The sequence below is a fragment of the Pimephales promelas genome, chromosome 22, assembly GCF_988280905.1.
Source record: "Pimephales promelas chromosome 22, fPimPro1.hap1.1, whole genome shotgun sequence".
NCBI lineage: Eukaryota > Metazoa > Chordata > Actinopteri > Cypriniformes > Leuciscidae > Pimephales > Pimephales promelas.
In genome coordinates, this window is record NC_142790.1 from 8,534,856 (window position 1) to 8,679,034 (window position 144,179).

General features: G+C 42.7%; 1 protein-coding gene and 2 pseudogenes across 1 annotated transcript; 2 read left to right on the forward strand and 1 right to left on the reverse strand.

Moving 5' to 3' along the window:
* The first annotated feature begins 12,392 nt into the window (after positions 1-12,392).
* LOC148969529 (uncharacterized) lies at positions 12,393-15,155 on the forward strand (annotated as a pseudogene).
* Positions 15,156-22,012: 6,857 nt separating this feature from the next.
* lztfl1 (leucine zipper transcription factor-like 1) lies at positions 22,013-99,168 on the reverse strand. Its single transcript, XM_039691535.2, has 10 exons — positions 99,036-99,168; positions 97,794-97,918; positions 97,499-97,693; positions 33,397-33,454; positions 27,180-27,251; positions 27,027-27,092; positions 26,652-26,729; positions 26,050-26,208; positions 23,183-23,286; positions 22,013-23,077 (listed from the first exon to the last, which is right to left on the reverse strand). The coding sequence occupies exons 1-10, from the start codon at positions 99,036-99,038 to the stop codon at positions 23,059-23,061; spliced, it is 879 nt and encodes a 292-aa protein (XP_039547469.1). The 5' UTR covers positions 99,039-99,168; the 3' UTR covers positions 22,013-23,058.
* Positions 53,903-54,662, forward strand: LOC148969530 (uncharacterized; annotated as a pseudogene).
* Positions 99,169-144,179: the final 45,011 nt, after the last annotated feature.

The window sequence follows — 144,179 nt, forward strand, 5'->3', positions numbered from 1 at the left end:
TAAGTTACGGACTGCAGTCTGCAGCAGCTGATACAACGGTCGGTGTTCTTTTGCGCGAGCGTCCACTCGTATATATGCGACGCGACCACATACAATTTTAACTCGCACAATCAAATTCTCAAAAAAATGGTCGCATATGAGACCAATTTGGTCGCAGTCTGGAACCCTGCATTAGCAGCAGCTGTCTGGAGTTGACTAAGTTACGTTAACTTTAATTGGATGTAACGTTAGGTGCATATAGCAAACTCAGTTCACCTTTTGGGAAGAAAGCAGTCATCAGCTGCTTCCCCGCATTCTGCCTCCTATCTTTTTCTTTCCTCTCTTTCTTTTTTTTAAAGCCCGATTTGGGCTTTTTGCACAGCATGATCAGATCAGGCTCCCTTACAGGCTCTAGGCTCACTGCGTTATTACTTGTTTGCCGCCCGCTGCGTCTATGGGCGGTCGACGCGTTGCGGACTAAACCATTTGGAAGGGGGTCCAGAGTGTCTGGCACTGAGTTCATTTTGGTCAATATTTTTTTTTAAAATTATTATTAATGACATCAATTGGAGGGCCCAATTAATTCTAATTAGGTTTAAAAAATTTTTTTTAAAAAAATTGGTGGGATTTCAAAGGGCCCTCTCCCTAGACGGGGCCCTGGGTAGTCAGGTCCACTTTTCCCCCCACTACCACGCCCCTGCTTGAAGATGATTGTGTGTTAAGTGTCTGTGACTTACTTTCACTTTTATTTGCGATGTTTGCACGTTGGCTTGATGAATAGACGCTCAGCTGCTCATCTGCGGTGATGCGTGTCGCAGTAGCGCAGTCATATCTGACTATAACATGACATATAGCCTATATAACACGCTCTCATTCGTTTATTTTTTAGCATTCTTGGGAGGAGTAAAATATACATACAACAACCAGATTGCGTTTACACCTATCCGAACACAATGCGAGCCAGACTACCTCCAGATGTGGTCAGGCAGATCCGATCACAACGTTACACCTTGCATTAACATGCGTTTTTTTATTATCCGGATAACTTATTTGGATACAGATCGCATTTTAATACCAGGAGTAGGCTAAATGGGGTCTCAGTTTCAGCGCGCTGTGACGGTTCCATTGTTCTTTAAAGTCAGACTCAACAATGTGTGTGTGAACCCCGTGAACGTGAAGCGTGTGAATTACAACATTAATGAGGTTATCGCCACCCGCAGCTTAGCAGTAGGTTGCACGCACATGTCAGAGCAGATGCTCAAAATAGACAGGCGGCAAAATAAACGCATTAATCGATTCTCTTGCGGACGCATCGATGCATTGAATCGTCGGCTGTATAATCGATGCATCAATGCAAATCGATTAATATTTACACCCCTAGTATTCTGCCATAGTTATCAATTTTAAACGCTTAGAAAAGCGCAACGTTTTATTTTGTGTCACCAGCCTAGGTTGAGTTACACTACTTGAGTAACTGTATTTAAATAGGGAAAACGAGGAGGTGTTTGGTTGCTTCTCTTTTTGGCCCATATTTAATGAACTGGGCTAAGCTAAGTGCTAACAAAGTTTTGCGGCAAGACAGAGCAATATAGTGCATGCATTGAGACTTGAGAGGTATGTATCAACTCGTCTTAGTTAAGGGAATAACATAATTTAATATGAAAAACCGGTGGAGTATCCCTTTAACAGCAATAATAACATATTTCTGGTAATAACAGCTATTCAGCTCAGGGGCGTAGCCAGTATTGGGCCAGGGCGGCACTGGCCCACCCACACTACTCACTGGCCCGCCCAGGCAAGTTTGATAAAAATACATTGTAGTTTATTTTTATAATTCAAATGCATTTAAGAAAATATATTAATATACAGTATACCCGATTTATTGTTGACTGCTGTGTATGTTTAATTCGTTTTGCCGAATAAAATGCAACTGTCGAAGCAAGTTGTAGAAAGCCTCCCTCTGCGGAACGTTATTGGTTGCTATGGTTTCTGGGGGTTCCGATAGGAAAACTCTCAGTGGCGCCGTAATAATGGCTAAACAACTTTCTTTAATGTGCTATTTGGAAAAGGCGAGAGTTGAGGAAGAAGACACGCCACTGCCTTCATCTATCGAGTTCACCCAGCCAGTTCTTCAGACTCATTAACCCACAAGAAGACTAGTCAGGTGCTGGCGGCAGCCGCTTCTCTCTCCATCTCTCCCGGTCTGTCTGACGCGGGTTTACCCGCCGATCTAACTGCGATATTATTATTTTAGCTTTACTTTATTTTCAGGTGAACTGTCTTTGCACTGCTGACTAGCCTGAATAAAATAGACAAGTTATTGTCTACACTGGTTTGTCCAGCCTTTATTGAGCTCTATTGGTTTACTGTATCTTACTCTATCTATTGGTCTATTGTTTTTAACATTAATATCAGTTCCCCTAGACTGCATTTGGTCCCCTCGTGTCTAGAATTTTCAATCAGTGTAAACCGAGCTTTGGCTATTTTTCTCTTCTCAGCATCTGTCTGCAGCTCAGACGCACTGATCTTGAATCTCCCCCTATTCTCCCCCCGCCCAGAGAATTTGGCTAGGAACAGGAAGTACGAACACGCGCAGGCGTGATTTTTTTTTTTCCTAGAGAAATAGGAGATTTGAGTTTTTCCTTGAGAGATATCGGCTTACAAACGAGCAAAGTATGGCAGTTGCTCAGTTTTCGGATGTACAAATGAACACAAAAGTATTTTTTAGTTACTTCATCTGCGGCTCTGAAGAAACAAGGAGTTAATTTTATTTTCTCTGGAAATGCGCCGACTCAACTTCCAAAGTTGAGTTCCGGGCTTTTTTTTATTATCCGGATAACTTATTTGGATACAGATCGCATTTTAATACCAGGAGTAGGCTAAATGGGGTCTCAGTTTCAGCGCGCTGTGACGGTTCCATTGTTCTTTAAAGTCAGACTCAACAATGTGTGTGTGAACCCCGTGAACGTGAAGCGTGTGAATTACAACATTAATGAGGTTATCGCCACCCGCAGCTTAGCAGTAGGTTGCACGCACATGTTTTTTTGCACGCCCTGTTCATCTGCGGCTCTGAAGAAACAAGGAGTTAATTTTATTTTCTCTGGAAATGCGCCGACTCAACTTCCAAAGTTGAGTTCCGGGCTTTAGAGAGAACAGAAACTGCGTTACACTGCACAACGAACCCCTTAATGTATGTACATCATCGTGTCTGCATTGGTGAAAGCAAGCATATCAGCCAATCACAGCAGTGGGTGGTTACATTGAATCCCACAGCAGACATGCCCCTTCAAACAGAGCGTTAAAAGCAGAGGCTAAAATCAGGCTAGGAAAAATGCCTTTTATTTCTAAACTATCACTATTTTTTATCTAAAAAACATACGATTTAATGGCAACCCAGGAAACATTCTAAAAAAATACAAAAAACCCATGTCAGAGGAGACCTTTGAAACTGCTCTAATGAGGACACTCGACAAAACTGACATTTTGGCACAATTTGTGTGCGTGTTATGGTTTGTTCAAGCCTGAAAAAGAACTCGATACTGAAGTGCGCCTTTTCCTCCACACAGCTGGACATTTAAGTTGCTGGCGCTCATGCTACGTTCAAGGTCGTCACGTGCGCATAGTAAATCCACCACATATTGGCAAGGCTCATCGGCAGAGATATTAATATCGGCCGATACCGATGATCATTAAGCTTTTATCGGCTGATACCGATGTAGTGCTGATGTCATCGTGCGTCCCTAACACTTGGCTTTATATGAGAGATCTCGGCTCGATTTTCTCATAAATGCAGTTGAGCAACTTCCTCTTCTAAAACAGTAGACAGCGCTAAACTAGGTGATTAATTTAGTCTCCCAGGTGAGGCCCACTTGCCTTTGCATACAGCTGTGGAAAATGACCGGTGAACAGGTGTTTACTGTATCTTACTGTATCTATAATGAACCTTTTTGGGGTTTTCTTTAGCAAAATGTTATTCTATATGTAGACATATCCATATTAGATTTGATCTAATTGAATTACATCCTATTTATGTTAATTTATGGTTTATTGTTCAGCATTAATAATGAGTTTGAACACTCCAGATAAAAAGTTAAATTACTCACCCTCATGTCATTCCAACCCCACAAGACACGGGGAACACAACTGAAGATCTTTTTGATGAAATCTTTCTGTCACTCCATTGACAGTCTACACAATTTGCCCAATAACATTCATTTCTGGAAAAAAAAAGCAGAGACACACAATTTTTAAAGTCTGTGAGTGCATATTTGTTTCACCGCAGCCATCGTCTTCTGTTTTTAGTTGTTACCAGTACATTTTCCTGGAAATAGCAAATCACACAAAAAAGTAAGTTAGCCTACTTTAAAAAAAAAAACAAAAAAAACATCCTTTTCTGCACATAATGTCAAACTACTGAACATATTTGCTTGTATTTTCCAGTAAGTTAGTGTCTGATATTTCTAATATTCCTGATATTAAATTTAAACAATTTAAGTAAAGTTACCATTAGCACTTTATACAATACAGATAGTTTTAAAAAAGTTTTTAAAAAGTGATAAAGACAATAATGCTGCAAAGTGCAAACATAAGTTACACAATCTGCTGTGACCCAGTTAACATAACGTTAAACGGTAAAATGGTAAAACTAACATTACAGAATAGAAGCGGCGTTATCTCTTATTTTCTTATTTTCTCTAAAGTCTATACGTAAAGTCTTTTTTACACCAATCTAAAATAAAAAAAGAGAAATATGAGGACATTATATCATATGTTATAATTTACTCACCTCTAAGCTGAATGACTTGACAAGGCCTCGCGCAATGAACTTCTTTTCTTCCAGAAAACGCTTCTCTTCCATTCCACTTGTTAATGACGTCACCACGAGTAATGCTGTGATGTCTTTTTGTTTTAATTGTGATAGTTCATAAATATAAACGTATATGAACGATAATTTCAGTGAGGAAATCAACCAAACCATATTTTATGGAGCAGACACTACGCGGAAAGACGCTGACTTACAGTAATGATCATCAGCTGCTCTCGAGACTCGTTGTCAGGACAACGCCCGCGGCGCGTTCGCGCGAAGGAAGCTCTGGTCACATGGGCTATGTCTCGCACAAAACAGCATAACTGCAGTACAGTTTAATATTGGTTGGCCAACAAAAACTTCATCTGCCTTTTTTTCATACTATAAAGCTCATTTATTTAGGTTCAGTAATTTCACTTTTTAATGGCAACTAAACTGATATCATTGCCTGAGAGCCCAATAAAAACAAAAAGCAAAAAAAAATGGATTAGTTTTCTCTATCAAAAAAGTCTATCACTTTTTAAAGTGTATCACTGAACTGAAGTTCCCGTTAAGGGAACTTCGAGCTGCGTGTAATCGCAATGGGAACGCCTTTGCGTGAGTGCGTATGAAGCACGTATGAAATCAGTCCAATGGCGAGACGGAACGTCATAGGCGGGTTGACATATCGACCAGGAAACTATAAAGCACACCACAAACACAAGCGCGACAGCTTCTGAAGTCTTCAGCAAGCGCTCTTTGTGTGATATCCATATGAGTCTGTGTCCATTAAGTGTTTTTGTCTGTCCTTAGAGATTATCTAGGCAGGAGTTTTTCACATTTAAAAAAAAAAAAAAAACCTAAAAAGGTGAGCGTTTTCTCTCATCATTCATTACTCATTCATTTTCATTCATTACCTCCACGCCGGCAGTTACCATTCTTTCCAGATCTACACACTGAGGTGTCGAGATCTTGGAACAGACCAGTTTCTGCTAGAATATTTACCCAGCAAACATCGATGTACTCTAACGTCACTGGGGCAAAAAGTAATGGGTACGGGACGGTGACGAGGATGGAGGAAGTGTTGGCGAGCCACCGGCATCGTCTTTTAAAGTACCGGCGTTGCCCACCAAGCCGCTTCGAAACACCTCGGCGCTGGTGGGCAAAGCTTATTCGGCGGCGGAACAGGCAGCCTCATGTCTTCACACTATGGCTATTCTTCAGGTTTACCAGGCAGATTTACTGAAGGATGTTAGCGAGGGGGGGTTATTAGCCCGGACACTATTAGAGAGCTACGTCAAGCAGCTGATATTTCTCTCCGTGCCACCAAGGAGATGGCCAGATCAGTTGGCCGCTCTATGGCAGCCTTGGTGGCCATGGAGAGGCATCTTTGGCTCAATTTGTCCAACATGAAGGAGAAAGACAAAGCTTTCCTTCTGGATGCGCCGCTGTCTGATGCTGGCCTCTTCGGTGACTCTGTAAATTCGGTCATCGAGAGGTTTCAGGAAGGAAAGAAGCAGGCAGCGGCGCTCCAGAAATGTATCCCCCTCCGGGTGCATGTCTCCGGGCTGCTGGGCGGGAGCAGCCCCGCCCGTCGTCTAGCTCCTCGCACAGGGCGCAACAAAAGAAGAGCGTTCTCGGGCGAGGTCTTCCCGGGACAAAACTGATCTGAGGACAGTTATTGTTGCCAGGAAGGCCTCGTCGAAGAAGCCCTGACGCCAAAGGTGCTGTCAGGGTGCTGAGAGTGGTCATTTGTGTCAGGAGTTCCTATTGGTGACATCTGTGTAGCAGCGGGGTGGTCCTCCCCGCACACATTTGTGAAATTCTACCATCTTGACTTTAGCTCCACTCCTGGAGCTCAGGTGCTTTTGTCAGAATATGCTTTGTGATCTCACACTACGGACACCTGCTCGCATGGCGGCGTTGGTATTAGCGTTCCCATTGCGATTACACGCAGCTCGAAGTTCCCTGAACGGGAACGTCTCTGGTTACGTATGTAACCTTAGTTCCCTGAAGGGAACGAGACGCTGCGTGTCCACGCCATACTCCCAGCATGCCCGTGAGCACTTGCTTCAGTCTTATCAGAAGCTGTCGCGCTTGTGTTTGTGGTGTGCTTTATAGTTTCCTGGTCGATACGTCACCCCGCCTATGACGTTCCGTCTTGCCATTGGACTGATTTCATACGTGCTTCATACGCACTCACGCAAAGGCGTTCCCATTGCGATTACACGCAGCGTCTCGTTCCCTTCAGGGAACTAAGGTTACATACGTAACCAGAGACGTTATTGTATCTATAGGCTACTTCATTATACTGCAAATCTACAGTTGTACTGCAGTTTTACTTCACTATTCTGAAGTTGTACTTTTTGTACTGCAGTATTACTGCAGCTGCACTTCAATGTACTGTAGTCACATTGTATCTATACTGCAGTTATACTTCGTTAATACTGCAAATCTACAGTTGTACTGCAGTTTTACTTCACTATTCTGAAGTTGTACTTTTTGTACTGTGGTTTTACTGCAGTTGCACTTCAATGTACTGCAGTCACATTGTATACTGCAGTTATACTGCAAATCTACAGTTGTACTTCATTGTACTGCAGTTATACTGCTTTGAACTGCAGTTTTACTGCAGTTGTACTTCATTGTACTGCAGTTATTTTTCGTAAGGGTTGTGCACAACGCCCATACATTTGATTCTCTTATCAACACAGATGCAGCTGTTTTTATTTTTGAAAATCATACATTATAACAAGGAAAAATATTAACACTTCAAGCTTACACATTTGGCTACCCAAATTTTTCAGGCTAATTGTAGTAATGACGGATCAGACCTGTTTGGCCAATAGTGGCAAGACACATATGTATAAGGACATAACTTACCCCCATACAACGTCAATTCTCTGTCTTTTACAGCCATGACAAGAACGTCGGTCTCCTCGGCTGTGAATGCTCCTGGCGCGCTCTTATTATCATATTATTATTATAATAATAATAATAACAACAATCCACCATATTTCGGTTCGACATCCTGCTGCATTAGTCCCAGATAGGTGATGAACGAACTGTTCATTGCGTATGCCACGTGACAAATGGACGTAAGACTCGGAAGGTAAAGTAATTATTTATGTTCCCTGTAAATCATTTTTTACTGCATTATGATTTCTTAATTCAGAATATGATCAACATTGCGTTGGTGGATGTGATCGGGGAATTTGGCTGTTAAAATTATAACATTTAATGCCACTTAAATAAACGAAATGACTCAAAAGAATCAGAGAGTCAGTAAAATGAACTTCCTATTTCCCAGTCATGACTTGAGAGAACAGGGCGCGCCAACGCTGCGGGGCGGCCGCAACTCAGGTAATAAATAACCTAGTTTGTGAATTGTTCATTCCCGGTTGGCACACATTTTGCAGCCCTTACAAAAGCACTGCTCCCTGTTTACAGTGGAAGTTTGATCATAGATTTGAGTTTGATGCATGATGCCTGTGGTTCACATAACATGTTTCGGCGCACAACATACGTCATCTTATAAACTTATCAATAAACAATAAACTTATCTGATTGGCTTACGGTAACCAATGATTTTAAACTTCAGACAAGCGCCCCCTTGCGAGAGAGAAAACACGTCTCATTCAAGACTCTGTCTACGAAGCAAAGTAAAGTAGTAGAGTCTGGTATTACCAGGCTAGACTTTATCACCAGTGATCACAAAAAATGTAAACACTTCTTCACAGTTGAATAGATTAACCTACGTATTACTGCAGATAAACATTAAACAAATCAAACACATAATACCTTGTTTCCGTTCCAACTAGGTGCTAAATTTTCCTTAATAACCTTTTATACAATTTCAGAGTGACGTGATTTTCCTCCTTACTTCCGTGCGTGCTTCTCACTAACTAGTCCCCCCTTTTAGACGCAAAATTAACGTTCCACTGTGGAGGCCAGAATAAAGAACTTTAATATTAACAGAGGAAACTAATAAAATAAAGCTCTAAAGTGTTTATTTACACTTTCCTTATAGTTAGTTACAGAGAGTAGGACATAGGGATGCTCACAAGCAATAAGCATGTCCCAGCCAGGTTCGTCACTTATTGGAGTCACCTGGAAATGTTTCCATTGTGGTCTGTGCTATTTGCAGCGCGTTTCTGTATTTGGTTGTGTTGTGAGCTTTTGCGGCGCATTTCTATTTTTCCCTTTTCTAATTATTTTTAATAATTCTTATTGATTCGGTACTACGACTTGTATCCTCACTGACGCTGATTGTGCGTGAGTCTCTGACTTTTCTGTCTCTTTCCATTGGTGCGGCATGCAACACGACATCACCAATTGCACTGCTGGATGTGTTTAAAGTCAAGTTGTTTGAGAGGGGCACCTTGGTGCAGATGAACAGAAGGGCCAGGGGCCACTGCTGTCAAGTGTTTGGGGACGACAGAAAGACCACAACGCTGGCTCCAACCAGAATGACCTCATTTCACCCCAGGCAAACTAGAATAAGGTAAAAACCCAGCCACTTAGTATAGGCCACAGAATTTAGATATTACCCCGGTCATTTAAGTGTTTGACCCCCTCTTTTCCAAGCCACAAACTGCAGGCTCTGGCCTCCTTATCCCTTGTACACTTCCTGTGTCACTATTTACGCCATTTCATTACAGAACTTTTAATTCTTATTGTTGCATGATAAATCAAACTTTGCTATCTTGCCATTTCTCTTTTCTGTTGTGATCTGTTCCTTTTAGTTCACCTAGAGACAGAACCTACCAGAGACACCAAGGAAAGCTAAATAAACGATTGACAACCAAGCCGTTAGCATGAACATGTGAGCCCCCTAAGCTACCGCCCTGTCAAAATCTTTATTTAGGCCCCATGCTGACCTACTCAAATAGTTCCCACCTAACGGTCTAACTGTCTGCATCAGATAACCGAAATTTTCATACACGGCATAGCCTGTATTCTAGCTCATTAACCGCAGAACGAACTTGCATTGGTCTCTTTGTGTGTGCTGTGTTCCTCTCGCCCACAGTGAGCCAGTGTGTTCCGGTCCTACAGTCCCACAACCTGCTGAGACAACCTCGAGACATGACTCAGAGCCCCTGAGCCAAGAGCAGCTGGACACCGACTTGGATAAGCTGATGGCTCACGAACCGAGCCAGAGCTACAACGACAAACACTGGGCCCGAATCGTTGGAAACCTCGCTCACAAGCTCATTGCACAAGCACGCCTCCACGAAAGGAGTCGCATGGTCCTAGTCAAGTCAAGTCACATTTATTTATATAGCGCTTTTCACAATACAGATTGTATCAAAGCAGCTTCACACTGATAACATGAAAGTAGCATAACACAGGATCAACAACATTGCTAAACACTAAATAATCCCAACTGAGCAAGCCCAAAGCAAGCCAAAACAAGCGCCCCGAGATAACAGCAGAAAGGCAGATGGGAAATAATTAGCATAGCTGATGTTCTTAATGATTTCCGTTATATGGGAGTCGGTGTTAGAAAACCACTATCTCACAAACTCTCCGTAACCTGAACTCTCCGCAACCCAACCATACGCGCCGACCCGTTTGTATGAAAGGCTGTCGAGCCCCACTGGTGCGTTAAGCAGTTTCAGTGGCAAACGGTTCCGTATGGCATAACAGAGCATGAATTAGCAATGCAAAAGATGCAAGCTGAGGTGGCCCAGATCCAGAGTCATCTAAATCAACTACTCCTCGAAACCGAGGAAGAGGATGACACAGACCCCGAGCTACAGAAGGAAGTGGAAAGACTTCAAACTGCCCTGTCTGATCTTCGTCTGCACACAGACTGAAAAGAGCAGACAGAGAAAGAAACCAGAGAGGAACTCAATGAGAAACTCCGACAAGGTGAAGCTCTCCTTGCAAGGGCAGAGACTGAACTTAAAGAAAGAGATTCTAAGGCCAAGGCCTGCGAAAAACACTTGCAAGTGGCCCAAGCTACAATCCACAAGCTCATCCAGCAGAGACATGATCTCGAACACAAACTTTACACTGTTCACAGAGAGCTGAAAACACTCCTATAGACTGCAGATTGACCGGGAAGGGGAAATACACACCACAAAGTTTCCCCTGACCAGCCGGTCCGCATCTTTCAGCCAGAACCCAAGAGCTGTAAAGGGGGGTTAAAGCCCACCTTTCACAACATCACCAGCCAGTCCACAAGAACCCCCGGCAACAACGAGGGGGGAAGAGCCCTTTCAGAGAACCCCTGCCACTAACCATGGCATGGCTTACCTGCAAGACATTGACTTTCACTTACAAACTGTTACCAACCTGACCGCGTGGGACAGATTGTCAGAGGTGGGTAGAGTATCCAAAAACTGTACTCAAGTAAAAGTACAAGTACTTATAGAAATATTTACTCAAAGTAAAAGTAATAATCTTAAAAGTTACTTGAGTGAGAGTAAAAAAGTATCCAATGAAAAAACTACTCAAGTTGTTAGTTACTAGTTACTTTGGATCACATTTTTTGTGAGATTGTGGTTTTTTAACATCTACTCTTGTGTAATGGAAATCATTATGAACATCAACTATGCTAATTATTTTCCATCTGCCTTATGGCGTTCGTCAGCCCCAGTTTTGTATCCAGCCTCTCACGGAGACTTCAGATGCCCCAACGCCTGTGAAGAGACGACTCAGCGCCTGTGAAGAGACGGCTCAGCGCCGACGATATGTTATGCCCTTAATATTACATGTTTAACTAAATTTATTTTTTCCATGTACTTTTCTGGAATGCACTTTCTGTAAAGCATGCTTTGAAACAATATGTATGTTGGCCAGAGGAGAACTGGCCCCAACTGAGCCTGGGTTCTCCCAAGATTTTTTCTCCATCCAATCACCTGATGGAGTTTTGGTTCCTTGCCACTGTTGCCTTGCTTTTGGCTTGCTTCGTTGGGGACATTTAATATTCAACAACATTATTGATCTGTGTTGTATTACTTTCATGTTATTACTGTGAAGCTGCTTTGATACAATCTGTATTGTAAAAAGCGCTATATAAATAAATGTGACTTGACTTGACTTGACTTCACTCGGAGACGATTTATTGCATGCAGGAAACTGAACAGATCATTCAAAATGATTTGCGAACCGATTTAGACGGATCTGCCCAGCTTGTTTGATGAAGTCTTTGAACAGAATCGACTCAAAAGAGTGATTCATATGTGAATTGAGCATCAGTCATGCCCAGAAAAAAGAGAGAGCGCGCACTTAGAATAAACTACGCTTTTTGCATTAAAATAGAGTAACGAGAGGAACGTCCCCCAACGTAACAAAGTAAAAGTACAGTTTTTTCGTAAGAAATGTACTTGAGTTAAAGTAAAATTACCCACAAATAAACCTACTCTTAAAAGTAATTTTTTTCCAAAAAAATACTCGTAAAAAGTAAATGTAACGAAGTAAATGTACTTTGTTACTACCCACCTCTGCAGATAGTACCTGATAAAGATTAGGTCCAGTCGTGATATGCACAACTTCCTAGATTGTCAAACAGACACTGTCAAAATGGACTATCAGCTGCAACAAGCTTTGATCTGTGAATTCTCTGATCCAGAATCAGACCAAGGATTTATCACCGCCATGGACCTCAAGCAAGGCCGACTTGAAACTCCACAGACCTACAACGGTCGACTCCGACAAGCCTACTTCGGAGGACGGAACCAGCAAGGTATGGAAGAAGAAGTTAATTTCAATGTTCCTGCGAAATCTGCATCCCACAGTGAGTCATCACATAGGCATCCTGGCCTGCCCACGTAGCATGTCTACCCAAGAACTACGAGACTAGGCCCACAAAGCTTACGCCAAGCAAAAGACTGTGTCTAAAAGACACACCTAACCTGTCTCTAAGCACTACTTAGAGCTGCCTCTAGAGGGCTCCCCACAACACCACAAACACTTTTACAGAGAGTTAAGATCGTTCCAGGCCAGCAGCGGGCAGCACAAACGTGATGGTGCTCATCTAAAGCATCAGAGCAAGCGCTCTGAAAGATTCTGGAAGCCAGCCGGCAACCCAAAACGAGCCGACCCCCATCACCAAGAACCCCAAGCCCAGAAAACCGGCCATGGAACCCCTCTCAACATGCCACTGACAAGCCCAAGTCTGATCCCACATCAGACAAAACCTATATGCCCCATCAGAGATGGCACGGATCCTGAAGGTGCTGAAACAGGCACCCAGAACACTGCTCGTCAGCATCACACCACCAGGCTGCCTTTCACATCACAGAGTGACAGCCATCACAGCCGACAGCTGCACAGCCTGAGCATGACAGCACAGTTTCCCACAACTGGGATCAAAGTCCCAAAACACCAGGAAACGCTGATTCAACTATCTGCCTCCACAGCGAACCACTCAAGACCGGCCCTAACCACCCATCGATCACCACACCAGCCCATCACCAAGACTTCTGGATAACCTGATCAAAAAGGGGGTGGCCTGTAAACTCTACCTAGCAATCACTGTGGACAATGATTTGAGCTTTGAAGCCCTGCTAAACAATGGCTCAGCATCACGCTAAGGTCAGCTCAACTCTTTGAAAGACTCAGTGCTAAAGCTAAGAGCCAAAATAGAACTTTTATGTCTCAAACATGCAAGCACAATATCCGGCTCAAACAGGTAGCTCCCATTCACCTAACAACTGGTCCAATGAGTCTGGTCAACCTGATGTACATCTCACAACTGAACACTTACCCACTTCTGATTGGCTAAGATCTGCTAAATTGCTTTGAGCCATTACTAAACTGCAAACAACTGCAAGTTTGAGCTCAAGTTCAAGAACCCCTCCCCCTCCAGTCACACAGGTCACCAGAACCAGACTGGCAGGTCACAGAGGTCATGAGAACTCCCGCAGAATCAGACTGTCACGGGAACTCCCACAGCAAGCAATGAAGATACAGACTCAGTACCAAATGGTTTGACTTCACTACCTTGCACCTTCCAGCTTACCAAAGACTGTGACAAGCCAAAGAACACCATGAGAAACCACCTCTTATACCCCTCCAACCACCCACACAAGCTGTCTACACCCACTGATCACCGGTGCCCCAGAAACCTGTAGTTCACCAAGCACACTGCGTGAACGGCTCAACACTCAGAGTTATGCATCTAGTGACATCACTGCGCCAAGACTTGTGGTGCCACAGTGCAAAAGAGGGGTCATGCTAGTGTATGCTCATGACGCACCATGTGCTGCACACCGCAGCACCACAACACCGAAGCAAGTGGCATACCGGCATCCTCGAAGCGAAAAGAATGTCCTAGTCAACCAAGGACAACACTCGATGAGATCTTTCCTCCCTTTCTCTCTCCCCTTTGTTTTTTCCAGGATGCTGCTATGGTTCGTCTTCCTGTGCCTCCAGCCAACTAGAGAACAGCCGCAGTTGGTCATCTCACCAGGGCCGGCATCAGGCAGCGTCCCGAAGGAACAACTGGGACTCCTGATCACCAACTGCAGGACCCACACCCAGTGTATGTTCGACTCGACGCTGAGGCCGATGTCGAACACATGCTCAAACAACTTGTGAAAAGGACTGTCACACAAGCGGAACCGCCGCTCCAAACGGTTCCTGGGAGCTAGGTGGACACAACCGCTGCTGCCGTCAGAACTCTGTCCAGTGGCGACGCAGTGAACCCAGCCACCGTGAGACGACCATCAACAAGTAACTGAAGGGAACTGTGTTAATTCTCAACACCCACAGCGTTCTGCTGAACCAGACAGTGAGACAGCTCCATGAGACAGCTGTTTACTGTCTCCCAGAATGACTTTGCTCAAACTCAGCTGGTCTGCAGCCTCAGACCCAAGACACATGCTGCCCTGCTGAGACCAACCCTGAATCAAATCCCGTCCTTTTTCAAGAAACACAATTTCACCCTAACTCCAGAACTGTAATTGTGGACTACAAAAAGGGGGATCCCAGCTAGTTGACATTGCTTCTATCGACACAGCCCTCCAAACTTTGTCTCAACTGCCCATCTTAACTACCTCACCTGTTGTCTAATCCTGGACTACAGCTGATTAAGCGCTGGGTACCTCTACGGTAATCAACTACACCCTGACACTGGGCTTGGCCTTCATCCTGTACAGGAGGCTCAACGAGATACAAACATCTTCAGCCAAGCTCACAAAACACTCAGAAAGAGGGTGCCATGCCAGAGGCCGCTTGAACCTCACGAAGCTGAGCACTCAGCACTAATAGCCACCTGCTACCAGACCATCATGATTCACCTGTCATCCGACCATGGTGACGATTGTCGTCCGATGATGTCCACACAGGGACTTCATCGGAGGAAGGGGGGCCTGTATAGAATCTTTAAAGGATGCTGGCGCTCCTCCGCTTGCTCTCTTCTTCCTGTCCTCGGACCTCCTGCTTCATGATGTAACTTTCCTCTCCGTGTTTGTTCGTTATCCCCATGTAACCTTAGTAATTGTATACTTAGTCTGCCTTTATTAAATTCATTTATATTCATTGACTGATTCATGTCTCTTGCTCATATACCGGTCACTAAAATGTACGATCTTGGCTACGAAGCTTTAAAAGTATAAAAGTACTTTAACTAACGTTAGCAGGCTATCTTTGTGAAAACAGGAAGGTTAGTTCATGGCCATAAATTCCCTTTCCTGTCTCTGAAATTATTTCTGTATGAGAATCGATAATGATTGCATGATTGGGCGTCGGAGTAAACATATGATAGACAAGAATTGACATTAATATTTAATTATAATCCGTTCTGATTAAATATTGATATACAATTGAGCTAATGTTTACCTCTCTGCAAAACGTGCATGCAATTAATTACAATCAATTTGTGGTTGATTGCTGAGGTACACATGCATGCAGATGCAGGTAGCATTTCATCCCTTCTCGGGAGATTTAATAACATGTAAGGCTGATCTGGCCCAAACCTGTATGAATATTTATTAATTATCAATTATTAATTGTTATATACAAATTCCCCATATCGATCAGGTGAGAATTTTTACACTAAACAAACTCAAAAAATAAAAGTACTGCTTGGTACCCAACCAAAGAGATTTAGCTCCACAATTTAGAAAATGTACTTAGTTCGTTCAAGTTATAGAGGAGAGATAATAATAATAATAATAATAATAATAATAATAAATACACCCTGCTGACTAAACAACTAAATAAAATTCTACCACACTATACATAAAAAACACTTTCTAATCGCATAAGTAATGAAAGTGTCCTGAAACACAAGAGTTGTTTTGGGTGATTAAAAAATCCCCTAGAGTTCCCGTGGTCTTTTGGCACAGTCCAGAGAACTGTATCGCACAAGATCAGCAATAATGGTCAGAATTCGTGAGCACTTCAAAAAATACCCTGAAATATTACCCTATTATTTTACATTATTGTTTTTTTTTTTTTTTTTTGGAATTTGCCTACTTCAAAATCTAGTGTTACTAAGGAAATCAAATTGAGAAGCACAGCAGCAATAAACCACTTCCTGTTTCTTGTGTGCACTCTGTGCTGAGATTTGTTTCTCAAATTAATGTATTGATAAGGCATATGCTCGGAATTTTTAAATTTGGTATTGAGTAATACCATTAGTGTGTTTAGTTTGAAAAAAATGAAAAGGTTAAGACGCCAAAATAGCTTTCTCGTATGTGTATGTCAAGTTTCAGGCTCTGGCCCAGTGGCTTCACAGAATCAAGCAGCATTAAAGTTTCAAGCATCAAGCAGCATTGAAGTTTCCATATCTGTTTTTATAAAGACACTTTTAATATAAGACTATATTTACATTAGTTTCATGCTCAAAAAATAAACTCAAACTGCATATTGATAATTTTGATCAAATCTGATTCTATTTGATTTACATGTTAATGATTAAATTCAAATTAAATGAGTTTTATTAATAATAAAAGGAGTGAGTCATCTCCAGTCTGCTGTAGGGTTATTTAGGCATTTTACTTGACTTCCTGGGGCCTCTAAATTTGATCACAGTTTTACAAAGTACCATCTCTGTTTAAAGCTGGTCCACACTAAAAAATTTTTAAAATCTATCAGATTTTCAAAATGTGAGAGACCACAAACATTACTATAAAAAAAATCCTTAACAGCTATGTTACTATAGTGTATGGTGTTCTGTCTTGGTTGCAATGCGACACTCACTATAAGAATTTTGAACTATTAGATTCCTTTCACAAAAAACCAGATCCTTGACGGTGAACACGGGAAATCCGGCAAAATCTCAAAGTCACGTTTGTACACAAGATCGTTATTGAAATACACCTCTGGTGCAACTCAGACAGAACCCAGGACACATCACTGATGATGTGTCTGAGTTGCACCAGAGGTGTATTTCAATAACGATCTTGTGTACAAACGTGACTAAAGTAAACAAACATGGCGGACGACGGGCAAGAAGAAATGGCAATAATAGAGTTTGGACTGATTTGTTTTGAAAATTCGAGAGCTACTAATGTCAGTCAATTCATCCGGCTCCTAGGAAAATGTCCCACCACTGGATCAGATTTTTTTCTAAACCACACTTTCTACATTGATGATCAACTATTCACCTGCTAATTGTATTGTTTTATAGGGGAACCTTTACCATTTATATCGCTGCTGCTTGCTTGCAAGGTTTTGACAATGCCTTTGCATGCTGGTAAGATCACAGTCCTCAGCAAGCGATTGTGTGGAGTTTTTTTGACTTGGCTACTATTTCAACCACAAGATAGATAGCTTTCAGTGCTTTTTCTGACTCTTTTGCACTTCATGACCCTGGTTGGGAAACACTGACATAGACTTTGAGTGAAGTCACACAGCTGCAGTCTAATCATTCTTGTAAAAATGTTAATATGGCTGACGTGGGACAATTTACCCGGTCATCATTTTGTGCTGCACACCAGTTCATAAACTCTCTCCATTTATGAGCATATAAACACCTAGAAAAAGAAGTCCATTCCTATGCACAGTATTCAATGTGATGAGTTTTTTTTTATATTGGCAGGCTCTGCTGACCGACCATACATGAAATTTCCATAGCTCTGGGCTGGACTGCCATATTAAGCCTGCGCTTGGGAACATTCACGGCTCAGATAGAGAGAAGACATTGATTGGCTTTTGCAGCCGTCATAATCCTGCCGATTAATAAATGCCACTCCACTAGCTGTCCACCCTGTCCATTTTCTAAGAACATGGCAGTGATGCACTTGGGGAGGAAGTATTCTAATGCCAAATTAACTACTTTCAGTTCTCGCAGTTTATGTGTCACACTTTTTTCTGTATCCATCCAGGCACAAAAAGCCGATCTGTCCAGCCTGTGTTCAACGCCTCCATTGCAACAGCATCCTCCTGTCAACTTGCCCCATCATTACGCCTGAATTGTACAGCGTCTAACCATACCAGGGGGCTAGAGCACAAACATTAACGTGTATCTAATGATGCACAGATATCATTGATAAACCCTTTTCATTTTATGGAGTCAGATGAAACAAGTTAATACATAAGATTAAATGTGTTGCATTTAATTAAAAATCATTTTGCCTTGGGAAAGACGGAACACGCTTGAAACCTTCACCACGAATCGAACTCCGCCGTTGGATCGATTTCGTGCCGACTTTACACAGTATAAAATCAAACTTGTAGTAAGAGTGTTGAAGGGCTTAGTAATGATGAATAACTATTGTACCCTTTTGACTTTGTTCCTCTTGACATTGTGTCAGTATCTAATGCATTAGGGAAACTTCTTTGTCCGAGAAATATTGTGTAGCTGTGAATTATTCCAATGATGTGAGTGCAGTAAGGACTCTAAGGATTCAATCCCAATCCGTGTTCGCAACAGTAACTAAGGGGGGCGAGGCTTACGATAGGTCAATTTGAGGCAGGCCTTCATGTTATAGGGCCAATTCACACTGTACCAACAGAAGGCAATGGACACTTTGTCAGGTTTTGTCGGATCAGTGCATAACCCCTGCCAGTGTCTGTTGGTGTTTGTTGGAGCTTGTTCTCACTGATTGAATATGCTGAATTGGATTTAGAATGTCTGATAAGTGATGTGATGTAATCTGGTGACTGTCGGCATTGTTCTGTGTCTGTCGGTGCAGTATGAATTGGCCTTTATAAGGAGACACAGAATAGTCATTGCCTCAGAATCTTTCTCCTTCAGAAAGCTGAACTGTCTTCAAGAAGCCTTCTACAGCTTGCTGTTGATATATGCTTGCCAGTGGATAGTGGCCGAATTGTTGCTCCCCTGGAGATATCCAATGAGTTTGACAATTTTTCTTTCAATGATTTTATCTGAGAAGCAGTGCTGTAATGTAATCTGCATGTCGGTTTCAGACTGTCTCTCACGTTCTCATGTTGGGCAACAGAGCCGATTGTCTTTTGTCATTTTGCAAATGAAGAATTGCAATTGATATTGATAATCTATGTTTAGTTCAACTGAGTCTTTTTCTTCTTTCTTTAATTGCTAAAAAGCTTAATCTTAATCTTTAAAGGCTAATGGCCTTGTATACAATGGCAAGTTACTCAATAGAAATTGCTTTGATGTCACAGTGTATCACTCACTGACACAGAAAAATAAGCTTCAAGCAGCAAACTGCTCTATTCTCAGAACAAAGTACTTCAACCTCTGTCCAAGCACGGATATACATGGCAGGCTCCGCCAGGCATCTTAGACGTAAAATGATATGCTTGTAGCTCAAACAGTAGAGTGTTGACACGTGCAACGCCAAAGTCATGGGTTCCATTCCCAAGGAAAGCAAGAACTGATAAGATTAAGAATATAAAAATGTGTACCTTGAAATGCAATTTAAGTCGCTTTAGATAAATGTAAATTTAAAACAGGCAGTATTTGCAGTTTATTCACAGACTGTCCCGTTTCAATGCAGTCATTATGTCTGTTGTATTAGCTCAGAACATGAGCAGAGATTCACACACTTCTCACAAATGGATAATAGAGGTAGTGCCTTTAAGATCTGCGCTGCTAAATTGCACGTTCAGCTAGGTCCGGTACCTAGTAATAGGTATGACAAGGGACCTGATTTCAACTCTGCCATCCCATTATATGACATTACCTGGATGATTGGCTGGTCATAAACCCATTCCAAGAGTGTGTTACACAGCCACAAATTCAAACTACTCAAGCACCTCAGGTGTTTAGGGCTTGTAATCAATACACAAAAAATAGCTTTGCAAGCTGCATACCATCACAGACCAGGGTGAGCTATAATAATGATAAACCCTGGTTCACAGCTAAACTCAGACGGCTGCGGTTGGACAAGGAGGAGGCATTCAGGAGCGGAGGCAAAATACAGCTTTGGTAAGGCAGTGAAGGAAGCTAAGGACTGGGTGGAGAGAAATTAAAACAACAGTTCTCGGCCAACGACTCTGCTCCGGTTTGGAAGGGCCATCAACAGATCACCTGCTATAAACCTAAAGCACCCCAATCCACTAACGACCTGCGACTTGCTAATGACCTTAATGCTAAAGACACAAGGGTAGTCCTGACAACATACCTTTTTCGGGGTGTGTTCAGCCCCCCATCATTGGGCCCCATTTACAATCACACATCTCAATTAACACCACCCCTGCCAACACAATGCCACTTTGAATCCTAGAAGGGGATGTCAATAGTCTATTCAAGGGACCATCATCCCAGTCCCCAAAAAGTCTAAGATAACTGGGCTAAATTATTATAGACCCGTCACCCTGACTTCGGTGGTTATGAAATCATTTGAGCACCTTGTGCTGTCCCACCTCAAGTCCATCGCTGACCCACTACTAGACTCACTGCAGTTTGCCTACAGAGCCAACAGGTCTGTAGATGACATGGTCAACATGGCTCTCCACTTCATCCTCCAACATCTTGACTCCCCTGGAACCTATGCCAGAATATTGTCAAGCTTTCCCAACTGGGAGTGCCCGAGTCCACATGCAGGTGGATCACAGACTTCTTGTCCAACAGGAGGCAGCATCTCTGATGGAGACGAGTCCGCCTCCATGGAGGAGATTGATCATCTGGTGTCCTGGTTCAGTCTGAACAACTATAGCAGACTTTAGGAGAAGGCCAGCATCTCTTTGTCCCATCCTCCTGGGGGGCTCCCCAGTCAACTCTTTGGAGTCCTTTCGCTTCCTGGGCATCACCATCTCCCAGGACCTCAATTGGTAGCTGAACATCACCACTTTCACTTCTTGTGGCAGCTTAAAAACCTGCCAAAGACTATGCTGGTGCTTTTCTACACTGCCATCAAGTCCATCCTGACTTCGCCACATCACCGTCTGGTGATGCTCTGCATCATCCGCTCTGCAGAGTGGGTCATTGGCTGCAATCTGTCATCTGTGCTCTACACAACTCCAGGTTGATCCAGGCTGATCCCTCTGACCCTGGAAATGGAATATTCAGAACTCTCCCCTCTAGCAGAAGGTTGAGGTCTATCAGGACCAAAAACTCAAGACAAAAGAACAGCTTCTTTCCAACAGCTGTAGGCCTCAGGACCATGACATGACCCTGGAACCAAACAGACTATAGCCTGCTCCCTGCACTCACTCACTAGATAACAGCACTTTACATATATTTATTTGTTACATTTCTTTAGTAATTTGTATTAGGTATTGTTCATATTGTTTATGACTTGCGTACAAATCGTTGCACTAATGGGCCAGAACAAATTCCTTGTTTGTTGTAAACTTTCTGCTCTCTGAAGAGTGTATTGCATCCCACTAAGAGCATCTCATTCCTGGGAAAAGAACTAAACTCAGCCCATGTTCCACGGTATGTGTGACAGATTGGTAAGGCATGTCAAAGTGACCCACAGCTGTGTCCTGAATTAATGATGCATGTTTAAATAAATGTAATAAATATGAAATAATGCATGTGATGAGTGGTGATGGCACAGTGGATAAGACACAAGACTGTGGTGTGAGAGACCCGGGTTCGAATCCACTGTGAGACGACAATGAGTCCCTGAGCAAGACACTTAACCCCTAGTTGCTCCAGAGGCATGTGACCTCTGACATATATAGCAATTGTAAGTCGCTTTGGATAAAAGCGTCAGCTAAAATTAATTTAAAAAAAATGAATAAATTAGTGTTTCTTCACCTGAATATGCCATATAAATATCCCCTTATTTAAATTAAAAGTGATAGTGAAATTCACTGAAACTGTTTATTCAGATAATTACAACTAGTAACTGCCAAGTCTAGAAACAACTGCTAAAGTAGTAACTGATGATAAATAATAATAAATCAGACCAAAAATGCTGCAAAAGCAAACTTTATGAGCTCAAGTGAACCATTACATTTCACACTATTACATCACTAGAAATGTTAATATCACTTCTAAATCGCGGTTACAGTGATCCTTACTGATGGAAAGGGAAAGGACATAGGTCTTACAAAAATATACTGTGGATAGCATATAAATATACAATGAATGTGCAATACAGGACATATTTAAAAGCACTGGTGCCTCTAGTGAAGTAAAGACTGCATTCAGCTTCTAATTGGCCTGTAGTGTTAATATGTAGATACATTTTACTGGTCTCTGAGTTTACAAAATATCTTAAAAGATTCCAAGTAATTTGAGGAGTAAGTGTCAAAACAAAGTATGTGGACTAGTAACAATTCTTAATTATAAACACAATTTCATCAAAAGTGTTACCAATATTTCCTACAAGATGTTACAATCTACAAACTTTTGTATAGGTTATGTCCTTGTGGTAGCAGAAAAATGTTCTAGTAGACTAATTTATTCATAAAAAAAAAAGAAAAAAAAAGAAAAGAATTCACATCTATATACTTATTTGAAAATAAAGTATGTTGGATCTAAAAACAAGAATTTGACAGCAGAGTCAAGCTGTATTCATTTTGGAAAGATGAGAACAAAGCCTTGGACATTACGTTTCCTCTTTAGCAACGTGAACCCACAATCTTCTGTGCAAAAACATCAAAGTACTTGCAAAAAGCACCTCTCGGGTAGCTAGCCGTAGACAATGAAGAATACAGAGAGAACTGGTGAAAAATAACTAAGCAATTTTTGTGTCACGTCTGAATGCAATTTCTAAACTATTGCAAAGCATTAAATTGTACAACAAGCTGTAGCTAAGTAGTAGACCATCTCACCAATGAGGAATTACATAAGGCATAGAGCTGTGTAAGAATCTCAGCTCATTTTTGTTGATCATACTTTGGTCCTTTGCCTTTTTGAAATGTATACCTTTTTTAGACAAAAATGGCCACTTCCTTTAATATGCATTAAAAGTCCTTCTGTTGACCTCCTCATATGTGTCCTGTGGGTTAAATGTTCACTCATCTGATTCATACCTGTGAAGGGAATATAATGCAACAAATTAAAAAAATATTGGATTTAAAACAAATGAGTTTTATGACATATCAGTGGTGGTCATAACATCCGAAGTGAAATTATACCTTTGTAGTCTCTTTCTCAGATCTTTAATATGTTCATTCTTTTTAGTGAGAATCTCCTTCATGTTGCGGTATGCAGCCGTCTGCTGGAATTTCTTTTCCAGGTCCTTAATTTTTAAATAAATACAAAATTAATTATCAAACGCATAAAGCTTCACTGATTTGCGAACCTATGAACCACCGATTTACCATACCTTCAAAGTTCTTGAATATTCAAGTTCTAGGTTCTAGTAGATTTATTTATTCATAAAAAATAGAAAACAATGGAAGAAAAAAAAACGAACAGCTTTATACTTATTTGAAAATAAAGTATGTGTTTATTGTAAGTTATATAAAAAATAGAAATATTAAACAATAATGTGTAAATATGTATAATAATTATAATAATATATAATTACATTTATATATGGGTTCCTGCACACTTTTTAAAGTAAAATTTAAGGCTTTTTAAGACCTGAAGAAATCAAAATTAATACCATACATTGGGGTGTGCGATATTGACAAAAATATATCTCGATATTTTCAACGTTTTGTTGATAAACACAAAACAAAAACACAATCAGTAAAATATCAACTAATTATTATCAACAATAATTAGTTTATATTTTACTGATTGTGTTTTGTGCTGGTGCCATGGCTGGTTTAGGCCTGTTGTTGACAGCAGACTCGCGGAGATATTTATATTTTTCATATTCTATGCAGTGGGCAGTTCACAGCAGTGACAGAAATTATTAATTAATGTGCAATATTTGCCACCTTAAATTGATTTCCAGGGAGTTTTCACCTATTTATGGAGATTTTTTTTAGAGTTTAGAGTCTTATTTAGAGTTATGCATCACGTGCATCACATATATACAGTAATTATACTTATTTATACAATAATATTTAATTACACAATAATTACAGTACCACTGTTAGCAGTCAAATTAAATCATTCAATCAAAAATCCATCTTTGCAGTGCAGAGGTGACGCAGAAGCAGCATTAGAAGTGGCATTAATATATACACTCCATTTACAATTGCATAAATCAAGCTATAAGGTTTTTTTTTAAATCAATATTCAATATTTAAATGTGAAATGATTTCTAATTTTAACGTCTTACTTTTAATATGAAACTAAAACCGCCAGTAGGCGGCGGTAAATCGCTGTCTTAATAAGCGAGTTGAGGGAGTCATTCATTCAACCGATTTGTTCAAACGGGAAAGAAGCAAGTGATTGAATCGTTAAAATGACTCGTTCAAAACGCGGATTTCCTTCAAGAAATCATCGCTGTCTGTTGCATTGAGACTGCTATGGTTTCATTTTGAAATTCTAGTCGGCGAAATAAAGGGAAAACAAACAATATCGACAATGTTAACTCACAATGTCAATTTATTTTTAATTTAACTATTGTATAACATAAATATCACACTTGTGCACGGGAAAACGGCACTCTTACTGATGTGATATTCTAATATAACAACATGATATAAACATAAGGCAAAAACTAATTTGGGGACATACCTATAACCATAGACCTTATTCAGAGCAGCGCCATGACAGGTATGAAAGTGCGGCTGTGAGGGATAGACTTACTGTGTTTCCAATGGCATCCGCTGTAAAAAGCTGAAAAAAGCGGCTAGATTACTTACAATTTTCCACAGCTTACATTGTCGGGAGTTTTTAGTCAACTGACATTTCTTGGAAAGATATTTTTCCAGTGTTTCATGAGCAGAACAATCCGAAAACACATTAAATAACAGTACAGCCCATTGAAGAGATGCAAGTCTATCCCTCACAGCCTCGCTTTCATTCTCATTAAAAATCAAAGATGGCGCTGCCGTGAATAAGGCGTATAGACATAATAAATACATGTCTATGCCTATAACTGCTTATATAACTTGATTATATATTAAAATGTATTATTGTCAGAATAAATAAATTCATTGGGTGAAACTTAAAGATTATGGTTCAGACTGAAGCTGATTTTTTTTTACTGTCATCTGTTTTTAAGGTGAGTAGCCAAAACAAGCCTGAATCAAATTTCCAATTGTGATCAGGGCCCATATTTATCAAACTTTTCAAGTTATCAAGTACCATTTTAGTCTTAACTGCTGAGAATTTATGAAATTTACTCCTACTTTTATACTTAAGTATAAAAGCAAGTTATCAAATTTCTTAAAGCAAAGAATAACTCTTACTCTCGCAGTAATTTAAGACAGCTCGCAAGGTCTCTAAAGTGGTTAGGATTTGCCAGTAGGGGCTTGTGATGGCACTGAGGAGACAGAGATGTGTGCAAATCTTTCAAGAGAGGAAGAATGTTTTGAGTGTTTGACGACGAGCTGTTAATCAAATGAAATTGTTTATATACCATGTAATTTATAAGCGAAAATAAATGGCATGATTAACTCGATGCGTGCTATAGACGCATTTCATGTGATCAGGTTGGTATATCATTATGCATTCTCTTGAAAATTATTTATTGTCAAATGTGTGTAAACTCCTCTAAAGAATTTCACCATTCAATATGAGAATATTCTTAAATAAGGAAATCTATTCAGTGATAGGTCCATGCCAATGTCGTCATCCAAAATCCTGTTTGTGGCACAGCCAAGATCATGAATCATCTCTAAGACTGACACTTAAGATTTAGTCCCACACTACACATAAATTACGACAAGTCAATTTTTAGCAGTGTTCTTGGGAATAATTCTCAGAGGCTTGATAAATACGGGCCCTGATTTCATTTATATGTGGAAATATACTGAATATGGTAACTGATTTTTGCATTGTGATTTCAGGCTGAACAGTCAGGTCAGAATTCAGATTAGTGTCTGATAAGCGGTTCAGCGCTGAATCAAAATTTGCAGCGTGCAGGTGGCCTTAATACCTTCTCAGCAAGGGAGAGTTGCTCCTGGACACGGAGTAGGTCATGTTTAGCAGATACCAGGCTGTCTTGCAGGTCTTTTTGAGAAGCAACATTGGCATTCAGGGTCTTTTCAAAGTCAGCCTGCATTGCTGCAACTGTGCCTTCCAGATTTGCGATCTCCTGAGCACACATTGCAAACTACCAACGAAAAAAAGGTCTGTAAATATTTTGTCAATTTTACTGCTGTTTCTAAACTTTACAACAACAAAAAAAAAAACTTATATAGACACACATATAGTACTATGCATGTGACAAATACAAATAAATAAATAAAACAGCACATACCAAAGAGTTCCCATGAAGCCAAACAGAAAGTCATAACGGAAATGGTAAGAAATGTAAATGTAAATCTTATAAACAAAATATGAGAAATCATATTGCCAATGAAGAGAAATCTGTGTGTTCACAGGGGCATTGACAAAGGCTCAAACACAATCCAAATGTCTACTATGGAATCAAATCCATGCCGCATATATTTGCAAAACAATAAAGTATAGGTCTACTGATAATAAAGCTGAAGGCTAAAATTGCCAACTTGGCTAAATGTGTGGTATATTTTATACCTGATGATCTCCTTGGCTTTTTTGAAGGGCTTTCAAGGCTCTCTCTGCTTTGGACTTGTCATCTAGAGCACTCATGGCCTAAAAAACAATCATTAAAGACATAAAAGATAATAATGTACTATAAAGTGGTGCCCAAACACTATTTGGACATTTAAGCCACAATTAAAAATGTCTGAATGGCATGGCATTAGATACAACATATCAGACCATGTGGATTTTAAAGAAACAGCACATACAATTTTAGAGCAAAACATTTCATAAAAATGTGTCTGCTGGGTTTTATATGAGAAAATAATGTTGTTTAGGGTGAAAATACTTTCTGGGGCCATAGTATGTATAATGTTTACCAATATACTAAGACATAAATGTATTTACCTGAGATTCCAAAGTTCTGAGTCTAGCTTTCAATTTGTCATTGTCCTCTTGTAGTCTGGAAATCTCCTAAAATTAAAAAATTAAAGACTTTCTCTGTTAGTGTTCATTTATTTACAGTACATGTGTACTTGTTCTAATTTAATAAGAAATTACCTTCTGGAGTAGTTCAGAAACACCTCCTTCATTCAACGGTGCTAATTTTGGCTTACTGGACTCCTGATTTACCTAAAAGCACACAAAAGATGATGAAGGTAGTATCTCACCATGGAGAAGCATTCTTAAAATGTAGTCCTTGCTTATTTAGGACACGTGAAATCTAATTTTTGATCAGACTTAGGATTGTGGTTCATTAGCTTTGAAGCCTTAAATATGCTCATCTAATTTACTTCTAAATTTGCTAAATAAACAATGCATTTCATGGAATTTTTCATTTGAACTCATGACCATGACAGAAACGTCTCGGTTACATATAGTAACCCTTGTTCCCTGAGGGAGGGAACGGAGACGTAGGTCAGACTGACCTATAGGAATCTCGCTAGAGAGCCAATTTGCTTCGAGTGAATCTAAAACAAGCCAATACACATTGGCGTGCAATCATTTGCAACAGCTGCGCGTCCTCGTCAGCGCGGGTATATAACAAGCGGCTGTGTGATTGCACTTCAGTTTTTTGCTGAGGAGCCAAACTTGGGAAGCTGGCCCCCCGGCAGGCAGCAGCAGATGTGGCGACAGGACCTACATCCCAGGAGGATGCAACGCCTCTCGTGAAGTGTGCATGCAACCTGAGCGGGCAGGGCACACCTTGAGCTTGGTAAGCCAAGGCGATGGCATCCACTATCCAGTGGGCCATCCTCTGCTTGGAGACAGCCTTTCCCTTCTGCTGGCCTCTGTAACAGACAAAGAGCTGGTCTGAGGTCCTGATGCTTTGAGTTTTGTCCACGTACACACGCAGAGTGCGAACGGGACAGAGCAAAGCCAGGGCTGGGTCTGCCTCCTCCAAGGGCAGCGCTTGCAGGTTCACTACCTGGTCTCTAAAGGGAGTGGTAGGAACCTTGGACACATAGCCAGGCCGGGGTCTTAATACCACGTGGCTGTCACCCGGCCCGAACTCTAGACACTAGGGGTGTAACGGTACATGTATTCGTATTGAACCGTTTCGGTTCGAGGCTTCCGGTTCGGTACGCATACAAACCGAATGATTGCTTGGACCATTTTTCCTGCCGGCAAAATTCGTGCTGACGCGGCCAACACAATGTTGCGCAACATCAAATCGCAAGCGTAATGAAAACAGAACGAAACTACTCATTATGTGCTTCATGGATCGTTTATCATTTCGGACCAGCAACATCTGTGAAGCGCGAGCCGATCTCGATCAAGCAACACTGTTACTACACAGCGCTGGGAGATCCGGTAAAGAAAAGATTTGAATTCTCCACTGAGGTAATAACATCGCTGCGAGATCTAGTGAGAAGCATTCACATTTCTCCGTTATTAACCGTAGATCTCTATTAGATCAAACAGCGCTGTCGTGGAAACCAGGAGAAACATTGTGCCGTGAATGAACTAGTAATACTTTTGTCCACAGACCAGCAACATTCACCATGGATTTAATATAGTAACACTAACTGGAACCAGTTTGGCTGGAATGGTGAAATGCTTTCAAGTACTTCACACATCTTTTTCCAGCACTTCAAAATTTAAATATTATATAAATAAATATTTAAATGTTATTTTTAATATGATGACCAAAACATTATTTGTTCATCCTTCAAAGATGACCCCCATTTATAAACCTGAAAGTTTCAAGATCTAGGAAAACTCACACTTATTTAAAAATATTTTTTCTTTAAAGAAATGGGAAATTTCTCTGGCATTTCTTTCTTTTTGCTGTATCGAAAACGTACCGAACCGTGACTTTAAAACCGAGGTACGTACCGAACCGTGATTTTTGTGTACCGTTACACCCCTACTAGACACGATTCTTCGAATCGAAAATGCGTGCAGGTCTCCTACCCTCTTGACAGAGGCCAATGCAACCAGTAGCAAAGTCTTCATGGAAAGAAGCTTTAAGTCCACTGATTGCAAAGGCTCAAAGGGAATGTCCTGAAATGCTCGGAGCACCAGGGAAAGATCCCAAGAGGGTATGGAGGGGGGTAGAGTAGGATTTAATCGTCTCACCCCCCTAAGAAACCTGACAACCAGGTCGTACTTTCCAACTGTTTTGCCATCGATGTGGTCGTGATAAGCTGAAATAGCAGCAGCATGGACTTTGAGGGTGGAGGGAGACAGTCTTCGCTCCAACCCTTGCTGCAAAACGGACCTTATTGAACATCTTCGGGGGTCTTCTCGGCGAGAAGAGCACTAGGGATGCACGATATTGACAAAAATGTGATATTGCGATATCGATAATGAATATTGCGATATCGATATTAATTTCAATATTTTTAAATGGATGTAAAACTACAAAAGTTATAGGAAAATGCATCAAAAAAGATTAATAAATAAAACAAGTTCTTACAACATAAGGTTTATTTTAACTGACAGTCATATTGGACTGGTACAGCATGAATAAATAAATAATAACCATGTCTACAGACCAGGACATGTTTTACTAGTTGTACCAGGTGTAAATGCCATGTGAAACGTGTGACGTATTTGAATCTAATCGCTCAAACCACTTCAGGAGGAGGTCTGGGCCAGTCAAAACTGGATAAATGTAAATACATCTTGTTATTGAATAAACCACATATGTAAAATGTACTCCTTCCAAAAACGCTAAAAAGGAGAACTTTACAGGCTTTTCATGTTATGGCCAGATATGACGACGCGTGCGACTGCAACACGCATCACCGCAGATGAGCAGCTTTTCATCAAGCCAACGCGCAAACTATCGCAAATCAAAGTGAAAGTAAGTCGCAGACGCTTCTCACACAGTTATCTTCATTAAAAGTAAATAAACGAACTGATCTTATTTTACCTGATGATCATAAAATGCAGCTCATAACTGTTGCTTTCGGTGACGTGCACTCCATTAAATCTGCATATAGCGTGTGAATTGAAGATCGTATTTTGATAAATCAGATAGCTATCCGATCAGTGAAAACGCATTAGGGTGGCCTGATGTTTATATTTGTGCGCCGGTGTGCGCGTCGAGCCGGCCGGCAAGTGTGTGTGTGTGTGTGTGGGGGGGGGACTGTGTGGTAGTAGAGCAAGTGAGAGAGTGACGCGATTAGCTTTGAAGCGAATAGCGACTCTATATTGAGAAAAACAAAGTGTCTCCCCTGTTCTTTCTGACCACTGTGGGAAATCTGTAACATGAAAAGTTAAACCTCTCCTTGATTTCATGTTGTTTATGGAGGAGAATCAGGAAATGAATCGGAGGAAATGCAACGGTGCCGGACGCATCATAAACAAAGAGCACCACTCGACGAACAGGTTCCACTTCTGGACGGCGCCCGTGCTGAAGTGATGGTGATAAGTACCTCTGGGGGTAATTCACCTAGAACCTCCGCGTCCCATCCAGGGACCATACATGGAGTTTCCAGAGGTCTGGACGCGGGTGCCATAGGGTGCCCCGTCTCTGAGTCAGAAGATCCTTCCTCAGAGGAATGGGCCGGGGGGGGACTGTCACAAGGAGCATAAGTTCTGGGAACCAGGTCCGAGTGGGCCAGTAGGGAGCCACCAGAAGGACCTGCTTCTTGTCCTCCCTGACTTTGCACAGTGTCAGCCTCGAGGGTTCGGGACCCGGTGGAGGGTTCCACACGAGCTCGACCCTCTCGGCGGCCCGGGAAAGCATGGCCATCATCTCCGGGTCCGTATCGGGCACCGCTGGCACCCCTGAAGGAGGTAGCGGCTCCGACACGTCGTCCGCAGAGACATCTGACCCACAATCTGATGTGGGTCAGATGTCTCCGCGATCAACATCTGTTCATCGCCGGGAATGCCAAAGGAAACAGTTGGTACACACCTCGTGGATGGTCCACCGCGCTCCTTTGGCAGCTCACATGGTTGCGGAGACTGAGAGGAGTGAGGGTTCCTAGGGGGTTGGTTCCCCGAAGGAAGCGCGCTCACTGTAATCCTCAGGTCACACTCACAGTCACAATCAGAAGCAACGCTCACATGAGGATTGGAACGGGGTGCCGGCACGGGGACTCCGCCCCTTTGCAGGAACGAGAGTCTGGACCTCAGCTCCGAGATGGTCATCTTCCCACAATCGGTACATGACTCATCCACAAACGCTGCCTGTGCGTGTTTGTAAGCCCAGACACACAAGACAGTGTTTGTGACCATCCTGCGATCCCAAGTAACGACTAGGGATGTCCCGATACCACTTTTTCACTTCCGATACCGATACCGATGCCGCACCTTTGGCTTTTGCCGATACCGATATTAGTCCGATATTTTTTTTTTCGTGGTCCGACGTGCCGTATACGGCCCACAGGGTGGTTTATAGGTTTAACTTTGTGAAAGACAAAACAAAACAAACACAAAAGTAAACATAATACATATCTTTGGAAAGCTGAGAAACTCGTGATTCGAACGACGTAAACCATTTTAAGATACAATCAACACAGCGGGCACAATCTGTCTCTTTGTCAGACCACCAACAGCCAAAACAAACCAACACAAACTGGAAGAAACTCACCAATTAGCCATCTGTTAGTCCACATTCCAACAAAAATGGTTTGGTTTCACTGTAAAGCGTCCATACAATCCAATTTGAAGAAGTTTTTAGTCCAAAACAATTGTATATATGAATAAACATCCATGGAATGTAAATAGTAGCATTTCGCGTTAGCCGACAGCGCTATCACAACTTCGACGCACTAATGCTACGTTCACACCGGACGCGAATAGGGCGTCAGGCGCGAATGATTTCAATGTTAAGTCAATGCAAGAAAAATTCCTGCGGCGCAAAGGCGTGGAGCGCGGCGCGGAAGACGCGAATACGCCTCATTCGCGCGTCAAGTTGGCTGAACTTTGGCGTGAATTCGCGCCGCGTTAACCAATCAGGAGCCTAGCTGCTTGCTCACGTGGTGAAGTGTCTGGATGCTTCAATAAATTATTTTGTTAATATGACTAAATGCATGGTGGGATTATGCACAACAAAGCAAATGTTTCATCACTTAAAACATTATTTCTATATGGAGACATGTTCATTTTGTATTGAATGTTATTCATTCCATATCTAGAAATAGTATTATGTTGTAAAGACAATCAACATATGTGCATAAATTCGTGTCTGGACGTGAGAGAGAGAAAAAAAATCACAGGACAGGTTAATAACTTTTGAAGGCTGGCTCTATTTATTATCAAAACAAAAATAAATGACAGCTAGATTAGATGGATGAGGGGCCGGGCGAGGGTGATCCTCGCTCAGATGCGGGACAACAGGTCATCAAACTGGGCGCGTGACAGGCGGAAGTACCGCTGACAGCGGCCGTCATCCAGCGCAGCTCCTGGAGCGAGCAAATGGTGAAACTCGCCAAACGGTTCGGCTCCGAAGGGTCCGGTGGACACAAATATACGGCGACGATGATCCCCACGCCGCTGTTCTGCTATCCAGAGTAAATACAGAGCGGTAACTCTCTTGATGAATGCTCGGTCGACATAAAAACAATGACCGCCAACGGATTTTGATTCTGACGCGCGTCACGCGCGTAAATTTCGCTTCAAACTTGAAAGGAAGCGCGTCGCTAGCGTCACTCGCGTTGCTTTCTCGCGTAGCTCGCGTTGACTATGTAACGGCCCTTACGCGCGCCAGTTTCGCTCTTGACACGCAAAGCGAGAGTGATTCTCTGCGCGCGTGTGCGTAAACACAACAATCATCACGTGACAGGCTGCGCCGCTAAACTGGATATCGCTCATATTTTTTTCTCCCCTCCGATCTCCGATCTAGCGTTCTGGGCCGGTATCGGCGCGATACCGATGCCGTGGATCGGATCGGGACATCCCTAGTAACGACCGCATCCGGAAACACACAGATAGAAAGTCATCTTTAAAAAGACGCAAACTCTGTGTAAGCGCTTTTAGGAACTGCTCTCGAAATTGGCTCTCTAGCGAGATTCCTATAGGTCAGTCTGACCTACGTTGTAGTGACTGACCGATAGGGAACTAAAGTTATGTGGCTACAAGATATTAAGGGAAGTTATGTTTTGACTGTTTATTTTTGCTGTTATCATCAGACTAGCATGAAAATCTGTTCTTAAGAACATCACAAGCCATGACAATCTAGAACGACAAAAGGCGTGAGTCACACTTTAACCTGTAAAATGTGTGAAATTTGTGCAGACTGATACAAATAAAACAACTTAATAACTGACTACACTTATCAGAGACAGGTGTCTCCTGTGCAGACCTGTAATGAGCTCACCTTGCTGTTGGGTTTGAAATCAGTCTTCTCAAACTCAGCTACTTGTTCCAGTAACTCTCTAATAAGATAAGAAATTAAAAAAGGGAGGGAATGAGAGACATCTAAGGATTCATTATGAATGTTGCACAATATATGAGCGTTATCTTAGTTATAATTAATTTTAAAGCAGTCAAATCATAAGAAATCACACTTTTCTTTGATACTTTGAACAGAGTATCCAAGCTCCTTTTACATACAATGCAAGTGAATGGGGACTGGGGCTGTCAAGCTCCAAAAAGACAAAAACAATCATAAAACCATTTGACCGTCCATTCACTCCAGTGTTTCTCTTCAGAATACTTTTGAACATTGTGTAGATATGTAAAATAAACATCAGTATTAGGAAAGAATGGCTGAAATACATTTTTCTTGATCACTTTAGTCAAATGGTCCATTTAATTCTAAGATTCAAAGGAGGAAGAAAATGGTCATTAAAAACAATATTATGACTGCTTTAGCACAAAATACATAATGGACCTTTTAATGGACATTAAGAAAAAAACATTTATATTTTATAAACTTTTTTAAACGTATAAAACATTAATAAATTTAAGTTGATGTTGCGTGTTGATGTAAGCCACAGAAAAGACACATCAATAACACAAATCAGATGCACCTGCTCGAATTCTCTGTTGTGGGTGGAGTCAAAGAGGGGAAAGAGAATAAGAGCCTCTAAAAAAAACACACATAAGTACATGTCAGTTACATGATTCTAAATGGAAAATAAAGCCCCTCCTTCTCCTTCTGAAAACAGTTTGTGGTAGGCAAAACATTTGGCTGTGCGTGCGGTCTGTGAAGATTGCGGTGTACACATGCAATGGGTGTTTTCCCTGTGTGAGGCCCATCCCTGATGTACCAAGGAGGGAGGATCATACACAAACACATACAGTTGTTTATGCAAGTAATGGAGACGAAACACACTTAGCCACAAACACCATCATACTGCACAAGCAACATGTTACAGTAAACAAAAGTAAAAAAAAAAAGTAAGTGTTTACGTGTGTGAATGCTGCTTAGCTCTCTCAGATCTGTGTTTGTAATTTTTACTGTTGACCAAATTTAGTACAGTGCATAATTTTAAAAGGACAACAATTCATTTTCTCATTATCTACAAAAATAATAATAAAAGCAGCCTATCACACTATCTTCCAAGTCTTCTAAAGTATATCTTTGTGTGAGGATATACACAAGAACGACAAAAAGAAGGAGAAAAAAAACAAATGGGTTTAAACAAATATTAGGTAAACCACCTAAGGATGACTTCATTTTGGTGTTCTAAACATAATTTCCTCAAAGCACCCCCCCACACACACAGATTTTTTTTAGTATGACAAAGCCAGTTCTTTTCACATTTTTAATACGTAAACTGTGAGTACAAAAATAATAGTGGTTAATCAATATATGAATAATTCCCTAAAATTGTATGTTCTATATCAGAATCAATAATGATTGGGGGAAGAAATATAATTTGTTTACTCATATTTTTTGCATTTTAATTTAGATTAGAGTTTAGATTAGATCTTTTTATTACTTATTAATAATGTTTGCTAAGGCACCCAAGAGGGATCAAGCCCAAGAGGGATCAAGCCCAATGGTTGAAACCGTGGTCTTTAAGCATTTACAAGAACAGAATGATGTTAACAGGCAACATTGAACTGTTCTTTACTATTTAAACCATCCTTAAACATATTAAGTGGGAACCTATATTCATATACCTATACTAATATATTACATTACAATATATTACAATATATTATATTACATATAACATATTAATACAATATATTAGCACTAGGATAAAAGGGTGGCTTACAGTGAGGGAAAATAAGTATTTGAACACACGGATATTTTGCAAGTTCTCCCAATTATAATTCATTGAGAGGTCTGAAATTGTCATTGTAGGTGCATGTCCACTGTGAGAGTCATAATCTAAAAAATAAAATCCAGAAATCACAATGTATGATTTTTTAACATACATTGTGATTTCTGGATACAGCTGCAAATTAGTATTTGAACACCTGAGAAAATCAATGTATGGTACAGTAGCCTTTGTTTGCAATTACAGAGGTCAAACACTTCCTGTAGTTTTTCATCAGGTTTGCACACACTGCAGGAGGGATTTTGGCCCACTCCTCCAACACAGATCTTCTCTAAATGAGTCAGGTTTCTGGGCTGTCGCTGAGAAACCCAGAGTTTGAGCTCCCTCCAAAGATTCTCTATTGGGTTTAGGTCTGGAGACTGGCTAGGCCACACTAGAGCCTTGATATGCTTCTTACAGAACCACGTTATCCTGGCTGTGGGCTTCGAGTCATTGTCATGTTGGAAGACCCAGCCTTGACCCATCTTCAATGCGCTAACTGAGGGAAGGAGGTTGTTCCCCAAAACCGCAATACATGGCCTCGCTCCTCCTCTCCTTAATACAGTGCAGTCGCCCTGTTCCATGTGCAGAAAAACACCCCCAAAGCATGATGCTACCACCCCCATGCTTCACAGTAGGGATGGTGTTCTTGGGGTGGTACTCATCATTCTTCTTCCTCCAAACACGGTTAGTGGAATTATGACCAAAAAGTTTTATTTTGGTCTCATCTGACCACATGACTTTCTCCCATGACTCCTCTGGATCATCCAAATGGTAATTGGCAAACTTAAGACAGGCCTTGACATGTGCTGGTTTAAACAGGGGAACCTTCCGTGCCATGCATGATTTCAAACCATGAAGTCTTAGTGTATTACCAACAGTAACTTGGAAACTGCAGTCCCAGCTCTTTTCAGGTCATTGACCAGCTCCTTCTGTGTAGTTCTGGGCTGATTTCTTACCTTTCTTAGGATCACTGAGACCCCACGAGGTGAGATCTTGCATGGAGCCCCAGTCCGAGGGAGATTGACTGTCATGTTTAGCTTCTTCCATTTTCTAATGATTGCTCCAACAGTGGACTTTTTTCACCAAGCTGCTTGGCAATTTCCCCGTAGCCCTTTCCAGCCTTGCGGAGGTGTACAATTTTGTCTCTAGTGTCTTTGGACAGCTCTTTGGTCTTGACCATGTTAGTAGTTGGATTATTACTGATTGTATGGAGTGGACAGGTGTCTTTATGCAGCTAACGACCTCAAACAGGTGCATCTAATTTAGGATAATAAAGGCATTTTAAAGGCAGACTAAAGGCGGGCATACACTGTGCGATTTACGTCCGATTTTGAGCCGAATTCTGACTCATGCGACTCTTTTTCATGTCGGACCGATTTTCAGCTTTGTCAGCTTTGTCGATTTTCAGGTCGATTACAATAATTCATTGTAATCGACCTAAATGTTTTAGACAATTTTTAATGAGGAGTAAGATTATGTAATATTTTATTATCGCAGCACGTTGGTTATGTGCTGTGAAAATATTGCGTGGCAAATTAATTACAATAGCGGATCAATTTAATAATAAAATTAGCCTATAGGCCTCCCCTAATAATTATAATACAATAATACTAATATAATCAAATGCATAAATTGAAAATGCTAAATCATCTTGATATTGATAGCAGATGCTTGTTATGTTTTAAGCATTTTATTTTGGAACTGAATATGTTTCTTAAATCACACAAACTTGTAAAGAACAAGAACAATAGAAAGCTTCTATCTCAATATTATGACCTATTCCCCAATTCCTCTTAATAACCTTATTATTTTACCTCTTCATTTACTATGTTTGTATGTTTTTTTTTCTTTTCTTTTCTTGTTTTTGTTCTTTGTTTTTGGTATGGTATTGTCTGTACAAATGCTTGATTGTATATTGATGGTTTTTCATGTTTGTACCAGTTGTTGTTTTCAATTAAAAAAAAATAAAAATCCAGGGGGTTATCGCAGATATTACACGTATAGTGTGAGCAGTGAAGTCGCAGCTCGACGATCGGACCGTACAGTGTGAGCACATAAAACCTGAACTTGGCTTTGCATCACATGCGATTTACTCGTTGAGTGTGAGTAGGTACCTTGCTGAAATTGCACAGACATTGCACAGTGTATGCCCGCCTTAACAGGTCTTTGAGGGTGGACAGGTGTTCAAATACTTATTTGCAGCTGTATCATACAAATAAATAGTTAAAAAATCATGTATTGTGATTTCTGGATTTTTTATTTTTTTTAGATTATCTCACAGTGGACATACACCTACGATGACAATTTTAGACCCCTCCATGATTTTTAAGAGGGAAAAGTTGCAAAATAGCAGGGTGTTCAAATACTTATTTTCCTCACTGTATTAGAATTGGCTGGTCACTATTCCACCAGCTGTATTACTTAAATCCAGCTTGTTCATTCTTTCATTTATTTTATCTTGAGACCACTTTTTTTTTTTCAAAGTACACATCATGCATATGGCCATTCACATAGCGTCACGGTATTTATTGAAAAAGTATGCTAATCATTAGTTTATTTCAAGTGAGAAACTATGCTTACATAATTACCTATTCCTCCTGGGTTATTTACCTATTTAAGTAAATACAAATATTTGTAATATTAATAATATTTATAAAACATTTTAAATAGGATTATGGTTATACATGTATAACTAAAAATGCAAATAGTGAATTATTGTACAGGCCCATTCACACCAAGATATAAATATAAAACTAATAACTAATCTAATTTACACCATCAAAATCCGATATTACTTCCATATAAACCTCTGTGTCTTATAATTTATGTAAATTTAAACCAAAATTTGTAGTACATTTAAAACCCTACTTCCTCATCGAGTGATGGGCTTCAACCCAATCTGTTTGTCAAGCTCATTTATACTATTGGACCAAGCATTCTCTCTCTATATAAATTGCAGTCACAGACAAGTGGATGTGTTCCTTCGAGCCTTCATCATCAACATAAAAATCTGACAGCTTCAAGAGTGAAAGTATAACTTTCAGCTGACCTTTAAGTATGAGGCCCGACCAGATCAGTAGGAAGGATATGGTTTTGACTCTGAGAGTGGAGCAAGAGTGCATGGGTCACAAATATGAGATCATGAGATAAATTAAGCGTACTGCCTTGCCTTCCATTTCTCATCCTAAGCCCCTCAAATGATTTAATTCAGTCTAGTGGTTAGCATAATGAGTAAAATTAAAAACAATTACAAAACCAAGACAGGTTTTATCATTATTTTTTGTCCAAGTCAAGTCAAATGGAGTTGGCCAAAATCTACGATAAAACCTGTTGGAAAGCATGTTTTGCAGCAATTTTTGTCTAAGCATATCAGTGACAACTCAGTGAGTTTAACATATTTGTAAACTGAAGTTTAATGCGTTTTAGGAAGGATTATTTCTGTGCACCTATGGGGGTGCAACCATACAAACTGAAATGTCTCGGGCCAGCAGCATGTATCCAAATTTTAATCTTAACTGTTCTATATCCATCAGAAACTATCTTAAAACAGGTCTTTAAGAGTAAAATACCGAACTTGTCCTTTAAGTCTAAATTAAAAACATATTTCTTTAGCCTGGCCTTCCAGTAATGTCTTTAAATGCTTTTTTTTATTTATTTCATGTTTTTCTTAATTTTTAGCTATTATATGCCTTAGTAAATCCATCTACGGTAAAAAAAAAAAAAAAAAAAAAACGAACTAAAAACCTATCTACTGTATTTATTGTTTCTTTTTTTTTTCTTTTTTTTTCTTTTTTGCTTGTAAAGCACTCTGAACTGCATTGATTTGTTTGGAAAAGTGCTATATAAATACAATAGCCTGCCTTGTTGGCAGAGGCCATTTACACTAACTCTGCCCTCTGACATCTGGTTGGGCCAAACAAAATTACAGAAGAAGCTTGATGGTCACTAGATTATGAACAGTAGCAATAGTAAGTCGGGAGGAAGAAAGTTTTAACGCAAATCGACCCACGTTCGAATCATCCTTTTGCCAAACTGCCACCATTCCCTATTCCCATCACATATCAGATCTAAAAAGCATTTATATTCAGTAACTATGCAAGAAATAAATTGTGTAATGTGTGTTTAATAATAAAATGTTTATCGGTTAGGGGTAGGAAGGGCTTAATTGAGGGCCCAATATGGTAGCATCCATTTACTAAATTGTATTATTGCATACCATTTAACATACAACAACACTGAGCTGCAAATGGTATTTGCTACTTTTTATAAGTATTAATAGCTTAAAGGGCACCTATTATGGAAAATTCACTTTTACATGGTGTTTGAACATAAATGTGTGTCGGCAGTGTGTGAGCAAAACCATCCTAGAATGATAAAAATCCACCCAGTGTTTTTTTTACAATCTCAATAAATCATATTCACTGTCTCAGAACGAGCTGTTCTGAGATCCAGCTCTTTGTGACGTAGAAAGTGAGAAAGGGGTTTGATTGACAGTGTGGTAGTGGCATAGACCTCGCCCTCTGTGATATGTACACACATCCTCCATTGTTTCAACGACAGCCTGTAATGTCTCTTGGAAACATAACTGTTCTGTCGTGGGTTAATCCTGTTGTTGTAGTTTAAAAGTTAATCCTCAACTGTTAATCGTCATCTACTGTTTGCGATCCACAGTCACATCCAGTAACAGTAAGTGTATTTTATGATTTTTGAGCAAATAGTCTTTTCAGTCAATGTCAGCCAATTCAACAACAATGCGTCTAAAGTTGTTGTCGTCGTAGGATGTCTGTGTAGGCTATATAATTTAAACCTTGTTTGTATAGTGTGTAACCACACGTTTATATATATTTAAAGATATTGTATTAAAAACTGCATATATGTTGTTGTTCTGTAAGTTAGCCATCTTCTCACATTTGCCACAGAAGCACTCGTATGACAAGTAAACATGACGCCACAGGTGCCTCGCATAAATGTAATTTCGCTTGTACTTAGCAAACTTTATCACAGTATGTGTGTGTAATTTCAAAAAAACTGCACCAGCATTAGTGTTTTTGTGTGTCTATGTGTGTGTGTTGCACATGCCCATAATTTCAAAGGGGACGCGATTACAACGCCAAGTACATAAATGTATCAAATAACGATACCGAGACATACTGGTCCATTCTCATTTGTGTTTATTCTTCTGTTCGTCATCTGGGCCTGATCAGAGATTATTTATATATTCCGATTCAAACGTACGCTGAATGACATTCAAAACAGCGGTTTCTCTCAGTCTCTCAGTACCGACTGCCATTGGTATCAAGTTACGCCCTCATCCAAAGGCAGGGCGGGGATATGCAGCTCATTTGCATTTAAAGCTGTATACCTCAGAAACAGCTCATTTTTAAGGAGGCCCCAAAATGACATTTTCCAATGGTTATAATAAATTAACTGTGGGGTATTTTGAGCTGAAACTTCACAAATACATTCTGGGGACACCAGAGACCAATATTACATCTTGTAAAAAGGGGCATAATAGGTGCCCTTTAACTAATATTTTTACATAGTGAAAATAAAATATATGGCTATTTGCACTTAGTGCAGTCAGTTAATGGTGAAATATCCACTCCTTTATTATCAAACTAGAACCAGATGGCTTTGTGAAAAATTAGAATTAGGATAAGTACCTCAAGGACTTGCAATTACTAGAAATTTGTTACAAAAAGGATGTTTTGAGACTATATATATATATATATATATACTGTATATATATATATAGATTTATTACACGGTCATTCCGAGACCTCGTCTGGAAAGCTGTGAAGGATAACCCATACCCGAGAGAGTCTCGTCTATGCATTTCGGAAGCACTGATTCCTGCAGATTCTGCTGCGAAAGCAAAGATATGGCCGCTTGTTAAAAAAGCAAGAGTAAGTAACATAGGTAAGTAGGCATCCTTTTCGGGGCCCTTTGCTATCATTGATGGTCAGAAAATTGTGGCCTAACATACTTCTGACTGAGAAAACGAAGGAAATAATATTAAAGGGGAGAGGAAGATGAGAAAAGAAAAGAGAAATGTTTGTGTGTGTGTGTGTGTGTGTGTGTGTGTGTGTGTGTGTGTGTGTGTGTGTGTGTGTGTGTGTGTGTGTGTGTGTGTGTGTGTGTGTGTGTAATCAGAGTAACCCATTTAAGTATATCAAACTATTTTTTTATATACTATTTCTTTTTTATATGTTTCTCTTTCTCAATGATGCACCTTTAATGTTCTTTTGATGCCATTTAGAAGACATTTCTGATTGATCACCACCTACCCTGTCAACTTCTTTAGCTAAAGTAGGATCTTGTTGTGTTTACGAGCTGTTTAGCTGGTTTTATTGCACTGCCTTTGTGGGTATCAGGGTATCTGTGTTCATGCATTCATCTGAGTTTTCTTCTTTTAATTTAGTCTCTCTTAATGTTAGAGGTTTAAGAGATCATTCGAAAAGGAAAGCGTTATTTTTGTATTGTAAAATGCAGTAATGCAGATTTTATTTCTGTTCAAGAAAGTCATTCTTGTGAATCAGACAACATTTTTTGGAAAACTCAGTTGGGTAATTCAATCTATATGAGTCACGGAAAAATTTTAGAGACCATTTAGAAACTTATTCATCTGATGAGGGTAGATGGATCATTTTGGTTTGCAAGACCGAAAATGTGGTATTCATTTTATATAATGTTTGTATAATGGGCACAACTCCCGAAACGCTAATGCATTCATGTTTAAAGAAGTGGGAGCTAAGCTTACAAGTATACAAAATCGTTTTTTTAACGCTTATTTGATTATAGCCGGAGATTTTAATGAAACCCCTGATGATACGCCAGATAGATTTTTTATAAGAACTAGGCCTACTTCTAATTCACAGGATATTATTTTATGGTTGTGTGAAAATCTTTCAGTGGCTGATGCTTGGCGTTTCTTTAACGATGGTTTTATTTTAAAATGATGGCAATATACTGCAATAAGAAGAATTTATGATTTTGTATAATTTTCCTCTGCCTGCTAAAGCTTTCAATTCTGTCATCAAAGCTTTGTCTCCGAGTTATGTGCATCTATTTAAAGGAGTAGTTTACTTTTCAAAAAACTTTTGCTGATAATTTACTCACCCCCATGTCATCCAAGATGTCCATATCTTTCTTTCTTCAGTCGAAAAGAAATTAAGGTTTTTGATGAAAACATTGCAGCATTTTTCTCCATATAATGCACTTCAGTGGGAACCAAACGGTTCAAGGTCCAAAAGACACTTTCAGTACAAACTGCAAACTGTTCAAAGGGCTTTATTACAGACGATGAATAAGGGTCTTATCAAGCGAAACGATCTCTCATTTAAAAAAAATAATAATAACAAAGTTTAAGTTTTATAAGCTCAAACTTAAACTCTGTTAAAAGCTTGCTCTGTTCTGTTAGTCAGGGAGCCAAAGTCTCAAAAGCTCTATAAAATGGGTTGAACCTGACATGGTCTGCCATACTTTTTATTTGTGTTTTTTCTGTTAACTTTGACCCTAAGAACAAATAATTGGAGGGTCTGCTCTGCCGGAAATATCGCGGAAAAAAATTGTGGCCATTTTAGTGTACGCACCCTTTATTTTTTATGAGAAAAATGTGAATTTTTTTTTTTTTCATCAAATCCTTAGTGGGTTGGGTAGGTTCTCAATAAATGCATTCCAGATAGACAGAACACATGTGCGGACAACATACACTGAAAAAATAATTCTTAAAACACATTTCTACATGATTTTGCATCAATTTAATGCAAAAAAACAGGCGTTTTTTCACTTTTTTTCCACTATTTTCATCTTTACTTCATTGGCAATCAACTATTCCATTAAGTTATGACAACAGGCAATATGCCATTCTTTTCACCAAACACTATACTCATTCCACAGAAAAAATGATAAAAATCCAAACAAAATCAATGGATCTGTGATGATTTCACTACTAGTTGGCGATCAACAGGCTCAGAATTTCAATAGAATTTTAGACTACTCTCAAAATTCTTAAAAACATGCTGTATATTTAGCATCATGGCTCACTTACAAACACACACACACACACACACACACACACACACACACGCGTGATCTTAGTAATTTTTATGTGTTTGGAACAACCAACCAACGGTTACCAACGGTTACCAACGGACTTCAAAGCTGCTCATCATTGTCTGTGGTAAGTGATAGTGACTAATATACCGATAGCTGCCCCAGAGTTTTGGGAAAAGAATGGTAATATGGATATTGTAATGGTAATTAACTGAAATGACCACACCAGTCTTCAAACAATAATATTTCTGATGATTCTTCATCCCAAACGTATCCCTGGAGCAGCAGCATTCATTCTCTACTAGTTTACTTAGCTAGCTTTAGCCGTTTTAGCTAATTTCGGTGGTTTCTTTAAACGGCATTACTCCTCACAGGTATGGGGTAGAGAGTAGAGACTTACTTTTTTAAATGATCAGAATATTATGCTCTAAGAGAGGTATGTGTCCTAAAAACCATGTATTGGTCTAGAAGGGTAAAAACAGAGAAAACTATTGAAGCATTTAGAAAGGAACTATTAACGCAAGATTGGAGTTTTATATACAGAGAGAATGACACTAATAAGGCATATGATGAGTTTGTACGAGTATTTCAAAAAGTATATGATAAAAATTGTCCAATAAAAAAATATTGTAAAAATAGAAAGGGCATAGAAAACCCATGGATGTCAAAAGGATTGCTGAATGCATGCAAGAAAAAAAAATTCACTTTACACATTTTTTTAAAGTATCGAACAAAAGAAGCGGATGTTAAATATAAGAAATATAAAAACAAATTGACAGGCATTATTAGAAAATGTAAACAGGATTATTACAATAAATTGTTAGATAGTAATAAGAATAATACTAAAGGTTTATGGAACATTTTAAATAGTTTAATAACAAACAAATCTAGAATAAACAACTATCCACAATATTTTAGAGAAGAGGATAACATTATCAATAATAAGAACACAATAGTCAATAAATTTAATAAATTCTTTGTAGATTTGTTGGCCCGAATCTTGCTGCAAAAATTGCAAATGTTGAGTCCTATAATTGTGAGCTAATAGACACAAATCCCAAGACATTGTTTCTTAATCCTGTTGAGGAAAATGAGATATTGGACATTGTTGGAAGGTGTAAAAATAAAATCTCGACAGACCTCCATGATATGGATATGAAGACCTTAAAATGTGTTATTGAAAGTATCTGTAAGCCGTTAACATACATCTGTAACTTGTCGTTGGAAACTGGCCAATTTCCTGAGAGTATGAAAGTAGCAAAAGTGATTCCTATGTTTAAGGCAGGAGATAAGTATCTCTTTACTAATTACAGGCCTGTTTCCCTTTTATCACAATTTTCAAAAACTTTAGAGAAGGTTTTTAATTCTAGACTTGATAGTTTTATTGAAAAAAATAATTTACTCTCAGACAATCAGTTTGGTTTTAGGAAAAATTGTTCAACTTCATATGCTCTCCTTGATGTAATTGATGAAATAACGAATGCGGTTGATAACAAGAATTATGCAATAGGGTTATTTATTGACCTAAGTAAAGCATTCGACACAATACATTATGACATATTGATTAATAAATTGGAAAAGTATGGGATTAGAGGGGTAGCATTACAGTGGGTTACCAGTTATTTAAAAAATAGAAAACAATGTGTGACAATAGGAGATCATCAGTCAAGTTGTCAAGAAATTGTGTGTGGCTTACCTCAAGGTTCCATTCTGGGTCCAAAATTATTTAATATGTATATAAACGATATTTGTAAAACATCAAAAATACTGAGATTTATCTTGTTTGCAGACGATACAAATATTTTTGCATCGGGTAATGATTTACAACAACTGTGTCAAATAGTTACCTTGGAACTCAAACATGTTAATATGTGGTTTAAACAAAACAAATTATCACTAAATTTGAGTAAAAGTAAAATGATGATATTTGGCAACAGTAACACTGAGGCTCAGGAAGCAATCCAGATAGAGGGTGTTGTTATAGAGCGGGTGCATGAAATCAAATTTCTTGGAGTTATTATAGATGATAGAATTTCTTGGAACTCTCACATTAAATATATTGCTACTAAAATATCAAGAAGTATTTCTGTAATTGCAAAAGTAAAGCACATTTTAAATATTAAAGCACTGCATACGTTATATAATTCTTTGATCTTGCCTTATTTATATTATTGTTCTATGATATGGGGAAACACTTATAAAAGCACACTAAGACCAATAGTAATGTTGCAAAAAAGAGTTATTCTCTTAATCCATAAAGTGGGGTTTTTGGCCCACACAAACCCACTATTTTTAAAATCTAAGATCATGAATTTTTATGACATTGTTGAGTTCCAATCAGTACAGATGTTATTCAAAGCAAGGCACAAATTATTACCAAGCCAAATACAAAAAAGGTTCCATGAACGTACTGGTTGTTATGAATTACGTGATGAATTAAACTTTAGGACGCAGAAACATTGTACAACTTTGAAAAGTTTTAGCCTTACAGTCAAGGGGGTACAATTATGGAATAATTTGGAGATAGTTATAAAAAGAAATTCAAACATCAATCTTTTTAAATACAAATATAAACAAAAGATCTTTGCAAAGTATAGAGACGAAGAAATGTTTTGTCAGTAGGGGTACTTTTACCATGACCAGATTCTTGTTGTCGCTTTGTTGTTTAATCATGACCAGATATTTGTTGTCTTTTTGTTGTTGTTTTGCACTTTGTTCTCTTGAACGACTGTGAAATGTGAAATTGTCTTGTATGAAATTTGGGTGGCGCTAATAAGTTCTGTTGCTTCAGCTCTCTCCTTTTGAGCTGAATGGTTACAGCTCAAATAAAACAAATAAATAAATAAAATAAATAAAAAATATGTTCAATAAGCTTCGACCAGAAGTTGAAAAATTGCCAAAATTTCAACTGGACTTGTTAGGTAAAGAAATAGATATGAGAATAAATGCTGCTACAGGGATACTTTTGGAGCGAGGAATCATTGGAAATAAACTTGTATGAAGCCTGGTGTGGTCCTTGAAGTGTTTTTCATGTCAGACAGATAGTAGGCTTGTAAGGATAGCTAAAGGCTACACCAAACGTTAACTGCCATTAGCAATTAGCTACATGGCTAGTTGTTACATTCAGGTTTAGAAAGTTTAGCTAGTTAGCTTGTGACATGAATGGCCACACAGACAAAAAAAAAAAACTATATAGCTATATTGGATATCAGACTGTACACAATACTGAACAATACAAATGTTCTGTAAAATGTAAACATACTATAAATTATGCATAGTTTATTTTTGTTTGTACAGTATATAGAGTGAGTGATTTGTCAAAAGCTAGTAGTAATAATAATAATTCATTTTATTTGTGGGCGTCTTTCAAGACACTTAAGAACACCTTACAATAAGCAATAAGTAAATCAATGAAGGTTCCCTAAAACTGGAGTAATATGCTCATTCAACAGTGTTTGTGTAATGATCCGAGCTGCTGAATTCTGAACCATCTGAAGTTTATGAATACAGGATGACACTCAGACTCTTAACCTGAGAAGAAAGAAAGATAACAGAGTCGGCGATAGTAAGTTTAAAACTTCCACAATTCCGCAGTTTTGATTTAGTACCTACTAGTAAAATTTTAGTTCCCTTTCAGTCGATCACATGCGGCGTAACATCGACGTGACAACGTAATCGGGACCACTTCAGGGATCGCATCACGTGCCCCGCTCCGCAGCGTGGGTATAAACAGGAAGCGGGCGCACACACACATTGTCTTTCACTTAGGAGCCAAGCTTTCATCTGACTGAGTTCTGCAGACTGCTGCAATGTTTAAGATTCAAGAAAAGCAAGACTCTGTATCCAGTGCTGGTGTGACTGTGCGATCAGTGGTGGCCTCAAGGATTTTACAGCTCACAACTGCTGTTTTCACAGCATTGCTTGTGTGTGTGTGTGTGTGTGTGTCGGTCTTGGTGGGCGTTCCTCTTTGAGAGTGTACCCCGATTATACCGCGGCTATCCTTGGGTACTTTGGCACTGAAAGAATTTCTATTTTTTTGTTTTCACTAAAAGAGCAACACAAGCGTGACCCTGCGTTCTTTTCAGGATGTCTTTCCGCTCGTGCGTTTATGGATGCGGTCATTCCCTGGCGCCAGCAGATGGTCACAATAGTTCCTTTTCGTGTTGGGCATTCAGCACGCTGAGGCAACTTTTGTGAATAGTTCATGTTTTCATTGCGGGAATATGACTATGACTGTGCTGAGATTGAGACTTGCTTACCTCAGGGGGGGTGCAGTCCCCTCGCCTATGCCCGATCTAGCTTTTATTTTGGACCTCAAAATAAACCTACTTCTGTGCATGAGCAGGGTGATCTGAGGATTGATGTGAGGACTTCCCCACTGAGGCAATCTCCTTGGGTCCCTCACACCTTACAAGCGCTGCAACTACCAGCCATGTCCTTTGGGGCTCCGCTTGATGATCAGATGTCGATCACAGCATCGTAGGGGGAGCTTCAGTCCTCTGGAGATGAGGATTCGGGTGTGTTGCCCCCTTCGAAGGAAACCGAACGTTCCATTGGTCAGGCGATGTCAACCTTGGTGGTCCAGGAGCACCACCTTTGGCTCAACCTGGCCGATATGAGAGACACCATTAAGAATCGGTTCCTGGATGCCCCTCGGTCCCAGGTTGGGTTATTCGGCGACGCGGTTGAGAGCTTTGCCCCACCCGTTCACTGGTCGCAGACCCTCCATCCGCTCGTCACTGAGGTCGACCTCCTGGGGCATCCTCCGCTCCTGTGAAGCCCCAGCAGCAGCCACCATGTTTACCAGTAACAGTTCACAATGTTACCTCATACAGATATCAGTCCTTGATTGCCCACCTTAGAAGGCACTATGAAGTAGGTGGTATTTTTAAAATAATGGTTGTGCCACAGAAAGTATGTTCTATTTGCTCAGCATAAATGAATGTTGGCTGCATGCTCTCAAAGTTGAAGGAACTTAAGGAGAAAACGGAAGAGGCAGAGTATTCATTTACAGTTATCTGACGCTTTTTTCAAAAGCGACTTACAATTGCTATATGTCAGAAGTCACACGCCTCTGGAGCAACGAGGGGTTAAGTGTCTTGCTCAGGTACACATTGGTATCTCGCAGTGGATTCAAACCCGGGTCTCTCACACCAAAGGCATGTGTCTTATCCACTGCGCCATCACCACCCTAATACTCTGCATACTTCTTGCAGAATATGAAGAAGAAAGTGAGTTGACACCATAGTCTCTTCCTACAACACAGCAACTAGAATACGTTAGGAACTCCAGGACCAACATAAGCAGGCCCTGAAGAAAGCAAGACAAGCCAGAACAGCTCAAGCCAGAGGGAGTCACCAGATCGCTGGTAGTATGACTGAAGACTCGACACTGCAACAAGATATCATACCTGCAAAGATTGAGCTCTAACCTGTATAACCACCTGGAATGGATGATAACAGATGCAACTCCAGAGTTAGGTGAAGACGGCCGGGTGAAAGTTAGTCCTAAGCAGCAAGAACAAGTTCTCAACCGTGCCCAGGATGTCTGCCAAGCAATTGCCAAGATCCCTGAAACACGTCGGGACAGCCGTTAAAGAAACCAGAAGCAAGTCAACTGTGTCACTCCTAAATAGATTTAGGAACAGCATCAGCTACACAGAAGTACATATATATATATATATATATATATATATTAGGGGTGGCACGGTACATGAAAAAACACCCGAACCGTTCGGTTCGCTTGTCTCGGTTCGGAGCGTGTGTGCGTCTCACGGTTCGACGCATGCGCAATGTAACCTCGTGCCCGTATGTGACGTGTGTTTTCTTTTCGCGCGACATAAGCTTGTTCGACTTGGACCGGCGCTGCACAGAGCGACCGGTGAATAACATCACACTAGAGCGGGAACGACGGCGCCCGGCACTTACTTTCGCGATATTTGATGTCATTACCGATCGCTCTGTGCAGCGCCGGTTCAAGTTAGTAAACAAGCCAGTAAAAGAGAGTATGGAGCGCTGCAGGTCACGGCACGCGGAGAAATGGCAAGTGGGAGAGATGAGGGAGTTGGAGGATGCGCCAGCGTCCTATAAGTCTATAAGTCCGGTGTGTGGGGACATTTTTGATTTCATGTTATGGTAATTTAATATAACGTTACAGTGGCACTTTATGTTTAGATAAGAGCTTCAGTCAAATGTTTCCAAATCCTGCACTTTAATTTAAACTGAAAAAAAGGTACCCTCACTTTTTGGGAATAGAAGCATTGTTGATACTGTTTTTTGTGTTGAGGTTGAACTTTTCACTTTATGTTTATGGCCTTTGCTATTTCTATAGCCTAATTATAGGCAATGAGGTTTCATGTATATTGACTTATTCATAAAAGACAGTGTAGTTCCTCTTTTTTTCTTTTAAAAGATAGAATTTTTGTAAGAGCTACAAAAGTTGTCAGTTCATAAATGCAAGTTAATTTCTTTGTGTAAATAAGATTTGTGTGATAAAAATGCACAAGTTCTTGTAGACATAGTGATACACATTCTCCTTTTTTTTTTGCCAAATAAACGAAAAGCATGTCAATTTCTTCTCTCTTGCTGTGTCAAAATCTCACCTAGCTTTCCTCTGATATAGTCCCAAAATGTGCTTAAAGTCAAAGAGTCAAATTCAGTTTGTGCATGATTGCATGAATATAATTTTTTTTTATACTGTATCCTAAAGTGTGGATAATTAAGCTATATATCACATGCTGAAGTACATTTCTGAAGTGTTAAAGATTAAAAGAAAAAAATAACAAGAACCGTACCGAACCGAAAACAGTGACACTAAAACCGTGATACAAACCGAACCGTCGGTTTCGTGAACCGTGCCACCCCTAATATATATATATATATATATATATTTTTTTTTTTTTTTTTTTTTTTTTTAAAACAATGGCAATGGCAGTTGAAGAGCAGACAACTAGGGATGGTGCCTTCATACCAACGAACCTGAAGGTTGGGCGATTCACACAGTTTGATAACCTTGACTTCCCAGAGTACACAAAGGATGGACGAACACTGAATGGCAGTTCATTCCAAGCATTTACCATCCCAGATAGAAAACCACCCAGAACAACAACAAAGAATCACCCTAGAAACCACATAGAACACCTTAACAACTACATAGAAACAGCCTAGAAACCACCCAGAACACCTTAACAACTACATAGAAACAGCCTAGGAACCACCCAGAACACCTTAACAACTACATAGAAACAGCCTAGAAACCACCCAGAACACACCCTAGAAACCACCCAGAACACATTAACAACTACATAGAAACACCCTAGAAACCACCCAGAACACCATACAAACTACATAGAAACACCCCAGAAACCACCCAGAACACCACACCTTAATAACTACATATCCTCTTTTTTCATCTACTATTCTTCTCTCTTGTTCAGTCCACCCTGTCCTCTTCACACTACTCTCCTCATTCTACTCTTCCCTTCTGTTCAATCCTCCACTCCTCTTTACAGTCCTTTCCAATCGTCTGATGCCTTCTCTTCTCATTACCTTTTCCTCCACAGCAAACCCAATAAGATCAGAACCAAATCTGCCAATGGAAAATATTGTGCATTCAGGTGAAAGAAATGTAGATGTTTGACACTACTAGGTAACCAGCTTTTGACAAATCACTCACTCTATATACTGTACAGTACTATATACAAAAACAAACTATGCATAATATATAGTATGTTTACATTTTACAGAACATTTGAATTGTTCAGTATTGTGTACAGTCTGATATCCAATATAGCTATATATATATATATTTTTTTTTTTGTCTGTGTGGCCATTCATGTCACAAGCTAACTAGCTAAACTTTCTAAACCTGAATGTAACAACTAGCCATGTAGCTAATTGCTAATGGCAGTTAAGGTTTGGTTTAGCCTTTAGTGTTCCTTACTAGCCTACTATCTGTCTGACATGAAAAACACTTCAAGGACCACACCAGGCTTCATACAAGTTTATTTCCAATGATTCCTCGCTCCAAAAGTATCCCTGTAGCAGCATTTATTCTCATATCTATTTCTTTACCTAACAAATCCAGTTGAAATTTTGGCAATTTCTCAAATTACGGTCGAAGCTTATTGAACATATAGGACACATACCTCTCTTAGAGCATAATATTCTGATCATTTAAAAAAAGTAAGTCTCTACTCTCTACCCCATACCTGTGAGGAGTAATGCCGTTTAAAGAAACCAACGAAATTAGCTAAAACGGCTAAAGCTAGCTAAGTAAACTAGTAGAGAATGAATGCTGCTGCTGCAGGGATACATTTGGGATGAGGAATCATCAGAAATATTATTGTTTGAAGACTGGTGTGGTCATTTCAGTTAATTACCATTACAATATCCATATTACCATTCTTTTCCCAAAACTCTGGGGCAGACCTACCGGTCTAAGTCTGTTGGTAACCGTTGGTAACCGTTGTTTGGTTGTTCCAAACTCATAAAAATTACTAAGATCGCGCGCGCGCGCGCGTGTGTGTGTGTGTGTGTGTGTGCGTGCGTGTGCGTGTGCGTGTGCGTGTGCGTGTGCGTGTGTGTGTGTGTGTGTGTGCGTGCGTGCGTGCGTGCGTGCGTGCGTGCGTGCGTGCGGGTGTGTGTGTGTGTGTGTGTGTGTGTGTGTGTGTGTGTGTGTTTGTAAGTGAGCCATGATGCTAAATATCCAGCATGTTTTTAAGAATTTTGAGAGTAGTCTAAAATTCTATTGAAATTCTGAGGCTGTTGATAGCCAACTAGTAGTGAAATCATCACAGATCCATTGATTTTGTTTGGATTTTTATAATTTTTTCTGTGGAATGAGTATAGTGTTTGGTGAAAAGAATGGCACATTGCCTTTAATGGAATAGTTGATTGCCAATGAAGTAAAGCTGAAAATAGTGGGGGAAAAGTGAAAAAACGCCTGTTTTTTTTTTCATTAAATTGATGCAAAATCATGTAGAAATGTGTTTTAAGAATAATTTTTTCAGTGTATGTTGTCCGCACATGTGTTCTGTGTATCTGGAATGCATTTATTGAGAACCTACCCAACCCACTAAGGATTTGATGAAAAAAAATAATTTTTCACATTTTTCTGATGAAAAATAAAGGGTGCGTACACTAAAATGGCCACAATTTTTTTTTCGCGATATTTACGGCAGAGCAGACCCTCCAATTATTTGTTCTTAGGGTCAAAGTTAACAGAAAAAAACACAAATAAAAAGTATGGCAGACCATGTCAGGTTCAACCCATTTTTGAGACTTTGGCTCCCTGACTATGTGGCGCACGTTTGTGACTCTCCTGTTCGAACTTGTTCATGGATGACATGGGGGTGAGTAAATTATCATCAAAAGTTTTTTCAAAAGTGAACTACTCCTTTAAAACACACCTTTTCTTTAAATGAGTGGTTTACTGCTTTTTTTCTTTGCATTATTGTGTTTATGGGTTGCAATTTAACATGTATTCAAGGTTTTTCTTTTTTAAAAAGTCTTATTTTTCATAAATTTCACCTCTATTGTAAGCCGCTTTCTCCTCTGTCATTCGAACGACCGGTTGACTATGAAACCACTCCCTCAGAAACAGGCTCAGATTGGTTAGTTGGGCCGGTGTGTTGTAATTGGCTAACCTGTCTAGTGCACGTTGTCCGGAAACTTCACGCACATTACCTTTATGGTGAAAGTTGCATGTGCACGGCGATGAAGAGAGTCAAGCAGAACCTCCCCAAACACGGCACTTACAAAACGTTTCTGAATGGTTATTTTTTTATTATTAATATTATTCTATTCTATTTTACTATTATTATATAAGAATTTCGATACGTTGTTACTTGAAAATGCTACTGCTGCTTGTTTTACTGCTGCTTGCTTGCTTTGCTTTTGAGATACAGTTTTCTCCTGATTAAACCATTTAACATAACCGAATAAATGTTTTGTTTAAAGTTATTGTTTTCTCGATATTGAACAACCATTTATCTATTCACAAAACTTAGTTTACTCAGTGTATCGTTTTATTTAGGCGTAGCCTACATGTGGCAACTGTGTTAAAAACATACTGTACACTGATAACAGCAGCTGAAGTGTGCTGTGATTACATAGTCTATAATATTTTTTATCTTTTTTAACGGTTGTATATGGGGTGGTGTGGCGCAGTGGATAAGACACATACCTTTGGTGTGAGAGACCCGGGTTCGAATCCACTGTGAGACACCAATGTGTCCCTGAGCAAGACACTTAACCCCTAGTTGCTCCAGAGGCGTGCGACCTCTGACATATATAGCAATTGTAAGTCGCTTTGGATAAAAAAAGTCAGCTAAATGAATAAATGTAAACTTTATACATGTTTGTCTTACATGTAGGATTGCTGGATTGCTTCTGTCTGCCTTGCTGCCTGCTGTGCTGTGTGTGTGTTTGTTTGCTCGCCCCAAGACTACGTTCCGTTTAAATCTCATATTAGCTTCGTGTTTCTTTCTGTTTTTAACCATCATTTCTAGTTGTTTATACTTCTAAACACATTACAACACTAAACACAAACACGGTGAGTAATGTCTTGTCCTGTTATTATCACCTGTGTCACATGTCACATGTTTAGTATAGCCTTCTCCGATGGCAATATAGGATTTGTTTGTGATAAATGCAAAGAGACAGTCAGGCTGACGGAGAAGATTTCAGAATTAGAGACACGCATCCAAACTTTAATTGAGGATAGTAAGAATGCAAGACATCTTTAGATAGTGTTTTGGATGCGCCTAGCATAGTGAACTCCTCACATGTTTCGGTTCCGGCTGAAGTAGAGCCCGTGCAGCAGGGCAGATGGGTGACGGTTAGGGACCGCTCTAGTCGCGGATCAAAGAACCACTCTTCCGTACGCTTCCCATTGCAAATCGATGTGCCCCACTCAGTGAAACACCCACTGAGAATCCTGTTGATTGTGCCCTGGTAATTGGTGATTCGATCACACGGAACATGAAAATAGAGACACCAGCAACCATAGTCACATGTTTGCCGGGAGCCAGAGCGCCTGACATCAAAGCAAATTTAAAAGTGCTGGCTAATGCTAATCGTAAATTATCTAAAATCATTATTCATGTCGGCACAAATGATGTTCGACTTCGCCAGTCGGAGATCACCAAAATAGATTAAAGAGTCCACAAAATAATGTAGAATTTATAGACAATTGGAAAAGTTTTTGGGGCAAGCCTGACCTGTTGAAAAGAGATGGTATTCATCCCTCCTGGGATGGTGCTGCTCTTCTCTCTAGTAATTTGGCTCATAGTCTTAGTGCTAAAACATGACAATCTGGGGCTCAGGTCAGGAAGCAGACAGACTGGCTAAACCGACCGTCTGCTAGCGGCCTCGCATCACCAAGGTCAGATAAATCCCATCACATAGAGCCTCTTTCTCCTAGATATCTTATAGAGACTGTGTCTGTTCCCGAATTTGGATATCCAAAAAAACATCAGATTAAAAATTTGATTAATATTCAACAAATAAAAAAACAGATATACAGATGAGCAAATGATAAAGCTTGGGTTGCTGAATATCAGATCCCTTACTTCAAAATCGCACATAGTTAATAGAGATAATAATAGAAATAGTTAATGAGATTTCAAATTATAATCTAGATGTGCTGTGTTTGACAGAAAGCTGGCTAAAAACAAACGATTACATTACTTTAAATGAGTCCATCCCGCAAGATTACAGTTATAAACATGAACCTCGTCTGAAATGCAAAGGGGGAGGTGTTGCTGTAATTTATAGTAATATCCTCAAAACCACTAAGAAATCTAGTTTTAAATATACTTCTTTTGAAGTATTGGTGCTTAGTGTAAAAATATATAGTGTAAATGATAAATCAAGTTTGTGAATTCTGCTGGCTACTGTATACAGGCCACCAGGGCACCATAAAGATTTTATCAAAGAATTTGCAGACTTTCTATCAGAATTAGTCCTGGCTGCAGATAAAGTACTAATAGTTGGTGACTTTAATATACATGTAGATAATGAAAAAGATGCATTGGGATTGGTATTTAAAGACATTATAAACTCAATTGGAGTTAGACAACACGTGTTAGGACCTACTCGTTGTCGTAATCATAGTCTAGATCTACTATTATAACATGGGATAGATGTTGAAGCCGTTGAAATTCTGCAGAAGAGCGATGACATCTCAGATCACTATCCAGTCTCATGTAAACTTCACTTAGCCAAAGCAGCAAAGCCGACTCCATGTTATAAATATGTTAGACCTATAACTTCTGCCACTAAAGATTTCTTTATGAATAATCTTCCTAATCAATTTCATCATCTACCAAAAAAGTTTCTACCAAAAACCTTTAAGCTAGCTATGATAAAACTGCTTGTTAAAAAAACGCAACTTGATCCTACAGAATTAGTTAATTACAGGCCAATCTCGAATCTGCCTTTTCTGTCAAAGATACTGGGAAAAGCAGTATCCTGACAACTGTGTTCCTTTCTTGAAAGAAATGATATCTGCGAGGATTTTCAATCAGGATTTAGACCACATCATAGTACCGAGACAGCTCTCATTAGAGTCGCAAATGATCTGCTCTTATCGTCCGATCGTGGTTGTATCTCTCTATTAGTGTTACTCGATCTTAGTGCTGCATTTGACACAATTTACCACAACATTCTTTTAAATAGACTAGAAAACTATGTTGGCATTTGTGGAACTGCATTAGCATGGTTTAAATCATACTTATCTCACTGTTATCAGTTTGTTGCAGTAAATGAAGAGATGTCTTATCGATCACAAGTTCAGTATGGCGTACCACAAGGCTCAGTACTAGGACCGATGCTACCATTAGGAGATATCATTAGGAAACTAGCTTTCACTGTTATGATGATGATACCCAGCAGTATATTTCGTCAAAACCTAACGAAACTTACCAACTCACAAAAGTAACGGAATGCATAGCTGATATAATAAAATTGGATGACTAGTAATTTCCTACTACTAAATTCAGAAAAAACAGAGATTCTAATTATTGGAAAAAAAACTTCCACACGTAACAGCCTAGAATACTCCCTAACACTTGATGGCTGCTCTGTTAAGTCTTCGTCGTCGGTTAAGAACCTGGGTGTGCTCTTTGATACTAATCTCTCATTTGAAAGTCACGTGTCGAGTATCTGTAGAACCGCATTTTTCCATCTTAAAAATATATCTAAATTACGCCATATGCTCTCATTAACAAATACAGAACAATTAGTTAATGCGTTCATGACATCAAGGCTAGATTATTGTAATGCTCTACTGGGAGGTTGCCCTGCACGCTTAATAAACAAACTTCAGATTTGTTGACTGAGATTGCAATGCTAGAATGTGAGATCAAACAGTGGAAAGACACTTGACCGTGCGCGTCGAGATGAGCACGCACGCACGCACACACACACACACACACACACACACACTGTCCTCTGTTTCTGACGTGCTCTCTGCTCTGCACCGCTGCGGATTGAGGATGAAGAACGCGCCGAATCTGATTATAACAAGACATGAATTCCTAGCCTACATTAATCACAAATTTTTAGGGGGGCTAGGCAGAAGTTTAGGGGGCCAGCCGACTCCTGCCATAGGAAATTGCGTCCGTGATATGACAGCAGCACTGAGTGCGCCCGTCTCTGGCTCAGCGCCAGCCAACGCACCAGCCATTTGAATTAAGCAGTTGATCATGTGATGCACTGACCGTTCTAATCACACCGGTGTGATCGTACCTCCAGGGATCAGCCAAGAAAACTGATCACACTGGTACGTGCGAAAAAGTGACAGTTTTGTAAACACTTGCCTAGTTCAGGTCATCTTTTCGCGGACTACTAGGGGGCGATGGTGGACCACTAGTGGTCCGCGGACCACAATTTGAGAATTACTGGTTTAGATCAGTTGGAACCGGGAACACGTCCCATAAATCCTGATGTACTTGGTACATCAAAAGAAGGATGGAGTCTACGCTAACATCAGTTTCTCTGTTTATCCCGAGGGACCCTCTATGGTGGACCTGCGCCTAGACCCATCCCGACTCATCCTTAAGTGCCGCCCTCGTCGACACGACAGCCATCGGCATTGATCCTCAACATCTCGTCTCCAAACCAGTGTAAAGACTCTGTTCAGGTCTGATCAAGGGGGAATTTGCATATCATAATTAATAATTTATAATTAATAATTATTCATACAGATTTGGAAATTCCCCCCTGATCGGACCGCCTTGTGTCTTTACAGACTGGTGGATTGAATGCGGGCATTTCAAACTTGTTTATGAGCAATCAGTTTCAGTCTAATGTGTATATTGTTATTTAATATGGTTTATGTAATATTTAATATTACATGCGCGCATCGGAGTGAACGCTTTGCGAACTCACGATATGACTGATCTGGGCACGAAAGCCGCCTCAGTCAAGCACATTTAACAAGCTGCTAAATGTTCAAACATTTTAGTCACTGTTAATTGCTAAAAGTAAACTGCAGTTTCCATAGTATTAAATTTGTTCTGGCACAGATGGAAGAGAAACCTCTGCGCATAAACAACACTTTTAATAATTTTAACTCCACTGTCCGAACGAAATTCTTCTAATAGTGCGGAAGACAAGATACGGTAAAACGATGCTCTTTTACTGTTCTTAAAAGGCCTTATATTATAATCGTTAGAGTAACGATAAGCTCCTGGTTGAAAAAACATTGACTTAGCTACTCAAATGTATAAAACTGAAAAACATATTATCATAAGTGCTATTTGATATATGCCTGTTGGAGCAGGAAACAGACGAGTAATTCCTGTTTTCCTTTGCACAATGCAGCGAAGAAAACCTGCTAACGTGTTTTAAATAAATATAGCACCAAAAATCCAAAACTGAAAACATTCTAATCATTAATGCTAGTTGTGATAAATGTTATTTGGAGTTTTGAAACAGACGAGTAATTCCCGTTTTCTTTTGCACAACGCAGAAAAAAAATCCTGCCAAACGTGCTTATAAAAATAGCATCGGAAAGAAATCCATCGAGATTTAAAATTCCGTAATATTCGTGATTATACAGCAGGGAGGAGGTAACGCTCCACTCCCCCTGAGTAAATCACAGGGGCAGCAGGCTGGTTGTAATACTACTGCCAGACACTAGGGTGCGCCCTTGAGTGCTTTGCGGTATCAAATTGCCACCATTGTCCTGGCTTTACTCCGTGTGAGCGCAGTGGCGCCATCGTGTGGACACTAACAGCTAGGTCATCTTTTCCTCAAAATTCTCTGTTAGAAAATTCCTATTTTCTAGTTACTAGTTTCTCTAACTTTCAATGCATGTGCAATTTACAGCCTCGTTGTAATAACATGATTTTCCTTACCTTGACTGTGTGCACTTGTTTTCAAATTTGGTTCAAACCACATTTGAATTTAAAATTCAGAATTAAGTCTTAGCAGCTTCTGATGACCACTTAGAGGAAAGCGCCCCCTTGTGGCCGCCCCTTTGCTAAGTCATCAACTAACATCACTCTGTTTTGAATGGCTCTCACTCTGTTGGTTGTATTCTGGTAATCACTGATCCCTCACCGTAATCATGGTTATCATCAAATATGACACCAACCTTTAATTCCCTACATTTATTCAAATTTGGTTTGAAAGAAACAAAAGTTAATTTGAATTAATTCTCTCATTTCCCGTTGGGAATTGTTTATGGCTTCATTTCTATATTTCCTCTTCAAATTATTTTTAATAATTTTGATTTGGCCTTGGTTCAACTGTATCCCTACTAATCTAATGGTTACTTAACGCCTATGTATTTGCTCAATTTGAATTGTGTTTAAATCAGTTTGAATGCAATTTAAATCAAGCTCTCTGTCAGCCCGGTGGAACACTAGCAGGAAGTGGCCCAAAACCCTTAGTGGCCAAAACCCGCCACTACAGCTTGCTTCCTCCTCTGTTCTTCATTGCTGCACTCTATCCCTTTCCTGAATGGAGGCTAGGTTATTCTGATAAGTAACATTGTCATAATTTCCTTTTTGTTTATACCATAATTTTTAGTAAAGCCGTTGCCTTTGATTTTTCTACAAAAATAGACACTCAATTTGATTTAGATAAAGGAGCTTTAATTCACATTGAAGTACACTTGTTCTTCATCCTGTTTTGTGTTTGCAAGTAGAAAATCTCTCTCGTGCTGTGGTGATTTTGACAGTCATCTCTGCCTTGGGTCCAGCGAGCTGGTTCGTCTGATCTGCGTCACCATCACTGACTGAGCGCGGGTCTCGGACTTTCCTGTATCTTTCTGTTGGTGCGGCCCGCAACACGATACCACCAATCTGGCACCGCCGGTTGTGTTCAAGGTCAAGTTGCTTGAGAGGGCGCACCTCGGTACAGATGCACCGAAAGGCCCGGGACACTGCCGTCATGTGTGGGCGACAGAAGGACCAACCACGATGCTGACTCCAGCCAGAATGACGTCATTTCATCCCAGGCAAACTAGAAAAGGTATTAAAACCTATCCACTTACTATTTGCCACAGAATCTAGAGATTCCCCTGGTAATTTGAAGTGGTTGGCTTCCTCCTCTCCGAGCCACAAACCGGCTCCAAACAGGCTTAGGCCTCCTCTTCTTCCCCCTTTCTAACACTTCTGGTGTACCATTAATGCCATTTCATTACAGACCTTCCCATCTTTGATGGTTGCATGTTACTTCAAACCTTGCCAGCTTGCCATTGCTCTGTTCTGTTGTGCTCTGTTCCTTTCAGTTCACCTAGAGACAGAACCTCTCTGACACACCAAGGAAAGCTGAAGAATAGTTTGACAACCAAGTCGTTAGCATCAACAGGTGACCCCTAAGCTAGCGCCCTGTCAAATCTTCATTCAGACCCATGATGACCAACCCAAATTGTCCCACCAAACAGTTTAACTGTCTGCATCAGTTAACCAAAATTCTCATACACGGCTTAGCCTGTATTATAGCTTGTTAAACGTAGTCAAACTTGCATTGGTCTCTCTGTGTGTGTTGTGTTCCTCTCGCCCACAGTGAAGCCAGTATGTTCCAGTCCTACAGTCCCACAACCCGCTGGGACAACCTGGAGACATGGCTGAGATTCATGACATCTCCATCCCTGCCCAAAGTCACCAGCGACTCAGAGCCCCGAGCCAAGAGCAGCTGACAAAGACTGGGCCAGACACGTCACAACCTCGCTTACCAGCTCACCGCACATGCACGCCTCCACGAAAGGAGCCTCATCGTCCTGGAGCACAAGGTTGCAACGCCGAGGATGACAATGACCCCGAGCTACCGAAGGAAGTGGAAAGACTTCAAACTGCCCTGTCTAATTTTCTACACAGACTGAAGAAGAATAGTCAGAGAAAAGAACTAAGAAGAAGTCAACGAGAAACTCCGACAAAATGAAGTCTCTTGCAAAGAGCAGAGACTGAAATGAAAGAGACTCAAAAGCCACGGCCTGCGCAAGAGGCCCGTGCGACCACCCACAAGCTCGTTCAGCAGAGACAAGATCTTGAACACGAACTTGACCCACAGAGTTGCAACACTCTGATAGACTGCAGCATGACTGGAAAGGGGAGGACACACACCACAAGCTTCCCCTGACCAGTCTGCACATTTCAGCCAAAGCACAAGAGCTGAAAAAGGGGGGTGGAAAAGCCCGCCTTCCACAACATCTCTGACAATCTACAAGACATTGACTTTTCACCTGCTGTCTCCAACCGGTGAACACACGACACCGACACCCAGCAGGACAGACCCAGGAGGGCCTGTGCTATCACCACCGGCTCCGAACGAGTTTGCTGTGGAACTTACAACGAACATGTAACTGAGGAGGACGCCAGTTTCAAGAAACTTTTCCTCTAAAACCCGTCAGTCACCATAGTTCTCTTGGCCCCACACCATGCGCACTCAACGAGGCGTGAAGGCCCCCAGTAAAAATTCCTCAAACCCCAAATTATTCTGAACTGCAGAACCAGATGACACACTGCACGAACACCGTGCAAGACTCTGCTAAAAGGTCCTTGATCAACATCGGACGTAGAACCTTTAAAAGTAGATGAAAATGTGCGCTCAAAGAGGTGCAAGACTCTGCGTTTGTAGAATTAGAATTTTACTAATGTAACCCTCTTCGTCTGTGTGCTCCCCTAGATGTCTCTGCATTGTGTTTAAATGGTGTTGAATGAGGAGGACACAAATATCGTGGTCATCACGGTAGCAGCTTTATTTTGGGCTCTCTTATTCTGCATCAGCCAGTACGCAGCACACTGCACCATCTTTCCACAAGGAAATAGAACTTTCCACAAGTAAATAGAACTGTTAATAAACAATATAAAAAAATTAAAAATGCATACAAAACTATAAAATAAAACAGCACAGCCTTAGCTGCAGTTATATTAACAATCAAATCACGGGGATTCTCAAGGATTGGAAAAAAAATAACTTTCCCCATATGACAATTAAATGTCACATACATCCAAAATACAAAGAACAAAACCCAAAATACTCAGACAGATGATAATCACCATACAATACACAGAAAAATATACCCCACCACATGGAATTTACAACTCATTAAATAATATCAGAAATATAAAACCATCCATCACAAATAACTGCACATACATGTTAGTTAACATCTTTAACAGTTATATATTTTCTAAAATAACATGGATGGCCAATATAATTCAAGAAATTAAATAGATGTGGCAGTGAACACCAAAAAAACCCTCCTTACCTTTCCACAAGGAAATAGAACTGAATTAAAAACAGCTCCACCCATGTGAAGAAGGCCTAACTCACACAGTAAAACACTCATAGAACACAGCTCCCCCTTAAGGCTGGGAGAAACATTTTACATCATTCCTACACTAAGTTAAAGGAATCTTAGATAGACATGTAAGCCTCAACGGCCGACAGACTATGCACGACTCTTTTGAAACAGACAGTTTCTAGATGTTGTTTAAAGGGTTAGTTCACCCAAAAATGAAAATTCTGTCAGTATTTACTCACCCTCATGTTGTTCCAACCCCGTAAGACCTTCGTTCATCTTCGGAACACAAATTAAGATATTTAGGATATTAAAATCGCTCCTGCATACAGTCCATAGGCTTCTTGAGGGACTGGCTCTTGCTGTCCTCGAAAAGTAATTGAAGACATCGTTAAAATAGTCCAAGTGACTACAGGGGCTCAATCTTAAGTTTATCAAACGACGAGAACACTTTTGTGCGCAAAAAAACAACAAAAATAACGACTTTATTTCAACTATTCACTTCCTTCTCCATAAGCCTATAGTCCGTTAACGTAGTGTGAATGCGTAGAGCTACGTCACACGTAGGCTCACTATTGGTCGACGCTGGTCATGTGTGTGTGATGCGTGTGACGTACAATAACAGAAGCTTACGCTATTAAAGTAGTTAGCTGACTCGCGCAGAGGGAGAAATAAACGAATAGTTGAAATAAAGTCGTTATTTTTGTTGTTTTTTTGCGCACAAAAGTGTTCTCGTCGTTTGATAAACTTAAGATTGAGCCCCTGTAGTCACTTGGACTATTTTAACGATGTCTTTTATGACTTTTCGGGGACGGCAAGAGCCAGTCCCTCAAGAAGCCTATGGACTGTATGCAGGAGCGATTTTAATATCTTAAATATCTTAATTCGTTTTCCGAAGATGAACGAAGGTCTTACGGGGTTGGAACAACATGAGGGTGAGTAAATACTGACAGAATTTTCATTTTTGGGTGAACTAACCCTTTAAATCAGCACCATTAAACATTAGGTTTTGTGACAGTGAAGAGTCACAGGAAACACCAACTCCAAACAGGGCATACAGTACGTTACCCTGACGACAGAGTGTAGTAAAATCACCCGAGTTTTAAACTACTGTTAACCTACAGGCGTGCACTCGATCATCGCGAACCAACTAAAACGCAACGTGCAACACGCATTTTGATCGCTGGCTTGTCTAAATGCAGATAAAACAAATAGCTGAAATTGACATCTCTACTTTAAAAAAAACAGCCTTAGATTCCCAACTGATATCAAGAACTTCAGCATTAAAGCGTAAATCTGTGTAACAAAGGTATCACCTCAGCTTGTAATCTTTACCGATATCTATTCTGCTTTGGTTAAAAAGAAATCCAAATCGCGGTATGACTAAACCTGTTTATTGACGAATGAAGCTCAGGACAGAGTTGTAGGTAGACCTGGGTGACGATCCCCTTTCTACAAAGTAAAGGCCTTAATTTTATTGTTAGATTGATGTAATTCACCTAAATTTTAGCTGCATCTACAAGCAGAAAGCCACTAAACGATCAAAACAAGTAACTTGCAGAAAAGTCAGCATTCATGCATGAGAGAGACGTACCTACATATGCTTAGACGAGCTTTGACTTAGCAGCAAATCTATTTCCTTACTCTGTAAACACATAGAAGACGTGTAAAGTAAAGAACAGAGTTCCATGAGAAAATCAGCAAATGCCAAAACACATTTGCGTTTTACTGAATGCAACCAAAGTTCTTGAAAATCATAAAGTATAGGCGCCTCCTTTTAACCCGTTAAAACGTGCATGATTCATGTAAAATATACAGACATTCTTCAGGTACTGTTGAATTGCTCTGACATGCTCTGGTTCCCATGACAACAACTTGTCACAGGAAGTGTTACCTCGTAATGTCACTTTTGTAAACAAACCAGCCTGGGTGGCTAAGCTAACCAAGCCTAACATCAAGCTAACTTAGGCTAAGCTAAACTAACCCAGCACTAAGCTAACTTAGGCTAAGCTAACCTAGCTTAGCATCAAGCGAACTTAGGCTAAGCTAACCTAACCTAGCTCCCATCCAACATAGGCTAAGCTAAATAACCTCCACAGTTAACAGTTAACATCATTTACGTGAACCCTTACTCACTGCTCGTGTTCCACAGTGCAAAGTATTCTAGAATACTTTCTCAACACCAGCTAGGGTTTCAAATTACTCACTTTCCATGTTTACCATTCGTATTAGCTAAAGTTTACCTTCACTGGGTTATGAAAACTCCTTGCTAACCGTTAAGGACGAACTTCGCAGATGCCTTGTTAATTAAACTTAAGTTTAACTACATGTAAACTGCGTAACTAACTACAGAAGAATTCGTATAACCATAGGAATTTTCATCGGCATGTTGACTAAACCTTTGGAGGGACACACACAATGTGGTTTTGAACACCCAACCGCTACAACCCACTATAGTGTTGATCAAAGCAAATCCAAAGTTTAGTCACTAATGTCACTGAATATTCTCAACTTCAGATCATTCCTGTGTTTTGATCATTTTATTTCCTTTTGCTTTAATTTTAATTTTATTTTTCCTCAGTAATTATTTCATTTGACCTTGATAATAATAGCAAGCAGCTACTAGAGTCCTGAGGATCGATAATAAGCAGAATTTAAATAAGAAAGCGGTCCTTTTCCTATTATTGTTCAATTCGTCGAGTCGTAATGAACCACCAGCTAAGTCCAGAGAAATAATTTAGTCATAAGAACCACCTTACGTTATTTATTTCATCTCGGATGTCCTTTCCAGGAAATACTCTCGGAACCACACAAAACTTAGCCCTAACATTCACAGCTAAGATAAGGACACAAGAGACACTTAGCTTTATGCTAAATACTTAACTAACCTATTAGGCAGTAGTTCTGAACTTTTAGGGCCATGCATTAGTCACTCACAACAAGTGTGCCAGAATGCCACAGAGCCCCCTGCTTAATCTGACCTCAACCTTCCAAGGAACCACTGCCCCAAACCACGGCATGGCTCCAAAAAGGATGTAACAAAGCTAACCAGGAAGGTCCCGACATTCACTCAGAACCCTGCATCAACCCACGACATGCAGACAAGACTTTCACTTGCAAACTGTCTAACCAACCTGACTGCATGAAACAGATTCTGCTTGATATGGATTACGTCCAGTCGTGAGGTGCACAGCTTCCTAGATCGTCAAACAGAGACTGTCAAAATGGACTATCAGCTGTTGCAATAAGCTTTGATCGCTTAACCCCCTGATCCAGAATCAGACCAAGGGTTATCACCGCCGTGGACATCAAGTAAGACCGACTTGAAACTCCACCGACTTCGGCAAGCCTACTTCGAAACGCAAACCACCAGGTATGAAAAGGATACCAGTTTCAGAACTTTGTTCCTTTAAAACCTGCATCCCACAGTGAGTTAGTGGCCTGTCCTTGTAGCATGTCTACCTCCGCTACGAGACTGGGCCCAGAAAGCTCACATTAAGCAAAGACTTTGTCCGAAAAGACTCAGAGTTGCCTCTAGAAGGCACCCCACACACGCCTTCACTGAGAGTCAAACCTTTCCAGGCCTGCAGAGAGCAACACAACAGTCATGGTGCTCATCTAACGCCCCAGAGCAAAAGCTCTGAAACATTTCTGGAAGCCAGTCGGCGACCCAGAATGGGCCGCACCCCCATCACCAAGAGACTCAAGCCCAACCAGCCCAGAGCGGTACCCCTCTCAACACGCCACTGGTAAGCAAAAGTCTGAGCACACATCAGATAACAGTGCAGCCACGTCACAGACGGCAGAAATCCTGAAGGTGCTGAAAGCGTTTCTGCACGAGACCTCACAAGAAGGACAAGCCAGACATCCTATGTCTCAGCGCAAGACCCAAACCAGACACCCAGAACACTGCTCGTCAGCATCAGACCACAGAGCTCACCGTCACATCACAAAGTGACAGCACCAAGCAGCCACCACAACTGACAGCTGCACAACCTGAGCATGACAGTCCGGTGTCCCACACAAGACCGGCCCTAACCGCTCATCGATCACAACACCAGCCCAGATGCCAAAACTTCTGGGAGCCTTAAACAAAAGGGGGTGGCACAAAAGACTCTACATAGCCACCACCAGAGACAATCATTTGAGCCTTGAAGGCCTGCCAGACACTAGCTCAAACATCACGCTAATGTCAGCCCAACTCTTTGAAAGACTCACCACTAAAGCTAAGAGTCAAGAACGAACTCTCAAAGCCCAAACATGTGAGCTGAACATGCAATCCTACAGCCAACACAACATTTGGCTCAAAACAGATAGCTCCCATTCACCCAAAAATTGGTCCTATGAGCCTGATTCACCCAGTGTACCGATCACGAACGATCACGTACCCACTTCTGATTGGCCAAGATATGCGAGATCGCTTTGAGCCTTTAGTAGACTTTAAACAACTGAATGTCTGAGCTCAAGTTCAAGAACCCCTCCCCCTCCAGTCACACAGGTCAGGAGAACCTAACTGGCAGGTCACAGAGGTCACAAGAACTCCCGCAGCCAGCCATAAAGGCACAGCCTCAGTACCAAATGGAGATGTGAACTTGCTACCCTGCACCTTTAAGCTTACTAAAGACTTTGACTAACCAAATGAACTCTGAGACAACCACCTCTCTACCCCTCCAACCTCCCAAGCCTGCCGTCGAACACAACAACTGCAGCTCACCAAGCACATCCTGCTCAACGGCCCAACAGGTATGCACCTCGTGACATCACTTCGCCACGGCTTGTGATGCCACAGTGCAAAAAGGGCGATATGCCAGTGTCACGCACCATGTGGGCTGCACACCGCAGCACCAGGACATCTCGGCATCCTCAAAGGCATCAGACTGTCCCAGCCGACAGCCGCTGAATTATTTCCTCCCTTTCTCTCTCTCCCCTGTCTCTGTTACAGGATGCTGCTGTGGTCATCTTCCTGTGCCTCCAGCCAACCAGAGGACAGCTGCTGTCGACCGTCTCACCGCCGGGTCCGACATCAGACAGCATAGGGTCGACTGCCACGCAAGCAGAGCTAAATGGACTCCCACGCCGCTGCTGTGAGAACGCAGTCAAACACCGGCCTGTCCAGCTACAAAACGAACTGAAATCCCACAGCCAAAAGGTAACTCACAACACAGAGTGCCTCCTCACAGACCATCAAGAAATTGAAAGGAACTGTGATAAATCCGCAACGCTCACAGCATTCTACTGAACCAGACAAGTGAGCTCCAGCGAGACAACTGTTCACTGTCTGCCAGAATGACTTTGCTAAAATTCACCATCAAGCAGCCTTTGCTCCAAGACCCGAGCTACCCTGCTGCGACCGAGCCTGAGTCAAGTCTATGGGTGGCACGGTTCACGAAACCGACGGTTCGGTTTGTATCACAGTTTTAGGTCACGGTTTTCGGTTCTGTACGGTTCTTGTTATTTTTTTCTTTTAATCTTTAACACTCCAGAAATGTACTTCAGCATGTGATATATAGCTTAATTATCCACACTTTAGGATACAGTATAAAAAAAATGATAATCATGCACAAACTGACCTTGACTCTGACTTTAAGCACATTTTGGGACTATCTCAGAGGAAAGCTAGGTGAGATTTTGACACGGCAAGAGAGAAGACATTGACATGCTTTTCGTTTATTTGGCAAAAAAAGGAGAATGTGTATCACTATGTCTACAAGAACTTGTGCATTTTTATCACACAAATCTTATTTACACAAAGAAATTAACTTGCATGTAACAACTGCCAACTTTTGTAGCTCTTACAAAAATTCTATCTTTTAAAAGAAAAAAAGAGGAACTCTTAAAACACTGTCTTTTATGAATAAATCAATATACATGAAACCTCATTGCCTATAATTAGGCTATAGCAATAGCAAAGGCCAGAAACATAAAGTGAGTTCAAACATAAAACATAAGTTCAACCTCAACACAAAAGACAGTATCAACAATGCTTCTATTTCCAGAGAATGAGGGTACGTTTTTTTCACTTGAAATTAAAGTGCAGGATTTGTAAACATTTGATTGAAGCTTTTATCTAAACATAAAGTGCCACTGTAGCGTTATATTAAAATATCATAACATGAAATCCAAAATGTTCCCACACACCGGACTTATACCATAGACTTATACGACGCTGGCGCATTCTCCAACTCCCTCATCTCTCCCACTTGACATTTCTCCGCGTGCCGTGACCTGCAGCGCTCCATACTCCACTTTTACTGGCTTGTTTACTAACTTGAACCGGCGCTGCACAGAGTGATCGGTAATGACATCAAATACCGCGAAAGTGATTGAAAAGCATACGGAGCTGTCGCTCTCGCGCTAGTGTGATGTTATTCACCGGTCGCTCTGTGCAGCGCCGGTCCAAGTTGAACAAGCTTATGTCGCGCGAAAAGAAAACACACGTCACATACGGGCACTAGGCTACATTTCGCATGCGTCGAACCGTGAGACGCACACACGCTCCGAACCGAGACAAGCGAACCGAACGGTTCGGGTGTTTTTTCATGTACCGTGCCACCCCTAGTCAAGTCCCATCCTTTACGAAACCCACCATCTCACCCTGATTCCAGAACTGGAATTATGAATGGTGAAAAGGGGGGCCCAGTCGAACTGAACTTGTTCCCAGCGACATAGCCCTCCCAGCTGTGTCTCAACTGCACACCTGCTGCACTGCACAACTGCATCACCTGTTGTGAAAACCTGGACTGCAGCTGATTCTGCGCTGGGTACCCCTACGGTAATCAACCACGCCCTGACACTTGACATTTACGCCGCACAAGAGGCTCACGAGATGCAAACCTCAACAACCACCACGGGACCCTCAGGAAGAGGGTACCACACTGGAGATTGCGTCGAACCTCATCAAGTTGAGCCCAACCTCAGCCTAACTGCCACCTGCTACCTGACCTTCACGATTCACCTGCCATCCGTCCTTTGCGATGGGTGTCGTCCGATGAAGTCCACGCAAGGACTTCATCTAACGAAAAGGGGGAGATGTAAGGACTTTACCAGGCAACCCCCCACCCCCCCCCCACACACACACACATTCATCCACTTACTCCAGTGAGTATCAAGTTACAAGACTTTGGAATGTTGTAAAATGTCTCCGAACAAAGAGACGGACATTTCTGTTGGTTAAAGACATAAACATCAAATATATGTTGTTTATGTATATGTGTTTTCCTCCATGTCACAGTGAAATATCTTTGTTTGGTCGTGGCATAAATAGAAATTAGAAATACCTTCTTCATGCATCGTAAACAAGTGTATATCCCTTTGATGTAACATAATGTTCTTTGATGTCTCCAGAATGCTTATTGAATGAAACATCCGAATATGCATAGAGATGTAAAGTAAGGCGTATTTTTAATTTGTTTTACTGTCAATGAAGATCAAATTGTTTTACTATAAAACCCTCATTGAACACACCCCCTTCCACGAGGAGCGCGCGCTCTGGAACAAAGGACAATAAACCAAGAGTCCCGCGTGCAACGTCCATCTCCCCGATTAGCTCAAGCCAACAGGAAGGGGATGGATTTCGCCAAGGGGATAAAAGGAGCGTGCCGGCTCCGCCTCTGTCTTCTTCTTCTGACCTCCTCAGAGAAACATGTAATGCTCTCGAGATCTCACGGAGATCTGATTCGACCATGGATCTTTTCTTTTGTTCGTCTTTTCCTCAAATAGACTACCAAGTTCGTCTCCCAGGAAAGGAAGTGGACTTTGCCGAACTATTTCCTCGGGTAAGGTCACCTCAAAGACTTTAAGCCTTTCAAACACTCGCGCTGAATGCCAACGAACGCCCGTGACTCCCCTCGGAACAAAGGAGCCACGCGCAAGTGACCCACCATGCACGCGCCGGGACGGGCCGTGCAGAAACGCTGCTCCACGTGACGCGCGCACGCAGGACAGCATCTCCAGTCGACAAGCGGCCCGAACGGGCCGAGCGACGAGCCCGCGACTCACACAGACCAAATATGCTCTGCAAGTATACCTTCTTTTAGAGCTTCTAAGAAGCATAAAGAAAGTGTTTTCGTGGTGTTCAGAAAGGTTAACTGACTGTTTTTGTGAATGTAACTCACTCTCTCTCTCTCCCTCCAACTCACTTATGCGTATCCATTGTCTAAACGCTCTGCGTTGTCGTAGTTTGTGTTTTAATGCTTGTAAATACATGTATCATTGTAACGTATTAACTGCTTAAGTAGTTGCTTTATTAAATACAATTATGCTAATTTCTGACTGAATGCTTGTCTTGCTCATGATACAAGCCCCTGAAGTGTCGGTTAATAAGCTACATGCTTTACAGAACTAAAAATACCTAAGAGGGTATTTGTTTATAGAGCTGGGAAAGCTAAATTCTTGTGGCCACAGAATTTGTTTTCACAAGCTCTATAACTTAATTGAGCTATTTGATTTTGCCTGTCTTGTAAAACGTGGTCCTTGCAATTAATAACAATTAACTTGTGGTTAATTGCGGGGATGCCCATGTATGCATATGGGTAAAATTAATAAGCCTCTCTAAATGGGAGATTTATTACTTAATTAATTAATTATTAATTACGATATGCAAATTCCCCCCTGATCGGACCGCCTTGTGTCTTTACACCAGCGTGATTACTTCGACTTCCAAACAGATGGAAATGGACAATTTTCTTAACGTTTCGATCCAATTTGTTTTGTAATCACTGTTCTTTTCGTTGTTTTGTAATCATAGTTCTCCAGAGGAGAACTGGCCCCCGACTGAGCCTGGGTTCTCCCAAGGTTTTTTTTTCCATTCAATCATCTGATGGAGTTTTGGTTCCTTGCCACTGTTGCCTTGCTTTTGGCTTGCTTAGTTGGGGACATTTAATATTCAACAATATTATTGATCTGTGTTGTTTTATTTTCATGTTATCACTGTGAAGCTGCTTTGATACAATCTGTATTGTAAAAAGCACTATATAAATAAATGTGACTTGACTTGACTTACACAAAATAGCATCGAACTAACTGGCTACTATACACAAACAGCTTTTGCATTGGTTTACGTTCTCGATCAAATCGAAAAATTACGATTATGATACAAGCTCATAATAACATGTTAGACTTATAAAGTTTGTGATAGCACCATGAGTCCAGCTATGTTGTTATTTTTTAATCACGCTGATAGCGTAATCTTTATTTGTAAAGGACAGCACATCACAACAGAGCAGCCAAACAAGAGATATTGCTTGCCAGACAGACGCAAAAAATAGTCTGAAAACGGTCAGAGAGGACAAATTGAGTTTTGGTGAGAGGAGAGCCAGAGGAGAACAGGGCAGATGTCTTGGTGAGAGACCAGTGTTGGCTTATAGATACACGTTCGCTGAGGGTAACACTATGCTCAGATCAGAATATTGAACAGATTATTATCATGTATCAGGCAATAGCAAAGGTAGTGTTGGTCATCTAGGAGTATTGATACTTACTAATAACATTAACTAATATGCTTTGATCAGGCGTATGTCACACTTGTTAATATCCGTCCACAATAACGTTACGTGATATAGCTGCTTCTCATCACCGCAGGAGAGCAAGGGGGGAGAGAGAGAGGGAGGGAGGGAAAGAGGGGGAGAAAACATTTTCATGATACACAATTTTTGTTTCATAGGTGCTAAATGCGAGGCCATGGTGACAGCTGACACTGACAGGAAAGTCAGTGCTGCTGGGAGGTAGAAGCATACTGGGCCTTAGTGGAGAATGTCACCCCCAAACTTGATGTACAGTGCCTGACTCTGTTGAACTCCATCATATCGCCGGGACTAGATGACAGGAAACCTGTGGACTCAGAGCCGTCGCAATGGGGTAGGCAAGGTAGGCAGCTGCCTAGGGCCCCCAACTGAAGGGGGCCCCCGATGGCCGCAAGGTCGTTTGGGTTGTATCTGCCATCGTCAAACAGTATCAATCACTGTAAACAAACCACCACAACGAGACAGCGCTATCACTCTCCAGTACTGCTCTGTGAGTGAGAGGGGCCACCCAAACTAAAGGGATTCCCCCTATGCAACGACAAACACTATGAGAGCATTGCGCACCCCCCATCAGGTCCCCCACGAGCTGTCAGCGGAAGAGAAACTGTTGTTCCCACACTCAGCGCGCTGCACTACGCGGGCATTTAAATTTAAAAATGCCATCAAGATGAAGCGCTCATATCCTTCAGGATTTTCCAAAAGACAGGGAAAGAAAGAAAAAGAGGAAAAACGCCAAAGACACACCGATAAGTAAACCTGTGATAGAGTGCAAAGCTCTGAAGGGATAATACTGGTCTGACAGTTTCTTTTGACAGAGCTCCGGTCAAGGAGAAGGGCACGGAGAAATATTCCAGCAAACTTTTTAATTATTGAAGTTGAGTGTAGGCATCAGTGTACAAACAGTAATATATGCATTTGTGTGTGTGGTCTATAAAAGAAACAAAAAATAAAATAATATTAGTCACGATGTACAAAGTATGAATATGTACAAATGTATACAGTAATATCCAATATAATAATAAACATTGAATTAGAATTCTAAAACAAATCAGTTTAGTCAAATATAAATCGGAAAGAGCCATAAATACCTAATATACAAGCATACAAACGGATTAATGGGCCAAATATACACTCTAAATGGATTCGACGTTCTTTACTTCCCTCTAGTGGAAGCGAGCGCAACTGCACCCATGCTCTCAACACATGAGGGGCTCGGAGCGGGAAACTAGACTCTAAGCGCGTCTAAAGACGACACAGAGCCTAAACATGATTCAACTGTCGGACTAAAGGACATAATAACTGAAATATAGCACTCAAGAATACAGCTAAAGCTGAAATAGTGTAAAGGAAACAATCTCCAGTCCAATATGTCTTATAACAGTCTCTTAAAACCTCTTAACTAACAAATACACAAAAGTATGCATGTAAGAGACTTAACAGGAAAAACAGATAACAGTAAACAATATCTAAACAAGTCCGATGGCAATATTTGTATCTTATTACTAGGGCTGAACGATTTTGGAAAATAATCTAATTGCGATTTTTTTAACCAATATTGCGATTGCGATTTAATATGCGATTTAAAAAAAAAGTTATTTACCTTCTGTATTAGTCGACAAAGACAAACAATAAATCATTGTACAGTAGGGATGGGAATCTTTAGATAGCTCATGATCCGATCTACTTTTTTTCTTATTAATTAATCTTAATAACTCTTAAAATATGTATTTAATTACATGTGTAAAAACACATATTTTAAAAAATAAATATAAAAAACATTTAATTAAACCATTTACATGTTAAGAATTTTAAATAGGCTATATAAAATAATATAGCTTCAAAATATAAAAGCTAGTAAATAAAGAGAAACAACAACAAAAAAAAAACATTACAGGCAATAAACAAAGAGTGCTCTCAGTATTTAAAAGTAGGCTGTCTGAATGTTTTTCATTCAAGAGCTGGAGTGATTTCCCCTCAGTTTAGATACGATAAGCTGCATTCACACACTAATGCATATATCGCTTTTGAAATTGTAAATGTGGTTTGTCCTGTTGGTTTAAGATATAACTGACCGTGTTTACATTAATTTTGCGTCATAAAAGCATTTTGACATGCAAGTACATTTACCAATGAGTCGCTCACGGCCGCATGCACGAGTGCTCTTCACAAAGCACGCGTTAGTATTTTAAAATGAAAGCAGCCTTCAGTGATTTTCACGGTTTTAATATATAAGCCAACTGCACTCCAAAAGACATAAATAATGCCTCTGTGAAGCATTTGTAAAGAAAATTCCCGCGGGAGAGAACGCGCACTCCAAGTGGAACGTTATAACATCAAGCAAAACGGCAAAACATGTTCAATGAAGCCCGCGAATGTCCTTGTAATTCGGTTCAATCCCGAACTTTATGAAATAACGTTACTATGTTTTGGAAGGTTCGAGCGGTGTCGTGTGTGTGAGTGAGGAAGAGAGAGAGCGAGAGAGGATCGTTTCTAAAGCACGCGCAGCGTCATCACGCATCTGTGTTTAAAAACTATAAGCTCATACTCGATTCTGAAATTCTCTGAATCGATCCAGGATTGTTGAGGAGAGAATAAATAACACAATAACACATACATTAAAAATAAACTGTTCTTGTCTGAACGCCAGACCGCGTAGCGTGGCAAGTTGATGCTTTATCTCAGACTTGCAGACTGCTTTTCTTTCGCGTGTCACGTGACCAGTGTAATCGCAGCTCTTGCGATTACAAAATCGCGTTTCATCATAACGCGATTTTATCGCAAATGCAATTAATCGTTCAGCCCTACTTATTACTGAATGAAACTTACTTTCACTTATATTACGCACACGAGGGCTACCATCCCACAGAATGCAGAGTCGGTAATAAGGAAATGACGCACTCAGAACGGAAATGAAATCACTACAGTTTCAAAATAAAAGACTTTCTGACATAGCCGCCCCCAAATTTAGCAATAAATTTGAATCCCCAAAGAAAGTCTACTTAGTTGGAGTCGTCTTCATCCTCCCAGGCTGGCAACCGCACAAGGCGCACAACTGGCCGTAGGTAAGTCTGTCCCTTGATCTTGACTTCAGCCGCCCTGACTCGTCCATCCAGGCCGGAACGGGTATTCACCACTCTCCCGATGGGCCACTGGGCTCTGGGTAGCTGCGAATCTACCACCATTACCACCTGGCCAGCAGTTAGATTATCTGTGTCCTTGTGCCACTTCGACCGCTTCTGAAGATCCGGGAGATGGCGACGGATAAAGTTGGACCAGAAATGGTCTGCCAGGATCTGGCTGTGGCGCCATCTTCTTCTGCCGAGAAGGTCGCTAGATGCATAGACAGCCTGTGGGAGTGATGCATCCCGGCGTCCCATCAATAGCAGATTTGGTGTAACAGGATCCGGGTCTGCAGCATCGGATGAGATATACCCAAGCGGTTTAGCGTTGAGCATTCCCTCCACTTCAATCAGTACAGTTTGCAGCACAGGTTCGGCAACGGTGTGGTCCTGAAGGATGACTTGGAGAGCTGACTTAATCGACTTGATCTCTCGTTCCCACGTTCCTCCAAAGTGTGGAGACCCAGGGGGATTGAAACGGAACTCGATCTGCTGCTTGGCCAGCTGCTCTTGGAGAGGACCTTCTAAAGCGGTGAAGCTACCTTGCAGCTCTGCGGCTCCACCTCTGAAATTGGTTCCTCTGTCTGACAGGATCTCAAATGGCTTGCCTCGACGGGCGATGAACCGGCGGAGAGCCATCAAGAAAGCATCAGTGTCTATGTTCTCCAGTAGGTCAAGATGTACACAACTCGTCGTCATGCACTTGAAAATCAGACCCCACCGCTTCTCGGTCCGCCGGCCTATCTTGACGTTGTAGGGACCGAAACAATCGACCCCAGTCGACCAGAAAGGTGGCTTGTATAAGCGGAGCCTGGCAGGGGGTAGGTCTGCCATCTGAGGTACCACTGGAGTAGCGCGCCATTTCTGACATTCAACACAGCCGTGTTGATAACGCTTAATAGACTCTCTTCCTCTGAGGATCCAATATCTTCTCCTCATCTCGGCAAAGACCCGCTCGGGACCAGGATGTAGCAGTTCACAGTCATATTTCTCAATGAGCAGCTGTGTGACATGAGATTTGGGATCAAGGATGATAGGATGTATCGCATCTGGGTCAAGATCTTCTGCCCTGCGTAGTCTACCTCCCACTCTCACTAGGCCAACAGCTTCATCATACTCGGGAGCAAGCATGAGCAGGCGACTCAGTCTCGAGATGGGCTTACCAGCAGCCAGAGCTTTCACCTCTTCAGGGAAGGACTCACTCTGAGATTGTCTGATGACATGTAGTTCTACTGTTTGGACATCAGCTGCTGTCATGGTAGGACTATTCTGGTCATCAGCCACCCCGTGAAGGCTCTCATGGGTAGCCTTGAGAAGACTGTCCCAATTGTCTATATTAGACATAAGGGTCGTGTTCGGAGAGGAGGTGGTGACTCCACAGAACAATGTCTTCCGAAGTTCATCTTCGTCAGCTTCTTGGGCTTCTATTAACTGAAGCACTGGCCAGGAGTCTGGATGTTGTCGGAGAAATGGTGGACCTTGGCTCCACCGGTTCGGCTGGCTAAGCTCGAGCAAGGGTTTACCACGAGTAAGGTCGTCTGCTGGATTGTCAGTTGTGTTAATGTACCGCCAGGTCGAGCTTTCAGTGTGTTCTTGAATTTCCACGACCCTAGTGCCTACAAAGACCTTGTAGCGACACGAGTCGGAATTGAGCCACGTCAAAACTGTCATCGAGTCAGTCCAGAGAGTGACTTGTTGTGAAGGGATTGACAGTTCTGTCATAATGACTTTAGCCATCTGGGCTCCTGCTAAAGCAGCACACAGCTCAAGACGTGGTATAGACAGTTGTTTACGAGGGCTAACTCGTGACCGAGCCATCACAAAGGCAACATGCACTTCACCTTGATTGTCTTGGGTGCGGAGGTAAGCGACTGCCCCGTAGGCCCTTTCAGAGGCATCGCAGAAGATGTGTGCCTCACGTCTGAGTGAACCAGTTCTTGCTACTGATGGGACATAGCATCTGGGAATCTCCACTTGTGGAAGATGGACTAGTTCACTTTCCCATTGTCTCCAGATATCCAGCAGAGCCTCTGGTCTGATAGGTTCATCCCAACCAACTCCCACTTTCCACAGGTCTTGAATCAGGATCTTCGCTCAGGTAGTGAATGGAAACAAGTATCCTATGGGATCATATTGTGTTGCCAGCACCTTATAGACATTTCTCAGAGTTGACTGTGAATACTCTACTGGTCTGTGGCGGTACCCAAGACAATCGGTAAGGCAGTTCCATCGAAGGCCTAAAGCTGGCTCTTCAGGATCCTGTCGAGGTTGAGACAGCCACAACTCAGTGCTTGCCGCTCTCGCTTCCAAAGGGAAGATGCTCAACAACTGTGGGAATGTTACTGGCCCACTGCCTGATGTCAAAGCCTCCAGCTGAGAGCAGTTTACGCATCCGGTCAACAATGTTCTTGGCTTCATCAGCATTAGTGACACTGGTCAAACAGTTGTCGACGTAGAAGGCAGTCTCCACAAGGTGCAAGATGTCCTCATAACCGCTGCTGTTATCCTTCACATGCCGCTGAAGGGCGTATATGGCACAGCAGGGGCTGCATGTCGTCCCGAATGGCAAAACCTGCCACTCATATACTGTTGGTTCCTCCTCCCTCTTCATACCTCTCCAGAGAAAACGGAGAAGGGGCTTATCTTCTGGTAACAGTCGAACTTGATGAAACATCGATTTGATGTCACCACTGATCGCCACACTGTGTTCTCGGAACCGGAGAAGTACACCGAGGAGAGTAGGACCTAAGGTCGGACCGGGCAACAGTTGACTATTGAGACTCTGGCCGTTGTGCTGGTAGGAACAGTTGTAGACAATCCTCGCCTTACCATTATGGTGAACAACGTGGTGTGACAGATACCAGGACTCTGTGGAGCTGTCTACTGTGTCAGGAGGTAGAGGTTTGGCATAACCCAACTGTTCAAGCTTCTGGATTTCTTGACAGTAGGTATTAGCTAAAGCAGTGTCTTTGGCTAGACGACGTTCTATGCTCCGTAGCTGTGGGAGCAATGTATGCTTTGGAGCCCAGAGTTTAGGTCTAGCTTTGCGCCTGTGGAGTAGCATACCTTGGTACTCCATCCACATCTACTTTGACAGTGCCCTGTTCTAGCAGTTCTAGGGCCTGCTGATCTTCTTTGGAGCGAATCACAGTCTTGGCGTTGGCATACGGGTTTATGTCAACTTCCCACAGTCGTTCAACGTGCCGCTGCAGCTCTGAATTAGGAGACATGGTGAAGTAACAGTGTGAATCCTCACCAATGAAGTTGAAGTTAGCGGGGCCTTGCAATGTCCAACCAAGAGCAGTACGCACAGCCACAGGGCTCCCAGGAGGACCTGCTCGGATCGGTTGTTTGGGAAGCAGCAGATGTGGGAAGTCAGAGCCTATCAGCAGGAGAGGTTGGACCTTGTCAACGTTCGGCAGAGGAAGACCTTGCAGGTGGGAGTATCTGCGCATGAGCAACTTGACAGGATAGCTATGCTCAGACAGGCTCAGCTCACCGGCAGTGAAGGCATGAAAGATGTTGTACCTTTGTTTGGGAGAATGAGCCAGGGAGATGTCAAACGAGACAGCAGCTCCTTGTAGATGGATCACCTCATGGCGGACAGTACGCAAAGGCAAACTCTCAGGTTCTTTGTGTAAGTGGAGATGCTGGACTGCTGAGGGAAGGATGAGGGTTCTCCCTGATCCGTCGTCCAGGATAGCAAACCCTTCCAGAGAGTGCTCGGCATTGTACAGGCGCACCTGGAATAGCTTCAACATGACTTTATTCGGACGACTAGGACGTTCAACGTATATAGTGTTGGGAGCAGCACTGACCATTAACACTTTCTTAGCCTCTTGGGAACATACTTCGTGGAGCACGGTCAGGTGTTGCTGTTTGCACACTTGGCAAGGCTTTTTCAGAGTACATGCCTCAGGTTTGTGGTTTCTGCCACACCTCCAACAGCCTCTGTCCTTAATCCAGGTAGAAATCTCTGATGGAGTGAGCGTTTTGAATTTGGGGCATAAACTGAGGTAATGCTCACGGGCATCGCAGTACGGGCAGTAAGGCTTCATACTGGGTTTACTTTTAGGTGACTTTGGGCTATGAACAGGATCTGGAAGGGCTACCTTTGCTCGGCTCTCAGTGTTGTAAAACTCGTTGGATGAAGGACCCTGGGATTTCCTTTGGCCCTTAACTGGCTTAGGCTGGTGTTGGAACATCAGAGCTGCCCGAGATGAAATGCGCTTGGCTTGTGACTTTAACTGAAGCCAAACAGAGAAGTCTTCAAGTGTATAGGTCTGATCAGTGCCAGTCCTCAGGATGCCGCGGTTTATGCTGTACTCCACAAACCCATCTCGATAGTTACTAGGCAATTTGCTGAGCAGCCTGTCGACATGGGAGCCGCATCGGAGTTCGTAGCCATTTTCACCCTCAAGGGAGCGGAGCATGCCAACAAGACCTTGTACTGATAGAGCAAAGTTATCAAACGCCTCTGGATCTCCAGATCGTACGGGAGGTGAGTTTAAGATAGTACCAAGCTCACTCTGCACAAGCTGACGCGGTTGCCCATATTTATCTTGGAGAGCCTGGAGAGCTGAGGTGTATGGCTTTGGATCGTGCATGTAGGCTTGGGCTAGCTTATGGGCGCTTGGCAGTTTCAAATGGTCGAGGAGGACTTGATATTTGAACTGCTCTGTAAGGTGAGCATGTGTATTGAGCAGATTATCCAAAGCCATCTTGAGCAGGGCAAAGTCTGACTCTTTACCTGAGGTGAAGTGAGGTAGAGTAGGTCTAGGAAGGCCATAAGAGGTAGCAACTAGGAGCTCCATGAGGTCTGTGCCTGGTGCTGCCCTGTAATTTAAAGGCGCTGTGCCTGGTCGTGCCAAAGAAGGAACATTAGGGTAAGGATAGGACTGCGTGTTGGCAACTGATAGCACTGGTTGTAAAGGATTAACAGGTGGAGGCACATGTTGGATCTGGGCTTGGTTATAGACCATCTGTGGCTGGCGAAATAGGCCTATACTCGGTTCTACTGACAGTGGCGGAGCACGTGAAGTCACGGCCCTCACAGCTGGTCTAGGAGCCGACTGTGACACTGGGTTGATGATTTCAGGAGGAGGAGGGGGGAGCATCGTAATATATGTAGGCTGAGGCTGAGCGAGCATACTAGTAGTAGTATAAGCACTCACTTGTGGAGCAGGCTGGACTGATAGAGGACTGGTCGAGTCAGATAAACTAATGACTGCATTGGAGACTGGTGTGAGAACATGAATAGGAGTAGAATGGAGCAGTCCATGTACACTTGATGAGTCTAGTATAAGAGGCTGAGCTTCTGATGAGGACCTTGGGTTGTACTCACATTCACTAAGGGGCCTGGAGGAACGAGGACTTTGGAAAAGACGTGATCAGAGCTGCTTGCGCCAATTCCATCTCCTTCTCTTTCAGTTTCTGTCAAAGCATCTGATGCCTTGTGATAGCCTCTTTATTCTTGTATGCCATCTGCGCTTTCTCCTCCAGTCGACGTCTATGCCGGTCTTGTTCTCGTATAAGTTCTTCCTTCTCCTCGAGAGCATCTCTGGCTTCTTTGTCCAAAAGAGTACACTGCTCGTCCACTAGCGTCTGCTCCATAATCTGCCGCTGTGCTTCTGCTAATTCCATCCGCTTGACCTGTTCCTCCAACATGGCACTCTGTAGCGCGGATAGCCCTTCTGCAACAGACCTCTTAGCTGATAAGGCCTCACTGACTTGAGATCTCGGTCTGCTTCGATGAGAAGATATTGAGGATCGACATGACTCAGCTCTTACCAACGGCCGTGAAGGTGGATGAAGGATCGGGATGTTGTGAGCTGGGGTTGCTTCTCGGAATTCCTCAGCTTTGGAGGCAGGAGGTACTGTAACTCTCGGTCTGTACCCAACTTCAAAGTTTGCAAGGGATGCTGGTAACTGTATCTCCCGCTGGGGTCGAGAACGCACTGCTGGATCTGCAGATGGTTGTCCTGGCTCCATATTGTCTCCAGAAGGCTGTCAGATCCGGCTCGAAGGACCATGTGATAGAGTGCAAAGCTCTGAAGGGATAATACTGGTCTGACAGTTTCTTTTGACAGAGCTCCGGTCAAGGAGAAGGGCACGGAGAAATATTCCAGCAAACTTTTTAATTATTGAAGTTGAGTGTAGGCATCAGTGTACAAACAGTAATATATGCATTTGTGTGTGTGGTCTATAAAAGAAACAAAAAATAAAACAATATTAATCACGATGTACAAAGTATGAATATGTACAAATGTATACAGTAATATCCAATATAATAATAAACATTGAATTAGAATTCTAAAACAAATCAGTTTAGTCAAATATAAATCGGAAAGAGCCATAAATACCTAATATACAAGCATACAAACGGATTAATGGGCCAAATATACACTCTAAATGGATTCGGCGTTCTTTACTTCCCTCTAGTGGAAGCGAGCGCAACTGCACCCATGCTCTCAACACGTGAGGGGCTCGGAGCGGGAACTAGACTCTAAGCGCGTCTAAAGACGACACAGAGGCTAAACACGATTCAACTGTCGGACTAAAGGACATAATAACTGAAATATAGCACTCAAGAATACAGCTAAAGCTGAAATAGTGTAAAGGAAACAATCTCCAGTCCAATATGTCTTATAACAATCTCTTAAAACCTCTTAACTAACAAATACACATGTATGCATGTAAGAGATGTATGCATGTATGCATGTAACAAATACACAAGTATGCATGTAAGAGACTTAACAGGAAAAACAGATAACAGTAAACAATATCTAAACAAGTCCGATGGCAATATTTGTATCTTATTACTGAATGAAACTTACTTTCACTTATATTACGCAAACGAGGGCTACCATCCCACAGAATGCAGAGTCGGTAATAAGGAAATGACGCACTCAGAACGGAAATGAAATCACTACAGTTTCAAAATAAAAGACTTTCTGACAAAACCATTATTATCTCCAAATACAACTGTCTGACGTTTTTTCACATCTCTGTGAACATAAACCTTGACATCAGTGACCAAACACAACGGTAACGTTAGATGTGAGCGTTGTTAGAGGCAACTTTGTTCTGTTTGCAGAATTTAAGCATAAAATACACACTAGGCAACTTCTCGCCCCTTCTCTGTTGTAGTAACTTAGCTGGGTCATACTACGGAAATGTACATTTTTCTGTCCCTAGCCTTTACAGAAATATTACACTTAAAAAACACTTTAGAATTAGAATATCTTTACATTTTAAAATAAAACAATGTCATTTGAACAATTACACCTTCTTGAGCCATCAAGTGGAAATATTTTATTTTTCTTATTTCTTTTGTCTGTCACATTAAATACAATGCCATAGGCTATGTGACATGATAATAAATTTACATCCATGTAATTCTGCTACACTAAAAAGTTAAGATTTAAAGGATTGCATCATTACTTGGTTTTAACTGGTTTTCAAATATTTTCATTGTTATATAGCAAATACAAGGTTGTGCAAATGTACTAACCTCATTCAAGCACACTTTTAACAAACCTGATTAAAATAAATAAAACATAATCTCCTTATTTGTTGCATTATTATTATTTTTTGGTAACTCTGACTACATGTGCTGAAAAAAATTGAAATAATATTTCATAAAAACATTTAATATTGCCAAAGTAGTAAGGTAACACCAGTGACAAAAAAAAAAATGGTGCATGCGATCTTTAAATAAATGCACAAAAAATATAAAAAATCATGCTGTTATTTATGCATATTCAAAAAGTCAAAGGATAATCTAATAATGTGGTGTAAGTTTAAATGTTAGAAAAAGAAATACATTTTAAGACATCTTGCCATACCAAAAGTGGACGTTTCTGTAGAATGACCCTGCTACAGCGTTCGAAAACTTCCAGTTTGAGCTAAATCCTCTTGATGCACGAGCCCAGATTACATCGCATGAGATTTTTTCCCATGCTAATGATAATAGAATAATAATAATAATATAAATAATTTTTTTTTTATCTTGTTTTTGCCTTGTTGACAAAAAATAAACCAAAATGTGTCATTCCCATCAACAATGCCTCATTGAAGACACTGTGACCTTTATAGTGGCCACTTTTTGTAGCGTAGTAATTCATGACTCTTAAAATGCACCAGAATACAAGAAATCCCATCTGAATTTGAACAATTTTCCTGAGGGAGGACTTGTGACCTCACTTCACTCTTTTGCCTAGGGCCCCCAAATATCTTGAAACGGCCCTGGACTCGACAACCTGCAACCCCCATATAAACATAATAATTTACCGTGACGACGATATATTGAAATACAATAGGCTTGATCGACTTCATACAGTGCTGCGCAGACCAATTAAAAATTGCAAGCCAGATATAAATTGTGTCCGACTTGAGACAGCGCCTATGCCATGTTACTTGACCTATGCCATCAGCGAGAGCAATTCAAAAGCAGCCTGCTGATTCATTCTGCGCAGCTTCTCCAGAGTGGCTGCACAAGCTCTGATGACGACACAACAGTTCCATGATTGGCCGGCTCCACCACATGACAACTATCACATGTGTTCCGTGTTTATTCGAACACCTTCAGTTCCACTAATGTTCACAAATCTGTTTTTATAACAGTAAAATCTCTTTTCATGTAGTCGCGATGTAATATTATGTTATGTTTATCAAAATAAACTGATAAAAAAACATAGACCCCACTTCATTGGTATTTACAGTTTTTTTCAATCGCTAAAAAGTGCTTACCCATACTTCAGATACTTTTTCTAAACTCTTAACACAGACTCACACCTACAAAACACAATTGGCCAAATGGATAATTTTCTTCTCAAAAACAGATTTTGTTAAATATAAACTAACTCTTCATTTCAAAATAGAACACATCTTTCTCTGAACACACTAACTTTACCAAAACACTGGAAATATGGCTCGAAATCAAATTATTCTGTCAAAGAATAACACTTGTTTTCACTTCACAAGGTACATGCAGTCAATCAAAGTACACCAGGGGCTCGTTCTTCGCACGTTGCTTAAAACATCCGAGATCAAATGAGACATCTAAGATGATATCATCGTGCTAATCATGATCCGGCTAATTGGGTTCTTCGAACACACCTGTTGTTGATGATTAGTATCGCTGGATTGAGTTATCTGAGATAACTGCGCGTTCTCGCGTTGGTTTAAAAGGGGACATGTATCAATAGCAGAACCAGTGATCAGCAACGCTGCTATTGGCTGTTCAGCATGGCCAAAGAACACGCCCAGTTTTTCTCCCAAGCAGAGCAAGCGCTTTTAATGCAAGGTTATGCCGAATTTCAGTCTTTAATTAAAACGCCAGGGAACACCTCAAAGTGTGTAAAAGCCAGGAGAGAGTGCTGGCAAAACTAGAAGACAAATTAAATGCGTTTGTGGTGGCCATGTTAGATGTTTTAATAACTTATTATTATTTTATTTTTATTTTCATAATTTCATAATTAGCTTTGTTCATTGTAATGTCGAGTCACCACACTATAATAATGGACATGGTGAAAGTGTACAAAAATATTCTACTTAATGGTAATTTAGGCCTTATAGACCTACTAGTCTCTTTTAAAAAGGCACTGTTAAATAATTGAAAATGATTGTCTGTTTATAAAACCAAACAGGAAAAATGCTGAGAAAAAAAATTATGATGCCCCTGACCCTGGCAGAAGAGCTGACCCTTGGGTTGAATGTGAATTGCCCTGTTGTGAAGGGCATCCCTGGGTTCAGCTCTTCCAGACCCACATCAGGGACCAGTAGCAGCAACACCTTCATCACTGGGAAATGAGATTTTAATTATCTTTGTACACTGTGAAATAATTTGTTGCTGCATTAAATGAAGTAGACCTATAATCCAAATTGGCTGGTTTAGTCATTTCAACTGTTAAATCTTGAGTAATGATAAATTGCTTTGTCTTGTGAAAGTAAAAACTGATAAACTTATGTTAATGTAAAAAATATTTTGCCATGAGTTATCAATCACATTGCACTGGAGAGTGAAGAAAACTTCTCAGATGACTGTCCTTTGGAGGAAGTACTTTAATTTAATTGATGGCTTTAATTGATTTCTACTTGTGCCTATGCCTATTATTTCTGACAGGAGTCCACATGTACAGAAAGGCCTACAGAAGAGTCTGCACACAGCAGTGATACAGGGGTGGGCAGTGTAGACAACTTTTGCTTTTTATTTGTTGCATTTGTTCCCTATATGAGTCTTCAACAGAAAATAGAGTATTTTGAAAAAAACAAAAATCAGGGGGAGAAACAGAACTTGACTAAGAAAAAATTGCACTAGAAATAGAGTTGCTTCAAAATAAACTTCAGAGTAAAATCACACAGAGTACTATTGCTGACCTTGCATAATATCTTTTAAAAAGATGACTGAATAACTGGCTTTTCTTTACAAAGAACTATTCAAAATAAAACTCTGAGCAAATCGAGTTTTGCGAATTTGTCTAGTCTTTTATTTTAGGCTTATTTTTTTTTTCTTTTTCTGATGTTGGCAGTGTTGTGTAATATGGCACATGCAATGTCACAGGCCCTGTCAAGTGCAACCCTCAGGGTTTTTAGACCCTGAAATCTTCCCTTTAGTTGGCCAAAGCTCATGTCATTGTGTGCCCTTGTCCTAGAGCTGCATTGTAACTGGTCTGGGGTTTGGGTCAGGGAATGGGGTCATGAAACACCTGTCTCCATGCAGGATCCTGTTGTAATCACCTGTTTAATGGAAAAATGCAGTTCTCAGCATAAGTGTATGTAATACCGTGAGTTTGATATTTATAATTTTCCTTACCATGTTCAAATAATGTTCATAAATGTGAATCTCTTAAAATTCTTGAGTCATGCACAGATCCTGGCCATTTTGCTTTCACACTGATTTGTGATATAGAACATGGTCACACACACAATCTCTAAGATTGATTTTCTTCTTTACCACTTATTTATAAACAAGCACTTTCTATTTTTATATTATGTGAACTTATCCTCGATAGTATTCCTTATAAAAAACAATTGGATTGCTTTGATATCGCTACTTATATCCAACCTCCCTAATCCTGGCTACTAGCCTTTAGCCCGCTAGCATTCCACGCGTGCCCTCTCGCCTATTGATCGTCTCATTTTACACCCGTTTCACTGAATCCTGGTTATTTCCGACATTTCAATCCTAAATTAGTAGTGATAGTTGTAGTATCACTACTAATTTACTGATCATCCGTTATAATGGCGAACATATCAGATGCGTGTCTAACATTACCTTTGAGTGCAGGTGAAGACACATTCGAGCTCTTCACGGTGAAGCAGGAGCTGGAATACGTCGAGAAACAGATCCGCGGTCTGCTGGTGAAGCAAGCCGAGCTGTTGGATCGGCGCTCAACGCTTGAAGCATCACGCGCCGACGCTAACAAATCAAATCACTCTTTGACTCCGAGTTCGTCTACGCCGTACGTTACTCTGCCGAGGAAGATGCGACCATCTCAGGCTTTATTCACTCCGGCACCGAAACAACATGGACCATGGATCACACAGCGGAAGACTCGAGCCAGGACCAGAGCTGCCTCTCCGCCCCTCCCGGTCTTCGAGATCTCCACCCGGAACCGCTTCTCCCCTCTTCGCGAGCCGGAACGCGATGACGCCGTGATCATCGGCACATCCATAGTCCGCCATGTCCGCGCTAATTCGGATAAAGGTAAAGTGCGCACTCACTGCTTTCCTGGTGCTCGTGTTCTTGATGTTGCTGCACAGGTCCCCGAGATCCTGATCCTGTTGTGCTGCACGCGGGAGCGAACGACATCAGGCTGCGGCAGACGGAGGTTCTGAAGAAGGACTATAGGAGCCTGATCGAGACGGTACGCAGCACAGCGCCTAAAGCAGCGATCATCGTGTCTGGACCGCTTCCCACGTACAGACAAGGACAGGAAAGGTTCAGTAGACTTTTTGCATTAAATGAATGGTTAATGTCATTGTGTAATGAACAGAGGCTGCACTTTGTAAATAACTGGCATCTGTTTTGGGAAAGACCGAGGCTGTACAGCACAGATGGTCTCCATCCCAGCCGAATCGGAGCGGCTGTGCTATCGGACAACATTTCCAAGACATTACGCACCAGATGACTAATGAGTCAAAGTCCAAATTACAGCCTTTGCGGTCCAAACTTAACTAATAAGCATAGTGTGGAACATTATATAGAAACTGTGTCTATTCCTCGTTTAGTGAAGCCAAACAATAAATCTAGTGTAGGATCTAGCAAAAATCTTATTGTAATTAAACCAGAAAATCTAAATATCAGTCAACAAAAACAATTTCTAAAGCTAGGTCTCCTAAACATTAGATCGCTCACACCTAAGGCGGTTATTGTAAATGAAATGGTCACAGACAATAACTTCGATGTTCTGTGCCTTACTGAAACCTGGCTTAAACCAAATGAGTATTTCGGTCTAAACGAATCTACTCCGCCAGGATACTGTTATAAACATGAGCCTCGTCTGATCGGTCGTGGCGGCGGTGTTGCAACAATCTATAAAGATATTTTTAATATTACTCAGAAAACAGGTCACAGGTTTAATTCATTTGAAGTACTTGTGCTAAATGTTACGCTCTTAGATGTAAGAAGGAAATCTATATTATCTCTAGCCCTGGCTACTGTATATAGACCTCCAGGGCCATATGCTGAATTCCTAAAAGAGTTCGCAGACTTTCTCTCGGATCTATTGGTAAATGTCGATAAAGCAATAATTGCTGAAGATTTTAACATACACGTAGATAATACAAATGATGCGTTAGGGGCTGCGTTTACAGATTTATTAAACTCCTTTGGGGTCAAACAAAACGTCAGTGGTCCCACTCATCGTCTAAATCATACACTAGATTTAATTATATCATATGGAACCGATCCAACTGATATAGATATTATACCGCAAAGCGATGATGTCACTGATCATTACATGGTGACTTGCATAATACGTACTGCTGAAATATGTCATGTTGCGCCACGTTATAGACCAGGCAGAACAATCCTTCCAACCACTATAGATGGATTTTCAAATAGCTTACCTGATCTATCTAAGCTGCAAAGTGAACCCAAACAAACAGATGAATTAGAGGAAATGACTAGCAGTTTAAGCACCATTCTTACTAGTACATTAGATATTGTTGCGCCAATTAGATTAAAAAAGGTTCGAGAGAAAATTAAAGCACCATGGTACAACAGTGCTACGCATGCTATCAAGAGAGAAACTCGCAACTTAGAGCGTAAATGGAAACAAACTAATTTAGAGGTCTTTAGAATCGCGTGGAAAGACAGTATGTCACGTTATAAAAAGACACTAAAAACAGCCAGGGCTGAGCATCTCCGCAAACTAATCGAAAATAACCAAAATAATCCAAGGTTTTTATTTAACACCGTGGCTAGACTAACAAATAAACAGACATCACCAGAGCAAAATATACCTTTACAATTTAGTAGTAATGATTTTATGAATTACTTCAATGCGAAAATAGAAAGCATCCGAAACAAAATTATAAATGTACAATCCGCTATGGTGTCTTATGATTCAGCTTCAATTATGGACCCTCTAGAACAACTAAACCGCTTTACAACGATAGGACAGGAGGAGCTAAATAAACTTATCATTGCATCTAAACCAACAACTTGTTTATTAGATCCAATACCCACTAAACTACTGAAAGAACTATTACCTGTAGTGGAAGAGCCTCTCCTCAATATTATTAACTCGTCTTTATCTTTAGGTCATGTCCCAAAAATATACAAGCTGGCTGTAATAAAACCGCTCATTAAGAAACCGCAATTAGATCCAAATAACTTGGCAAATTACAGACCCATTTCAAATCTTCCATTTATGTCCAAAATACTTGAAAAAGTAGTGTCCGCTCAATTGTGCTCTTTTTTGCAAGAAAATGATATCTATGAAAAATTCCAGTCAGGATTCAGACCGCATCATAGTACAGAAACTGCGCTAGTTAAAATTACAAATGATTTACTTTTAGCTTCTGACCAAGGCTGTATCTCAATACTAGTCCTACTTGATCTTAGCGCTGCGTTCGACACTATAGATCATATAATACTCTTGGATCGACTACAAAACTTCACCGGTGTCCAGGGACAGGCATTAAGCTGGTTTAGATCGTACTTATCGGACCGTTCTCATTTTGTCTGTTTAAATGGGAAAAAATCAAAGATAACGTCAGTAGACTATGGAGTACCGCAAGGATCGGTTTTAGGCCCTCTGCTATTCTCAATATATATGCTGCCACTTGGTAATATTATAAGAAAACATGGAATTAATTTCCACTGTTACGCTGACGACACTCAATTATATATTTCATCACGACCAGATGAAAACACTAACTCATCTAAAATGACAGAGTGTCTCAAAGATATAAAATGCTGGATGACGTGTAATTTCCTGCTATTAAATTCAGATAAAACGGAGGTATTACTTATTGGTCCAAAAAACTACTCACAAAACCTCTCACAATACAACTTTAATATAGACGGATGTCCTGTTACTTTATCCACAACAGTAAAAGACCTGGGTGTTATACTAGACCGCAACTTGTCGTTCGAAAATCATATTTCATATGTTACAAGAACAGCCTTTTTCCACCTTAGAAACATTGCTAAGCTACGTAACATGCTATCTATTTCTGATGCAGAAAAATTAGTTCACGCATTCATGACCTCGAGACTAGATTACTGTAATGCTTTATTAGCCGGTTGTCCTGCATCCTCAATAAACAAGCTACAGTTAGTACAAAATGCAGCTGCTAGAGTTCTTACTAGGTCAAGAAAATATGATCATATAACACCGATTTTATCATCTCTACACTGGTTACCTATTAAGTTCCGCATCAACTACAAAATACTACTACTGACCTATAAAGCCCTAAATGGTTTAGCACCTATGTACTTAACGGACCTTCTTTCGCCCTACAATCCACCGCGTTCCTTAAGATCACTAAATTCAAGGCTTCTGGTCATTCCTAGGATATCGAAGTCCAGTAAAGGAGGGAGGGCGTTCTCGCATTTAGCTCCAAAACTCTGGAATGGCCTTCCCGATACGGTCCGAGCCTCTGACTCGCTGACACAGTTCAAAACTAGATTAAAGACGCATCTCTTTAGTCAAGCATTCACATAATGCTTACCTTCTAGTCCTCTGTTATGCCATACGGAACCGTTTGCCACTGAAACTGCTTAACGCACCAGTGGGGCTCGACAGCCTTTTAGACAAACGGGTCGGCGCGTATGGTTGGGTCAGGGGCGTAGCACCAAATTCTGGGCTCTGTACACTCTCAATGTCAATGGGCCCCCTATAGACGAATCCGGCGAAACTACCGGAAGTAAGCGGGCGCCATTACTGAGCTGTTGCTGGGTAGCGTTGCGCCATTGCCTTCTATTGTTTTAGTTGCAACTTGCGTCCACTGGAATAAACAGCTCGCGATTTACGACTGTCACTAACATTACAACGTTACCCCTTGTATAATGTCGAGTGGGTAAACAGTTTCCGTTATAAATTGTTTCAATGGTGGCAGTAAAATTTCAATTTTGAAGAGAAAACATTGTGAATACCCCGGGTCGACTGCCCCTGTCTGGAGCCGTACGGTTTACAAAGATTTCCTGGGCGAGTACAAGACGCGGACATTCGCGTATAATAACAATTATTTAATGACATAAGTAAAAAAATATAATAAATGTGTGATATAGTGATCAGCAAAATCTCCTCTCTTGTTATTTTTTCTATTCAATTTACATGCTATGGTCATTAAATGGCTTTCCTGAGTTAAATGTAACGTTATGTGACATTATTGTTCTCCTGCTGTTATATTGACCTCTTTCCATGGTTTAAAAACAGTAGTTGGTCGATATTATGTATACTTTCTAGCTGTAACGTTACCTTACCCTTGCCCGTTGCAATGTAAAAATGAGATAAATAATGGACACAAATGAAAAACATGAAATTGTTTATTTGATTTCATTTATTTATTGTTGCCAAATGGACAGATCTTTTTTTAGTTTCCTCGGTAGCAAACGTTAGCCTAGCTAGCTTGCCAAGCTATTTTCATAAATAATCTGTGAGATCGTTTGTACCTTCATCTGTGACTGGACTGGAGGCCAATGTTTAACATCATCAACCTAGCAAGTCTGCCTGGCTGTAGCTGTCTAAGATGGCAGCCTACACAAGAACGCTCGTCGGATTCGTCTATACACATGGCATTGTACGATGCGGGTTAGCAAAGTGAAAATTCAATTTTGAATGAAATGTATTTTTATAATTATTTGAATATAAACAAATATAAACAGTGTTTAAATAATAAAATCAGATTATAGTAATGACTGGTTCTTTCATTCACCACCTGAATTGATGCATTTGGCCTACTTGTGCTCAAATACCTTTAAACCTTAGGCTACATCGGTTTTGTGTACTAACATTTTGATCCATGATACTGATGCAAGTTTTAAATGAAAAACATTTATTTTTAAATAGGAGAACACAAGAACACGAGAGACAACTGTACCCTCAGAAACCAGGTTAAACTGATGCCACCCACTTTCTCACTTGGTCGCATCAGCATTTGATTTCGTCGCGGTTATTTTTTATTTTATTTTTTGCTACATGCCATGGGATTAATCAATGCATGCCGATGAATAGTGGTTTTAATGGACCAAAGCCAGCAAAGGCTTACCATAAATACCTGTAATATATTAATTATCATTGCCAAATATCAGGATTTTCATGGATTTTGGACAGTAATTTTAATCTGTAATTTTAAGAATTTTACATTTGAATTACATTCAATCTATCTATTTACATTTGAATCATAATCTTCTGTGTCTGTCATTTTTCTATTAGCATCATATTTCTATCTTTTAAAAATCATTAAACATTCAAATGTACATTACATTTTAAAAGATTAGAGTATTACAACAAGCTAAAACAGATTTTTCGTTGTCAAATTTTATAAGTCAGTTCAAAAATCAGAAATCTCACACTCCTTCCTCCTGCATTTTGTAATAATTTGTTTCCTGAGACATTTTCATTTTTATATTTGTATTCATGAATTCGTAATTGGCGTGTTCCACCATCAGTGTGCAATGCGCGCGTGACGTCTATGTGTCTTGCGGAAGAACACTGTTACCGGAGCTAATTCTCTCCATTAATGTCTATGGCGAGTCACGCAGTCACTGGGCAACTTCGCATCCGAGTCAACCCCGGGAATCCGGGATAAAAAATAGTCCGAATATAAACACTTATAACAGGCGTAGTGATTCAGGATAAGTCAAAAACACGGTTTGGAAAATGGATTCATGATGTAGCCTACTCGTTCGATTTGAACATAAGTTACGGACTGCAGTCTGCAGCAGCTGATACAACGGTCGGTGTTCTTTTGCGCGAGCGTCCACTCGTATATATGCGACGCGACCACATACAATTTTAACTCGCACAATCAAATTCTCAAAAAAATGGTCGCATATGAGACCAATTTGGTCGCAGTCTGGAACCCTGCATTAGCAGCAGCTGTCTGGAGTTGACTAAGTTACGTTAACTTTAATTGGATGTAACGTTAGGTGCATATAGCAAACTCAGTTCACCTTTTGGGAAGAAAGCAGTCATCAGCTGCTTCCCCGCATTCTGCCTCCTATCTTTTTCTTTCCTCTCTTTCTTTTTTTTAAAGCCCGATTTGGGCTTTTTGCACAGCATGATCAGATCAGGCTCCCTTACAGGCTCTAGGCTCACTGCGTTATTACTTGTTTGCCGCCCGCTGCGTCTATGGGCGGTCGACGCGTTGCGGACTAAACCATTTGGAAGGGGGTCCAGAGTGTCTGGCACTGAGTTCATTTTGGTCAATATTTTTTTTTAAAATTATTATTAATGACATCAATTGGAGGGCCCAATTAATTCTAATTAGGTTTAAAAAATTTTTTTTAAAAAAATTGGTGGGATTTCAAAGGGCCCTCTCCCTAGACGGGGCCCTGGGTAGTCAGGTCCACTTTTCCCCCCACTACCACGCCCCTGGGTTGGGTTGCGGAGAGTTCGGGTTACGGAAAGTTTGTGAGTTATAACGGAAATCATTATGAACATCAGCTATGCTAATTATTTCCCATCTGCCTTTCTGCTGTTATCTCGGGACGCTTGTCCCGAGAAAAATGGCGTTCGTCAGGTCCAGTTTTGTGTCCAGCCTCTCACGGGGATTTCGGATGCCCCAACGCCTGTGATGAGACGACTCAACGCCTGTGATGAGACGACTCAACGCCTGCGATATGTTATGGCGCCGTTTGATTCATAAACAATATTTATACTTAATATTTATATTTAAACAATATGAATGTAAGCCAGAGGAGAACTGGCCCCCGACTGAGCCTGGGTTCTCCCAAGGTTTTTTCTCCATCCAATCTGATGGAGTTTGGTTCCTTGCCACTGTCGCCTTGCTTTTGGCTTGCTTTGAGCTTGCTCAGTTGGGGTTATTTAGTGTTTAGCAATGTTGTTGATCTGTGTTGTGCTACTTTCATGTTATCACTGTGAAGCTGCTTTGATACAATCTGTATTGTGAAAAGCGCTATATAAATAAATGTGACTTGACTTGACTTGACTAAGAGATTTTACTCAGTCAAATGCCTTTTAAAAAAAGTGATATATTATTCCAAATCTGGAATATTAAAAATTGTAATAGTAATTTGGCTGCACTGTATAAGCCCCCTTTCTGCTCACAAAATCCCTTCATTGAGGCCTTGATGGGAACATGTGTGCAGTCTACAGTGTATGGCACCAATCACGTAAGTTAAGCCTGAGGGACTGTAAGTCAGAATCGGCATGGTCATCATGATTGTATTATCTTCATTAAAAATTATAATATACCCTAAGTTGGCAAAAAAAAAAAAACTAAGAGCACTACTTTGTGAATGGCACGACAGAAAGCTTATCAAGTTCTCCGCATCTCCAATAGTGTAAAGGAAGCCACTCGCAAATAATTTTAGGGCAATGCAAACATTTTGTGCTGTTATTAAAGCCCGATATCGAATCGAACATAAATGTGGATTTCCAACAAAATAATAATGTATTTAAACGACACCCTCACGACGATCGTTTCACGAGAAAACAAAAATAAATCTCAGAAATTAAGCTACACTATCGCGCTGCGCTGAAGGACTTCCCGTATCAGCCGCGATCTAATCCTGTTTACATGAAATAAGCCTGCTCGCGAGCAGGTTCAAGCTGACGGACCTGTTGCTATGACAGCAAGTCCAGGATGAGCGTCGAAGAACCAAACGATCCAAGATCATGGCAAATCGCCAACAATCAAATCCAGCTAACTGAGTTAGCGACGTACGAAGAACGAGCCCCAGGTTTCAAAATACTGGTTATTGTTGACATAACAAAAACTGCATAGACTTTGATGTTTCAGTTTTACAGGTATTTGCATGAAAAACATGCAATCCACAGTTTTTACACTACATTTCTTGGTTGGGAAATGTCCACATGTACAGTAATGTTCACATTCAAAAGCATTCCAGTAAAAAGCAAATCAGTTTTTTTCACCTCTCACTGCATGTCTCACTGCATCTCTCACTGCACCTCTCACTGCACCTCTAGCTGAATCTCTCACTGAATCTCTCACTGTACCTCACTGCATCTCTCACTGCACTTCTCACTGCATCTCTCACTGCATCTCTCACTGCACCTCTCACCATATCTCTCACTGCACCTCTCACTGCATCTCTCACTGCACATCTCACTGGGCCTGCTCTTCTCCCTGGGCCCCTTGCTCTTACTCTCCTCGTCCAGACGTTACAGTGTTTGTCTTTTTCTGTTTCCAAAAACATTACTTTTTACTGTAAAGTCCTCCTTTTACTGTATAAGTGTCAATGTAAAAAATAACCCCTGCCACTGAATCTAAGCCAGGCTGAAAACAGCCGTGGTTTGCCCAATTTACCCAACATAAATAAGCTGTGGGTCAATTATTCAATTGTTTTGTTTTGTTTTTATAATGTATCTAAGGTTTGGAGTATTGTTTTTGCTATTTTGGTATGGTGTGTGTTAACATTTGTAAATACTACAAAAACAATCCATAATTTTGTTGGGAGGTATAGCTTGTCTGTTAAGAAAATGTAAGCATTGTGGAAATGTGTTCATTGACTGCATATTGTGTGAAAACGACATGAAATGTGTGAATGGTATATGGCCACAAAAGATCAATGCTGCGCTAATTGTGTTTAGAGTTTTGAAAATGTGACAACTGTTTGGACAAATGCTTGTTAGCGACTGAAAAAAACTGTAAATAGTAAAGGCTTATGTTGAACATTATATACTGCTAAATACAACGTCTGTTTGTACAAGAATAAAGTATTAAATGGAAACATATCTGAAATGTTTGAGCTTTTGACAAATATTGCATTTATTTCACTTTAGCTGTGATAAATTATGCAAACACAATGTGAACGGTCACTACGGGAAGTATATGGAACAGCCGATGATGTCGAAACACTCCTAATGTGTGTCCGAAAACACATTGATTCACAACCGTGAACAACATACTGAACATCAACCTACTCTCAGGGCCGGATTAACCATTAGGGCAACTGGGCACTTGCCCAGGGGCCCACGACATCTTAAGGCGCTTTTCCACTGCATAGTACGGTACGGTTCGGTACGGCTCACTTGTGGTGCTTTTCCACTGCATGGTACGGTACAGTACGGTTTGCTTCAGGACGCTTTAAATGGTACCTGGTCTGTTGAGGTTCCAAGCGTACCGTACCGGTACTAAAATGTGACGTGAAACACTGCAGATCACTGATTGGTCAGACAGAATCGTCACTACCAGCGTCACTACTAGCGTCATTGGATTTGCGACACGAGACACGAGACACTTTTTTAGCAGTATTTTTGTTTTGCTGCCATCAGCCTCATTTTAAACACATTTTTCCGTCTAGCAGTTAAAAACAACCACATACCGAGAATCAGGAACACCATCCCCTCGATAGTCTCCATTGTTCCTGTGTTGTGGGTTTGAAAATGTGGCGCTTTTAAGATGATGTCATGGCAGTAGAGGCGCGCGCAAATAACGATCAGTCCCACACACGTAGGGGTACTACTGCAGTGGAAACGCAAAGGGAACCGAACTGTTCCGCTCCGAGTCGAAGCGTACTGCGCCGAACCGTACCGTACTATGCAGTGGAAAAGCGCCATAAGGGGCCCTGGACACCAGTGGCAATCGGGAGAGTCGGGAGTTTCCCAGGTGGGCCGGTAGTGTACCGAGGCCGCAAGGAACAGTTTGATAAAACGGAACGTATGTTTGCACTAAGTGCCTGTCTTTTATGAAAAAAGACGCCGGTGACGTCACAGCTACAGTGGCGTAGGTCAGGTTTTGTTGCGCTCGACGCGAGTTCGAATCCACCTTTTGCCGAAGTCTCTTCTCCCTTTTCCCAACACATAGGAGATGTAAAATGTATAACCTAACATAGGTCTCTAGCATTATATTTTGCCAACGAACTAAAATCGAAACCATGATATAGATTTTTGCCTTTATAAAACAGCACAAGACTTTAAGAATATGCATCCTGTCAGTGCTGGGTAAATTAAAGAAAAGTGTGCACTTTGCTCACGCGATCAGGATGGTCATCTGGTGTTTTCTCCTAAATACAAGCTAAAGGGTTTATTTCTTGCAAGTGAAGAAATAAGGACAAAAGTATTTTAATTTTCCTATATTAGTGTAATGTAGACTAAAATATAGGCTTTTGCAATATTAATTTTCATTTATATAGTACATTTATAAGCTTTATGGATTTTACGTCATAGGAATAATTATATCAATCATTATTACATTATTATAATAATTGTTTGGGATCCTAAAACACCATTGATAATTTAATGTAGACTGAGACTCAACTAAAAAGATGTTTGAGCCCTGTTTATTGTCCTGGTACAAATCAATGCCTTTTCTTTGTTCAACGAGCAGTTCATGGGTTGAAGCTCTTAATTTTGATCTCTAAGAGAGCACAGGATTTTTGCATTTAACCTTAAAATGTAAAAAAAATTCTTGCGGGGGAGCATGCCCCCGAACCCCCCTAGAGGAACAGTAAATCAGTAAAACTGTAAATGCTAAATTAGGGTCCACCCAACATACTTTTACAAATTCCTATAGGAAAGAACAACCATTTATGAACTTTACTCCAGCATAGTTCAACAAAGTTAAGTCAGTAAAACTGTAAATGTCATATTAAAATGTCCTTGGACAAAATATACATTTGGCCTGCTTAAGAGGGGGCCTACAAGACATTGTGCCCAGGGCCCTCTGAACTCTTAATCCAGCCCTGCCTACTCTGCATTGAGCCAACACAGAGCATGGCAAACGACTCCCTCTTGTGACATAACCGATTTTGAAAAAAACATTTTTAAAACTGGTCAAGGACACTCACTTTTTCTACAAAATTTGTGCCCTCACGTCTCACATTTTAACGCCCAACATTTTAAATCCTGCATTAAATTTTCATACGGTATTTTCAACAAGGTCATTCATTTTGTAAAAAAAAAATCTGCAATATGCCCTTTACATATTTTTAAAGAATTTAAGACATTTTAATAAGGACTGCAGAAACCTTTATGTGAGAAGAAAAATACTTTAACTATACTTATATACATTTAGTTTGTTTCTCCTCTAAATAGTTGCAATGAAATTGAAGTAGCGATAAATTGTTTATTCCTTTTACTCACCTATTCTCTAGCTCAGAAATGTCTGTTTGCAGTCTCAGATAGAATTTCTCCGCCTGGGAAAAGAGTTGTCGCAGCAGAAGGACGTTAGTGTGAGCTGTGTTTATGAGTTCCATCTCCACTTCTCCATGCACCAGCACCTGCAGCCCGTCAAGCATGTCAGACACCTCGTCCACCGTATAAGTCTCCTCTATGAGCCTTTAGTGTGTGTGGGGGGGGGGGGGGGGAGAACAATTAAAGATGGAAACTAAAAGAGTTATTGCAAATACACAAACGACATAGGCTTGCATTCTCTCACCTACTGTCCTTCAAGTCTTGGAAGCAGGAGTCGATTGTCTTCAGTCTCAAGGCCCGTTTAGAGCGGGCAAAGCGCATGTAGTTTATCACCTCATTCTGATGGTGCTCATTAAACCCAAAATCAGCCTATAGAGAAAGCCACAGAATATTGTATTTAAAGGGATAGTTGATAGTTCACCCAAAAATGAAAATTCTATCATAATTTACTCACCCTCAAGTTGTTTCAAAACTTTATGAATTACTTTTTTTCTGTTGAACAAAAAAGATTATATTTTGAAGAATGTCTGTAACCAAACAGTTGATGGGCCCCACTGACTTCCATAGTATTTTTTTTTCCTACTATGGGAGTCAAAGGGGGCTTGGGCCAGTCTGGTAACCCATATTCCTCAAAATGTTTTCTGTTTGGAACTACATGAGAGTGAATAAATTATGACAGAGGTTTCATTTTTGGGTGAACTATCTCTTTATTGGCAAACAGCTTTACAGACAAAGTTTGTGGCAGAAAACAGTCTATGCAGGAAAACTGCATAGACTGCACATACGGCAAAATACGGCAAAACTTAGCGCCGTCTTCTGGCTGAATGACACTTTAACACCAACTCACTGTACTAAGCGCTATAAGAATATTATGATTATGAAATTTAAACAATCTTGAATCTGACTTACATATCGAGTTTTACATTTAAAATTTTGCATTTACACAATTAAATGAATACAATAATATCTCAAACATGCAAATTACATGTGATAAATGATCACACTAAATGCGTCTTTATATCACGCATGTGTATTGTCGTGTAATTTATACACTAAAGTGAGTTTTTACGTGCATTTATACGCATTGGTTGGTTAGGGTAGGTTTAGGTATGGGGTGGGGTGCGTGTGTATTATACGTTTGGGTAGAATTAATGGTGTGGGGTGCGTGTGTCACGTTATAACGTTACCTTCGCACAAATTACGCTGGTTTCTGAACAGCTTATCATTTGATATTGCTTATAATAAAGAACATATATCAGTATTGTGTTATACTGAATTCACATTGCATTTATTGGTTTCAGTGGCATTAAAGCATTACTACTGGGTATTCATTATTTTCCCACACTTGAACTGCTTGTTTTTAGATTGCATCAATTTATTACTCAGAAATAACGCGTATGCAAATAAACTGGTCAAATATAGCCACACACATTATTTATTATCTTACCCATCAGATTAGCTAATGTTAGCTGGCTAAGCTACTTACCATTACAGCAGGGTGATGCGGAGTTTTATCGTGACAAGGAGTGAAAATAAAGGACTCTAGAATTAAATACAGTGCGTTAACATAAGGCTCAGAAGGCACTGTAATGAAAATAAAGTGGGAATGATGTTCACGACTGAGAGATTTGCAATGAACGGTAGCGAGAAGAGTACTGTTTTGCTTTGGGGTTGTGCTTGGAAACGGAACAGCGTTGCTGTGTTACACTGAAGAGATATTTTGCAGACGGCAGAGGGCGCGCTGCACACGGAAATCTTTGGGCCCTAAACCGGCCTAAACTGATATCAAAACAGAAGCAAAACTTTTTTACAAAACAAAGATTTTTGGCTTAGTTTATAGGTATTTTTAGTAGCAAAGTCCACATTGGGGTAGGTGGGTAATTCTAACATTGTTCACTGCAAATATTTTTGTTGGATAGCCTACTGTATGCTTATAATAACAGTAACAGTTAACTTAAAGGTGGAATACCTAAGATGTTTGCATTAAAATATCCCAAAATCACAAGGCCAGTGTTATATATTTAGTTAAGATGATAACTTACAATATTCCAAATGTTTCAAACAATGTTTAAATTGCCAGAAAATTGAGATTTTAACCAAGGAAACGGGGCTAGTCATTTAACCGTTTTATCATTTAATTGTTTTGTTACTGTTTAATTACAAATTATATTTGTAATTTTCCATACATTTTATGCAATTTAAGAAAACAGAAAAAATACTGTATGAAAAATACAATTAATTTTCTATATAAAAAATGTGAATGACTGAAATTTGTCATTAATGTCACAATAACTAAAATAACAGCTGCATTTTTATTTTACAGATATTATAAATAATAATATTATTTTGTAATTTGTAATTTGACAGTGTTTTGAGTACAATTTAAAATGATCGCCAAAAAATCACAGTTATTTTCTTTGAAATTACGATTTTTTTTTACAGTGTACTCATTGACTCATAAGAGTCCTTATTTTACCTACTGAATATAATTTTGGCCAAAGAGTTCTTGAAAATTAAGCTCATATACAGAATGACCTCTTATCATGTTATTTCAGCCAGACAGATAATTGACCTACTGAACATATTTCTGGCCCAAAAGTACTTGATCTTGAACTTTCCATTGTAAGGGGTTAACAATAAGGACCCAGAACCAGATAAGAAGAATGAAGACCCGGAGTCAGAATTATAAAAAATTAAAGAAAGTTTTACTGAACATACTTTGCCATTTCATCAGCAGAAGTCAGCTTCAAGACTGAGGAGTTCGTAGGCCGCCCCCTTTACAGTTACCACAATCACAGCAGTTATACCATTTTCAAGGTCTACATCAAAAAGCTATCTCCTCCTAGGGCTTTAGTCCGATCGACTTCAAATTTCTGCTGTGCCTTCTAAAGGCATTGACGATGAAAAGTTGTGCTATCTGCGCGTTTTCCTCAATGGGCGTGTCCGTGGAGTCGATGATTCGCCATGAAACAGGAAGTTGTAGTAACTTGGCTGTAAATGCCCAGATCTGCACCAAATTGTACACATTTGACAAGAGTCTCGCCCTGAACAAATCTACATGCCGACATTCACCCACAGTCATAGCGCCACCTGCTGGCAACAGGAAGTGACCTTTAATGAAGCAACGTAGCAAATTCACAACCGCACCGGCTGAGCTGCAAAACATGCAACGCGGCCGCCTCACACCCCGACGCGCTACAGGTGCGAGGGCCCGCCCATCGCTGCTTGCAGCTTTAATTAGGGCCCGAGCACTAACAGTGCGAGGACCCTATTGAAACTGTGAGGGATTATTAGGGCCCGAGCACTAACAGTGCGAGGACCCTATTGAAACTGTTAGGATTATTAGGGCCCGAGCACTAACAGTGCGAGGACCCTCTTGAAATGAAGTTTTATGTAAACAAAGTTCGGGAGGAGCATGTTCAGGCAATCAACCAATCAACTCAAAGGAAGCCGGTATAAATAAAGCTTCTCTCACCTCATGTCTCACGACAAGTCTCTCAGCATTTGACTCCGCCCTTGTGCCGTCATGTCCGAGCTAGAGCTTTTCCCATCCGATGACGATTCTCTCGTCACTGATGAGACTCCTTCACAACCCGCGGATCCAAGGATCGTTCCATCTCCAGCCTCCTCAAACCGGGGACGCCAACTTCCACGATCCTCTCCACGCACGCCAAGACGCCGAGGACTCCCCTCACCACCACCGGCGAGGACCCCACCATCTTCCTCTGCGTCTTCGCACTCTTTGACACACCCAAACATACCTCCCATAGGGAAGTGGACCGTTAAAGCGCTGAGACAAGCCCTGATTAATTCAGACGTCAACTTTTCTCGCAGAGCGAAAAAAGTAGATTTATATAATTTGTACGTGTCTTTACAACCTACTCACCTTTCTGTTCCAGATGCCATTTCACCGGCTCGAACGAGCAGAGCCTGCCGGACCCGGATTGCTCGCCTTCCAGCCTATCCACCTTCAGTGCCGGGCTCCGCCCACGCGCCACGTCGCCGCAGACCTTCCGCCAGCCTGGGCCGCGCCCCAGACCCAGTCGCGGAAGGGGTTCTTTCTCTTCCAGGTCAAATTTTCCCTCCAGCCCCTCCCACCGTGGCACCGAACGCGCCGGATCTCTGTAACACCAACATTACATCAGCTCCTCAAACGCTTCCTCTCCCTCCCGTTGTTACTTCTTTCAATTTTCCTTACTTTCAAGCCCCAGGTGCGCACCCTGACCCTAGCGCGAGGATGCCTCCGTTAGCCGGTCAGACGCCGACGCATTTTCTTCCTCTTCCTCACTACTACCCTCAATTCTTCCCCCCTCCACCCGGAGCAGGGGCTGACTCTGGCGTGAGGATGCCTCCGCAATCGACCTCAGCTCCGGTCCTCCCCACTTCTAATCCTCTACACGCTCGATCTTCCTTCTCTCTCTTTTCAGCCACTCCTCAACCAGCCCCTCCAAACGCCGTCGCCGCAGAACCTCCGCCAGTGACGAACAGCATCAGAGCTCAAATCCTCGCAGGTGCGGATGTAGACTTGGGCTCCCTACTTTCGATGTTCCCCATGCCGGAATCCAATCGCCAGGTGGATTGCGGCGATATATCCGTCACTTTAAAAAACAACACGCAAGCTTCATCTCGCACATTGTCTTTGGCCGAATTCTGTATTTCCTTTAACCGCTATACCGAAGTTATATGCTCCGTTTTTCCCCATAGACGGCGCGAGCTCAACGATTACCTTTCCATCATAGCGGAGCTTGCGCTGTCGTATGGGGGTAGTCATTTTTACACTTATCACAAATTATTTTCTGCTAAATGCGCCGTCCGTATTTCTCAATGGAATCAGTGTCCTTACTGGGGAGCGTTGGACTCTGATCTCCATAATCGCGTCTTTCTCGGATGCCGAAACATCTCTTGCGCAATTTGCAGGTCCGTAAACCATGCCACCACAGCATGCCCGCAAATCAATCCCTCGATTCCTCCCGGCCCAGCGCAGATCCCCATCAAACCCACAAGCTACGTCCCGCGACCGGCAAGAGAGGACCTCTCTTCCGGTAGCATCTTTCCGAGCAGAGCCCCAAACGTCGCGTCGAACAGACAAGTCTGCAATAATTTCAACGAGGGTAAATGCCAAAGACAACGCTGTCGTTTTCTCCACATTTGCAATTATTGTGGCGGTGCCCACGCCCGTGTTGTATGTCCTGTACAAAAAGCTGTAAATAAAGGCGAGAAAAACTATCTCTCGACTCCAGTGAATATTTCCCGCCTGGCTGAGGAATTATTCCATCACCCAGACGCCAACTTTACAAATTACCTGTTGTCCGGTCTCAGCCAAGGTTTTAAACCTGGCGTGGAATGCCAGCCTACCAAAAACATCATCTGCAATAATCTTCAGTCTTCCTTAGCAGAGCCCGAAGTGGTAGACGAGCTAATAAAAAAAGAAATAGAATCAGGTTTCATGATCGGTCCGTTCGAAGCCCCCCCGTTCGTCAAATTCCGCATTAGCCCCATAGGCGTGGCTACAAGAAAATTTTCAGGAAAAAAGCGCTTGATTATCGACCTCTCAGCTCCTCACAACTCTCCATATCCAAGCATCAACAGTCTCATTCCCCTCGAAGAGTTCTCAATTAAATATCACGACGTTGATCAAGCTATAACCATGATCAAAATAGCAGGTCGCGGCGCGTGGATGGCGAAAGTAGATATCACTTCTGCTTTCAAAGTAATGCCTATCCATCCAGATTCGTGGCATTTATTCGGCGTGAACTGGCGGGGAAAATTTTATTTTTCGGTACGCCTAACTTTCGGTTGCAAAAGCAGCCCCAAAATCTTTGACACCCTATCAGAAGCCATATGTTGGATCCTTTCCAATAATTACGCAATTCCTCACCTCCTCCATCTGCTCGATGATTTCTTAATCATTTCACCTCACGACGCCATCCCCGCGGCTCACCTCGTCAGGGTGCAAAAAGTCTTCGCCGAGCTAGGGATTCCGTTAGCTCAGGAAAAAACAACAGGGCCAACCACATCCATAGAATTTCTGGGCATCAATCTGGATTCCGTTAATTTCCAGGCTTCACTGCCAAAGGAAAAAATAGATCGAATCATTTTAATCGCCGCCAATTTTACGGACCGCTCAAAATGTTCTAAACGCGAACTCCTCTCGCTGCTTGGTCACTTAAACTATGCAATGCGTATCATCCCGCAAGGCCGCCCGTTTATCACGCATCTCCTCGCACTCTCGTCATCAGTCCACGCGCTGGAAGACCAAGTCAACCTTTCTTGCGAGTGCAAAAAGGAGCTAAAATTATGGATCACTTTCCTTAATCAGTGGAACGGTCTAACTTTTTTTTACGACGATTTTATCTCTCTCCCCCTCGACATCAAGTTGTTTACAGACGCAGCTCCCTCAGTCGGTTTCGGAGGTTATTACCAGGGTCGCTGGTTTGCATCTCCATGGCCCCCCCAGCTGCTAGACACTCCCGAGTCCTCAGCCTCCTCGGCCCTTTTTGAGCTCTACCCGATTGTCGTCGCAGCTTCCCTATGGGGGAAAGAATGGTCATCTAAAAGCATTCAAATTCATTGCGACAATGAAGCAACCGTTCAATGCATCAATAAAGGTCGTTCTCGCTCACCTGCAATAATGCCACTCCTCAGACGCCTCATCTGGATCTCCGCCTGCGATCAGTTCATCATTAATGCAAAACACGTCCCAGGTGTTCTCAACCAAATCGCTGACTCTCTCTCCCGTTTCTATTTTCAGAGATTCAGGATGCTGGCACCAGAAGCGGACCCCGTTCCAACCCCAGTACCTCCTTATTCTCAACTAATCTTCCCATAAACCATCCATTGAAATCCCTTCTGGTCACGTCCATCGATTCTATCCTGCAAGCAGTTTCTCCCAGAACTCTCCAATCATACTACACCGCGTGGAAATCTTTCAAATTATTTCACCTCTCGCATAACTTACCGTTTCCTGATTTTTCTCTTCTAACCGTTACTTCTTTCATATCTCACCTCAACCAAGTTAAAGGTCTCCAAGCCGGATCCATAAAAAGCTATTTAAGCGGCATTCAATTCTTTCACAAACTAACTTATGGTAAGCCCGCCCCCGCTATCAATAACTCCCAAACGTCCCTTCTCATTAAAGGAATTCAAAGAACTCACCCCACTCGCCCGGATACCAGACAACCCATTACAATTGATATACTCGCCAAATGCATTACATCACTCCGTCTAGGATACCACTCCACCAACACAGCGCGCACACTAGAAGCTATGTTTATTTTGGCTTTCTTCGGCTTTCTCCGTTGCTCAGAATTGACAATCACTTCCAATTTCAATCCAAACATTCACCCTACCATCTCAGATTTGCAGATCGTGGATAACGAAACTATATCTTTCTTCATCAAACAAAGCAAAACAGATCGAGCTAAAAAAGGTCATTTTGTATATATTTTCAATCTGCCGACTCCCATTCAACCGTTCCATTCCCTGCTAAATTACCTTCAGTATAAACGTTCCACGCTAAAATCCCCTCTCGATCCACTCTTCACAGACGACTCCAATCATCCAGCCACGAGATTCTGGTTCCAAAAACATCTCAAAGCAGTCCTCATCAAATCCGGCATCTCCGCAAACCAATTTTCAAGCCATTCTTTTCGCATCGGCGCAGCAACCACAGCCGCACAAAAAGGTCTTTCCCAACAACAAATCCAAACCCTCGGTCGTTGGTCATCTGAAGCTTTCAATACTTACATTAGATCCAGCCGCTTCCACATCCGAAACGCTCACCAAACCCTTACTAATTAATTAATTAATTAATTTCCATCACCTGTTGCGCTCCGTTCATCGACACCATCACCGTATTCCACGCCCGCGTCGTAAGCATATCCAAATTACGGCGTAACATTTTAAAATTGCAGGCTCCCCCGTTCGTACGAAGTGACGGCTCCCCGCTCGTGGGCCGGGCTCGTCCCCCTTCCGAGCCGCTGGTCGAGCCCTCCCGTCCGAATCGCAGTGAGAGCCTGCCTACTTTCATCATCGTTGGACGGCCGCGCTCGTGTCGCCGCAAGGGCTCCCCGTTCGTTGGGCCGCGAGAGGTCTATTCCCGTGCCCCAGCACCCTTCGAAGCGCCGGTCGAGCCCTCCCGACCGAGTACAGCGGGCGCCCCCGTTCAACTGGCGAGGCTTACCCTTCCGACGCTGTGTGCACTTAAGTTCCCGTCGGATGCCGCGAGAGCCCTCCCGGTTGAACGGCTTAACTCGTTCCAATATCCCGCTCGTCTAAATCTGGCGTCATCGAGCTGTCAGTTCAACTGCTGGCGGGGCTTATCCGTCCGATGCTGTGAGCATCCAAGTTCCCGTCGGACGTCGCGAGAGCCCTCAATGGTCGAACGGTCAAGCTCGTTCTTTGGTAATTACCTTCTCATGCCCTTCACTTTTTGGGGGGAATATTTTTACGCTCGCTGTCCCATACCTTGCTTTTTGGGGAGAACTCTGGGTTCGGGCAAAAATTCCGGGCTCGGAGCCCTCCCCCGAACAGCAAGCCAAATACGCATTAAAATTATATTTGATTTCATGTACATGTGAACTCGTGAAATGAAGTTTTATGTAAACAAAGTTCGGGAGGAGCATGTTCAGGCAATCAACCAATCAACTCAAAGGAAGCCGGTATAAATAAAGCTTCTCTCACCTCATGTCTCACGACAAGTCTCTCAGCATCCCTCCACCACCCCATCACCTCACTCTGGGCTGGGTCTACCCCAGCATAGGGGGAGAACTCTGGGTTCGGGCAAAAATTCCGGGCTCGGAGCCCTCCCCCGAACAGCAAGCCAAATACGCATTAAAATTATATTTGATTTCATGTACATGTGAACTCGTGAAACTGTTAGGGTTATTTTTTAGGGCCCGAGCACTAACAGTGCGAGGACCCTATTGAAACTGTTAGGATTATTTTTTTTTTCTTTTTTCTTTTTTCTTTTTTCTTTTTTCTGCAAAGTAAGCGCCATTTTCGGGGCCGCAACATGCTCAAAAACTCACCAAATTTGGCACGCATGTCAGGACTGGTGAAAAATTTCGTATTTTGTGGGTTTCGCGGATGGGCGTGGCAAAATGGCACGCTAGCGCCACCTAGAAAATTGGAAAAAATTAGCCCCTCGTCCACGTTCAACCTACATGCACGAAATTTGGTGGGGACGTGTATCATATCAAGACGCACAACAAAGCCTCAAGAACCCATACCCTAAACTCGACAGGAAGTGCGCAATTTTGAATTTGGCGGCCATTTATGGACGATTTACACACTCCGTACTTTAACAAACTCCTCCTAGGGATTTAGTCGGATCGACTTCAAATTTCTGCTGTGCCTTCTAAAGGCATTGACGATGTAAAGTTGTGCTATCTGCGCGTTTTCGTCGATGGGCGTGTCCGTGGCGTCGAAGATTCGCCATGAAACAGGAAGTTGTAATAACTTGGCTGTAAATGCCCAGATCTGCACGAAATTTGACACCTTTGACAAGAGTCCCGCCCTGAACAAATCTACATGCCGACATTCACCCACAGTCATAGCGCCACCTGCTGGCAACAGGAAGTTACCTTTAACGAAGCAGTCCCCGCCGCTTGTTTAACTGACATGTACGAAATTTCTGTGGTACATCTACCGTGACCAGACGCACAAAAAAGCTTCAAGAACCATACCCTAAACTCGACAGGAAGTCCGCCATTTTGAATTTGGCGACCGATTTGGGACGATTTACACACTCCGTACTTTAACGAACTCCTCCTAGGGATTTAGTCGGATCAACTTCAAATTTCTGCTGTACCTTCTAAAGGTATTGACGATGTAAAGTTGTCCTATCTGCGTGTTTTCGTCGATGGGCGTGTCCGTGGCATCGATGATTCGCCATGAAACAGGAAGTTGTAGTAACTTGGCTGTAATTGCCCAGATATGCATGAAATTTTACACATTTGACAAGAATCCCGCCTTGAACAAAACTACATGCCGACATTCACCCACAGTCATAGCGCCACCTAGTGACAACAGGAAGTGACGTTTAACGAAGCAGCCCCCGTCGCATGTTTGACCGACATGTACGAAATTTCTGTGGTACATCTACCATGTCCAGACGCACAGAAAAGCCTCTTGGAGCAATGCCCTAAACTCGACAGGAAGTCGGCCATTTCGTATTTTACCGCCATTTTTGGATGATTTAATCATTACGTACTTTAACTAACTCCTCCTAGGGATTTAGTTGGATCGACTTCAAATTTCTGCTGTGCCTTCTAAAGGCATTGAAGATGTAAAGTTGTGCTATCTGCGCGTTTTCGTCGATGGGCGTGTCCATGGCGTCGATGATTCGCCTTGAAACAGGAAGTTGTAGTAACTTGGCTGTAAATGCCCAGATCTGCATGAAATTTTACACATTTCACAAGAGTCCAGCCCTGAACAAATCTACATGCCGACATTCACCCACAGTCATAGCGCCACCTAATGGCAACAGCAAGTGACCTTTAACGAAGCAGCCCCCGTCGCATGTTTGACCGACATGTACGAAATTTCTGTGGTACATCTACCATGTCTAGACGCACAGAAAAGTCTCTTGGAGTGATGCCCTAAACTCAACAGGAAGTGGGCCATTTCTAATTTTACCGCCATTTTTGGATGATTTACTCATTACGTACTTTAACGAACTCCTCCTAGGGCTTTAGTCAGATCGACTTCACATTTCTCCTGTGACTTCTAAAGGGATTGACGATGTAAAGTTGTGCTATCTGCGCATTTTCGCCGATGGGCGTATCCGTGGCGTCGATGATTCGCCATGAAACAGGAAGTTTTATTAACTTGGCTGTAAATGCCCAGATCTGCAAGACATTTTACACATTTGACAAGAGTCCCGTCCTGAACAAATCTACATGCCGACATTCACCAACAGTCATAGTGCCACCTGCTGGCAACAGGAAGTGACCTTTAATGAAGCGTAGCAAATTCACAGCCGCACCGGCTGAGCTCCAGATTATGCAACGCGGCCGCCTCACAACCCGACGCGCTACAGGTGCGAGGGCCCGCCCATCGCTGCTTGCAGCTTTAATTTTTTTTTCTTTTTTCTTTTTTCTTTTTTCTGCAAAGTAAGCGCCATTTTCGGGGCCTCAACATGCTCAAAAACTCACCAAATTTGGCACGCATGTCAGGACTGGTGAAAAATTTCATATTTTGTTGGTTTCGCGGATGGGCGTGGCAAAATGGCTCCCTAGCGCCACCTAGAAAATTGGAAAAAATTAGCCCCTCGTCCACGTTCAACCTACAAACACGAAATTTGGTGGGGACGTGTATCATATCAAGACGCACAAAAAAGCCTCAATAACCCATACCCTAAACTCAACAGGAAGTCGGCCATTTTGAATTTGGCGCCCATTTTGGGACGATTTACACACTCAGTACTTTAACGAACTCCTCCTAGGGATTTAGTCGTATCGACTTCAAATTTCTGCTGTGCCTTCAAAAGGCATTGACGATGTAAAGTTGTGCTATCTGCGCGTTTTCGTCGATGGGCGTGTCCGTGGCGTCGAAGATTCGCCATGAAACAGGAAGTTGTAGTAGCTTGGCTGTAAATGCCCAGATCTGCACGAAATTTTACACATTTGACAAGAGTCCCGCCCTGAACAAATCTACATGCTGACATTCACCCACAGTAATAGCGCCACCTGCTGGCAACAGGAAGTGACCTTTAACGAAGCAGCCCCCGTCGCATGTTTGACCGACATGAACGAAATTTCTGTGGTACATCTACCATGTCCAGACACACAGAAAAGTCTCTTGGAGCATTGCCCTAAACTCAACAGAAAGTCGGCCATTTCGAATTTTACCGCCATTTTTGGATGATTTACTCATTACGTACTTTAACTAACTCCTCCTAGGGCTTTAGTCGGATCGACTTCACATTTCTGCTGTGCCTTCTAAAGGCATTGACGATGTAAAGTTGTGCTATCTGCACGTTTTCGTCAATGGGCGTGTCCGTGGCGTCGATGATTCGCCATGAAACAGGAAGTTGTAGTAACTTGGCTGTAAATGGCCAGATATGCATGAAATTTTATACCTTTGACAAGAGTCCTGTCCTGAAGAAATCTACATGCCGAACATTCACCCACAGTCATAGCGCTATCTGCTGGCAACAGGAAGTGACCTTTAGCGAAGCAGCGTAGCAAATGCACAGCCGCACTGGCTGAGCTGCAGAATATGCAACGCGGCCGCCTCACACCCCAACACGCTACAGGTGCGAGGGCCCGCCCATCGCTGCTTGCAGCTTTAATTTTTTTTTTTTTCTTTTTTTTTTCTGCAAAGTAAGCGCCATTTTCGGGGCCGCAACATGCTCAAAAACTCACCAAATTTGGCACTCATGTCAGGACTGGTAAAAAATTTCGTATTTTGTGGGTTTCGCGGATGGGCGGGGCAAAATGGCTCGCTAGCGCCACCTAGAAAATTGGAAAAAATTAGCCCCTCGTCCACGTTCAACCTACATGCACGAAATTTGGTGGGGACGTGTATAATTTCAAGACGCACAAAAAAGCCTCAAAAACCCATACCCTAAACTCGACAGGAAGTCCGCCATTTTGAATTCGGCGACCAAATTGGGACGATTTACACACTCCGTACTTTAACGAACTCCTCCTAGGGATTTAGTCGGATCAACTTCAAATTTCTGCTGTACCTTCTAAAGGCATTGACGATGTAAAGTTGTGCTATCTGCGCGTTTTCGTCGATGGGTGTGTCCGTGGCGTCGATGATTCGCCGTGAAACAGGAAGTTGTAGTAACTTGGCTGTAAATGCCCAGATCTGCACGAAATTAAACACATTTGACAAGAGTCCCGCCCTGAACAAATCTACATGCCGACATTCACCCATAGTCATAGCGCCACCTGCTGGCAATAGGAAGTGACGTTTAACGAAGCAGCCCCCGCCGCTTGTTTGACCGACATGTACGAAATTTCTGTGGTACATCTACCATGACCAGCCGCACAAAAAAGCCTCAAAAACCCATACCCTAAACTCGACAGGAAGTCCGCCATTTTGAATTCGGCGACCAAATTGTTACGATTTACACACTCCGTACTTTAACGAACTCCTCCTAGGGATTTAGTCGGATCAACTTCAAATTTCTGCTGTACCTTCTAAAGGCATTGACGATGTAAAGTTGTGCTATCTGCGCGTTTTCGTCGATGGGTGTGTCCGTGGCGTCGATGATTCGCCGTGAAACAGGAAGTTGTAGTAACTTGGCTGTAAATGCCCAGATCTGCATGAAATTTAACACATTTTACAAGAGTCCCGCCCTGAACAAATCTACATGCCGACATTCACCCACAGTAATAGCGCCACCTGTTGGCAACAGGAAGTGACATTTAATGAAGCAGCCCCCGCCGCATGGTTGACCGACATGTACGAAATTTCTGTGGTACATCTACCATGTCCAGATGCACAGAAAAGTCTCTTGGAGCGATGCCTTAAACTCAACAGGAAGTCGGCCATTTCTAATTTTACCGCCATTTTTGGATGATTTACTCATTACCTACTTTAACGAACTCCTCATAGGGATTTTGTCGTATCGACTTCAAATTTCTGCTGTGCCTTCTAAAGGCATTGACAATGTAAAGTTGTGCTATCTGCACGTTTTCGTCGATGGGCGTGTCCGTGGCGTCGATGATTCGCCATGAAAGAGAAAGTTGTAGTAACTTGGTTGTAAATGACCAGATCTGCACCAAATTTTACACATTTGACAAGAGTCCCGCCCTGAACAAATCTCCGTGCCGATATTCACCCTAGGTCATAGCGCCATCTGCTGGCAACAGGAAGTGACCTTAAACGAAGCAGCGAACCAAATTCACAGCCGCACCGGCTGAGCCGCAGAATATGCAACGTGGCCGCCTCACACCCCAACGCGCTACAGGTGCGAGGGCCCGCCCATCGCTGCTTGCAGCTTTAATTAGGGCCCGAGCACTAACAGTGCGAGGACCCTATTGAAACTGTTAGGATTATTTTTTTTCTTTTTTCTGCAAAGCAAGTGCCATTTTCGGGGCCGCAACATGCTCAAAAACTCACCAAATTTGGCATGCATGTCAGGACTGGTGAAAAATTTCGTATTTTGTGGGTTTCGCGGATGGGCGGGGCAAAATGGCACGCTAGCGCCACCTAGAAAATTGGAAAAAATTAGCCCCTCGTCCACGTTCAACCTACATGCACGAAATTTGGTGGGGACGTGTATCATATCAAGACGCACAAAAAAGCCTCAAGAACCCATACCCTAAACTCGACAGGAGGTCCGCCATTTTGAATTTGGCGGCCATTTTTGGACGATTTACAGACTCCGTACTTTAACGAACTCCTCCTAGGGATTTTGTCGGATCGACTTAAAATTTCTGCTGTGCCTTCTAAAGGCATTGACGATGTAAAGTTGTGCTATCTGCGCGTTTTCGTCGATGGGCGTGTCCGTGACGTCGAAGATTCGCCATGAAACAGGAAGTTGTAGTAACTTGGCTGCAAATGCCCAGATCTGCACAAAATTTTACACATTTGACAAGAGTCCCGCCCTGAACAAATCTACATGCCGACATTCACCCACAGTCATAGCGCCACCTGCTGGCAACAGGAAGTGACCTTTAACGAAGCAGCCCCCGCCACTTGTTTGACCGAAATGTACGAAATTTCTGTGGTACATCTACCATGACCAGACGCACAAAAAAGCCTCAAGAACCCATACCCTAAACTCGACAGGAAGTCCGCCATTTTGAATTTGGCGACCGATTTGGGACGATTTACACACTCCGTACTTTAACGAACTCCTCCTAGGGATTTAGTCGGATCAACTTCAAATTTCTGCTGTACCTTCTAAAGGCATTGACGATGTAAAGTTGTGCTATCTGCGCGTTTTCGTCGATGGGCGTGTCCGTGGCGTCGATGATTCGCCATGAAACAGGAAGTTGTAGTAACTTGGCTGTAAAAGCCCAGATATGCATGAAATTTTACACCTTTGACAAGAGTCCCGCCCTGAACAAATCTACATGCCGACATTCACCCACAGTCATAGCGCCACCTGCTGGAAACAGGAAGTGAACTTTAACGAAGCAGCGTAGCAAATGCACATCCACACCGGCTGAGCTGCAGAAAATGCAACGTGGCCGCCTCAGACCCCGACGTGCAACAGGTGCGAGGGCCCGCCCATCGCTGCTTGCAGCTTTAATTTTTTTTATTTATTTTTTTTTCTGCAAAGTAAGTGCCATTTTCGGGGCCGCAACATGCTCAAAAACTCACCAAATTTGGCACGCATGTCAGGACTGGTGAAAAATTTCGTATTTTGTGGGTTTCGCGGATGGGCGGGGCAAAATGGCTCGCTAGCGCCACCTAGAAAATTGGAAAAAATTAGCCCCTCGTCCACGTTCAACCTACATGCACGAAATTTGGTGGGGACGTGTATCATATCAAGACGCACAAAAAAGCCTCAAGAACCCATACCCTAAACTCGACAGGAGGTCCGCCATTTTGAATTTGGCGGCCATTTTTGGACGATTTACAGACTCCGTACTTTAACGAACTCCTCCTAGGGATTTAGTCGGATCGACTTCAAATTTCTGCTGTGCCTTCTAAAGGCATTGACGATGTAAAGTTGTGCTATCTGCGCGTTTTCGTCGATGGGCGTGTCCGTGGCGTCGAAGATTCGCCATGAAACAGGAAGTTGTAGTAACTTGGCTGTAAATGCCCAGATCTGCACGAAATTTTACACATTTGACAAGAGTCCCGCCCTGAACAAATCTACATGCCGACATTCACCCACAGTCATAGCGCCACCTGCTGTCAACAGGAAGTGTCCTTTAACGAAGCAGCCCCCGCCGCTTGTTTGACCGACATGTACGAAATTTCTGTGGTACTTCTACCATGACCAGACGCACAAAAAAGCCTCAAGAACCCATACCCTAAACTCGACAGGAAGTCCGCCATTTTGAATTTGGCGACCGATTTGGGACGATTTACACACTCCGTACTTTAACGAACTCCTCCTAGGGATTTAGTCGGATCAACTTAAAATTTCTGCTGTACCTTCTAAAGGCATTGACGATGTAAAGTTGTGCTATCTGCGCGTTTTCGTCGATGGGCGTGTCCGTGGCGTCGATGATTCGCAATGAAACAGGAAGTTGTAGTAACTTGGCTGGAAATGCCCAGATCTACACGAAATTTTACACATTTGACAAGAGTCCCGCCCTGAACAAATCTACATGCCGACATTCACCCACATTCATAGCGCCACCTAGTGGCAAGAGGAAGTGACTTTTAACGAAGCAGCCCCCGTCGCATGTTTGACCGACATGTACGAAATTTCTGTGGTACATCTACCATGTCCAGACGCACAGAAAAGTCTCTTGGAGCGATGCCCTAAACTCAACAGGAAGTTAGCCATTTCTAATTTTACCGCCATTTTTGGATGATTTACTCATTACGTACTTTAACTAACTCCTCCTAGGGATTTAGTCGGATCGACTTCAAATTTCTGCTGTGCCTTCTAAAGGCATTGATGATGTAAAATTCTAAAGGCATTGACGATGTAAAGTTGTGCTATCTGCGCGTTTTCGTCGATGGGCGTGTCCGTGACGTCGAAGATTCGCCATGAAACAGGAAGTTGTAGTAACTTGGCTGCAAATGCCCAGATCTGCACAAAATTTTACACATTTGACAAGAGTCCCGCCCTGAACAAATCTACATGCCGACATTCACCCACAGTCATAGCGCCACCTGCTGGCAACAGGAAGTGACCTTTAACGAAGCAGCCCCCGCCACTTGTTTGACCGAAATGTACGAAATTTCTGTGGTACATCTACCATGACCAGACGCACAAAAAAGCCTCAAGAACCCATACCCTAAACTCGACAGGAAGTCCGCCATTTTGAATTTGGCGACCGATTTGGGACGATTTACACACTCCGTACTTTAACGAACTCCTCCTAGGGATTTAGTCGGATCAACTTAAAATTTCTGCTGTACCTTCTAAAGGCATTGACGATGTAAAGTTGTGCTATCTGCGCGTTTTCGTCGATGGGCGTGTCCGTGGCGTCGATGATTCGCAATGAAACAGGAAGTTGTAGTAACTTGGCTGTAAATGCCCAGATCTTCACTAAATTTTACACATTTGACAAGAGTCCCGTCCTGAACAAATCTACATGCCGACATTCACCCACAGTCATAGCGCCACCTAGTGGCAACAGGAAGTGACCTTTAACGAAGCAGCCCCCGCCGCATGTTTGACCGACATGTACGAAATTTTTGTGGTACAACTAACATATCCAGACGCACAGAAAAGTCTCTTGGAGCGATGCCCTAAACTCAACAGGAAATCGGCCATTTCTAATTTTACCGCCATTTTTGGATGATTTACTCATTACGTACTTTAACTAACTCCTCCTAGGGACTTAGTCGGATCGACTTCACATTTCTGCTGTGCCTTCTAAAGGCATTGACGATGTAAAGTTGTGCTATCTGTGCGTTTTCGTCCATGGGCGTGTCCGTGGCGTCGATGATTCGCCATGAAACAGGAAGTTGTTGTAACTTGGCTGTAAATGCCCAGATCTGCACAAAATTTTACATATTTGACAAGAGTCCCGTCCTGAACAAATCTACATGCCGACATTCACCCACAGTCATAGCGCCACCTAGTGGCAACAGGAAGTGACCTTTAACGAAGCAGCCCCCGCCGCATGTTTGACCGACATGTACGAAATTTTTGTGGTACAACTAACATATCCAGACGCACAGAAAAGTCTCTTGAAACGATGCCCTAAACTCAACAGAAAATCGGCCATTTCTAATTTTACCGACATTTTTGGATGATTTACTCATTACGTACTTTAACTAACTCCTCCTAGGGACTTAGTCGGATCGACTTCACATTTCTGCTGTGCCTTCTAAAGGCATTGACGATGTAAAGTTGTGCTATCTGCGCGTTTTCGTCGACGGGTGTGTCCGTGGCGTCAATGATTCGCCATTAAACAGGAAGTTGTAGTAACTTGGCTGTAAATGCCCAGATCTGCATGAAATTTTACACATTTGACAAGAGTCCTGCCCTGAACAAATCTACATGCAGACATTCACCCACAGTCATAGCGCCACCTGCTGGCAACAGGAAGTGACCTTTAACGAAGCAGAGCAAATGCACAGCGGCACTGGCTGAGCTGCAGAATATGCAATGCGGCTGCCTCACACCCCGACGTGCTACAGGTGCGAGGGCCCGCCCATCGCTGCTTGCAGCTTTAATTTTTTTTTTTTTTTTTTTTTTTTTTCTGCAAAGTAAGTGCCATTTTCGGGGCCGCAACATGCTCAAAAACTCACCAAATTTGGCACGCATGTCAGGACTGGTGAAAAATTTCGTATTTTGTGGGTTTCGCGGATGGGCGGGGCAAAATGGCACGCTAGCGCCACCTAGAAAATTGGAAAAAATTAGCCCCTCGTCCACGTTCAACCTACATGCACGAAATTTGGTGGGGACGTGTATCATATCAAGACGCACAAAAAAGCCTCAAGAACCCATACCCTAAACTCGACAGGAGGTCCGCCATTTTGAATTTAGCGGCCATTTTTGGACGATTTACAGACTCCGTACTTTAACGAACTCCTCCTAGGGATTTAGTCGGATCGACTTAAAATTTCTGCTGTGCCTTCTAAAGGCATTGACGATGTAAAGTTGTGCTATCTGCGCGTTTTCGTCGATGGGCGTGTCCGTGGCGTCGAAGATTCGCCATGAAACAGGAAGTTGTAGTAACTTGGCTGTAAATGCCCAGATCTGCACGAAATTTTACACATTTGACAAGAGTCACGCCCTGAACAAATCTACATGCCGACATTCACCCACAGTCATAGCGCCACCTGCTGGCAACAGGAAGTGACCTTTAACGAAGCAGCCCCCGCCGCTTGTTTGACCGACATGTACGAAATTTCTGTGGTACATCTACCATGTCCAGACGCACAAAAAAGCCTCAAGAACCCTTACCCTAAACTCGACAGGAAGTCCGCCATTTTGAATTCGGCGACCAAATTGGGACGATTTACACACTCCGTACTTTAACGAACTCCTCCTAGGGAATTAGTCGGATCGACTTCAAATTTCTGCTGTGCCTTCTAAAGGCATTGACAATGTAATGTTGTGCTCTCTGCGCGTTTTCGTCGATGGGCGGGTCCGTGGCGTCGATGATTCGCCATGAAACAGGAAGTTGTAGTAACTTGGCTGTAAATGCCCAGATCTGCACGAAATTTTACACATTTGACAAGAGTCCCGCCCTGAACAAATCTACATGCCGACTTTCAACCACAGTCATAGCGCCACCTGCTGGCAACAGGAAGTGAACTTTAACGAAGCAGCCCCTGCCGCATGTTTGACCGACAGGCACAAAATTTCTGTGGTACATCTACCATGTCCAGACGCACAGAAAAGCCTCTTGAAGCAATGCCCTAAACTCGACAGGAAGTCGGCCATTTCTAATTTTACCGCCATTTTTGGATGATTTACTCATTACGTACTTTAACTAACTCCTCCTAGGGATTTAGTCGGATCCACTTCAAATTTCTGCTGTGCCTTTTAAAGGCATTGACGATGTAAAGTTGTGCTATCTGCGCGTTTTCGTCGATGGGCGTGTCCGTGGCGTCGATGATTCGCCATGAAACAGGAAGTTGTAGTAACTTGGCTGTAAATGCCCAGATCTGCACGAAATTTTACACATTTGACAAGAGTCCTGCCCTGAACAAATCTAAATGCCGACATTCACCCACAGTCATAGCGCCACCTAGTGGCAACAGGAAGTGACCTTTAACAAAGCAGCGAAAAATTTCACAGCTGCACCGGCTGAGCCGCAGAATATGCAACGCGGCCGCCTCACACCCCAACGCGCTACAGGTGCGAGGGCCCGCCCATCGCTGCTTGCAGCTTTAATTATTTATTTTTAGGGCCCGAGCACTAACAGTGCGAGGACCCTATTGAAACTGTTAGGGTTATTTTTTTTTTTTTCTTTTTTCTGCAAAGTAAGTGCCATTTTCGGGGCCGCAACATGCTCAAAAACTCACCAAATTTGGCACGCATGTCAGGACTGGTGAAAAATTTCGTATTTTGTGGGTTTCGCAGATGGGCGGGGCAAAATGGCACGCTAGCGCCACCTAGAAAATTGGAAAAAATTAGCCCCTCGTCCACGTTCAACCTACATGCACGAAATTTGGTGGGGACGTGTATCATGTCAAGACGCACAAAAAAGCCTCAAGAACCCATACCCTAAACTCGACAAGAGGTCCGCCATTTTGAATTTTGCAGCCATTTTTGGACGATTTACAGACTCCGTACTTTAACGAACTCCTCCTAGGGATTTAGTCAGATCGACTTAAAATTTCTGCTGTGCCTTCTAAAGGCATTGACGATGTAAAGTTGTGCTATCTGCGCGTTTTCGTCGATGGGCGTGTCCGTGGCGTCGAAGATTCGCCATGAAACAGGAAGTTGTAGTAACTTGGCTGTAAATGCCCAGATCTGCACGAAATTTTACACATTTGACAAGAGTCCCGCCCTGAACAAATCTACATGCCGACATTCACCCACAGTCATAGCGCCACCTGCTGGCAACAGGAAGTGACCTTTAACGAAGCAGCCCCCGCCGCTTGTTTGACCGACATGTACGAAATTTCTGTGGTACATCTACCATGACCAGACGCACAAAAAAGCCTCAAGAACCCATACCCTAAACTCGACAGGAAGTCCGCCATTTTGAATTCGGCGACCGATTTGGGACGATTTACACACTCCGTACTTTAACGAACTCCTCCTAGGGATTTAGTCGGATCAACTTCAAATTTCTGTTGTACCTTCTAAAGGCATTGACGATGTAAAGTTGTGCTATCTGCGCGTTTTCGTCGATGGGCGTGTCCGTGGCGTTGAAGATTCGCCATGAAACAGGAAGTTGTAGTAACTTGGCTGTAAATGCCCAGATCTGCACGAAATTTTACACATTTGACAAGAGTCCCGCCCTGATCAAATCTACATGCCGACATTCACCCATATTCATAGCGCCACCTAGTGGCAAGAAGAAGTGACATTTAACGAAGCAGCCCCCGTCGCATGTTTGACCGACATGTACGAAATTTCTGTGGTACATCTACCATGTCCAGACGCACAGAAAAGTCTCTTGGAGCGATGCCCTAAACTCAACAGGAAGTCAGCCATTTCTAATTTTACCGCCATTTTTGGATGATTTACTCACTCCGTACTTTAACGAACTCCTCCTAGGGCTTTAGTCGGATCGACATCACATTTCTGATGTGCCTTCTAAAGGCATTGACGATGTAAAGTTGTGCTATCTGTGCGTTTTCGTCGATGGGCGTGTCCGTGGCGTCGAAGATTCGCCATGAAACAGGAAGTTGTAGTAACTTGGCTGTAAATGCCCAGATCTGCACGAAATTTAACACATTTGACAAGAGTCCCGCGTTGAACAAATCTACATGCCGACATTCACCCACAGTCATAGTGCCACCTGCTGGCAACAGGAATTGACCTTTAACGAAGCAGCGTAGCAAATGCACAGCCGCACTGGCTGAGCTGCAGAATATGCAACGCAGCCGCCTCACACCCCGACGCGCTACAGGTGCGAGGGCCCGCCCATCGCTGCTTGCAGCTTTAATTATTTTTATTTTTTTTTCTGCAAAGTAAGCGCCATTTTCGGGGCCGCAACATGCTCAAAAACTCACCAAATTTGGCACGCATGTCAGGACTGGTGAAAAATTTCGTATTTTGTGGGTTTCGCAGATGGGCGGGGCAAAATGGCACGCTAGCGCCACCTAGAAAATTGGAAAAAATTAGCCCCTCGTCCACGTTCAACCTACATGCACGAAATTTGGTGGGGACGTGTATCATATCAAGACGCACAAAAAAGCCTCAAGAACCCATACCATAAACTCGACAGGAGGTCCGCCATTTTGAATTTGGCGGCCATTTTTGGACGATTTACAGACTCCGTACTTTAACGAACTCCTCCTAGGGATTTAGTCGGATCGACTTAAAATTTCTGCTGTGCCTTCTAAAGGCATTGACGATGTAAAGTTGTGCTATCTGCGCGTTTTCGTCGATGGGCGTGTCCGTGGCGTCGAAGATTCGCCATGAAACAGGAAGTTGTACTAACTTGGCTGTAAATGCCCAGATCTGCACGAAATTTTACACATTTGACAAGAGTCACGCCCTGAACAAATCTACATGCCGACATTCACCCACAGTCATAGCGCCACCTGCTGGCAACAGGAAGTGACCTTTAACGAAGCAGCCCCCGCTGCTTGTTTGACCGACATGTACGAAATTTCTGTGGTACATCTACCATGACCAGACGCACAAAAAAGCCTCAAGAACCCATACCCTAAACTCGACAGGAAGTCCGCCATTTTGAATTCGGCGACCGATTTGGGACGATTTACACACTCCGTACTTTAACGAACTCCTCCTAGGGAATTAGTCAGATCAACTTCAAATTTCTGCTGTACCTTCTAAAGGCATTGACGATGTAAAGTTGTGCTATCTGCGCGTTTTCGTCGATGGGCGTGTCCGTGGCGTCGATGATTCGCCATGAAACAGGAAGTTGTAGTAACTTGGCTGTAAATGCCCAGATCTACACGAAATTTTACACATTTGACAAGAGTCCCGTCCTGAACAAATCTACATGCCGACATTCACCCACATTCATAGCGCCACCTAGTGGCAAGAGGAAGTGACATTTAACGAAGCAGCCCCCGTCGCATGTTTGACCGACATGTACGAAATTTCTGTGGTACATCTACCATGTCCAGACGCACAGAAAAGTCTCTTGGAGCGATGCCCTAAACTCAACAGGAAGTCGGCCATTTCTAATTTTACCGCCATTTTTGGATGATTTACTCATTACGTACTTTAACTAACTCCTCCTAGGGCTTTAGTCGGATCGCCTTCAAATTTCTGCTGTGCCTTCTAAAGGCATTGACGATGAAAAGTTGTGCTATCTGCGCGTTTTCGTCGATGGGCGTGTCCGTGGCGTCGATGATTCGCCATGAAACAGGAAGTTGTAGTAACTTGGCTGTAAATGCCCAGATCTGCACGAAATTTAACACATTTGACAAGAGTCCCGCCCTGAACAAATCTACATGCCGACATTCACCCACAGTCATAGCGCCACCTGCTGGCAACAGGAAGTGACCTTTAAACGAAGCAGTCCCCGCCGCTTGTTTGACCGACATGTACGAAATTTCTGTGGTACATCTACCATGACCAGACGTACAAAAAAGCCTCAAGAACCCATACCTTAAACTCGACAGGAAGTCCGCCATTTTGAATTTGGAGCCCATTTTGGGACGATTTACACACTCCGTACTTTAACGAACTCCTCCTAGGGATTTAGTCGGATCGACTTCAAATGTCTGCTGTGCCTTCTAAAGGCATTGATGATGTAAAGTTGTGCTCTCTGCGCGTTTTCATCGATGGGCATGTCCGTGGCGTCGATAATTCGCCATGAAACAGGAAGTTGTAGTAATTCGGCTGTAAATGCCCAGATCTGAATGAAATTTGACACATTTGACAAGAGTCCCGCCCTAAACAAATCTACATGATCACATTCACCCTAAGTCATAGCGCCACCTGCTGGCAACAGAAAGTGACCTTTAACGAAGCAGCGAACCAAATTCACAGCCGCACCGGCTGAGCCGCAGAATATGCAACGCGGCCGCCTCACACCCCAACGCGCTACAGGTGCGAGGGCCCGCCCATCGCTGCTTGCAGCTTTAATTTATTTATTTTTTTTTTCTGCAAAGTAAGCGCCATTTTCGGGGCCGCAACATGCTCAAAAACTCACCAAATTTGGCACGCATGTCAGGACTGGTGAAAAATTTCGTATTTTGTGGGTTTCACAGATGGGCGGGGCAAAATGGCACGCTAGCGCCACCTAGAAAATTGAAAAAATTAGCCCCTCGTCCACGTTCAACCTACATGCACGAAATTTGGTGGGGACGTGTATCATATCAAGACGCACAAAAAAGCCTCAAGAACCCTTACCCTAAACTCGACAGGAAGTCCGCCATTTTGAATTCGGCGACCAAATTGGGACGATTTACACACTCCGTACTTTAACGAACTCCTCCTAGGGATTTAGTTGGATCGACTTCAAATTTCTGCTGTACCTTCTAAAGGCATTGACGATGTAAAGTTGTGCTATCTGCGCGTTTTCGTCGATGGGTGTGTCCGTGGCGTCGATGATTCGCCATGAAACAGGAAGTTGTAGTAACTTGGCTGTAAATGCCCAGATCTGCACGAAATTTTACACATTTGACAAGAGTCCCGCCCTGAACAAATCTACATGCCGACTTTCAACCACAGTCATAGCGCCACCTGCTGGCAACAGGAAGTGAACTTTAACGAAGCAGCCCCCGCCATATGTTTGACCGACATGTACGAAATTTCTGTGGTACATCTACCATGTCCAGACGCACAGAAAAGCCTCTTGAAGCAATGCCCTAAACTCGACAGGAAGTCGGCCATTTCTAATTTTACCGCCATTTTTGGATGATTTACTCATTACGTACTTTAACTAACTCCTCCTAGGGATTTAGTCGGATCCACTTCAAATTTCTGCTGTGCCTTTTAAAGGCATTGACGATGTAAAGTTGTGCTATCTGCGCGTTTTCGTCGATGGGCGTGTCCGTGGCGTCGATGATTCGCCTTGAAACAGGAAGTTGTAGTAACTTGGCTGTAAATGCCCAGATCTGCATGAAATTTTACACATTTGACAAGAGTCCTGCCCTGAACAAATCTAAATGCCGACATTCACCCACAGTCATAGCGCCACCTAGTGGCAACAGGAAGTGACCTTTAACAGAGCAGCGAAAAATTTCACAGCTGCACCGGCTGAGCCGCAGAATATGCAACGCGGCCGCCTCACACCCCAACGCGCTACAGGTGCGAGGGCCCGCCCATCGCTGCTTGCAGCTTTAATTTTATTTTTAGGGCCCGAGCACTAACAGTGCGAGGACCCTATTGAAACTGTTAGGATTATTATTTTTTTTTTTTCTTTTTTCTGCAAAGTAAGTGCAATTTTCGGGGCCGCAACATGCTCAAAAACTCACCAAATTTGGCACGCATGTCAGGACTGGTGAAAAATTTCGTATTTTGTGGGTTTCGCAGATGGGCGGGGCAAAATGGCACGCTAGCGCCACCTAGAAAATTGGAAAAAATTAGCCCCTCGTCCACGTTCAACCTACATGCACAAAATTTGGTGGGGACGTGTATCATATCAAGACGCACAAAAAAGCCTCAAGAACCCATACCCTAAACTCGACAGGAGGTCCGCCATTTTGAATTTGGCGGCCATTTTTGGACGATTTACAGACTCCGTACTTTAACAAACTCCTCCTAGGGATTTAGTCGGATCGACTTAAAATTTCTGCTGTGCCTTCTAAAGGCATTGACGATGTAAAGTTGTGCTATCTGCGCGTTTTCGTCGATGGGCGTGTCCGTGGCGTCGAAGATTCGCCATGAAACAGGAAGTTGTAGTAACTTGGCTGTAAATGCCCAGATCTGCACGAAATTTTACACATTTGACAAGAGTCACGCCCTGAACAAATCTACATGCCGACATTCACCCACAGTCATAGCGCCACCTGCTGGCAACAGGAAGTGAGCTTTAACGAAGCAGCCCCCGCCGCTTGTTTGACCGACATGTACGAAATTTCTGTGGTACATCTACCATGACCAGACGCACAAAAAAGCCTCAAGAACCCATACCCTAAACTCGACAGGAAGTCCGCCATTTTGAATTCGGCGACCGATTTGGGGCGATTTACACACTCCGTACTTTAACGAACTCCTCCTAGGGATTTAGTCGGATCAACTTCAAATTTCTGCTGTACCTTCTAAAGGCATTGACGATGTAAAGTTGTGCTATCTGCGCGTTTTCGTCGATGGGCGTGTCCGTGGCGTCGATGATTCGCCATGAAACAGGAAGTTGTAGTAACTTGGCTGTAAATGCCCAGATCTACACGAAATTTTACACATTTGACAAGAGTCCCGCCCTGAACAAATCTACATGCCGACATTCACCCACATTCATAGCGCCACCTAGTGGCAAGAGGAAGTGACATTTAACGAAGCAGCCCCCGTCGCATGTTTGACCGACATGTACGAAATTTCTGTGGTACATCTACCATGTCCAGACGCACAGAAAAGTCTCTTGAAGCGATGCCCTAAACTCAACAGGAAGTCAGCCATTTCTAATTTTACCGCCATTTTTGGATGATTTACTCATTACGTACTTTAACTAACTCCTCCTAGGGCTTTAGTCGGATCGCCTTCAAATTTCTGCTGTGCCTTCTAAAGGCATTGACGATGAAAAGTTGTGCTATCTGCGCGTTTTCGTCGATGGGCGTGTCCGTGGCGTCGATGATTCGCCATGAAACAGGAAGTTGTAGTAACTTGGCTGTAAATGCCCAGATCTGCACGAAATTTAACACATTTGACAAGAGTCCCGCCCTGATCAAATCTACATGCCGACATTCACCCACAGTCATAGCGCCACCTGCTGGCAACAGGAAGTGGCCTTTAACGAAGCAGTGTGGCAAATGCACAGCCGCACTGGCTGAGCTGCAGAAAATGAAACGCGGCCGCCTCAGACCCCGACGTGCTACAGGTGCGAGGGCCCGCCCATCGCTGCTTGCAGCTTTAATTAGGGCCCGAGCACTAACAGTGCGAGGACCCTATTGAAACTGTTAGGATTATTTTTTTTTTTCTTTTTTCTGCAAAGTAAGTGCCATTTTCGGGGCCGCAACATGCTCAAAAACTCACCAAATTTGGCACGCATGTCAGGACTGGTGAAAAATTTCGTATTTTGTGGGTTTCGCAGATGGGCGGGGCAAAATGGCACGCTAGCGCCACCTAGAAAATTGGAAAAAATTAGCCCCTCGTCCACGTTCAACCTACATGCACGAAATTTGGTGGGAACGTGTATCATATCAAGACGCACAAAAAAGCCTCAAGAACCCATACCCTAAACTCGACAGGAGGTCCGCCATTTTGAATTTGGCGGCCATTTTTGGACGATTTACAGACTCCGTACTTTAACGAACTCCTCCTAGGGATTTAGTCGGATCGACTTAAAATTTCTGCTGTGCCTTCTAAAGGCATTGACGATGTAAAGTTGTGCTATCTGCGCGTTTTCATCGATGGGCGTGTCCGTGGCGTCGAAGATTCGCCATGAAACAGGAAGTTGTACTAACTTGGCTGTAAATGCCCAGATCTGCACGAAATTTTACACATTTGACAAGAGTCACGCCCTGAACAAATCTACATGCCGACATTCACCCACAGTCATAGCGCCACCTGCTGGCAACAGGAAGTGACCTTTAACGAAGCAGCCCCCGCCGCTTGTTTGACCGACATGTACGAAATTTCTGTGGTACATCTACCATGACCAGACGCACAAAAAAGCCTCAAGAACCCATACCCTAAACTCGACAGGAAGTCCGCCATTTTGAATTCGGCGACCGATTTGGGACGATTTACACACTCCGTACTTTAACGAACTCCTCCTAGGGATTTAGTCGGATCAACTTAAAATTTCTGCTGTACCTTCTAAAGGCATTGACGATGTAAAGTTGTGCTATCTGCGCGTTTTCGTCGATGGGCGTGTCCGTGGCGTCGATGATTCGCCATGAAACAGGAAGTTGTAGTAACTTGGCTGTAAATGCCCAGATCTACACGAAATTTTACACATTTGACAAGAGTCCCGCCCTGAACAAATCTACATGCCGACATTCACCCACATTCATAGCGCCACCTAGTGGCAAGAGGAAGTGACATTTAACGAAGCAGCCCCCGCCGCATGTTTGACCGACATGTACGAAATTTCTGTGGTACATCTACCCTGTCCAGACGCACAGAAAAGTCTCTTGGAGCGATGCCCTAAACTCAACAGGAAGTCAGCCATTTCTAATTTTACCGCCATTTTTGGATGATTTACTCATTACGTACTTTAACTAACTCGTCCTAGGGCTTTAGTCGGATCAACTTCAAATTTCTGCTGTACCTTCTAAAGGCATTGACGATGAAAAGTTGTGCTATCTGCGCGTTTTTGTCGATGGGCGTGTCCGTGGCGTCGATGATTCGCCATGAAACAGGAAGTTGTAGTAACTTGGCTGTAAATGCCCAGATCTGCACGAAATTTAACACATTTGACAAGAGTCCCGCCCTGATCAAATCTACATGCCGACATTCACCCACAGTCATAGCGCCACCTGCTGGCAACAGGAAGTGGCCTTTAACGAAGCAGCGTGGCAAATGCACAGCCGCACTGGCTGAGCTGCAGAAAATGAAACGCGGCCGCCTCAGACCCCGACGTGCTACAGGTGCGAGGGCCCGCCCATCGCTGCTTGCAGCTTTAATTATTTTATTTTTTCTGCAAAGTAAGTGCCATTTTCGGGGCCGCAACATGCTCAAAAACTCACCAAATTTGGCACGCATGTCAGGACTGGTGAAAAATTTCGTATTTTGTGGGTTTCGCGGATGGGCGGGGCAAAATGGCACGATACCGCCACCTAGAAAATTGGAAAAAATTAGCCCCTCGTCCACGTTCAACCTACATGCACGAAATTTGGTGGGGACGTGTATCATATCAAGACGCACAAAAAAGCCTCAAGAACCCATACCCTAAACTCGACAGGATGTCCGCCATTTTGAATTTGGCGGCCATTTTTGGACGATTTACAGACTCCGTACTTTAACGAACTCCTCCTAGGGATTTAGTCGGATGGACTTAAAATTTCTGCTGTGCCTTCTAAAGGCATTGACGATGTAAAGTTGTGCTATCTGCGCGTTTTCGTCGATGGGCGTGTCCGTGGCGTCGAAGATTCGCCATGAAACAGGAAGTTGTAATAACTTGGCTGTAAATGCCCAGACCTGCACGAAATTTTACGCATTTGACTAGAGTCCCGCCCTGAAAAAATCTACATGCCGACATTCACCCTAAGTCATAGCGCCACCTGCTGGCAACAGGAAGTGACCTTTAACGTAGCAGCCCCCGCCATATGTTTGACCGACATGTACGAAATTTCTGTGGTACATCTACCATGACCAGACGTACAAAAAAGCCTCAAGAACCCATACCCTAAACTCGACAGGAAGTCCGCCATTTTGAATTTGGCGACCGATTTGGGACGATTTACACACTCCGTACTTTAACGAACTCCTCCTAGGGAATTAGTCGGATCAACTTCAAATTTCTGCTGTACCTTCTAAAGGCATTGACGATGTAAAGTTGTGCTATCTGCATGTTTTCGTCGATGGGCGTGTCCGTGGCGTCAATGATTCGCCATGAAACAGGAAGTTGTTGTAACTTGGCTGTAAATGCCCAGATCTGCACGAAATTTTACACATTTGACAAGAGTCCCACCCTGAACAAATCTACATGCCGACATTCACCCACAGTCATAGCGCCACTTAGTGGCAACAGGAAGTGACCTTAAACGAAGAAGCCCCCGCCGCTTGTTTGACCGACATGTACGAAACTTCTGTGGTACATCTACTATGATCAGACGCACAAAACAGCCTCTTGGAGCGATGCCCTAAACTTGACAGGAAGTCCACCATTTTGAATTTGGAGGCCATTTTTGGACGATTTACACACTCCGTACTTTAACGAACTCCTCCTAGGGATTTAGTCGGACCGACTTCACATTTCTGCTGTGCCTTCTAAAGGCATTGACGATGTAAAGTTGTGCTATCTGCGGGTTTTCGTCGATGGGCGTGTCCGTGGCGTCGATGATTCGCCTTGAAACAGGAAGTTGTAGTAACTTGGCTGTAAAAGCCCAGATATGCATGAAATTTTACACCTTTGACAAGAGTCCCGCCCTGAACAAATCTACATATCGACATTAACCCACAGTCATAGTGCCACCTACTGGCAACAGGAAGTGGCCTTTAACAAAGCAGCCCCCACCGCATGTTTGACCGACATGTAAGAAATTTCTGTGGTACATCTACCATGGACAGACGCACAGAAAAGTCTCTTGGAGCGATGCCTTAAACTCAACAGGAAGTCGGCCATTTCTACTTTTACTGCCATTTTTGGATGATTTACTCATTACGTACTTTAACTAACTCCTCCTAGGGCTTTTGTCGGATCGACTTCACATTTCTGCTGTGCCTTCTAAAGGCATTGACGATGTAAAGTTGTGCTATCTGCGGGTTTTCGTCGATGGGCGTGTCCGTGGCGTCGATGATTCGCCTTGAAACAGGAAGTTTTAGTAACTTGACTGTAAAAGCCCAGATATGCATGAAATTTTACACCTTTGACAAGAGTCCCACCCTGAACAAATCTACATTCCGACATTCACCCACAGTCATAGTGCCACCTGCTGGCAACAGGAAGTGACCTTTAACGAAGCAGTGTGGCAAATGCACAGCCGCACTGGCTGAGCTGCAGAAAATGAAACGCGGCCGCCTCACACCCCGACGTGCTACAGGTGCGAGGGCCCGCCCATCGCTGCTTGCAGCTTTAATTAGGGCCCGAGCACTAACAGTACGAGGACCCTATTGAAACTGTTAGGATTATTTTTTTTTTTCTTTTTTCTGCAAAGTAAGCGCCATTTTCGGGGCCGCAACATGCTCAAAAAGTCACCAAATTTGGCACGCATGTCAGGACAGGTGAAAAATTTCGTATTTTGTGGGTTTCGCAGATGGGCGTGGCAAAATGGCACGCTAGCGCCACCTAGAAAATTGGAAAAAATTAGCCCCTCGTCCACGTTCAACCTACATGCACGAAATTTGGTGGGGACGTGTATCATATCAAGATGCACAAAAAAGCCTCAAGAACCCATACCCTAAACTCGACAGGAAGTCCACCATTTTGAATTTGGCGGCCATTTTTGGACGATTTACACACTCCGTACTTTAACAAACTCCTCCTAGGGATTTAGTCGGATCGACTTCAAATTTCTGCTGTGCCTTCTAAAGGCATTGACGATGTGAAGTTGTGCTATCTGCGCGTTTTCATCGATGGGCGTGTCCGTGGCGTCGAAGATTCGCCATGAAACAGGAAGTTGTAGTAACTTGGCTGTAAATGCCCAGATCTGCACGAAATTTGACACATTTGACAAGAGTCCCGCTCTGAACAAATCTACATGCCGACATTCACCCTAAGTCATAGCGCCACCTGCTGGCAACAGGAAGTGACCTTTAACGAAGCAGCCCCCACTGCGTGTTTGACCGACATGTACGAAATTTTTGTGGTACATCTACCATGTCCAGACGCACAGAAAAGTCTCTTAGAGCGATGCCCTAAAATCAACAGGAAGTCGGCCATTTCTAATTTTACCGCCATTTTTGGATGATTTACTCATTACGTACTTTAACGAACTCCTCCTAGGGATTTAGTCGGATCGACTTCACATTTCTGCTGTGCCTTCTAAAGGCATTGACGATGTAAAGTTGTGCTATCTGCGCGTTTTCGTCGATGGGCGTGTCCGTGGCGTCGATGATTCGCCATGAAACAGGAAGTTGTAGTAACTTGGCTGTAAAAGCCCAGATATGCATGAAATTTTACACCTTTGACAAGAGTCCCGCCCTGAACAAATCTACATGCCGACATTCACCCACAGTCATAGCGCCACCTGCTGGCAACAGGAAGTGACCTTTAACGAAGCAGCGTAGCAAATGCACATCCGCACTGGCTGAGCTTCAGAAAATGCAACACGGCCGCCTCAGACCCCGACGTGCTACAGGTGCGAGGGCCCGCCCATCGCTGCTTGCAGCTTTAATTTTTTTTCTTTTTTCTGCAAAGCAAGTGCCATTTTCGGGGCCGCAACATGCTCAAAAACTCACCAAATTTGGCACGCATGTCAGGACTGGTGAAAAAATTCGTATTTTGTGGGTTTCGCGGATGGGCGGGGCAAAATGGCTCGCTAGCGCCACCTAGAAAATTGGAAAAAATTAGCCCCTCGTCCACGTTCAACCTACATGCACGAAATTTGGTGGGGACGTGTATCATATCAAGACGCACAAAAAAGCCTCAAGAATCCATACCCTAAACTCGACAGGAGGTCCGCCATTTTGAATTTGGCGGCCATTTTTGGACGATTTACAGACTCCGTACTTTAACGAACTCCTCCTAGGGATTTAGTCGGATCGACTTCAAATTTCTGCTGTGCCTTCTAAAGGCATTGACGATGTAAAGTTGTGCTATCTGCGCGTTTTCGTCGATGGGCGTGTCCGTGGCATCGAAGATTCGCCATGAAACAGGAAGTTGTAGTAACTTGGCTGTAAATGCCCAGATCTGCACGAAATTTTACACATTTGACAAGAGTCCCGCCCTGAACAAATCTACATGCCGACATTCACCCACAGTCATAGCGCCACCTGCTGGCAACAGGAAGTGTCCTTTAACGAAGCAGCCCCCGCCGCTTGTTTGACCGACATGTACGAAATTTCTGTGGTACTTCTACCATGACCAGACGCACAAAAAAGCCTCAAGAACCCATACCCTAAACTCGACAGGAAGTCCGCCATTTTGAATTTGGCGACCGATTTGGGACGATTTACACACTCCGTACTTTAACGAACTCCTCCTAGGGATTTAGTCGGATCAACTTAAAATTTCTGCTGTACCTTCTAAAGGCATTGACGATGTAAAGTTGTGCTATCTGCGCGTTTTCGTCGATGGGCGTGTCCGTGGCGTCGATGATTCGCAATGAAACAGGAAGTTGTAGTAACTTGGCTGGAAATGCCCAGATCTACACGAAATTTTACACATTTGACAAGAGTCCCGCCCTGAACAAATCTACATGCCGACATTCACCCACATTCATAGCGCCACCTAGTGGCAAGAGGAAGTGACTTTTAACGAAGCAGCCCCCGTCGCATGTTTGACCGACATGTACGAAATTTCTGTGGTACATCTACCATGTCCAGACGCACAGAAAAGTCTCTTGGAGCGATGCCCTAAACTCAACAGGAAGTTAGCCATTTCTAATTTTACCGCCATTTTTGGATGATTTACTCATTACGTACTTTAACTAACTCCTCCTAGGGATTTAGTCGGATCGACTTCAAATTTCTGCTGTGCCTTCTAAAGGCATTGATGATGTAAAATTGTGCTATTTACGCATTTTCGTCGATGGGCGTGTCCGTGGCGTTGATGAGTCGCTATGAAACAGAAAGTTGTATTAACTTGGATGTAAATGCCCAGATCTGAACGAAATTTAACACATTTGACAAGAGTCCCGCCCTGAACAAATCTAGATGCCGACATTCACCAACAGTCATAGCGCCACCTGCTGGCAACAGGAAGTGACCTTTAATGAAGCATAGCAAATTCACAGCCGCACCGGCTGAGTTCCAGAATATGCAACGCGGCCGCCTCACACCCCGACGCGCTACAGGTGCGAGGGCCCGCCCATCGCTGCTTGCAGCTTTAATTAGGGCCCGAGCACTAACAGTGCGAGGACCCTATTGAAACTGTTAGGATTATTAGGGCCCGAGCGCTAACAGTGCGAGGACCCTATTGAAACTGTTAGGGTTATTTATTTAGGGCCCGAGCACTAACAGTGCGAGGACCCTATTGAAACTGTTAGGGTTATTTTTTTTTTTTTCTTTTTTCTGCAAAGTAAGTGCCATTTTCGGGGCCGCAACATGCTCAAAAACTCACCAAATTTGGCACGCATGTCAGGACTGGTGAAAAATTTCGTATTTTGTGGGTTTCGCAGATGGGCGGGGCAAAATGGCACGCTAGCGCCACCTAGAAAATTGGAAAAAATTAGCCCCTCGTCCACGTTCAACCTACATGCACGAAATTTGGTGGGGACGTGTATCATGTCAAGACGCACAAAAAAGCCTCAAGAACCCATACCCTAAACTCGACAAGAGGTCCGCCATTTTGAATTTTGCAGCCATTTTTGGACGATTTACAGACTCCGTACTTTAACGAACTCCTCCTAGGGATTTAGTCAGATCGACTTAAAATTTCTGCTGTGCCTTCTAAAGGCATTGACGATGTAAAGTTGTGCTATCTGCGCGTTTTCGTCGATGGGCGTGTCCGTGGCGTCGAAGATTCGCCATGAAACAGGAAGTTGTAGTAACTTGGCTGTAAATGCCCAGATCTGCACGAAATTTTACACATTTGACAAGAGTCCCGCCCTGAACAAATCTACATGCCGACATTCACCCACAGTCATAGCGCCACCTGCTGGCAACAGGAAGTGACCTTTAACGAAGCAGCCCCCGCCGCTTGTTTGACCGACATGTACGAAATTTCTGTGGTACATCTACCATGACCAGACGCACAAAAAAGCCTCAAGAACCCATACCCTAAACTCGACAGGAAGTCCGCCATTTTGAATTCGGCGACCGATTTGGGACGATTTACACACTCCGTACTTTAACGAACTCCTCCTAGGGATTTAGTCGGATCAACTTCAAATTTCTGTTGTACCTTCTAAAGGCATTGACGATGTAAAGTTGTGCTATCTGCGCGTTTTCGTCGATGGGCGTGTCCGTGGCGTTGAAGATTCGCCATGAAACAGGAAGTTGTAGTAACTTGGCTGTAAATGCCCAGATCTGCACGAAATTTTACACATTTGACAAGAGTCCCGCCCTGATCAAATCTACATGCCGACATTCACCCATATTCATAGCGCCACCTAGTGGCAAGAAGAAGTGACATTTAACGAAGCAGCCCCCGTCGCATGTTTGACCGACATGTACGAAATTTCTGTGGTACATCTACCATGTCCAGACGCACAGAAAAGTCTCTTGGAGCGATGCCCTAAACTCAACAGGAAGTCAGCCATTTCTAATTTTACCGCCATTTTTGGATGATTTACTCACTCCGTACTTTAACGAACTCCTCCTAGGGCTTTAGTCGGATCGACATCACATTTCTGATGTGCCTTCTAAAGGCATTGACGATGTAAAGTTGTGCTATCTGTGCGTTTTCGTCGATGGGCGTGTCCGTGGCGTCGAAGATTCGCCATGAAACAGGAAGTTGTAGTAACTTGGCTGTAAATGCCCAGATCTGCACGAAATTTAACACATTTGACAAGAGTCCCGCGTTGAACAAATCTACATGCCGACATTCACCCACAGTCATAGTGCCACCTGCTGGCAACAGGAATTGACCTTTAACGAAGCAGCGTAGCAAATGCACAGCCGCACTGGCTGAGCTGCAGAATATGCAACGCAGCCGCCTCACACCCCGACGCGCTACAGGTGCGAGGGCCCGCCCATCGCTGCTTGCAGCTTTAATTATTTTTATTTTTTTTTCTGCAAAGTAAGCGCCATTTTCGGGGCCGCAACATGCTCAAAAACTCACCAAATTTGGCACGCATGTCAGGACTGGTGAAAAATTTCGTATTTTGTGGGTTTCGCAGATGGGCGGGGCAAAATGGCACGCTAGCGCCACCTAGAAAATTGGAAAAAATTAGCCCCTCGTCCACGTTCAACCTACATGCACGAAATTTGGTGGGGACGTGTATCATATCAAGACGCACAAAAAAGCCTCAAGAACCCATACCCTAAACTCGACAGGAGGTCCGCCATTTTGAATTTGGCGGCCATTTTTGGACGATTTACAGACTCCGTACTTTAACGAACTCCTCCTAGGGATTTAGTCGGATCGACTTAAAATTTCTGCTGTGCCTTCTAAAGGCATTGACGATGTAAAGTTGTGCTATCTGCGCGTTTTCGTCGATGGGCGTGTCCGTGGCGTCGAAGATTCGCCATGAAACAGGAAGTTGTACTAACTTGGCTGTAAATGCCCAGATCTGCACGAAATTTTACACATTTGACAAGAGTCCCGCCGTGAACAAATCTACATGCCGACATTCACCCACAGTCATAGCGCCACCTGCTGGCAACAGGAAGTGACCTTTAACGAAGCAGCCCCCGCCGCTTGTTTGACCGACATGTACGAAATTTCTGTGGTACATCTACCATGACCAGACGCACAAAAAAGCCTCAAGAACCCATACCCTAAACTCGACAGGAAGTCCGCCATTTTGAATTCGGCGACCGATTTGGGACGATTTACACACTCCGTACTTTAACGAACTCCTCCTAGGGATTTAGTCGGATCAACTTCAAATTTCTGCTGTACCTTCTAAAGGCATTGACGATGTAAAGTTGTGCTATCTGCGCGTTTTCGTCGATGGGCGTGTCCGTGGCGTCGATGATTCACCATGAAACAGGAAGTTGTAGTAACTTGGCTGTAAATGCCCAGATCTACACGAAATTTTACACATTTGACAAGAGTCCCGTCCTGAACAAATCTACATGCCGACATTCACCCACATTCATAGCGCCACCTAGTGGCAAGAGGAAGTGACATTTAACGAAGCAGCCCCCGTCGCATGTTTGACCGACATGTACGAAATTTCTGTGGTACATCTACCATGTCCAGACGCACAGAAAAGTCTCTTGGAGCGATGCCCTAAACTCAACAGGAAGTCAGCCATTTCTAATTTTACCGCCATTTTTGGATGATTTACTCATTACGTACTTTAACTAACTCCTCCTAGGGCTTTAGTCGGATCGCCTTCAAATTTCTGCTGTGCCTTCTAAAGGCATTGACGATGAAAAGTTGTGCTATCTGCGCGTTTTTGTCGATGGGCGTGTCCGTGGCGTCGATGATTCGCCATGAAACAGGAAGTTGTAGTAACTTGGCTGTAAATGCCCAGATCTGCACGAAATTTAACACATTTGACAAGAGTCCCGCCCTGATCAAATCTACATGCCGACATTCACCCACAGTCATAGCGCCACCTGCTGGCAACAGGAAGTGGCCTTTAACGAAGCAGTGTGGCAAATGCACAGCCGCACTGGCTGAGCTGCAGAAAATGAAACGCGGCCGCCTCACACCCCGACGTGCTACAGGTGCGAGGGCCCGCCCATCGCTGCTTGCAGCTTTAATTAGGGCCCGAGCACTAACAGTACGAGGACCCTATTGAAACTGTTAGGATTATTTTTTTTTTTCTTTTTTCTGCAAAGTAAGCGCCATTTTCGGGGCCGCAACATGCTCAAAAAGTCACCAAATTTGGCACGCATGTCAGGACAGGTGAAAAATTTCGTATTTTGTGGGTTTCGCAGATGGGCGTGGCAAAATGGCACGCTAGCGCCACCTAGAAAATTGGAAAAAATTAGCCCCTCGTCCACGTTCAACCTACATGCACGAAATTTGGTGGGGACGTGTATCATATCAAGATGCACAAAAAAGCCTCAAGAACCCATACCCTAAACTCGACAGGAAGTCCACCATTTTGAATTTGGCGGCCATTTTTGGACGATTTACACACTCCGTACTTTAACAAACTCCTCCTAGGGATTTAGTCGGATCGACTTCAAATTTCTGCTGTGCCTTCTAAAGGCATTGACGATGTGAAGTTGTGCTATCTGCGCGTTTTCATCGATGGGCGTGTCCGTGGCGTCGAAGATTCGCCATGAAACAGGAAGTTGTAGTAACTTGGCTGTAAATGCCCAGATCTGCACGAAATTTGACACATTTGACAAGAGTCCCGCTCTGAACAAATCTACATGCCGACATTCACCCTAAGTCATAGCGCCACCTGCTGGCAACAGGAAGTGACCTTTAACGAAGCAGCCCCCACTGCGTGTTTGACCGACATGTACGAAATTTTTGTGGTACATCTACCATGTCCAGACGCACAGAAAAGTCTCTTAGAGCGATGCCCTAAAATCAACAGGAAGTCGGCCATTTCTAATTTTACCGCCATTTTTGGATGATTTACTCATTACGTACTTTAACGAACTCCTCCTAGGGATTTAGTCGGATCGACTTCACATTTCTGCTGTGCCTTCTAAAGGCATTGACGATGTAAAGTTGTGCTATCTGCGCGTTTTCGTCGATGGGCGTGTCCGTGGCGTCGATGATTCGCCATGAAACAGGAAGTTGTAGTAACTTGGCTGTAAAAGCCCAGATATGCATGAAATTTTACACCTTTGACAAGAGTCCCGCCCTGAACAAATCTACATGCCGACATTCACCCACAGTCATAGCGCCACCTGCTGGCAACAGGAAGTGACCTTTAACGAAGCAGCGTAGCAAATGCACATCCGCACTGGCTGAGCTTCAGAAAATGCAACACGGCCGCCTCAGACCCCGACGTGCTACAGGTGCGAGGGCCCGCCCATCGCTGCTTGCAGCTTTAATTTTTTTTCTTTTTTCTGCAAAGCAAGTGCCATTTTCGGGGCCGCAACATGCTCAAAAACTCACCAAATTTGGCACGCATGTCAGGACTGGTGAAAAAATTCGTATTTTGTGGGTTTCGCGGATGGGCGGGGCAAAATGGCTCGCTAGCGCCACCTAGAAAATTGGAAAAAATTAGCCCCTCGTCCACGTTCAACCTACATGCACGAAATTTGGTGGGGACGTGTATCATATCAAGACGCACAAAAAAGCCTCAAGAATCCATACCCTAAACTCGACAGGAGGTCCGCCATTTTGAATTTGGCGGCCATTTTTGGACGATTTACAGACTCCGTACTTTAACGAACTCCTCCTAGGGATTTAGTCGGATCGACTTCAAATTTCTGCTGTGCCTTCTAAAGGCATTGACGATGTAAAGTTGTGCTATCTGCGCGTTTTCGTCGATGGGCGTGTCCGTGGCATCGAAGATTCGCCATGAAACAGGAAGTTGTAGTAACTTGGCTGTAAATGCCCAGATCTGCACGAAATTTTACACATTTGACAAGAGTCCCGCCCTGAACAAATCTACATGCCGACATTCACCCACAGTCATAGCGCCACCTGCTGGCAACAGGAAGTGTCCTTTAACGAAGCAGCCCCCGCCGCTTGTTTGACCGACATGTACGAAATTTCTGTGGTACTTCTACCATGACCAGACGCACAAAAAAGCCTCAAGAACCCATACCCTAAACTCGACAGGAAGTCCGCCATTTTGAATTTGGCGACCGATTTGGGACGATTTACACACTCCGTACTTTAACGAACTCCTCCTAGGGATTTAGTCGGATCAACTTAAAATTTCTGCTGTACCTTCTAAAGGCATTGACGATGTAAAGTTGTGCTATCTGCGCGTTTTCGTCGATGGGCGTGTCCGTGGCGTCGATGATTCGCAATGAAACAGGAAGTTGTAGTAACTTGGCTGGAAATGCCCAGATCTACACGAAATTTTACACATTTGACAAGAGTCCCGCCCTGAACAAATCTACATGCCGACATTCACCCACATTCATAGCGCCACCTAGTGGCAAGAGGAAGTGACTTTTAACGAAGCAGCCCCCGTCGCATGTTTGACCGACATGTACGAAATTTCTGTGGTACATCTACCATGTCCAGACGCACAGAAAAGTCTCTTGGAGCGATGCCCTAAACTCAACAGGAAGTTAGCCATTTCTAATTTTACCGCCATTTTTGGATGATTTACTCATTACGTACTTTAACTAACTCCTCCTAGGGATTTAGTCGGATCGACTTCAAATTTCTGCTGTGCCTTCTAAAGGCATTGATGATGTAAAATTGTGCTATTTACGCATTTTCGTCGATGGGCGTGTCCGTGGCGTTGATGAGTCGCTATGAAACAGAAAGTTGTATTAACTTGGATGTAAATGCCCAGATCTGAACGAAATTTAACACATTTGACAAGAGTCCCGCCCTGAACAAATCTAGATGCCGACATTCACCAACAGTCATAGCGCCACCTGCTGGCAACAGGAAGTGACCTTTAATGAAGCATAGCAAATTCACAGCCGCACCGGCTGAGTTCCAGAATATGCAACGCGGCCGCCTCACACCCCGACGCGCTACAGGTGCGAGGGCCCGCCCATCGCTGCTTGCAGCTTTAATTTTTATTTATTTTTTTATTTTTTTTTTTTTTTCTGCAAAGTAAGTGCCATTTTCGGGGCCGCAACATGCTCAAAAACTCACCAAATTTGGCACGCATGTCAGGACTGGTGAAAAATTTCGTATTTTGTGGGTTTCGCAGATGGGCGGGGCAAAATGGCACGCTAGCGCCACCTAGAAAATTGGAAAAAATTAGCCCCTCGTCCACGTTCAACCTACATGCACGAAATTTGGTGGGGACGTGTATCATATCAAGACGCACAAAAAAGCCTCAAGAACCCATACCCTAAACTCGACAGGAGGTCCGCCATTTTGAATTTGGCGGCCATTTTTGGACGATTTACAGACTCCGTACTTTAACGAACTCCTCCTAGGGATTTAGTCGGATCGACTTCAAATTTCTGCTGTGCCTTCTAAAGGCATTGACGATGTAAAGTTGTGCTATCTGCGCATTTTCGTCGATGGGCATGTCCGTGGCGTCGAAGATTCGCCATGAAACAGGAAGTTGTACTAACTTGGCTGTAAATGCCCAGATCTGCACGAAATTTTACACATTTGACAAGAGTCACGCCCTGAACAAATCTACATGCCGACATTCACCCACAGTCATAGCGCCACCTGCTGGCAACAGGAAGTGACCTTTAACGAAGCAGCCCCCGCCGCTTGTTTGACCGACATGTACGAAATTTCTGTGGTACATCTACCATGACCAGACGCACAAAAAAGCCTCAAGAACCCATACCCTAAACTCGACAGGAAGTCCGCCATTTTGAATTCGGCGACCGATTTGGGACGATTTACACACTCCGTACTTTAACGAACTCCTCCTAGGGATTTAGTCGGGTCAACTTCAAATTTCTGCTGTACCTTCTAAAGGCATTGACGATGTAAAGTTGTGCTATCTGCGCGTTTTCGTCGATGGGCGTGTCCGTGGCGTCGATGATTCGCCATGAAACAGGAAGTTGTAGTAACTTGGCTGTAAATGCCCAGATCTACACGAAATTTTACACATTTGACAAGAGTCCCGCCCTGAACAAATCTACATGCCGACATTCACCCACAGTCATAGCGCCACCTGCTGGCAACAGGAAGTGACCTTTAAACGAAGCAGTCCCCGCCGCTTGTTTGACCGACATGTACGAAATTTCTGTGGTACATCTACCATGACCAGACGTACAAAAAAGCCTCAAGAACCCATACCTTAAACTCGACAGGAAGTCCGCCATTTTGAATTTGGAGCCCATTTTGGGACGATTTACACACTCCGTACTTTAACGAACTCCTCCTAGGGATTTAGTCGGATCGACTTCAAATGTCTGCTGTGCCTTCTAAAGGCATTGATGATGTAAAGTTGTGCTCTCTGCGCGTTTTCATCGATGGGCATGTCCGTGGCGTCGATAATTCGCCATGAAACAGGAAGTTGTAGTAATTCGGCTGTAAATGCCCAGATCTGAATGAAATTTGACACATTTGACAAGAGTCCCGCCCTAAACAAATCTACATGATCACATTCACCCTAAGTCATAGCGCCACCTGCTGGCAACAGAAAGTGACCTTTAACGAAGCAGCGAACCAAATTCACAGCCGCACCGGCTGAGCCGCAGAATATGCAACGCGGCCGCCTCACACCCCAACGCGCTACAGGTGCGAGGGCCCGCCCATCGCTGCTTGCAGCTTTAATTTATTTATTTTTTTTTTTCTGCAAAGTAAGCGCCATTTTCGGGGCCGCAACATGCTCAAAAACTCACCAAATTTGGCACGCATGTCAGGACTGGTGAAAAATTTCGTATTTTGTGGGTTTCACAGATGGGCGGGGCAAAATGGCACGCTAGCGCCACCTAGAAAATTGAAAAAATTAGCCCCTCGTCCACGTTCAACCTACATGCACGAAATTTGGTGGGGACGTGTATCATATCAAGACGCACAAAAAAGCCTCAAGAACCCTTACCCTAAACTCGACAGGAAGTCCGCCATTTTGAATTTGGCGACCAAATTGGGACGATTTACACACTCCGTACTTTAACGAACTCCTCCTAGGGATTTAGTTGGATCGACTTCAAATTTCTGCTGTACCTTCTAAAGGCATTGACGATGTAAAGTTGTGCTATCTGCGCGTTTTCGTCGATGGGTGTGTCCGTGGCGTCGATGATTCGCCATGAAACAGGAAGTTGTAGTAACTTGGCTGTAAATGCCCAGATCTGCACGAAATTTTACACATTTGACAAGAGTCCCGCCCTGAACAAATCTACATGCCGACTTTCAACCACAGTCATAGCGCCACCTGCTGGCAACAGGAAGTGAACTTTAACGAAGCAGCCCCCGCCATATGTTTGACCGACATGTACGAAATTTCTGTGGTACATCTACCATGTCCAGACGCACAGAAAAGCCTCTTGAAGCAATGCCCTAAACTCGACAGGAAGTCGGCCATTTCTAATTTTACCGCCATTTTTGGATGATTTACTCATTACGTACTTTAACTAACTCCTCCTAGGGATTTAGTCGGATCCACTTCAAATTTCTGCTGTGCCTTTTAAAGGCATTGACGATGTAAAGTTGTGCTATCTGCGCGTTTTCGTCGATGGGCGTGTCCGTGGCGTCGATGATTCGCCATGAAACAGGAAGTTGTAGTAACTTGGCTGTAAATGCCCAGATCTGCATGAAATTTTACACATTTGACAAGAGTCCTGCCCTGAACAAATCTAAATGCCGACATTCACCCACAGTCATAGCGCCACCTAGTGGCAACAGGAAGTGACCTTTAACAAAGCAGCGAAAAATTTCACAGCTGCACCGGCTGAGCCGCAGAATATGCAACGCGGCTGCCTCACACCCCAACGCGCTACAGGTGCGAGGGCCCGCCCATCGCTGCTTGCAGCTTTAATTTTATTTTTATTTTATTTTTTCTGCAAAGTAAGTGCCATTTTCGGGGCCGCAACATGCTCAAAAACTCACCAAATTTGGCACGCATGTCAGGACTGGTGAAAAATTTCGTATTTTGTGGGTTTCGCGGATGGGCGGGGCAAAATGGCACGATAGCGCCACCTAGAAAATTGGAAAAAATTAGCCCCTCGTCCACGTTCAACCTACATGCACGAAATTTGGTGGGGACGTGTATCATATCAAGACGCACAAAAAAGCCTCAAGAACCCATACCCTAAACTCGACAGGATGTCCGCCATTTTGAATTTGGCGGCCATTTTTGGACGATTTACAGACTCCGTACTTTAACGAACTCCTCCTAGGGATTTAGTCGGATGGACTTAAAATTTCTGCTGTGCCTTCTAAAGGCATTGACGATGTAAAGTTGTGCTATCTGCGCGTTTTCGTCGATGGGCGTGTCCGTGGCGTCGAAGATTCGCCATGAAACAGGAAGTTGTAATAACTTGGCTGTAAATGCCCAGACCTGCACGAAATTTTACACATTTGACTAGAGTCCCGCCCTGAAAAAATCTACATGCCGACATTCACCCTAAGTCATAGCGCCACCTGCTGGCAACAGGAAGTGACCTTTAACGTAGCAGCCCCCGCCATATGTTTGACCGACATGTACGAAATTTCTGTGGTACATCTACCATGACCAGACGTACAAAAAAGCCTCAAGAACCCATACCCTAAACTCGACAGGAAGTCCGCCATTTTGAATTTGGCGACCGATTTGGGACGATTTACACACTCCGTACTTTAACGAACTCCTCCTAGGGAATTAGTCGGATCAACTTCAAATTTCTGCTGTACCTTCTAAAGGCATTGACGATGTAAAGTTGTGCTATCTGCGTGTTTTCGTCGATGGGCGTGTCCGTGGCGTCAATGATTCGCCATGAAACAGGAAGTTGTTGTAACTTGGCTGTAAATGCCCAGATCTGCACGAAATTTTACACATTTGACAAGAGTCCCACCCTGAACAAATCTACATGCCGACATTCACCCACAGTCATAGCGCCACTTAGTGGCAACAGGAAGTGACCTTAAACGAAGAAGCCCCCGCCGCTTGTTTGACCGACATGTACGAAACTTCTGTGGTACATCTACTATGATCAGACGCACAAAACAGCCTCTTGGAGCGATGCCCTAAACTTGACAGAAAGTCCACCATTTTGAATTTGGAGGCCATTTTTGGACGATTTACACACTCCGTACTTTAACGAACTCCTCCTAGGGATTTAGTCGGACCGACTTCACATTTCTGCTGTGCCTTCTAAAGGCATTGACGATGTAAAGTTGTGCTATCTGCGCATTTTCGTCGATGGGCGTGTCCGAAGCGTTGATGATTCGCCATGAAACAGGAAGTTGTAGTAACTTGGCTGTAAATGCCCAGATCTGCACGAAATTTTACATATTTGACAAGAGTCCCACCCTGAACAAATCTACATGCCGACATTCACCCACAGTCATAGCGCCACCTGCTGGCAACAGGAAGTGGCCTTTAACAAAGCAGCCCCCGCCGCATGTTTGACCGACATGTAAGAAATTTCTGTGGTACATCTACCATGGATAGACGCACAGAAAAGTCTCCTGGAGCGATGCCTTAAACTCAACAGGAAGTCGGCCATTTCTAATTTTACCGCCATTTTTTGATGATTTACTCATTACGTACTTTAACTAACTCCTCCTAGGGCTTTAGTCGGATCGACTTCACATTTCTGCTGTGCCTTCTAAAGGCATTGACGATGTAAAGTTGTGCTATCTGCGGGTTTTCGTCGATGGGCGTGTCCGTGGCGTCGATGATTCGCCTTGAAACAGGAAGTTGTAGTAACTTGGCTGTAAAAGCCCAGATATGCATGAAATTTTACACCTTTGACAAGAGTCCCGCCCTGAACAAATCTACATATCGACATTAACCCACAGTCATAGTGCCACCTACTGGCAACAGGAAGTGGCCTTTAACAAAGCAGCCCCCACCGCATGTTTGACCGACATGTAAGAAATTTCTGTGGTACATCTACCATGGACAGACGCACAGAAAAGTCTCTTGGAGCGATGCCTTAAACTCAACAGGAAGTCGGCCATTTCTACTTTTACTGCCATTTTTGGATGATTTACTCATTACGTACTTTAACTAACTCCTCCTAGGGCTTTTGTCGGATCGACTTCACATTTCTGCTGTGCCTTCTAAAGGCATTGACGATGTAAAGTTGTGCTATCTGCGGGTTTTCGTCGATGGGCGTGTCCGTGGCGTCGATGATTCGCCTTGAAACAGGAAGTTTTAGTAACTTGACTGTAAAAGCCCAGATATGCATGAAATTTTACACCTTTGACAAGAGTCCCACCCTGAACAAATCTACATTCCGACATTCACCCACAGTCATAGTGCCACCTGCTGGCAACAGGAAGTGACCTTTAACGAAGCAGCGTAGTAAATACACAGCCGCACTGGCTGAGCTGCAGAAAATGCAACGCGGCCGCCTCAGACCCCGACGTGCTACAGGTGCGAGGGCCTGCCCATCGCTGCTTGCAGCTTTAATTAGGGCCCGAGCACTAACAGTGCGAGGACCCTATTGAAACTGTTAGGATTATTTTTTTTTTTCTTTTTTCTGCAAAGTAAGCGCCATTTTCGGGGCCGCAACATGCTCAAAAAGTCACCAAATTTGGCACGCATGTCAGGACAGGTGAAAAATTTCGTATTTTGTGGGTTTCGCAGATGGGCGTGGCAAAATGGCACGCTAGCGCCACCTAGAAAATTGGAAAAAATTAGCCCCTCGTCCACGTTCAACCTACATGCACGAAATTTGGTGGGGACGTGTATCATATCAAGATGCACAAAAAAGCCTCAAGAACCCATACCCTAAACTCGACAGGAAGTCCACCATTTTGAATTTGGCGGCCATTTTTGGACGATTTACACACTCCGTACTTTAACAAACTCCTCCTAGGGATTTAGTCGGATCGACTTCAAATTTCTGCTGTGCCTTCTAAAGGCATTGACGATGTGAAGTTGTGCTATCTGCGCGTTTTCATCGATGGGCGTGTCCGTGGCGTCGAAGATTCGCCATGAAACAGGAAGTTGTAGTAACTTGGCTGTAAATGCCCAGATCTGCACGAAATTTGACACATTTGACAAGAGTCCCGCTCTGAACAAATCTACATGCCGACATTCACCCTAAGTCATAGCGCCACCTGCTGGCAACAGGAAGTGACCTTTAACGAAGCAGCCCCCACTGCGTGTTTGACCGACATGTACGAAATTTTTGTGGTACATCTACCATGTCCAGACGCACAGAAAAGTCTCTTAGAGCGATGCCCTAAAATCAACAGGAAGTCGGCCATTTCTAATTTTACCGCCATTTTTGGATGATTTACTCATTACGTACTTTAACGAACTCCTCCTAGGGATTTAGTCGGATCGACTTCACATTTCTGCTGTGCCTTCTAAAGGCATTGACGATGTAAAGTTGTGCTATCTGCGCGTTTTCGTCGATGGGCGTGTCCGTGGCGTCGATGATTCGCCATGAAACAGGAAGTTGTAGTAACTTGGCTGTAAAAGCCCAGATATGCATGAAATTTTACACCTTTGACAAGAGTCCCGCCCTGAACAAATCTACATGCCGACATTCACCCACAGTCATAGCGCCACCTGCTGGCAACAGGAAGTGACCTTTAACGAAGCAGCGTAGCAAATGCACATCCGCACTGGCTGAGCTTCAGAAAATGCAACACGGCCGCCTCAGACCCCGACGTGCTACAGGTGCGAGGGCCCGCCCATCGCTGCTTGCAGCTTTAATTTTTTTTCTTTTTTCTGCAAAGCAAGTGCCATTTTCGGGGCCGCAACA

What these genes read in the sequence shown, in the direction of transcription:
- lztfl1 (XM_039691535.2), bottom strand. An exon ending in TTTCTGAACTACTCCAGAAG is followed by an intron (nt 27,093 to 27,179) that starts GTAATTTCTTAT and finishes TTTTAATTTTAG; the next exon opens with GAGATTTCCAGACTACAAGA. An exon ending in AAAGCCAAGGAGATCATCAG is followed by an intron (nt 26,209 to 26,651) that starts GTATAAAATATA and finishes ATGTGTGCTCAG; the next exon opens with GAGATCGCAAATCTGGAAGG.